Source organism: Chiloscyllium plagiosum, unplaced genomic scaffold, assembly GCF_037043375.1.
Source record: "Chiloscyllium plagiosum isolate Xiang-an unplaced genomic scaffold, Cpla_swu_hap1 HiC_scaffold_46, whole genome shotgun sequence".
NCBI classification, from domain to species: Eukaryota; Metazoa; Chordata; class Chondrichthyes; order Orectolobiformes; family Hemiscylliidae; genus Chiloscyllium; species Chiloscyllium plagiosum.
In genome coordinates this window covers 54463816-54607994 of record NW_028270184.1, presented here as the reverse complement: position 1 = coordinate 54607994, position 144179 = coordinate 54463816, and positions in this window count along the sequence as shown.

Sequence of the window (144179 nt, the reverse complement as noted above, 5' to 3'; positions counted from 1 at the left end):
CCCATCAGCTCCTGAAGCATCCTGTCTCCATGTGCAGCAAGACCCGGACAGCATTCCGGTTTGTGCTGTTAAAGTGTCGGTAACATTCATGTAACAGCGCTGCCAGACACTGCACATTTCCACAGTTGAAAGAGGAGCTCATTCAACATTTCAAGCTGGTTACACACTAATTTGTGGAAGTAATTGAGCCCTGGAATCTACTGAAAATGAAGAGGGACAGCCCATTCAATCCTTCTGCCTGTTCCTCAGGAAGAGAAGGGGTCTGGTCAGTACATCGAGATGTTAAACAGGAACAGGCAGAGCCCAGTAAGGCCCTTAAATATGTTCCATGAGATCAGGAGGAGGCTATTCAGCTTCATGGACAGTTATACAGGAGCAGGAGGGCGTCATTAATATTCCAACAAACAACCCAATGAAACCAAGACTGCAATGATAGAGTTCTCCATGATGTTAATCACGGTTCCAGTGTTTATAGAACGAGTGCTACTTTAACATGGTTTGCTGGCAGTGAGGAGGGAACCCAAATATTTTGTGTCAAGTCTCAAGGAGGCATCTTCCCATCTCCGAGAAGGCACATCCATGTTCTCCATGTAGGTCAGAAGCTGCTGAGAAGAGTTAACTCTTTTATAATTATGAAGGTATTGTGGCTGCTGTCAGGATTATGGATAGCATGACGTTCATTGCAGGATCACGCACCAATTGAACTGTATTAATGTTGGCAGAGTTTATTCAAAAGCCAGAACCTCTCTCTCTCTCTTTCCCTCTCTGTCTCAATCGAAATAGGGAGCGGGTGTGATTGAGTGGAACGTTCTCTGATGCTCTTAAAATATCAAGAATCATGTGACCCGAGTGAAAAAAATGCCATGGAATTTATCACCATATAAGTGCCTGTTTAGAACATCATTCGTTACTGTCCATCGCCCTTTAGGTTCAATACAATCACGTCTTATTCTCTCTCTGAACTTCACTCACTGCTCATGTTGTCATCATCCCAGAGATTAGTCTGGTGAGACTTGAGAGAAAGTCTATCCACAGTATGCCAAATACTGCCTCAACAACATTCTCAGGGATGAGTGCAATAATCCTTTTCTCTCACTTAGACATCGCCGTTTCTTTCCGTGTTATTAAACGCCATTATTTCTCTATGCACTGCAACTGACATGGAATGTATAAGTTCCTTACATCTGTACGTCAGCATCAATAAAGCCAGAACCAGAGTTGCCTATGGAGACGTGCATCACACTCGGGAGAATTTCAATGAGATCGAATACACCTAAAGGATGTAATGATCACCTACCTGAATAGAAATGGGCTGTACAAATACGGGAAACAGGCAGAGGAAAGGAGCTATCTTTACTTTTGTTCTTCTCTCACAGGAGGTATGCAGCCCTCGTCAGGGCAACATGTTACGCCAATTTTAAACTGAGTTGCAGTTTCAGTTGTTCAACCGGACAGTGAAGAGTAAAACACATTGCTGGGGGTTTGTAGTGTTACAACACCGGATAAATTTTCCTGCTTAATTAAAACCAGCAACAGAGAAAAGATTTATCCAATGCAGTAATGTGTGATAATTCTAGAGTCTAAGAACTATTTAAAGTACAAATTAACAACTTTATTTCTTAAAGTATTACAGAGAATAATAATCGAACGAATATTTACCGACGTCTTCCTCTAACCTATCTTTGACCTTTCCCCCTCCACGAGTCCGATAAGACTCCTAATTAAGATTTACAAAATAAAACTTCTTATCTCAAAACCAGGAAGCTTACGTTTCTTCTCCATAGTCCTGTCTTCTTTTCTTCAGGGGGCTTCTGCTTCACTAGTTACTAATCAATGAATATACTTTTAAAGGAGATATTTTTCAGGCAGTCTTTGTATGCTGGTAGCTTGGCAGCTCTGCTCTCAACTATTCAATTTTCCATGGTCTTGTACCTCGAAACTATTGGATTGTGTCATTGGCTTTCAAGATTATCAAGATATTACATTCAAACTTGATTGGAGGTGAGTCATTTGGGTTATAATTTAAACTGTTTGGCTGAATTTGTTTTTGTCTCAAGACAACGAGCTAATCGAGTTGTTCGACGAAATGTTAAATTATATCTATTTTTCAGAAGACTTGGTGCTGTCAGGTAGTTTAAAGGTGCAGTACACCCACATGTTCATCAATGAAGTCACACGGAAACCTGACTAGGGAAGGGTGACACATTAACTTACCTAAAGGACTTCAGGCAAGCAGATGGGCTTTTATAACAAATGATAATGGTTGCTTTTATATTCCACCACTTTCCTTCATGAGATATCAACAGACTATTATTCTGTGGCTCTAGATTATGAGTCAATGACTTGACTATCATAAACTGTCTTCCTGTACGTGCAGGGAACACGTCAAACATCCTCAAGAGCAATTACTTAGTGACGGACGTGTGATTAGAAGGCACTTGAAACTGTTGCATCCAGATTGAACAGAGGCAAAAATCATGGTTCATTAAGAAGTTACACTGAGAATGCAGACGAGACTGAGATATCATCATGGTGGTTTTGGACAGGACTGGTGAGTGGGGAGGACATGGAGATGAAATTCCGTGAAGGACAAAATGGATTATGGAGTTTGAGAACATTCTGTGTCCTTCTCGCACATCAGTGAGTAATTTATAAATAGTAGTTTGACAGTTATAATTTATAAGGAAAGGATTTTTTGATTGGAACTGAAGACATTGACTTGCATTTTCCAAAATTTATATATCATGAGCAGAAATTGAGTTCAACCCAGTTTAGTAGACAAATATAATGACTTACCAGGAATACCAACTATCGCAAGGATGGGGTAGTAACCACCTTGAATAATCCAAAGGATATCCTGGATCCGTGATGCTAATGATATCCAAGGCCGAGAAAGCCATTAAAGTCCAGAGGATAAACTCCTACCCATTGTTGGAACATTCCAGTGTAATGTTCTCAGATTCTGATCCATTATTGGAATATTCCAGTCTAATGTTCTCAGATTCTGATCCACTGTTGGAACATTCCAGTCTCATGTTCTCAGATTCTGATCTCTCCTCCCGCTCTCTCTCTCTCTCTCGATCTGCTGATCCCTGTTAGTGCTGTCAGTGATGCTCCTACTCACACTATATGATAGCACATTTAACAGAGCCCATTTATATTTCAACCTTGGAAACTCTCCACTGCCATAATTAGGATCCACTGAGATTGATATTAATCACAGTCACTGAACAAATAGCTCCAGTTAACCCCTTTGAATTCAATAATGGTTTTATTAAAATTCAAAAGAACTTTTAAAGTTTACACATTTGGCATGGGAGATGTGTGTGGGGTGAACAGGAAGAAATATTTGAGATGGTAGATTGATTGAATGTAATCATTCAATCTGCCTTACTTATGGCAGTAATGTCAAAGGATTGTCAGAACTTAAACAACTTTCTCGGCTTATAAATCGAAACATATAATCTGTAACTACTAATCAGTGATTATAATGTCAGTAAAATATGTAGAGAACTTTCCTAGTCCATAATCTGACAGAAAATTGCTTGTGACAACATGAGTGATAACAGACAAATGGCATGGATATGTCAACAGAGAATATGATGTGACATACAATTCAGATGGTTATTCAAGGATCAGACAGGGCAGGTAAGGGTCATGCTGTTAATGTTATCGATGTCAATCAACTGTATTGAAGTAAAATTCACTGCATTTTAATTTTAGTGTGATTATGATATCGGGGCATGGCTGCTGAGACTGGAGGGAGGGAACATGATATTTCCCAACCTTCAGTATGGAATTTTATTCTTCATAAATCATATAAAGATCAAATTCAAGGATACATTTTCAATGAGGAGAGCCAATATTAACCATACAACCAGAAGACATTGGAACATAAATTTGGTCATTAGGCCCATTGAGCCTGCTCCGCCATTCCATGATGGCTGTTCTGCTTCTCAACCCCATTCTCACACTTTCTACCTGTAACCCTTGATCCCCTTTACAGTCAAGAACCCATCCGTCTCACTCCTTTTCCTCCACTACATCGATGACTGTATCGGCACTGCCTCGTGCTCGCACGAGGAGGTTGAACAGTTCATCCACTTTACCAACGCCTTCCACCCCGACCTCAAATTCACCTGGACCGTCTCAGACTCCTCCATCCCCTTCCTAGACCTTTCCATTTCTATCTCGGTGACTGAATCGAAACAGACATTTACTATAAACCGACCGACTCCCACAGCTACCTAGACTACACCACCTCCACCCTGCCCCCTGAAAAAACGCCATCCCATATTCCCAATTCCTTCGTCTCCGCCGCATCTGCTCCCAGGAGGATCAGTTCCAAAAACGTACAACCCACATGGCCTCCTTCTTCAAGGACCGCAATTTCCCGCCAGACGTCGTCGACGATGCCCTCCACCGCATCTCTTCCACTTCCCGCTCCTCCACCCTTGAGCCCCGCCCCTCCAACGGCCACCAAGACAGAACCCCACTGGTCCTCACCTACCACCCCACCAAACTCCATGTACACCGTATCATCCGCCGTCTTTTCCGCCACCTCCAAACGGACAACTCTCCCAGGGATATATTTCCCTCCCCTCCCCTATCAGTGTTCCGAAAAGACCACTCCCTCCGTGACTCCCTCGTCAGGTCCACACCCCCCACCAGGTGCCACTTAGGTGGATAGACCTTGTAAGAAGGCCTATGGTGTATTAGCGTTCATTAATAGAGGGATTGAATTCAAGAGTCGTGAAGTGATGTTACAGCTGTACAGGACTTTGGTTAGGCCACATTTGGAGAACTGTGTGCAGTTCTGGTCGCCTCACTTTAGGAAAGATGTGGAAGCTTTGGAAAGGGTGCAGAGAAGATTTACCAGGATATTGCCTGGAAGGGAGAATAGGTCGTACGAGGATAGGTTGAGAGTGCTAGGCCTTTTCTCATTGGAACGGAGAAGGATGAGGGATGACTTGATAGAGGTTTATAAGATGATCGGGGGAATAGATACAGTAGACAATCATAAACTTTTTCCCCGGGTACAACAGAGTGTTACAAGTGGACATAAATTTAAGGTGAAGGGTGGAAGGTATAGGGGAGATGTCAGGGGTAGGTTCTTTACCCAGAGAGTAGTGGTGGCATGGAATGCGCTGCCTGTGGGAGTGGCAGAGTCAGAATAATTGGCGAACTTTAAGTGGCAATTGGATAGGTACATGGATGGGTGCTGAAGCTAGGACAAATGTTCGGCACAAAATCGTGGGCCGAAGGGCCTGTTCTGTGCTGTATTGTTCTATGTTCTATGTTCTATGTTCTATGTTCTATGTTAACCCAACCTTCACTCCCGGCACCTTCACCTGCATCCGCAAGAAATGCAAAACTTGCGCCCACACCTCCCGCCTTACTTCCCTCCAAAGCCCCACGGGACACTTCCATATCCGCAACAAATTCACATGCACCTCCAAACACATCAGCTATTGCATCCACTGCACCCGATGTGGCCTCCTCTATATTGGGGAGACAAGCCGCCTACTTGCAGAACGTTTCAGAGAACACCTCTGGGACATCCGGACCAACCAACCCAACCACCTCGTAGCCCAACACTTTAACTCCCCCTCCCACTCCACCAAGGACATGCAGGTCCTTGGACTCCTCCATCGTCAAACCATGGCAACACGACGGTTGGGGGAAGAGCGCCTCACCTTCTGCCTGGGGACCCTCCAACCACAGGGATGAACTCAGATTTCTCCAGTTTCCTCATTTCCCCTCCCCCCACCTTGTCTCAGTCAAATCCCTCGAACTCAGCACCGACTTCCTAACCTGCAATCTTCTTCCAGACCTCTCCGCCCCCACCCCACTCCGGCTTATCACCCTCACCTTGACCTCCCTCCACCTATCGCATTTCCAACGCCCCTCCCCCAAGTCCCTCCTCCCTACCTTTTATCTTAGCCTGCTGGACACACTTTCCTCATTCCTCAAGAAGGGCTTATGCCCGAAACGTCGATTCTCCTGTTCCTTGGATGCTGCCTGACATGCTGAGCTTTTACAGCAACACATTTTCAGCTCTGATCACCAGCATCTGCAGCCCTCACTTCCTCCACTCCAAAATATACTCAATGAGCTGGACTCGACAGCCCTCTGTAGCAGTGAATTCCATAGATTCACGGCTGTCTGGCTGAAGAGGTTTCTCCTTATCTTTGTTCGAAAAGGTCTTCTCTTTCCACTGTCCCCTCGGGTACTAGTCTCTCTCTTACATTGGATAAATCACCCCAAAATCTCCTCTCTCCCAGATCATTTAGTATTCAGTAAGTTTCAATTAGACCTCCTAACATCCTTCTAAATTCTACCAAATGCAGACCCAGAGCCCTCAAATATTTTTATATGTTGAGCTTTTATTTCCTGGCACCATTCTCGTGAATCTCTTTGGAAAACGCTCCAGGACCAGTGCATCCTTCCTGAGATCTGGGACGCAAAACTGCGCACAATAATTCAAATGTGGCATGACCAAAGCCTTGTAGAGCCTTAGAAGTACATCCCTGCTTTTACATTTAAGCCTTCTTGAAATAAATACCAGCATTGTATTTGCCTGCCGAACTACTGACAAACTGCAAGTTTACCTTTCAAGACTCCTGGATTAAACTCCCTCGTCTTTTTGCCCTTCAGACTTCTGAATTTGCTCGCTATATCGAAAATAGTCCATGCCTCTATTCATCCTGGCAAAATGCTTTCCCACACTTTCCCACATTGTACTGCCACTTCTTTGCTCACTCTCCAAACCTGTGAAAGTCCTTCAGCAGGTAAAAGTGAGGACCGCAGAGGCTGGAGATCAGAGTCAAAAGGTGTGGTCATATAAAAGCACAGCCTGTCAGGCAGCATCCGATGAGCAGGAATTCGACGTTTCAGGCATAAAGCCTTCATCAGGAATGTGGGGTGGGCTGAAGGGGCAGAGAGATAAATGAGGGGGAGGGGGGTGGCGCTGGGAGGAAGGTAGCTTCGAAGGCGACAGCTAGATGAAGGTGGGTGATGATAGTGATAGGTCAGAGTGGAAGTTGGATTTGATACTTGGGAAGGTAGATGGACATAGAACATAGAACATAGAAGAATACAGCGCAGTACAGGCCCTTTGGCCCTCGATGTTGCGCCGATCCAAGCCCACCTAACCTATACTAACCCACTATCCTCCATATACCTATCCAATGCCCGCTTAAATGCCCATAAAGAGGGAGAGTCCACCACTGCTACTGGCAGGGCATTCCATGAACTTACGACTCGCTGAGTGAAGAACCTACCCCTAGCTTCAGTCCTATATCTACCCCCCCTTAATTTAAAGCTATGCCCTCTTGTAATACCCGACTCCATACGCGGGAAAAGGTTCACACTGTCAACCCTATCTAACCCCCTAATCATCTTGTACACCTCAATCAAGTCACCCCTAAACCGTCTTTTCTCTAATGAAAACAGCCCCAAGTGTCTCAGTCTTTCCTCATACGATCTTCCTTCCATACCAGGCAACATCCTGGTAAACCTCCTCTGCACCCGTTCCAGTGCCTCCACGTCCTTCCTATAGTATGGCGACCAAAACTGCACACAATATTCCAGATGCGGCCGCACCAGAGTCTTATACAACTGCATCATGACCTCAGGACTCCGGAACTCAATTCCTCTACCAATAAAAGCCAGTACGCCATATGCCTTCCTCACCGCACTATTTACCTGGGTGGCAACTTTCAGAGATCTGTGTACATGGACACCAAGATCCCTCTGCTCATCCACACTACCAAGTATCCGACCATTATCCCAGTACCCCATCTTTTTGTTATTCTTCCCAAAGTGAATCACCTCACACTTAGCTACATTGAATTCCATTTGCCACCTTTCTGCCCAGCTCTGCAGCTTCTCGATATCCTGCTGTAACCTGCCACATCCTTCCTCACTGTCAACAACTCCTCTGACTTTCGTATCATCCGCAAACTTGCTCACCCAACCTTCTAACCCCTCTTCCAGGTCATTTATAAAAATGACAAACAGCAATGGTCCCAAAACAGATCCTTGCGGAACACCGCTAGTGACGGCACTCCATGAAGAAACTTTGCCATCAACTACTACCCTCTGACTTCTTCCATCCAGCCAATTCCTAATCCAAACCTCCAACTCACCCTCAATGCCATATCTCCGTATTTTCTGCAGTAGCCTACCATGGGGAACCTTATCAAACGCCTTACTAAAATCCATATATACCACATCTACCGCTTTCCCCTCATCAACCTCCTTCGTCACCTTTTCAAAGAATTCAATAAGGTTTGTGAGGCACGACCTGCCCTTCACAAAACCATGCTGACTATCCTTGATCACATTATTCCTATCCAGATGTGCATAAATCCTATCCCTTACAATTCTCTCTAAGACTTTGCCCACAACAGAAGTGAGACTCACCGGCCTATAGTTACTAGGGTTATCCCTACTCCCCTTTTTGAACAAGGGAACCACATTTGCTATCCTCCAGTCTTCTGGCACTACTCCTGTAGACAAAGAGGACATAAAAATCAAGGCCAATGGCTCTGCAATCTCCTCCCTTGCTTCCCAGAGAATCCTAGGACAGGTAGGACAGTTCAAGAGGGCGGTGCTGAGTTGGAGAGTTAGATCTGGGATAAGGTGGAGGGAGGGGAGATAAGGAAACTGGTGAAATTGTCCTTGATACCGTGTGTGTGGAGGGTCCCAAGGCAAAAGATGATGCGTTCTTCCTCCATCATTTCAGGTGGCTAGAATTTGGCAGTGGAGGAGGCCAAAAGCTTGCAGGGCTTTGGTGGAGTGGGAGGGGGAGTTGAAGTATTCGGCCACAGGGAAGTGGGGTTGTTGGGTTTGTGTCCAAGAGTGTTCCCTGAACCGTTCTGTAAGTTGACATCCTGTCTCGACAATGTATAGGAGACAGGAGCAATGGACTGACTAGAAGAGGTGTTTGGATGCACAGGATGTTCACTGCCTGATGTGGTAGGATCCTTTGGGGCCTTGGGTGGAGGTGAGGAGGGAGGTATTGGCACAGATTTCATATCTCTTGCAGCGTCAAGGGTTGGTGTTGGGAGTGGAAGGTGGCTTGGTGGGGGCGTGTAAACCTAACGAGGGAGTTTTGAGGGAATGGTCTCAGCAGTATGATGATAGGGGTGGGGAGCGAAGTATATCTCTGGTGTTCGGTCTAACTGTTGGTGGCAGAAATAGCGGAAGATGATGCATTGTATCCTGAGGTTGGTGGGATGGAAGGCGAGCACCCAGAGAAGTTCTAACTTGTTGTAGTTGGAAGGGCGGAGGTGTGGGAAGTTGAGAAGATGCACGAGAGTACCCTCTTGCAGCCGAACCACATCTTCAATGCTACCTGTTCCCCTATCTATCTTTGCACTGTTCGAAAGCTTAGCCAGAATGCCCTCAGTTCCTTCATATAGATAATGAATGTACAAAGTGAAAAGTTGTGGTCCCAACACTGAGTTTTGTGGAACACCACTTGTCACTGGTTGCCATCCTGAGAAGAACACTTTTATCTCTACTCTATGCTTTCTCTTAGGCAGCCAAACTTCTATCCATGCTAGTACCTTGCCTCTAATACCATGGGCCCATACCTTTCTCAGTAGCCTCATACATGGCACTTTGTCAAAGGTTTCTTGAGTGCAGATGGATAAAATCTATTGGTTCTCCTTTATCTAATCTGCTCATTACTCCGTCACTGTTTTCTAGCCTGTTTGGCAGGACTGATCTCCCCTTGATGAAACCATGCTGACTCTGTCCTATTTTACCAAATACCTCCAAGTATCAGAAATCCTATCCTTCACGATGGATTCCAGGATGTTACCCACAACCAAGGATGGCTAATCAGTCTGCAGTTTTCCATCTTCTACCTAACTTCCTTATTAAACGGGGTGTCATATACTGCCACTTTGCCGTTTCCTGATTTTAGTCATTCCTGAAAGATTACCACTTACACTTGCACTAACTCTTCAGTTATCTCCCTTACAAGGCTGGGGTGCAGTCCAACTGGTCCAGGTGAGCTATCCACATTCAGGCCATTCCGTTTTCTAACATGCTCTTCTTGGCGATGACCACCATATTCAGGACTGCCCTCTCACTCTCTTCAATTCTTGAGAAATTACTCGTGTCTTCTACCGTGAAGGCTGATGCAAAGTTCCTCAGCCATTTCTTTGTTTCCCACTACTGTCTCTCCAGGATTATTTTCCAATGGTCCATATTCACTTTTATCTCTCTTTTGCATTTTATATATCTAAAGAGTCTCTTAAAGTTTCCTTTATATTACTGGTTAGCTTACCCCCATTTTTAATCTTCTCCCTCATTATTTATTTTTCCTTGCCTTCTGTTGGCCCCATTCTCCAGTTTCCCTTTGCCCTTCACATTGCTTGCGCTTTTACTTATATGAAATCACTGACTTCCCTCGTCAGCCCTGGTTGCCTCATTCTCTCTGTACCATGCCTTTATTGCTCAGCATGTATCTCTGCAGTGTCTCCTGCATTAATCTTGGAATTTCCTGCCATTACTGTTTTCTGCTAGACCCCTGTCCCGGTCAATTCTACCCAGCTTCGCCCTTATGCCTCTCCAGTTGCCTTTATTCAGCTGAAATACTGTTAACTCTGATTCTATTTTCTCTCTCTCAAATTGCAGAATAAACTCAACCATGTTCTAATCACTGCTTCCGAAGTTTTCTTTCACCTTAAGCTCCCTTGTCTAGCCTGCGTCATTAAATCCAGTGTCATCTGTTCCCGAGTGGGCTCCACCACATGATGCTCCAAAAAGCCATCCCATAGTCATTCCTCAAATTCCTTTTCTTGCGATCCACTCCCAACCTGGTTTCCCGTTCCACTTGCATATTGAAATCCCCCTATGATCACTGTAACTTTGTCTTTCCTACAGATCATTTCTATCTCCTGGTGTATCGTGTACTCCAGCTCCTGACTACTCTTTGGAGGTCTGTGCAAGTCTCCAACTGTGATTGTCTTATCTTTGTGATTCCTCAATTCTACCCACGCAGATTCTACACCATCTGACTTTACTTCCTTTCTTACTATTGATTTAATTGCATTTATTAATAATGTAAACCCACTCCCTCTGCTATCTGTCTTTTCGATAGGATATATGTCCTTGAATATCCTGATCCCCTTGCAACCACTTCTCTGTGATGCCCATCACGTCATACCTACCAATTTCAATCTGTGCCTCAAGCTCATTTACTCTATTCCTTATACTGCGTGCATTCAGATATAACCCCTTCAATCTTGTATTAACCGTTCCTCTTCTCATTGTTATTTGTTTGTCCAGTGTGCTTGAAGTCTGATTGCTTACACTTTCCATACACTCTGTCTTATTTGCGTCTGTGCTGGAGATTTTAATAACCTCTCTTGAGCTCTGTACATTTACCTCCTCTTTTCTAATTAAACCTTATAACGAACCCCCCACCATGCCAACACACACACACTCCTAATCAGTTTAGACCTCTGTCTACAGCCGTAGTTAGGATTCAATCGGACTCTGGCCCCAACACAAAATAAAGGGACAAAAAACAAGCTTTTCTGTACATACCAAAATATGAAAACTACAAAGATGCAAGTTTTTTAAAATACACCTACGATGTGGAGATATATGAATTGAAATGTGAATTTAAAAACCACGGACGGGGTTTTCAAGCTTTATCAGTCATTATTTGACCCACAGCTGAGATGCTGATCTCCCCCCTGTCAGTGATCCCCCTCACTGAGAATCTCTCGCCCTGTCTCTCACCGTTTCTAGAGGGACTACAAGTTCCTGTTGGCCCAGAATATTTAAATTAATTCACCTTCTCCCTGAAACTGATCTATTGTTCTTTTGGATCCTGTTCAGCGTCAGCAACCCGGTTCTGTGATATTATTGGCGATAAATGATCTGGGATGACAGCATAGCGCTCACAGGGTACGGCACCAGACAAAGGGCTTGCAGTCTGTGGGAGATTCTAAATGAAATTTCTGTGTATTTCTCCTCATGCTGTCTTCTGATATAACTTCAGATTCGTCTGACACCCCTTGCTCTCACTCACTCTGTGGCTCCGTTTTCTTTCCATTCCTTTTATCTCTCTTCACTTCCTTTTTTCTCTGTTAATTTTTCTCTCTCTCACGCACACACACAGACATTCTGTTCTCTCTGTTGACAAATTGTGCTGTTGGAGAGCTCATCGGTGTACAATGGGCTAAATGGCCTCCTTCAGTACTCTAGCAATTCTGAAGTTCTCTGACCCACAATAAAGACTTCAGGTGCTTGGAGAGACAAGCTGATACTGCGAAGGACACAGTGCAGCATCATCCTTTATCTCTTCCTGTTGTCTGATATGCAGCGGTTTTGAAATATCAGTTCAAAAAAAAAGATAGAAATTCGAGCAGTTGGGAGAACGTTCACGAGATGATTTTGCTGTCAGGATTTAACAAGCAGTTCCCACGTACAAAATTGGATTTGACTGACAGCAGCTCCTCCCAATTGACACGTCCTAGCTCTGTCTGATGCTGACGTAATTTGCCTTCCGCCAATTCAGTAGATTCCCACAAGGTCCTGACATATCCGTGTTCATAGCTATCTTAAATCTGAAGGAACTGTGACCACTGTTTCTAAAATTAATGTCCCACTGAAAGGTCAGTCACCTGGCCAGGCTCTTTACACAAAACGAGATACAGTATGGGTCTTCCTCTCGTTGGACTATCCACATACTGCTGCAGTTAACAAATTCTGCCCCGTCTAAGCCCCTTGCTCCAAGGGACTTCCAGTCATTATTGGGGATGTTGAAGTCACTCACTATGACCACTCTGTTTTTAATACACCTTTCCTTAATCGACATACATATCTGTTCCTCAATCCCTCCGTGGCTGTTGGAGAGATTATAATAACGCAGTTCTTGCATCCATCTTATTTTTGAGCTTTACCCATATTGCTGCAGTGGATGATCCCTCCTGTATGTCCTCTTCAAGTGCAGATGTAGCATTCTCCCTGATCAGTAAAACAACTCGTCCACCTCTTTTAGCTTCTTCTCTATTTCGCCTAAACCAATGAAACCCTGGATACTTTGAACGGCCAATCCTTTCCCTCTCTCAACCAAGTCTCTGTAAAGCCGCAACATCATAGTCCCATGTATGGATTCAGGCTCCCATTTCATCGGCCTTACCCATAACAATTCTTGCATTGAAATAAATACACTTCATCCAAACTCCATCAGATCCTGACCTGATATTTGGTTTGAGTTTCCCTGATGTAAATTCTCCTCGTCTAATCTCTGGTAACATAAGATTACAAAGGACTATCAGTAAAGCAGAAAATATTGTAAACAGACAATTTCAGTTTCTCCCTTGTCCCTTAAACCTGTACGTTGCATCACACACTGTCCAATTCCAATAAACTGCTGGATAATTATTCTGCTTCAAACAACAGTATCTAGCCTCTCACTCACATTCTTCACCTCTCTCTGGACCCATTGGATTGACAGTTTTCTGATCCCTCTCTCAACCAAATCTCTGTAAGATTTATATCATAGTTATATATACTCATCTGTCTTGCCTGTCATACTGCGCACATTATAATCAGCACACTTCAGACTGCTAATCCCATTGTGTTCACTCCACACTGCCAGTTTGTTGTTGGTCTTAGTTGTATTGGGATTCGTCTCCAACTGCTCTTCAGTCACTGTGCTTGTAGATGTACTGCTCTGGCTCTCCCCCTCCCCCCCCCCCCACCCTTTTCCCCACCGCCACACTAGTTTAAAACCTCCTGAGTGACAATAGCAAACCTGCCTGCCAGGAGATTGCTGCCAGTTCACGTCCATCCCATCCTTCTCGTGTACTCCATACTGACCCAGGAATCCCAATGACCCACATATCGGAGATTGCTGCCAGTTCCGATGCATTCCGTCCTTCTTGTGTATATCCTACCGACCCGGGAATGCCAATGATCCACATATTGGAAGTGCTGCCTAACCTACCAGCTCTTTGGCCATGTTTTTAATCGGACTACCTTCCTATTCCTAACCTCACTGGCACGTGGCATAATCTAGTCTCTCCAACATTCAAGTATCCTTTCAGTACAACTCCGGCAAGACCTTTACTTTAAAATGGATAGACTTGACAATAAAAACTTAAGTGTGATCTCATTAACCAGGAAAGTGGAGCCCAACCAATCAGTCGCAATGACTATAGGATCTGATATCTATCACCTCCACCAAACTTGTGTGACAAGGTATACTTATGGAACATCTATTTGTAGATGGACGAGGATAAACAGAAGTTAGTCCAAAAGACCAGAAAATGTCATAACAGATGGGTGCCCTTCAGCCTGTTTACTCTGCTTTGCTGTTCAATTGGATTTTAGCTATTCTGTTCCTTTTAATGGCTGGGTTTTTACCCGGCATCCCTAGCGGGTCAGAATGTGCCCAGTGTCTTTGTGCGCTCCCTGCATAGGGAGCATCCAGTGCCAGGCGATGGGGTGTGGGGAATCCGAGGTTGCTCGATGAAAGGCTGCATGCAGTGACGGATGGACTCAGTGATTGAGAGAGACAGAGTAGGTAATCAGGGACATGCACTCACATAAGTAGCTGGGCAAGATTCCCAAGCACTCAGGAAGCCTGAGGACCAGAGCCACTTTTACAATAAACCCGTCATATTTGCAGCAATTCTCCATCAAACACAAGCAACTATACTGTAGATGGCAGAAACCTGAAACAAACACAGAAACATACTGTGGAGAGAGAAAAGAGGAAATTCTCCCAATGCAAAGATTGCAAAATCTCCAGAAAGACAGTGTCCATAGATTGGAATTGAATCCGTGTCCCTGGCACTGTGAGGCAGCAGTGTTGTGTCACCGCGCTATTCAATGATGGACAATAGGATTAGTATCGTTACATTAGTATATTTTCGACAGTCAGTTAACTGGAATGCTCTCACTCAGCCTGTCTAAGATTGGTAAGCCTTTGTACAGCAGCAGAGGTCAATATAAGAAGCAATAAAGTGGTGAACACGAAACATGCAAGCTGGCTCGCTTGAGAAAAGGAGATTGCAGGAGTTTTGTTAAGATATATAAAAGGGGAGAGTGAACATTGGACAACCAGAAATTGAGGCTGGCTGCAGAGAAATGGAGAACAAAGAATTGGAGATTGACCTGAATAGGTACTTTCCATCAATCTTCACAATGGTAGACACTCGGAACATTCCAGAACTTCAAGCGAGTCAAGGGTGAGGGATGGTTGTCGTGATCGGCGCTGAGGAGAAGATACTGGGGAAGCTGCAATGTTTGAAAATAGATACATCACACAGACTGGAAGGATAACAACCAATGTTCTGAAGGAATTAGGGGAGGAGATTGTGAAACCACTGGTCGTGACTGTTCAGGAATAACTATCATCAGACAAAGTCCCCGAGAACTGGAAAATGGACAATGTAAAATATCTGTGTAAGAAGGAAGAAAGGCAAAATACAGGAAATCATCGGGCAATTTAGCCTGGCATCGGTCGTTATTAGGGATTTAGATTGCATTGCTAGCAATGAGATTGCAGGGTATTTGGAGGTGCATGGTAAAATAGGGCTGAGTCAGCATGGCTTCATCAAGGAATGGTCCCGCTGACTAGTCTGTCAGAATTCTATCAGAAGATAATGAGCAGGTTTGATAAAGGGAGGATGTGATCTCATTTGCTGATAGCGAGTGTGTTAAATTTGAATCTGTGTTAAATTGAATCATGTTAATTTATTGGTTACAACTTGCATAAGCAGATGTACAAAAACAACTAAAAATTGTAAAGGAACAATTCACTGGTAGGTAAATAAAATAAGGATGGAGGGTCGGGTGATGTGTTGTTTCATCATGATGTGGGAGTGGTGGACCCCACTGTGGATCCCAGTGACTATGTCTGGAATAAATGTTGTATGCTAGAGGAACTCTGGCTCAGAGTCGATGAGCTGGAGTTTAAACTTCAAAAATTGCGATGCATCAGGGAGGAGGAGAGCTCCCTGGATGCTGTGATTCAAGAGACAGTTATATTCCTTAGATCAACTGACTCAAAGTCAGCCAGCAGTTAGAAAGCGGAGGGTTTGGCTATGAGTGAGGCAGGTGGAGGGACCCAGGAGGTAGAGTTCCTGGAGCCTCAGCCTCTGTCCATGTCTAACAGGTTCAAGAGTTTTATTCCCTGTGTGGATGGGATTGGAGACTGCAGGGAAGATGAGCTGATTGGCCACAGCACCAAGTTGAGGGAAGCTTTCATGTGGGGCAAGAGAAGAGAAATGTTATTGTAATTGGGAATAGTATAGTTAGCGGTATAGACACTATTCTCTGTGACCCGGATTGAGAGCTCTGAATGTTGCGTTACCAACTGGTGTTTGGGTAAGGGATGTCTCATCTGGGCTGCAGAGTGACTTGGAGTGGGAGGGTAAAGATCCATTGGTCGTGGTCTGTGTAGGTACCAACGACAGAGGTAAAACTAGGGCAGAGGTTCTGCTAAGGGATACGAAGAGCTCCGAGCTAAATTAGAAAACAGAACCAAAAAGGAAATAATTCTGGATTACGGCCTGAGCCATGATCTAATTAGCACACGGTCAGCAGGAAAATGCGTGGCTCAAAGTTTGCTGTGGGAGAAATGGGTTTGTATCATGGGACATTGACACCAGTACTGGGGAAGGAGGGCACTGACCTGATCGGACGGTCTTCATCTGAACCTTGTTGGGACCAGAGACCAAGCAAATCGCATACCTCTGGGCTGTAGACTGGACTTTAAGGTAAATGGGGGTTGGGTAGTGTCAGGTAAAGAGAAAATTAGAAAACCCGAATGAAAGGAAGGGATAAGACTGCAGAACTCAAGAAGAAGGCGTTAGGTATGCTTTCCTTTATTGGTCAGAGTATTGAGTACAGGAGTTGGGAAATCATGTTACAACTGTACACAACATTGTTTAGGCCACTGTTGGAATATTGCGTGCAATTTTGGTCTCTTTCGCATCAGAAAGATGTTGTGAAACTTGAACGGGTTCAGAAAAGATTTACAAGGATGTTGCCACGGTTGGAGGATTTGAGCTACAGGGAGAGGCTGAACAGGCTGGGGATGTTTTCCCTGGAGTGTCGGAGGCTGAGAGATGATCTTAGAGGGTTACAAAATGATGAGGGGCATGGATAGGATAAAAAGACAAAATATTTTCCCTCGGGTCAGGGAGTGCAGAGCTGGAGGGCATAGGTTTAATTTGAGATTTTTGCAGTAGATTTTTGCAGTAATTCAGGATGCAGCAGAGATTTACCCCGAGTAAAAAGAGGCATGGGACATGGAGAATGAGGTGACCATGACTGAGAAGGGAAGTCAGGTATAGCAAAAGAGAGGTTAAGCTATTCATTGCGTTTTTAAAAGTCTTCTTTTTCCTTACTCGCGAGGTAAAAACGGATGTCACTTTAGTAGGTTTCCAATGCTATGGGATCGTTCCTTTCTCGAGCGATTCCTGAAAAATCACCACCATCACTTCCACTAACACTTCAGCTTATCCCTTATAACATAGGGATTTAATCCCTCTGGTTCAGGTTAAAAGCAAAAGAGAAAGGATACAATGTGTTAAAGTGCAGTGGGAAACTAGAGGGTTGGGAAACTTACGAAGACAAAACAGAAGACAAAATAAAATAAGGAGGGAGATTATTAAATACGGGGGTAAGCTATCCAGCAATATAAAGGACGCCTGTAAGTGTTTCTTTCGATATATAAAGTACAAAAGAGAGGCAAAAGTGGGCATTGCATTGCTGGAAAATGACACTGAGATATAGTAGTGGGGAACAAGAAAATGGCTGAGGAACTGAATAATCACTTTGCATCAGTTTCATGGTGGAAGACACGAATAATATCTCAAACATTCAGGAGAGTGAGCGGCTAGAGCTGAGTATGGTGGTCACCATCATGGAGAATATTCTAGGAAAAAGCTGAATGGCCTAAAGTTGGTTAAATAACCTGAACCAGAGGGATTAAATCCCTATGTTATAAGGGATAAGCTGAAGTGTTAGTGGAAGTGATGGTGGTGATTTTTCAGGAATCGCTCGAGAAAGGAACGATCCCATAGCATTGGAAACCTACTAAAGTGACATCCGTTTTTACCTAGGGAGTAAGGAAAAAGAAGACTTTTAAAAACGCAATGAATAGCTTAACCTCTGTCATGGGTAAGATCCTGGAATCCCTTGTGAAGGATGAGATTTCTGAATACTTGGAGGTGTTTGGTAAAATAGGGCAAAGTCAGCATGGTTCCATCAAGGGAAGGTCATGCCTAACAAATTTGTTGGAAATCTTTGAAGAAGAAATGAGCAGGCTCGATAAGTACAGCCAATGGATGTTAACCACCTGGACGTGAAGAAGGCCTTTGACAAGGTGTCACACAGGAGTTGACTGAGTATGATAAGAGTCCGTGATGTTACAGGCAAGGTAGAGGCGTGAATAGAAGCTTGTCTGTCCGGCGGAAAGCAGAGAGTGGAGATAAAATGGTCTTTCTCAGGATGGCAGCAGGTGACAAGAGGTGTTCCACAAGGCTCAGTGTTGGAATAGTAACTTTTTACTTGTTACGTTAACTATCTAGATGATGAAATCGAGGGCACTCTGGCTAGGTTTGCAGATGATACAAAGAGAGGCAGATGGACTGGTCGTATAGAGGAGGCGGAGAGGCTGAAGAAGGAATTGGCCAGTAAAGGGGTTGGCAGATGCATTCCAACATCGGAAAGTGTGAGGTCATGCACTTTGGCATGAAGAATAGAGGCATGGTCCATTTTCTAAATGGGGAGAAAATTCAGAAATCTGAAGTGCAAAGGGACTTGGGAGTTCTAGTGCAGGGTTCTCTTAAGGAAAGCTTGCAGGTTGAGGCAGTAGTTAGGAGAGCAATTGCATTTATTATTGATGGCATTTATTAGGAGATGAATTTAATATAAGAACAGGCTGTATACAGCTTTGGTCAGACTACATTTGGAGTGTTGCGCCCACTGTTGAGCCCCATATCTCAGGAAGGATATGCTGTCCCTGGAGCGTGTCAGAAGATTTTCACGGGAATAGTCATAGGAGTGAAAAGTTTATTCAATGAGGAATGTTTGAGTGTTTGTGTCTATACTTGTTAAAGTTTAGAAGGAAGAGAGGGAATGTCATTGAAACATACAGAATACGGAATGACCAGAGTGGATGTTCATAAGATGTTTCCATTGGTAGGAGAGACTAGGACCCAAGGACACAACCTTAGCTTAAAGGGAACATCTTTTAGAACGTTGATAAGGAGAAACTTCTTTAACCAGGGAATGGTGAAGCTTTGAAATTTATTGAAGAGAAAGTTGTGGGACCAGGTCATTGATTATATTTGAGACGGAGATAGTTTTTCTTATTATCCAGGGGATCAAGGGTTACGGGGAGAAGGTCGAAGAATGGGTTTGAGATACTTATCAGCGATGATTGAATGGCGGAGTAGAGTCGATGGGCAAACTGGCCTAATTTCTGCATCTATGTCTTATAGTCTTATGGTCTAAACCTTAGGGAGGCACCTTGCATCTCTGAGAATATGGATTCATGTTCTTCATGAAGGTCAGAAGCTGGTGAAATAGTTGACTGCTTTAGAATGAAGGTATTGTGGCTACTGTCAGGGTGGTGGATAATCTGACATTCAGTGCAGGATCACACACCAACTGCACTGTATTAATGTGAGGAGAGATGATTCAAAACCCGGACCTCTCTTCTCTCTCAATCACTGTGGGGAGTGGGGGTTGGAGTGGGTAGGCATGACGTCCTCAGAGGCACTTAAACTATCTAGAATCATAAACCCTGAGTGAAACAACAGTCATGGAATTTATCGCTTTCTCATTATCTGTTTAGAACATAAGGAGTGATTGTCCATCCCCTCAAGGTTCAATGCAATCACCTCTTATTATCATACAGCGCTACAGATCAAACTTTACTCAGTCGTCATGGTGCCATCATCCCAGGGATTAATCTGATGGAACTCCTGTTCATTCTCTCTGTGGTACGAAGATCACTCCTTATAAAGAAGATAAAATCTGTCCACAACACCCCAAACACTGCCTCAACAACGCTCTCAGAGTTGATCACAATAATTCCTTTCCCTCACTTAGCTCGCTCCATTTCCTTCATGTGACACAGAAAACCATTCATTTACAATGCACTGCCTCTGACGGGGAATTTAAAACATCCTTACATCTGTAGTTTAGCATCAATAAAGCCAGCACCAGAGGTGCCTATTGAGATGGACATCACTCTAGGGGAGAGACTCAATCACAAAGAATACATCTAAAACAGTGAATGGCCACCTACCTGAATGGAAATCAGCTGCAGGAATATGGGATAGAGGCAGAGGAAGGGAGTTATCTTTCCTTTTGATCTGCTCTCACGGAATGTATGCAGACCTGGTCAGGCCAGCATGTAATGCCAATCGTGAACTGAGTGGCTGGTTCAGCTGTTCCACAGGACAGTAAAGAGTAAAACACAGTGCTGTGGGTTTGCATTCAAACAGAGACCTGACAAGGGTAGAATGACCCATTGCCTTCTCTAATGGGCATGAGGCAAGCCAATATCAACAGTTTATTATTATTTTGTGGCTCTAGATTATAAGACAATGACGTAACCACCATACACTGTCTTCCCATCTTTCTAATTCTGTGCAGAGAACAACATAAACATCTCACGTACAATTATTTTGCAATGGACACGTGGTAAGAAGGGACTTGAAACAGCTGCATGCAGAGATTAACAAAGGCACAAACGATGGTTTATTCAGGAGTTGTACTGAGGCTGAGGAGGAGACTGGGATGTCATGATGGTGATACTGGAAACGATTGGTGAGGGGGGAGGATATGGAAATGTAAACTTGTGCAGGAGAAAATGAATCAAGGAGAACAGTTTCATCCTCGCATATTGGTGCGTAATTTGTAAATAATCATTTACTAGTTGTAATTTGTAAGGAATGGAATCTTTGATTGGAACTGAAAACATTGACTTGCACCTTTCCAAAATTTACATATCATGACCATCAATTCAGTTCGGACCGTTTCATTAGACAGATAGAGTGACTAACCAGGAACACCAACTATAGCAAGGATAGGATAGTAATCAGCTTGAATAACCATCAGTACATCTTCAATCCGCAATGCTAATGATATCCAAGGCTGGGAAAGCCAGAAAAGACCCGAGGATAACTCCGAACCAATGCTGGAAATTTCCAGTCGAATGTTCTCAGATCCTGATCCATAGTTGGAACATTCCAGTCTAATGTTCCCAGATTCTGATCTCTCCTCCCTCTCTCTCTGGAGCTGCTGATCTCTGTTACTGGTGTGGGTGATGCTCCCGTTCATACTATGGGATAACACATTGAATGCATTCCCTTATTGATAGAAGAGGGGCACTCTCTGGGGACCCATAGGATTCACGGAGACTCACATAATCACAATCGCTGAACAAATAGCTCCAGCTAACCCCTTTCAATTTAATACTGTTTTATTAAAATTCAAAATAACTTTGGACATTTATGCATTCTGGATGTGATATGTGAGTGTGACTGAAGGAAGAAATGTTGGAGATGGCAGATTGATTATGTGTAATCATTCAGTCTGCCTTGGATATAGAGGTAATGCCAGGGGTTTAACTGAACATAAGCATGCTTCTCTGCTCATAAATGGAGAAATCAATCCTGTAATTACTGATCAGTCATTTTTCAAAATCACTAAAACATTGAGTGAACATCTTCCGTCCATGTTCTGATGGCAACGTGTGCCTAAGACAATTTGGGTTTATAATAATAAAATGACATGCATATATGAACAGAGAATTGGACGTGACAAGTACAATTCAGATTGTTATTCCAGAATCAGAGAGGGCAAGCGTGGGTGTTGACTTTATCAATGTTAAGGAACTGTGATGAAGTACCATTTACTGGACTTCAATTATATTGTGATTCTGACATTGGGGAAAAGACAGAAGATGGAGAGGACTTGGGGACATGGCTGTTCACACTGGGAGGAGGGACATTGATGTTCCCCACTTATCAGTATTGGAACGTTACTCTTTATAACTCATATAAGAAACAGATTCAAGGATACATCTACAATGAGAAATTAGCAGAGACAATATTAATGAAATGTATTTATGCAATACAAAATACAGGGACAAAATGATTTTCTGCACAGACCAAAATATGCAAAGTACAAAGATAAAATTGTTAAAATGCACTCCTGGTATTGAGTTATATAAATTGAAATGTGGATTAGAGAACGAGGAAAGTGGTGTGCAAACTTTATCAATCATCATTTGATCCACAGCGGAGATGCTGATTTCCTCTCTGTCAGTCATCCCCTCACTGTGATTCTCTGGCCCAGTCTCTCGCACAGTATCTGGAGGTGGGATGGGAGTGTTGGGTGGGGTTATTATTTCCTGCTGCTCATGGCACAGTTTATTTTAAAAAGTTCACCTTCGCCCTGTAACTAATCTACTGGTCTATTGGGTTCTGTTCAGCTGACAGTAACCCAACTCTGTGATATTATTGGAAAGAAATGATCTGGGATGACAGTCAGTATCAGCAGAGCACTCCAAGCGTATGGCACCCAGACAAAGGGCTTGCAGTTCAGAGGAATTTCTAAATAAAACTTCCAACTTCTGTCGGTCCGTATTTATCTACCCTCATGCTGTCTTCTGATCTATCTGACTTCACCCTCATCTAACACCGCTTCCTCTCCCACTCAGTCAGTCGCTCCCCTTTCTTTCCTCTCTCATTTTATCTCCCTTCACTTTGTTTTTCTCTGTTTATTTCTATCTTACACCATCTATCTCCACACACTCTCTCTGTTCCAATTTTGCAGTTGAAGAGCTTGTGACCCGACAATGGGTTGACTGACCTCCATCAGTGTTATCATAATTCGGCGGCTCTCTGACCCACAATAATACTTTAGGTGCCTGGACAGATAAGCTGTTCCACTGACAGGTACTGTGCACAATCACTCGTTATCTCCTCCTGCTCTTCTCTGATGTACAGCTGCCTTGAAATGTCTATGTAAACAAAACAGACTGAATGAAATTCGAGCAGTCCAGAAAACTTTCATGACGGTGTATTTCAATCAGGATTTAATGAAGGATGAGATTCCAGAATAACCTAAGCAATGAAAGAAAAACAGGGCAACACAAGAAATAGCAACTGAGTACAACATGTGGTTCCAAGTAGGCGTTATGGTATTATCGTTAGATTGTCAATCTAGAAAATCAGCTCATGTTCTGTGGACCCAGGTTTTAATCCCGCCACTTCAGATGGTGGAAATTCAATTCAATAATAAAACAAAGCTCAAATTAAGAATCTACTGATGAGAATGAAATCATGGCCGATTGTCAGAAAAGAAAAGCCATTTGGTTCACTAATATCCTCCAATGCAGTAATTTCCATCCTCACTCCAGACCCAAAGCAATATGATGACTCTCAATCGTGCTCTGAAATGGTCCAGCGTGTCGTTCAGTTATACCAATCGCTACAAAATCTCAAAGAAATGAAACCAAGTGGACCAACAGTTATCGATCTGACCACCGAAGAAGTCAGTTGGAATCATCACTGTCGAACCTGCAAAGTCCTCCTTACTAACATCTGAGGGGTAGTGCCAATATTGGGACAACTGCCTTACAGACTAGTCAAGCAACAGCCTGACGTCATGCTCACGAAACTTTACCATACAGAAATACCCCAGACACCACCATCACCATCACTGGATATGTCCTGGCGCAAGGTCAGGACCAATCCAGTAGAGGGGGCAGCTCAGTGTGATACATTCCGAAGGTAGTTGCTCTGCGAGTCCCCAAAATTAACTCCGGACCCAATGAAGTCCCATAGCTTTAGATTAAAATTTGGTCAAAACAGCCCTACTGATTACCATGTAGCGTCATTCCTCAGCTGAATCAGTACTCCTCCATGTTGAACAACACTTGGAGAAAGCACTGACTGTGAAAAGAGCACAACGTGTATTCTGGCTGAGGAATTTCAAAGTCAACGACCAAGAGTGGTTTGGCAGCAGTAGTACTGATCACGCTGGTCAGGTCCTAAAGGATATTGCTACTAGATTGGGTCTGCAGAAGGTAGTGAGGGAATGAACAAGAGGGAAAAACATACCTGACCTCATCCTTACCAATCTACCAACTGCAGATGCATTTGTCCATGACAGCATCAGTAAAACTGACCACCGCATTGTCGTTGAGGAGACAAAGTGTCATGGTCACACTGAGAATAAACTCTGTTGTGTTGTGTGGCACTATCACCATGCTAAATAGCACAGACTTCCAACAGATCTAGCAACTCATGACTGAGTATCCATAAGACGCTGTGTAGCAGAAGAACTATACCCCAGCACAATCTGTAATGTCATAGCCCAGCATATAAACCACTCAAACACTATCATCAAGCCAGAGGATTAACCCTAGTGCAATACAGAGTGCAGCAATGGGGAAAAACTTCTTAAGTATGTTCTGTACGTAAAACGCAGGACAAATTAAACCCAGCCAAATACCGCCTCATCAGTCTACTCTCCATCATCAATAAAGTGATGGAAGGGCTCATCAACAGTGCTATCAAGCAGCACTGCTCAGTGGCGCCCAGTTTGGGTTCCACCAGGGCCACTCAGCTCCTGACCTCAGCACAGCCTTTGTTCAAACATAGAAAAAGGAGCTGAATTCCAGGACTTGAAATCAAGGCTGCATTCTTTCAAATGTGGCATCAAGGAACCCAAGCAGAAGGATATTGCAAGCAATTACTTCATTATTGGAGTCATACCTGACAGATAGGAAAACGGTCATTTTTGTTGGAGGTCAGTCATCTCAGTTCCAGAATATCTCGACAGTAGTCCCTCATAATGTGGTTTGCTCCATGAGCTGGAATGTTCATTTTCAGACGTTTCATCACCATACTAGGTAACATCTTCAGTGGCCCTCCGGCTGAAACCCAGGTCCAAACATCTTCTGCTGCTTCTTCAATGGCCTTCTCTCCATCATAAGGTCAGAAGTGGGGATATCCGACAATGACTGCACAATGTTCAGCACCATTCGCAAATGCTCAGATACAGAAGCAGTCCATTCCAAAATTCAACATGGTCTGGACAATATCCAGACTTGGGCTGACAAGTGACAAGTAACACTCGCACCACACAAATTCCAGACAACAATAAGAAACAATATAACCACTTGATATTCAGCAGCATATTTGTCACATAAACTGCAGCGGTACAAGAAGGAAGCTCAGTGCCACCTTCTCAAGGGGGTAACTAGGGACAGGCAAGAAACGATGGTCCCATCCAGCGATTCACATAACCAAAAAATAAGGTTAAAAGGTTCCACGTTGAGCATCTCGATGGCACAGGTCGTCTGAGTTGAACATGAATAGGAAAGCAGTGTGTCTGATATCCCTTATAGAGTAATCACAAAACTCCACTACCTTGGTCTCGGTGCGACCCTCTGCTACTGGACCCTCAGGTTTCTGACTGACAGAGCACAATCAGTGAAGATAAGTAAAAGCACCTCCTCCACAATAACACTCAACACTGGAGCTCCTGAAGGATATGTCCTCAACACCCAGAAATACTGCCTCTACACCCACGGCTGTGCCCTTAACCCTTACTGTACTCCCCGTACACCCACGACTGTTTCCTCTGCCCTCCACTGTACTCCCTGTACACACATGACTGTGCCCTTAGTCCCCTACTGTACTCCCTGTACACCCACAGCTGTGCCCTCAGCCCCCTACAGTACTCACTCTATGCCCACGGTTTTGTCGTCAGCCCGCACTGTACTCCCTGTACACCAACAGCTGCGTCTTCAGCCCCCTATTGTACTCCGTTTACACACATGGTTCCTTTCCCTCAGCCCCCTACTGTACTCCCTATACACCCACAGTTGTGTCCTCAGCCCCCTTCTGTATTCCCTGTACACCCACGGCTGTGTTGTTCAATTCCAAACCACCCCAGCTGCAAATTTGCTGATGACATCACCAAATCAGGAGTGATGTCAAACAACGATGAGTCAGAATACAGAAAGCAGATCTAGGGCTTGGTGGCATGGTGTAATGATAACCATCGCTCTCAAATTCGACAATAGTAAGGAACTGATCATTGACTTCAGTAAAAAGGGAGGGGACCACGCACTAATCTACACTAACGGTTGAGGGAGTGCAAGGCATCAACTCCTTTGGAGTGACGATAACTGACAACCTACCCTGGACTCCTCACATAGGTCTGACGGTCGGGAAGGTTCAACAACGCCTCTGCTTTCTCACGTGACTCAGGATATTTAGCATGCACTACTTCTACAAATGCATTATTGTGAGCGGATTGTCCGGATGTGTAACGGTCTGGTATGGCAACACTCTTCCCAGGACCATCAGAAACTACAGAAGATTGTGCTCACAGCCCAGACTATGACGGACTCCAATCACCCAACCATTGACTCTATTTACACAGCTCGTTGCCGCAAAAAGGCTGCCAAATTCTATCCCAGATTACTGAGTGAAAGGAGAGAGGAAATAACTGTGGCCTTAACAGATATTTTAATAGCATCCTTGAACACAACAGAGGTCCAGGAGGACTGGAAAATTGCTAATCCCCTTGTTTATGAAGAGTAGCATGAATAATCCAGTTAATTATAGAACGGTCAGACCGATGCCAGGGGTAGGGAAGCTACTAAGGGATTGGATCTATTCTCATTTGGATGAAAAAAGTCTTATCAGTAATAGTCATCATGTTTTGTGCAGGGAAGGTCAAGTCTTACCAACTTAATAGAATTCTTTGAGGAAGTGACAAAGTTAATTGATGAGGGAGGGGCTGTAGATGTCATGTACATGGACTTCAGAAAGGCATTTCATAAGTTTTCCCATGGTCGGCTGATGGAGAAAGTGAGGTCACATCGTGTCCAGGGTGCGCTCGCTATGTGGATAAAGAACTGGCTGGGCAACAAGGAACAGAGTGCAGTAGGGGAAGGGAGTTTCTCAAAATGGAGAACTGTGACCAGTGGTGTTCCAATTAAGATGTTTCTGGAAAGATACATGAATGGGCAGGGAGCAAAGGGATACAGACCCTTAGAAAATAGGAGACAGGTTTAGATAGAGGAAATGGATCGGCGCATTCTTGGACCACCGAATGACCTGTTCCTGTACTGGAATGTTCTTAGTTCTAACATTACCACAGACACATCACATGCCTGTAAAGATCTCCCACAATCTCTTCCATCAGGCTAAAAGATACAGAAGCTTGAAAACACAGAGCAACAAGTTCAGGAACAGCTTCTTCCTAGCTGTTATTAGACTGATGAATGGACTCTCTAATCTCAGATAATGGTGATTTTGTTCATGTTGATCTCGCCTAGCGCACGCCCTGTGCAGAGTAACCTATATGCCTCTCAGATATGTGTGACAACCGTCGTTCTGTACATCGTTACTTACTATGATCTGCCTGGACATCTTGGTACAGGTCAAACTAAATCCTCACCTCCGTCCTTCCAGCTCCCTCAAGTGCTCATGCCCAGCTCTCTCCAATCTCCCAGTTCTCCGTGACCCCATCCCCAGCTCCCCGTGGCCGTTGTCTCTCACTGTTTCTCTCACACTGTCTGTTACCCTGTGTTTTCCTTTTCCCTGTCTTCTGCTTCTTTCCCTGAACCTTTTTTCTTCCCTGCTCCCTGCCCATGTGACTGTTTATTGCCTTGTTTTGTTTCCTTTCTCTCTTTGAATTACTGCCAATCTGGTTGCCTCGCTGTGTTCTCTCTCTCCTTCCTATCGTGTCTGTCTCTTTCTCCCTCGTTGTGATGGGGATGACTAATCTATTCGTTTGAAGCAGTTGATGGCTCATTGGTTCGATGTTGGCAATACAATTAACTCAACTGGGTTTTGGTATCGTGGGCATAATTTAAATTTGTTTTCAAAACAGCAACCAGAATGTGGGTATCCATTTAACAGCCAATTGTTACATCTAACTATTTTGGAACTGCCCATCTCCCAGTGCTCTGTATACTGACAACTCAACGCATTCTATTGGCGTGCATAATGGTCTGACATGGTAACCGCTCTGCCAAGGACCATAAGAAACGACAGACGGTTGTGTGCACAGCCCAGACCATAAAGGAAGGCAACCTTCCATCCATTTATACTTGTCATTGTCACCGAAAGGCTGGCAACATCAAATTTACCTCCCAAACCGGTAATGATCTCTTGCAACCTCGTCCAACAGGAAGGGTACACAGTGTCTTGAAAACATGGACCAGCATGCTCAGGAACACTTCCTGAGCAATAGCGATAATAGGTTAGTTGCACACACTTCACCCCGCCCAGAAAATCATAAGCACTGCTGATATCCGATATGGTAGAAATTCCTAACAGGGCAAAATCTTGAAAAGACTCAAGGAAAACCTCCTCTCATTGTTGTAATGTTCCAGTCCGCTATTCCCAGATTTAGGTCTGTCCTCTCTCTGTCTACACAGCTGTTGATCTCTATTACTGTTGGAGCTGATGCATTTGCTACTACAGTGGGATAGCACATTGAATGAAGCCCCTCACCAATAGGAGAAGGAAACTCTCCAGTGACACAGTCACATTGCTTGGAGACTGACATTAATCACAGTCACTGAGAAAACAGTCCCAGCTTTCAATGCAATACATTCAGTTCACAACATAACTGGACTGGACTACATGTTGACATTGCTTGCTATTGGTCAAGTCTACCATCACCAATTGCTCAAGTAAAGTCAGTTGTGAGGGAGAATGATGGATGTTATCTTTTTGTAGGCTAGATGATCCTGCTCTGTTGTCCGTTTACAATGCTGTAACCATCTCTCCCCAAATCCATCCACCCCCCCCCCCCCCAAAAAGAATCACAATCAGGATGTTGTTACTGTGCTTTTCTCTCCTCCACGGGAACAAACGCTAGCGAACACACTGTCATTGGGCACAGTCGCCGTGAACATAGACAGGAAGTGTGGACTTCTCTGAATGTTCCTCTCACTGCAGTAATAAGGCTACTTTGGAACTTCAATAGAGAATATGCTTCAGTAATTAATTTATACAAATTGACAAACTTCTAAATGCAGTTTTATTTGCTGTAAAACAGTACGTTTTTACGCACATTTAGGCCTCAGTCCAAAACCAAAAGTGATAAGTACAATGAACGTATTCATTAAGACTTATGAATTAATGAGTAAGGTTCGAATGAACATGACATTGGCTGCGAGATAGGACAGAATGGGGATAGTGGCTGCGAAGACTGCATGGGGAGTCCAATGATATTCTCCAGTCATCATCCCTCTTTCTGACAGAATTAAATCTAATGCACAAGGAAACAGCCAACATTTTGGAGATGTAATGCTGAATGACAATGTGATCTGAACAGGATAATTTTAAATGTGATAAAATGAGCAATATTTTATATACACAACATTTAATCTTTGGGTATACAGATTGAGTAGGGTCATTGGACCTGAAACATTAACTTTGATTTCTCTTCACAGATACTGCCAGACTTACTGAGCTTGCCCTCTAAGTTTTTTTTTGTTTGAGATTGATCATATTGTTCATATCTGGCAGGATACGTACAATTAAAAGCAGACACTAATAACAAAATGTGAAGAGCTCTGGGGACAGTACAGCAGACGAAAGTAGACATATAGTCGTTCCAAGCTGGAAGAGACAATGGGCTAAGTTTCCCCCACTTTCGCTGTAAATAATTCTGTGATATGTCATCAAAGCCGTTGGACAGGGGGTAGACAAGCTCGTTCAATGAAGGATACAGAGTGTTCCATCATCAATAATCTATTCCTAATATCTCATGAAATTTCAGCTGGCTCTGAAATGTCTTTTCAAACAAAGTGGAGTTCCTGCAATTTAAAAATATTCAGAAAAATATTCATTTTTCCTTTTAATCTTAAAGAAGAAACAGATTTCGCCAGTAACACAGGTGTCCCAGACACACCAATTATAATTGGAACAGAAAAGGACAACATTGTCCATATATAACCAAATTCAGCAAGTAAACCTGTCAAGAAACATGAAATATAGTGATACAGAAACATGAAATACAAACAGAAAATGATGGAGAAACGCAACAGATGAGGAAGTAACTGCAGAGAGAAACAGAGTTAATATCTCGAAAATGATGTGACACTATTCTGAAAAAGTCATATTGGAATCAAAGGTTAATTCTGTGTATCTCTCCTCAGAGGATGCCAGACCTGGTGAGTTTCCCTCATTCGATTTCTTTTTCTTTCTGAACTGTGACAAATTAACTGATCTGAACGATATAAGCAAAGCTGCTATCTCAGTTGAATCTCGACTAATTTGTTATGAACATTAAGTGAGAAATTACAAAGTTCCTATGTTTCACAGGGCTCTAAATATCGATGACGTATTGCATTGTGAGACAAAACCATTGTGAGACACTGTCTTTTGCATAGGTACATCTTGGATATTCTCTGAAGTGGTCACTCAGTCTACCTTTATTTTCCCCAATGTAGGGCTGACCACAATGTGAGCAGCAAATGTAGTAGACCGGATTGTGGGAAATGTTTGTAGGATGCTGCTTCACCTGCAAGGTATGTTTGGACCGTGGATAGTGGGGAGGGAGGAGGTAAATGGGAAATGTAGCACCTCCGGCAGGGGAAAGTGAAGCGGACCTGTAGTGGGGTGTGGGAAGGTAGGGGGGAGGTGTTGGGAGCGAATAAAGAGCGGACCAGCGTGTCCTGGAGGAAATAGTCCTTCATAAGGCGGAAAAAGGAGAGGAAGCAAATATGCGTCTAGTGGTGGCATCTCGCTGGAGGTGGGGGAAATGTGGACTGATGATCCTCTGCATGTGAATGTCGGTGGGATGGTAGGTAAGGACAAGGGGGACCCTAACGTTGATGCAGGAGGTAAGAAAGAGGCTGAGGATAGAAGTGCATGATGTGAGTCAGAGCTGGTTGAGTGCCCTGTCGATAACAGAGCTGGGGAATTCTCGGGTGAGGAAGAAGGTGGACATTTCAGAGGCCACATATTTGTAGTTTACATTGCTTAGATTAGATTAGATTACAGTGTGGAAACAGGCCCTTCGGCCCAACAAATCCACACCGACCCGCCGAAGCGAATCCCACCCACACCCCTACATTTACCCCTTACCTAACACTATGGGCAATTTAGTATGCCAATTCACCTGACCCTGCACATCCTTGAACTGTGGGAGGAAACCGGAGTACCCGGAGGAAACCCACGCAGACACGGGGAGAACGTGCAAACTCCACACAGTCAGTCGACTGAGGCGGGAATTGAACCCGGGTCTCTGGCGCTGTGAGGCAGCAGTGCTAACCACTGTGCCACCGTGCCGCCCAGTTGACATCCTCAGAAGCAATGTGATGGAGATGGAGGAACTGAGAGAATGGAATGGACTCTTTGAAAGAAACAGGGTGTGACGATGCATACTCCAGGTAGCTGTGGGCGTTGGTGGGTTAGTACTGGATATCAGTGACCGGTCTATCCCCAGAAATAGAAGGAGAGATGTCGAGGAAAGGAAGGGAGGAGTCAGAGGTAGACCAGGTGAAAGTGAGGGAGGGGTGAAAATTGGAAACGACGAACTTTTCCAATTCTGGTCAAGAGAGAGGAGCAGCAGCGATGATATAATCTACGTATTGGAGAAAGAGTTGTGGATGGGGGCTGGAACAGAACTGGAACAAGGAATGATCTACGTATCCCATGAAAGAACAGATATAACCAGGGCCCACGTATGTATCCATGCACCTCCTCTGTAATGCAGAGCAGGCTGAAGTAATGGGTCTGCCCATGCAGTTCTGTTTGTGGAGGAGATAAAAGCGAACTCTGCTATCAGAGGGACATCAGCTTTGGGACTGTTCGGTGGGGGTGAGTGTGTGCGTGTTTGCGGTGTGGCGAGTGGGTGGGAATCTCCAGATGAAATGTGGTCAGATTTAGTTAATAAATTAACCTGATGTGCCATGGTAGGGTTATGGACAAGCAGGTGATATGTGGAGGTATCTGAGAGGTGAAATGTAGAGGTGAGTCCAACAGACTACAGCAGCACCATCCTTATCGGCACAGGCTGAATAACATAGTCAGGGTGGGATCGAAGCATACAGCGTACAGTCTATTCAGAGGGTGATAGGTTTGATAGGGCGAGGGGGATAAAGAGAATTTAAGACAACCAAACTCCCATGGAGCGTCCTCAATGAACAGATTGAGTTCAAGTAAACGCCAGAGGAATGAGTCCAGGTGGAGGGAGACTGATGGAGCTGGGCGAAGGGTCGATGGGCTAGGGAGTGTACGCTTGCACAAAGAAATGGACACCGAGGAGAAGACGGTGGAAGAGGAGTTCAACATTATTTCGTGCCTGAAATTTATTAAAGTGGGGGCACAGAGGGATAAAGCAGAGACCGTTTCTGAGTACAGAACATTCAGCATTAGAGCGTGGAAGGTTAGGAGGGATGGTGAATACACGAAAGGAAGTGGGCTTGGTGGAGGGGATGGACTCAGATTGCAGGGCATGGGTAAGGTGGCAGCTCCCAGTGGCCCATAGGCATCTCTAAGTTATTCCATCTTGTGGGCCTTGGCGAGCATGGCGAATGAGCTGGAGGATGAAATAGAATTGGGGAATAGTGCAGCCTTGAGCCAATGTGATGTGATATTGTTGAACAGAGAAAATGTTGATCTCAGTGGCAACGACACTGCACGACTAATCAAAAAGTAAATGATTGGAAATAATCGGAATCTATTCTATGGGCTAGCCAATTCTGTATCCAGACAGATAGGTCTCCCTGTATGCCATGCCTCCTTATTTGCTGAATGAAACTACCACGGGGAAGCTTATCAAACACCTTGTTAAAATCCATGCACTCCGCATTCACTGCTCTACCTTCTTCAATGTGCTTAATCCCATCCTCGAAGAATCCCATAAGAGTTGTGAAGTATGACCTACCCCTCACAAAGCCCTGCTGAGTATTTCTAATCAAACTATGATTTTTCAGAATCCTTTCCAATACTTTGGCCAATACTGATGTAAGACTGACTGGTCTGCGATTCTCAGGAGAATCCCTGCTCCCTTGCCTGAACAAGGGACTAACATTTGCCACCCTCCAATCAACCGACGCGACTCCAATGGAGAGTGAAGACGCAAAGACCATCGCTAAAGGCACAGAAATCTTTTTCCTCTCTTCCTGTAGTAACCTAGGGTGTTTCCCGTCTGGCCGAGGGATTTATCTATTCTTTTGTTTTTACTTAAATCAGTCAGCATTTCACCTCAACTTGTTTACTCCCTGTCCAACCAACTGATTGACTGCTTTCCATTGCAGGGCTCTGTACAGTGCTGCCTTCCGGAGCAAGTATAGTTCCCTATATCCTGTGTATTATGAATGGAAAACATGGAAAGGGCAGATGCCCAAAACTTTGACTCTGCTGCTCCGCAGATGCTGCCTGACTGCTTTTCCAACGCCACAATTTTCGACTCTGATCACCTGGATCTGCTGTCCTCACTTTCTCCACTACTGAGGGCTGTCCCCTCTGCACACTGAGCAGGGAACTAATCAGCAGAAACTCGTTGTATCTGGAGCTGACTGTTCAGTTCTGGAAAGTTGCATTTGATGAACACATTTACTAAAAACGAAATTAAAATTCAACAAATATTCATTCAGTCCCAGAGTTACAATTTTGGTTCATGAATTGGACAGGTTGATAACGAACAAGGAATGACTGAAGAACTCCGAGGTACAGAGTATTCCAGGAGATATATTCCATGTTGGATGTGCTTTACCTTAAGGGTGATAATATTATCAGGCAGACGGATATGAAAAGGAAACGAGGTAACATGTGGAATTGTAACAGTTTTTCCATTTCTGAGATGTGTTTGAGGGAGGTCAGGGCTGACAACTCAATATTCTGTGGTACCAGAACTATAGTCAGGACAGGAGAGAGGGTAAAAGAGGAGGTGGTGTTGCCTTATTAATGATCGAGTTAGTTACTGGCGTAAGAAGGGACGATATCTTGAAAGGATCTTCTAATGAGGCTTGGTGGTTAGAGCTCAGGATCAAAACCATGACAGAAACACTGCTAGGGATATAATGTAGACCCCCAGATAAAGGAAAGAAAGGGAGTGGGTATATAATCAAGTTATTGAGTTGTATAAAAACAATAATAGGATCATTTTATTCAGGCATTTCAATTCCAAACATTAATTCGGTCAGTGATAACTTTTTAAGAGGGGGCAGGTGTTTTGAACTTTATTCCAGAGAGCTTCTTATATCAACATAGAGCAGATACAACAATGGGCAGTGCAGTGCTGGGCCTCACTGTGGGGAACGAAGCCTGTCAGGTGTTCCAGGCAGAAGTGGGAAAACATTACAGGACCAGTGACCGTGACATCACACATTTTGACTTTGCTCAGGGAAAGACCCCAAAAATGTTAGAAAAATAAAAGCTTTTTGCATTGGGGAGACAGATTTTATGGAAAAACTGACAGGATCTGGCCAAAGTGCAGTTACTTCTAGGTGAAACTGTAGCAGAACAAGGTGGGGCGAGGGTGGGGGGATCATTTGATTAAAATTGAATTGATGACAGTGTCGGCCCAGCATGTTACACCGAAGATAAAACTTAGTAAAATAACAAAAACCCACAGAACCTCAAATGTCGACACAAATTTCGAATAGGATATAAATGAAAGAGAAGCTTAAAGTAGGTATCGAGTGAGCAGGTCAATGAAGGTCCTAAAAGAATATAGACAGCGTAGGGCTAAACTTAAAAAGTCAGTGGAAGAGCAGAAGGAGGGGTGGTAAAACATTAGCGGGTAAGATTAGCAAGAATCCAAAGTCTTTTTTTGGCTTATTAAGGGGAAGAGAGTAAAGCGGGAATGAATGGGAGTGTTGGCGACTAAGGGGACAGCCTGTTCACAGAGCCAGAGAATATGTTAAACAAATCCTCCGAATCGGTTTTCAGTTTGGGGAAGCAGTTCCTGGATTCAGGGAGAGTGACCGTTTGACCCTTGAGCAAATTGATACTGGAGATGAGGAAGAATTGGAATTCTATGCAAGATAGAGTGGGCAAATCACCAGAGACAAAGTCTCACATCAGTGAGAGGGAAAGAATTGAAGAAAATTCGGAGGGCTGTTGAGACTAGATCATTAAATATCTTCAAGGCTGAGGCAGACAGGTTTTTATACAAGGGTTAAGGGGAAATCACAGGAAATTGAAATGGGGGATTAACAAAATAAATATAACCTAATCGAAGGAAAAGCAGACTCAGTGAGAGGATAGACATATTGTTGCCCCTATGTCTAATGGTGTTCTTTTCTAATAGCCCTGTATTCACAAGACCATTATCTCTCTCACTATGGAGTGAGTCACAGTTTGGAATGCAATCGAGGGATTCAACGTATTCATAAACGCGATACTAATAGACAGATAGTACGAGAGGACTGCGATAACACGGATTGCCTGTCGGGGTGAGGATCTGCATCGACATAGTCTCCACTACGAGAAGGAAGACCTTAGCAAGACACCCTCCAAGGCCAAGCAGCGACCTGCACTGGGAGCAGCTAGTCAGGGGCCAGGTGTCAAGGAGTGCTGAAGGCCTGAACGCTACAGCAATGTCGTGTCTCCTTCGTTCCCTGACGAAACTTAAATGTGGAGGGGCAGAGAGACATGCCGTTGGTAGCAGAATAAGCAGAAAGTCTTTGACACGAGAGGCTTTGGACAGCTCCAGCTCAGCAAAATGTACAGTTAAACTCAAATAAAGTCATTTTAACTTTATTGTTACAGCAGGCCAAATGGCAGTTAGCACAGTCGCAAGTTCCTCTTGTGGGATGTGGGAGCTCAGGGAGCTGATGGCTACACATGCGGAAACTGCATCCAGCTTCAGCTCCTGATGGAACATATTCGGGAGCAATGTTCGGCGACACAGTGGCTCATGGGTTAGCACTGCTGCCTCAGAGCATCAACGACCAGGGTTCAAATCCTACCTCGGGCAACTGTCTGTGTGGAGTTTGCACATTCTCCCCGTGTCTGCATGTGTTTCCTCTGGGTGCTGCGGTTTCCTCACACAGTTCTAAGATGTGCAGTTAATGTGAATTGGTCATGCTAAATGACCCGTGGTGTTGCGTGTCGGGGAGTGGGTCTGGATGGGCTGTTCTTCGGTCGGTCGGTGTGGACTTGTTGGACTGAAGGTCCTGTTTCCACACTGTAGGTAATTTAATCTAGGATGCACTCAGAGTCATCCGAGATACTGACAAATTCATGGACACCCCCCTAGTTACGTTTCTTTAATGACTGTAATATTCCAGTCCAACGTTCATCATCCTGAGTTCATTAGCCTTACCTGTCAGTCCTGTTGTATTTAAATAAACACAATTTAATCCAACAGTCGTTCCTTGTTTCCTGTCATGTTCCAGGCTGAGAGTCGATGGGCAACCACCAGCATTGGCAAAAGGAGTAGGCAGGGAGTGCAGGAATCTCCTGTGGCCATTCCCCTCGAAAACAAGTAGACCAGTTAGGATTGTTGGGGAGATGACCGTTCAGGGGAAAGTCGTAGTAGCCAGGTTGGTGGTACGACTGGCTCTGGGACACAGCGGGAAAGGGTAAAGGTAAACAGGACGTTAAAGATAGGAGGGTTGATTGCTAGTGGGACAGATCAGAGATTCTGTGGTCGCAAACGGGAATCCAGGATGGTGGGCTACCTCCCAGGTGCTAGGGACCAGGATGTCTCCAAGTGGCTGCAGAACATTCTCAAGGGGACGGCGAGCAGCCAGAAAACATTATACACGTTGACAAAAATGTTACCCGTAGTAATAGGGACGAGGTCCTGCAGCGTGATTACAGAGAGATAGGAGAAACATTTAAAAAAAAACCTTGACAGTGGTAATCTCCTGAGAGGGGGAATTAATGTCCGAGACATGCACTGGAGGGGATACCAATATATTGGCGGCCAGTTTTGCTAGGGTTACAAGGGAGGGTTTAAACTAGATTAGCAGGTGGTCATGTCCTCAAGAGCAGGGAGGCAAGTGGAAGGAGACAGAGTAAATAGAAATAGTAAGGTTAGGCTGGAAAACGACAGAGAGAAAGTAATGCATTTTAGATTAAATTGCAGCTGTTTCAATGTAAGAAGGCTGACAGGTAAGTCCGATGAACTCAGGGCATGGATACGTAGGTGGGACTGGGATATTATAGCCATTTCAGAAATATGGCTAAGTGATGGATAGGACTGGCAGCTTAATGTGCTAGGGAATAGGTGCTTCAGGTAAAACAGAGATGGTGGAAGGAGGGGGGGGGGGGGCGGGGTGTTGCATTTCTGATTAAGGGGAGTACCACAGCAGTAATCAGAGATAAAATAACTGATGGATCACCCAGTGAGGCTTTGTAGGTGGAGTTAAGAAATAGGAATGGAATGGTGAGGTGATTGGGGTTGTAATATGGACCCCAAAGAGTCAACAGGAATGAGAGTAACAAATATGCACGGAGAGAGGGGAGACCTGCATGAGCAGTAGGGTTATCATAATACGGGATTTTCATTTTTCTAATACAGACTGGAACGGTCAGAGCATTAAGGAATTTGATGAGATAGAATCTGTTAAATGCGTCAGGAAAGTTTCCTCAAGCAGTATACGGAGTGTCCTACTCGGGAAGGGACAAAACTCGAAATTTTCTTCGGAAATAGGACAGGACAGGTAAATGAGTTAATAGTGGGGGGAGCACTTTGGAACCATTAACCTATTTCTATTAGTTTTCAAATAGTTATGGAGAGGGACAAAACTGGTCCACAGGTTCGAACTCGGGACGTGGCTCAGGTACAGGCAGCTGGGATCAAGGGAATCCCTGGAGGTATATAAGAGATAACGGAGTTTACTGAAGAAAGAAATCAGGCGGGTGAAAAGGGGGCAAGAAAGAGTTTGGCTGAGAAGATTACGATGAATCCAAAAAGGTACTTTAAACATATTAAAAGAAAAAGCAATAACTGGAGAGAAAATAGGACCACTGGAAGACCAATGTAGACAAGTATATGTGGAACTTCTTCTCAATGTTTACCGTGGAGAAAGACATGATGACTTGAGAATTTGAGAAAGTTAGTCGTGATATCTTAGGGACGATCCATGTCATAATAGACGAGATTTTGGACGTACTAGAATGGTTGAAAGTGGATAAAACCCATGGTCCTTACCCGATATATCCAAGAACACCTCAAGGGGCTACAGAAGAGTTTTCGGGCACCCTGACCTATAATATTGATCATCATTAACTATAGGTAATGTCCCGGAAGACTGGAGGATAGCAAATGTTGTGCCCTTATTTAAGAAGAACTGAACAAAAATGCCTTGGAACTATAGACCCGTAGGTTGAACATTCGTGGTAGGTAAGTTACTTGAGAAGGTTCTGAGGGGTAAGATTTACATGCATTTAGAAAGACAGGCTTTGCTAAGGAATAGTAAGTGTGGATTTGTGCGAGGAAGTTTGTGGTTGACAATTTTCTTAATGTAATTGGATGAAGTGACCAGGAAGATTGACTTGGGGAGGGCAGTAGACGTGGAAACATGTGGTGTTGGAAAACACAGCAGGTCAGGCAGCATTCGAGAGGTAAGGGAGTCTATGTTTCGGACATAAGCCCTTTATCAGGAACGTCCAATACATCGATTCTCCTGTTCCTCTGATGCTGCCTGACCTGCCATGTTTATCCAGTGCCACACTTTTCGACACTGATCTCCAGCATCTGCAGAGCTCACTTTCTCAAAGGGCAGTAGATTTAGTCAATATGGATTACAATTACACCAGAACAGAATGAGGCTTTTCAGCCCCTGGAGCCTGATATACAATTACACAAGGAGGCCAATAAGCCCCTCGGGCCTATAAAACTGTAACCAGATCATGCAGCACGATTATCCAGTTACACAGCAGCAGGATCAGTCTATTCAGTAACCTGAAGTCAGTAACACAGGAAATGGAAGAGGCCACGAAGTGACTGGATTATGGGGCATACTGGAATAAACCAGGCTACATAGCCCCTCAGGCCTGCCCTTCCATTCAGTAAGTAAGGGCTGATAAGCACTCGGCCGCAATTTCTCTTTCATGCCCAATTCTTTGTCGCCCTCGATTCTCTGATGGGTCAAAATCCACTGACACCCACTCGAACTCCACAAAAATTTCAGTGATTTGGCCTCTCCGACTGTCTGGTTGCAACCGTCACTACCGCCTGAGAGAAGGAAACACTCCCCACACATATACCTTGAACTATTGACATGGATAGAATTTATGAACACAGCGTAAAGTGACTGGCCCTGATATCATGGCCGTATTTGATTGAGCGAGATGTCAAGGAGACTGAACAAAATTGAACTTGATGGGAATCAGTTGTAAACTCCCCACTGGTTGAATCATTCAGAACACAATGGGGCTGGTGGACATCAATCCTTCCAGTCCCTGGATATCCCTGTGGGGAGTCCTCAGGGTAGCTTCTTCGACACAAACATCTTCAGCTACTTCATCAATGTCTTTCCCTCACGTCATACGATCAGCGGTGGGGATGTTCTTTGAAGATTATACAATGTTCAGAACAATGAGTCGCCTCCTAAGGTACTCAGGTATCAAATCTGGACAACATTCAAGCTTGTGCTGTTAATGTAAAGGTAACATGAATCAAAAGCATTGCTGGACACTAAACATTTCCACGGTTAACAAAAAATAAGAACTCCTTCAGGAACTCTAGCTGGTTTCACAGTAATATAAGAAAGCCATTCCGCCCATCTGATCTGTTGGATAACAAGAGGCGCAATGCGTTCTCTCACTCCTGCCTATTACACAAGGAGACAATTAAAAAAAAAACAATATGTGTTGGAATCCAAAGTACACACGCAGAAAGCTGGAAGAACAGAATAAGCAAGGCAGCATCAAGACGTTGTGAAGTGAACGCCTTGGATATAACCCTTCGTCAGGACTGTGGGTGGGAGTAAGGCGGTCTATAGATAAAGTGGCGGGTGAGGGAGGAGAAGGCTGAGGTGGCGAGGTGGGGGATAAGTGAACACAGATGAAGGGTATCAGCAAGTTGTTGTTGGTAGCTGGACAAAAGCCTGCTCAGAGGAATGGAATGGAGGGGAGAGCCTGGGAAGGGAATCGGGGGATTTGAAGAGAGGTTATTTGAAATTGGAGAATTCAATGTTGAGTCCCCGGGGTGTAGGCTGTACAGGTGACAGATGAGATCTTGTTCCTCCAAATTATGATTTGGGTCATTGTGGCAATGGAGGAGGCCAAGGATGACAATGTCGGAAAAGGATTGGGAAATAGAATTGAAATAGAAAGTGACTGGGAGGTCTTACATTCCACCTAACGACCCTACCTTTCAGCTCGCAACCGGATTCATCACTCCCATCGCCTAACCAGGTTGCACCCACCACTTATGTCCACATATCCATAACTCACCATCCCCCGATCTCCCCACCCCAACTACCCTTCCCTCTTTATCTGCAGCTCCCCCTATCCACCAACCCAGTTTTAAAGGATATTTATACCTGAAATGATGACTTTCCCAGCTCATGATGCTGCATGGCTTGCAGTGTTTTTTCAGCCTTCCGTTTGTCTCCTATAACTCAGGGATATCGAGTCTAGTCTGCACAACGTCTTGGTAGGCGGGCACCACGGGCTTCCCACTGGAGTCTTTGAATGCCTTCCCTCTGGCCAGGAGGAAGACATTCAGTCCCTCGAGACACTGACACATGAACAGAAGAGGCCATACAGCCCCTCCAAACTGTTACACTGAAATAGGAGGATATCATTGTTGCTGCAACACGACAAATGAGGCATAGACTGCATAGACAGACTGCTCCACGTTGTTCCTCCTGGCCCCATTGCTAATGGTACACACGTGCTATGTTAACGTGGTTTGCCGACCATGAGGAGGGAAAGTGATTGGTTTGTATCAAGTCCCAAGGAGGCACCTTCCATCTCCGAGATATTACGGACTAGGTTAGACCACTCAAAACATTTCTAAGCAGGCAGCCCAGAGCATACCTTTGCAATTTGTTTTGGTAAGTGCACAATGAAAATTACTGGAGTAATTTAGCTAGGTTGACTACTAGATTTTAAAACAGACAAAAACTTTATTCATAAAATTAAACAGTAAAACTCAAAGAACAGAATAAAGAATCATGACAGAATTCAACCTATTCAGCTAGACTTAATTATTCTATTCTGAATATATACAATAGTCCCAATGCACAAACCCCCAATAAAAACCAATATAAATGGAACACAAACTTCCAGGTTGAAGTTGAAAGTCAGGAAAGAGAGAGAGTTTCCACACAGCTCCCAGTTGAACTTCCCAGTTCAAAACTAAACTGAAAACTGCTATGCTCAGCTAGTTCAGCAAAAATAGCTCACCACTCTCCGTTCATTATACTTGTCACTTATAAAGCATGACCACTTTGGTCTGAAGTCTCATCTGTTTCCATGTAAACAAAAGGCCTCTGAAAATCCTTTTCATCTCTGTACCAAACCAGACTGATCGGAGCTTGGCCCCGTTTTATTGTACCTCTGGAAAAAAAACAAGGACAGAGTCTCCTTGAGCCAAGGAACAGCTTTTAGACAAAAAGGGACTTACTTTGTGATATGTCTCCTCCCCCTAAAAAAAAGAACCATCGATGCTAAAAGCTGGCTGCATTTTTAACCCTTCAAACCCAGTTAGTCGTGTCAATACAGACAGATACACTATACTAACTGTAAACATTCAAACACAAACCTATGCAAATTCAGGCTGCGGTACACCCACCATCGAACACCTCAATATCTAATTCGAGTCTCAATAACTCATCAGCTTTCACGTTTTCACGACCTGCCACATGCACAATGGTCAGATTGAATGGCTGCAGCAACAAGCTCCATCTTAGCAATCTGATATTTTTGTCCTTAATATTTTCCACAAATGTCAATGTGTCGTGATCAGTGTATACGATTGTCTCAGTTGCATTGCTGGTGATATAAACAACTGTTCTGGTGTAATGCCAACAACAAGTTTAAAGTCGCTTTCTCCACCTTGAACATTTTGTTGATGAACGTTCGAATTCCCAGAAAAATACCCGATGGGTCTTTCTATTCCCTCATCATCCTCCTGCAGCAACACCGGTCCAATACCCACATCACTGGCATCGATAGCCACCTTGAAAGGCTTCATGTAATCTAGTGTAGCTAATACTGGGGGCAGTGGTTAAAACAGTTTTTAAGCTGTAAAATGCCTTTCGAAAGTCCTCTGTCCACTGAGAGTTCTTGCTCTTGTCAATTCGGTGAGTGGAGCAGCCACACAGCTTAAAGTTTGGCACAGACTTTCAGTAAAATCCAGTCAATCCCAGGAACCGTAGCACTGCATATTTCTTTTTGTCGACGGTGTGAAACATTCCCCAACTACTTACATTTTCATATCTCATGGGGTCATTTGTCCATGTCCAATAACGTGACACAGGAACGTGACTTGGGCTTTCTCAAATTCACTTTTAGCTAGGTTTACCACCAAGCCTACCTTCTGAAGTCAATTGAACAAGTCCGATAAATACTGTAAATGTCCAGTTCATGAGTGACGAAAAACCACCAGGTCATCAATGTACACCACATAGTTGGGTAATCTGGAAATGACCTTATTATCAGTCCCTTAAACGTGGCTGGATCATTTTTCATAACAAATGCCACAACTTTGAACTGATATAGTCCATTTGGCGTTATGAAAGCCGAAATTGACTTCGCTCTATCTGGCAGAGGTTCTTGCCAGTAGCCTCTGAGCAAATCCAACTTAGAAATGTAAGTAGCTTCTCCCAGTTTTTCGACACAATTCTCCAAATATGGAATTGGATATGCATCGGTCTTTGTAACGGCATTGACTTTGTGATAGTCCACACATGGCCATTGGGTACTTTCTGGCTTTGGTACCATGACTATATGTGAAGTCCAGTCACTGTAACTCACTTCGATTATGACATCTTGGAGTGTGCGCTCTATCTACTTCTTAACCTGTGCCAATTTTGGACAGTCATGCTGATAAGGATGTTGCTTAATCAGAACAGAATCCCCTGTGTCTACATCATGCACAATTATGTTCGTACTACCCAGTTTATTGCCGCATATCTCTCCACGATATCGTAATAACTCTTCCAGGTCACTTTGCTTTTCTTGTGTAAGGTAACTCAATAGTTTATCCCAATTTTTGACAACTTTCTCATTGTTCAATTTGATTTGAGGGATGTCCAATTCAGAATCCTCTGAACTTCGTTCTTCCTTCTGTGCTGTAATCATTAACACCTTCTCCTCTTGCTTTTCTTCCAGTTCAAAATACCTTTTGAGCATATTCACATGACACACTCTGTGAGATCTCATCCTGTCTGGAGTCCGTACCAAGTCGTTCACCTCATTCAATTTCATCCAAATTTGATAAGGTACACTAAAACCTGCTTCTAAAGATTCAACTGTTACTGGAAGTAACACCAACACCTTATTCACAATTGCAAAATTGCGAATTTGTGATTTCTGATCCACTTCCTGTTTCATTGTGTGCTGGGATACTTTTAAATGCTGTCTAGCCAACTCTCCAGCTCTATTTAAGCGTTCCCTAAGATTTGACACATCGTTCAAATGGGTGGTCTCTGAATTCTGATTTATTAATTTCTTGTTAACCAATAGTAATGGTCCTTTTACTTCATGCCCACAAATTAATTCAAATAGTCTGAATGTGGCCAATTCATTCCGTGCATCTCTAAATTTCCTTATCGCATTCATCTTGATAATCCTGACAATAAACCCTCAACATTTTCTTCACTGTTTGATACCATCTCGCTCATGCTCACTGTGATTCCGAATACTACGTAGTATATTTGAATTTCTTTATTCCTAATTTATCCATCACCTGCTTGAATATTTCAGATGTGAGGTTTGATCTGTCTGGATCTCTATTGGTAGTCTGTACCTAGTTAAAAAATAAGCATTTTTTTTTCTACAACTCCTTTAGCTGTAATGCTGCATAATGGTTTTTCCTCTGGGAATTTAGTGGACACATCCATTATTGTTAATAAAAACTTATTCCCACTTTTTGGTTGAGGTAGGGGACCTACACAATCTATCAAGACTCTTGTGTAAGGTTCCTCAAATGCTGGAATCGGTATTAAAGTTGCAGGTTTTATTACTGTCTGTGTGACATATTTGAGACGTCTGGCAATATTCAACTGCATCTTTGTGTAGTCCAGGCTAGTGAAAATAGCTTTGTATTTCAACCTGTATTGTCCTCACCCCGAAATGATCTCCAAGTGGTCGCTCATGTGCCACTCGCAGCACCTCCTTTCTATACCCAACAGGAAAACAATTTGATGAATTTCTGTCAACGCCTGACCTGCTTCAGTGTGTGCTGATCTCTATATCCGCATTACGACATCATTTGTTAAGTAATAACACACAGGAATGCATTCATTCTCTTTCTTGTTAAATATCTTTAGATATAACTTTTTAAACTCCTCATTGTTCTGCTGTAATTCAATCAACTTAGCAGAGCTAAAAATACGTTCATGATTTCCAACTTGCTCCTTCTCTGTTCCACTTATCAGATCAAAAAGAAACTTTCAGATAACTCTACGTCAGCTTCCTTATCTGTGCCTTTTGCCTGCTTAAACCCGTGTATCTGTGATCTTCTGATCACGCAATCAGGGGAAATTCCTGGATAAACATTTTCCAGGTCTTCAGTTGCCTGCATCTCCACTGGCTTTTCAACTAGAGTCGGCAGCACGCCTACCAGTGAATCAGCTATATTATTTGCAAGGACAAATTTTATTCCGGGAGCTGAGAGTTAGGGGTCCAGTACTCCTACCACACATTCTCCACTCTTCTCTGGCCTCTCCAGCCTCACTTTACATAACTGAGCACTTTTTGCCTCACTATGAATTCCTGTTACCAGCACATTTTCTGGTAATAATCTCTCAAGAGTGCATAAAGCCTCACCCCTCAGCATTACAGATTGAAACGATGCTGTGTCAATTAATATTGGAACCTCCTTACCAATTACTCCTGCCCTATGTGAATAAGCTTTACCCTTTCATGTAAGTTTATTATGCAAAATTGGCACGTCCACTGATCATCTTGTACACTCTGAGGCAGTTGCCTAACTTCCCTTACGCGTTTTGTTACGAGTCCAACAAAACCTCCAGGCTTGTCTAGTTATCCTACATCTGGTCTTCTCCCACCTCACCAACACTGTGATTTTGTGTGGCCCACTTTATTACAATGAAAACACCATAGTATTTTAACTTCTTTGTCCCCCTCAAGGTTTCCTTTATTACTGTGGTAAATTATCCTTATGATCTACGCTGTGATCTACCTTTCCCTTTGCACGTGAGGATATCTCTTTGCTCCAATTTCTGTCCCTCAGAGACCAGAACTGGTTCTGGAAGCCAAACCAAGTTTATGGACCAGTTCATAATCATCAGCCATTTCAGCAGCTAATTTTGCTATTTACACTCTCTGCTCTTCCACTGAGTTTGCACTACTTCAGGTAGTGAATTTTTTGAATTCCTCCAAATACTAACCTCTCTAAGTGCATTATAGCTTTGTTCGAATTTTAAAGCTCATATCCAACTATCGAAATTAGTCTGTTTGATCCTTACAAACTCAGTGTAGTTTTGACCAGGATTCCTCACTAGATTCCTGAAAGGTTGCCTATGCAGACAAAATGTTTTTTTTTAACCTCCTCGTACTCCCCAGATCCTCCTCTGATAGGGATGTGAGTACCTCACCAGCCCTACCTACACATTTGGTTTGGATCAACAAAACCCGCAATGCCCCTGGCCACTGCATTTGTTCAGCCAACTTTTCAAATGAGATGCAAAGGGCATCACATTCTTCTCATCAAATTGAGGCAACGCTTGAACATACATAAACAAATTCTCACTAGGCTTCTGAGTACCAGTGGCTTGCTGATCCTCACTCTCTTCCTTACTAAGCGCACCCTCAGCCGTTATCTCCAGCCTTTTACATTGACTTTCCTTTTTAAGTGTCAGTTTTGGCTATTCAAAAGCTGTCTCTTTCTCTCTCCCCTGTTGCTCTCTCTTTTACCAATTTTTTTACTCTCTGTTCTCCTGCTCTCTTCCACCCCCCGCCCCCCCCCCTCCCCCCAATACACACACACACACACACACACGACTGCATTTAATTGAAAGTCAAATGTTTCATTTTGGTGCCCTTTCCTTACCTCTCAACGTTAAGTCAAGATGTTTAATTTGCAACTGAATTCTTGCCATCTCTGATTCTGATGATTTCTCCAGTAAGTTTAATTGACGAGCTACTGCTGTAATTATCTCTCCTTTCCTTACAGAAGCAATCAGTTCCAATTCCAGCTTCTCTGCTAATTCTTGCAACTTGGTCTTATTCACTTTTCGTAAAATTTCCAAAGTCACTGCATGCAGACTCAGGAAACGTTTGGCGACTGAAATTGCCATTACTATTCGAAGCTTTGTCAACCCAATCAAACTAATACCCGAATTAAAGACACTAGCACCTCCCACTCGCTGTTGAAAATCCAGCAATGAGCCCCCAGTCTGTTATGGACGAGGCTAGACCACTCAAAACATTCTTAAGCAAGCAGCCCTGAGCATAACTTCGCAGTTTGTTTTGGTCATTATCCAATGAAAATTACCCGGAGTAATTTAGCTAGGATGATTTTCAATCAGACAAAAACGTTATTCACAAAGTTACACAATGAAACACAAAAAAACAGAATAAAGAACCCCGACAGAATTCAACCTATCCAGCTAGACTTAATTATGCTATTCCAAATACACACAATAGTCCCAATAATCAAACTTCCTTGAAAAAACGTTATAATGGAATGCATGCTTCCAGGTTGAAGCTGAAGGGCAGAAAAGAGAGAGAGTTTCCACACAGCTCCCTGTTGAACTTCCCAGTTCAAGACTCAACTGAAAACTGCTCAGCTCAGCTCAACTCAGCTAGCTCAGCTAAAAGAGCTGACCACTCCCCGTTCATTATACAGGTTACTTCGAAAGCATGACAACTTTGCCATGTAGTTTCATCTGTTTACATATAAATAAAAGCCCTCTGAAAATCTCTTTCGTGTCTGTACCAAACCAGACTGATCGCAGCCTGGCCCCGTTTTATTGACCCTCTGAAAAACATCAAGGACCGAGTCTACTTGAGACAATGAATAGCTTTTAGCAAAAAAGAAGTCAGAGAAGACAGGCTAGTGTTCTGGATGGAGGTCATAAGCTGATGGGAATGGCTAATACTATCAGAGTGTGGCTGATGACAGACTTGTGAACAACATGACGTTTAATACAGGGTCATATACCAACTGTACATCCAGATGGTGAAACTTCATTCAGAACCTGGAGCTCTCTCTCAATCAACATGGGGGCTCTGTAAACTATCATCGAGTCATAGAATCCCACAGCACAGAGATAGGCCCATTATCACAAACTGGTTCATGCTGATCAAAATGTCCATCCATGCAAACCCCATTTCCCTGCGCTTGGTCCATATCCTTCGAAACTTTTCCTATCTATACATTTGTCCAAATGTGAAGACACGGATCATGGAAAACATGTTATATCTCATGCTATCCGTATTTTGTTTTGGAAATAATGAGTGTTGATTCATAATACTCCAGTGTTTAATGCAATCACTTTTCATTCTTTTTGTAGCGTTACAGATTAAAAACTCCTTTCCTTCACACTCTCCTCATGGTACCATCACTGCAGGGATGAGGCTGGTGAAATTCCATTCCACCGTCTCTCTGTAGCTCGAAGATCATTGATTATAAATGAAAGAAAATACTGTCTCATGTACACTGCACAACTGCAGGATGGTGTCTTCACACTTATACTTTAATCATTTTGTAATGAACGATACTACTCATTATTGTGCTGATTACTTGCTGAGTCATAGAGTCATAGAGATGCACAGCATGGAAACAGATCCTTCCGACCGACCCATCCATGCCGACCAGATATCGCAACCCAATCTAGTCCCACCTGCCAGTACCCGACTGCTCTGTAGGAATTCTGTTAGTGCCTCATGATCAAGGACATCCAGCTCCTTTTCACCAATAGCACTTCCCATCATCTCGCCTTCTCATAAATACAAAATGCGAAGGATGGCATTTTTTGCCAATCATTTATTTGCCTTATGAAGCAAATTCACATCAACCACAACATCACTGTTGCCATTGGAGTTGATGGGAGATACTGAGGAGGCGATGATCTAGCTGTATTGTCTCAGAATATTAATCCAGGGAATCAGGTAATGACCCAGACACCGGATCAGAATCCCACAACGGCAAATGTTGGGAATTTAATTCAATCAAATATCAGGAATTAAGAATCAAATGAAACAATGAAACCATTGTTGATTGTCCTACCTGGCACCCTCATGCCCTTCAGAAAGGAAATCTACAATCTTCAGCTGGTCGGGCTTACATGTAACTCCAGACCCACAGCAACGTGGTTAACTCTCAGTTGCAATTTGAAATAGCCAAGCCAGCCACTCAGTTATATCAGTCACTTCAAAGCCAAAAGAAATGAAACCGCATGGACCTCAGCACTGACTATTTACAGCCCACGAACTGCAGTGGGTCAGGAAGGCAGCTCGCCAAAACCTTCTCAAGGACAATGAGGAAAGGGAATTAAATGTTGGCCCAGGATCCCATTCATGAATAAAGGAAGATGATCACACTCAGGGAAGAGAGAAAAACAGACATAAATAACTTTAAACAGGAACTTTGACATATACCTTACATGGTCATAATTATCAGTAATATGGGAACAGGAGAAACATAAGTCAGGTTTAATTTCATTTTTTATTTCCATCCCAGCTGATCATCAACAATCCCTTTGTTTGCTTCTTTCTCTCTATCTCTCTCTTTCTCCATCTATTCAACTCAGTCCTTCTCCCCTTCATGACAGATGTCGGTGTCACCAACATCAAACACGCTATTTCCCAACTGTGTCCAGTTCTGATATATGGTCATTATAATCGAATTGCCTATTCTATTTTTCTGTCGACCAGATGTGGCAGATGGGCTGCCACATCTGCTCAGTTTGTCTGTCACTTTCTCGTTCGTTATTGTTTCTGATCTGTTGCATCATTCTTTGCTTTATTTAACCTTTAATTTCGTTATTACTTGGAATGTCTGCATCGCTCACAGGGGCAGCATTTGTTGACCTAATCAAATGTCATTTACTGCGAGGTCATTCTTTCAGGCAGTACAGAATATTGCTGTGGGTCTCACATCAATCTTAAGCCAGACCAGATAATAACACAAGATCTGTTTACCAAAGGACATCAGTGAAATAGATAAACATATAGACAAAATGCGGGAAATGTTATGGTTGTTATTTCCAATTCCTGTCTTTTGTATTTACTTTCTGACATCGTCTGTGGTAGGATATGGAACAGTGTCTTTCTGTGTAATAACCTGTGCATCTGAATTACATTTCTTCCGACATTACTGCTCTGAGAGAGTGTTCGTGTCATTATATTATTTTAGAGACAAGAACAAAGTTGTAATAGAAATATTTGCAACTGAAAGAGTGCTTAGAGGAGAGGTGGAACCGTAACGACTGAATTTTACCAAAGCATAGATAATGGTTTATTAAGCGTCAGTTTGAAGCCAAGATGGTGACTGGGCATATAATCGAGCTGGTCGTGGATAGGTTTTGTGATGAATAGAATAACTAGACATAAATGAATTTCATTTATTTAAATTCGGTATTGTGAACAGTCTCGTTCTCCGATGTTTGTGAGGGCGGGGTGTGGGCGGTTCTGAAATTTGTGGGGAACCAATGGAATTTGCATTTGAAACTGAAGACAATAGTTTCCGTCTTTGTCGAATATAGATAACAGAAATAGCAACGAAGTTCGCCATGGTTGAAGAGATTAATAAATGGATAGAGATGAAGAAACTTACCAGGAACACCAACAATAGCGAGGATAGGATAGTAACCCGCCTGGATAATCATCAGTGCACCTAATATCCGATATGGTAATGTTGACCAAGACCAGGAAAAATAGAAAAGACCATCGGATAAACTCCTGTCCATTGTTGGAGCATTCCAGTCTAATGTTCTCAGATTCTGATCCATTAATTGATCATTCCAGACTATTCTCAGATGTTTAAATCTCCTTTTTCTGTCTCTGCAGCTGCTGATCCCTTTGAGCGTTGGAGTTGATGCATCTGCTGCTACAATGGCATAAACCATTGCAAGAGGCCCCTTACTAATAGGAGACGGAAAACATCCAGTGACACAACTAGGATCCATGGAGACTGGCATCAATCACAGTCACTGAACAAACAGCTCCATTTAACCCTTTTCAGAACGGTTCCTTCAGTTCACAAAAACAACTGGACTGGATTGAATGTTTGCACTGTTGGCTATTGGTCACATCTCCCATCACCCATTTTTCTCGTGAAGTTAGTATTGAGGGAGAATGATGCATGGTTTCTTATCGCAGGATAGATTATTCTGCTGCGTTGTCCGTTTGCAATACTGTAACCTGCTGAACCTCCCACCACCACCACCCTCAAAAACCACAATCTACATGCTGTTACCGTGCGGATCTCTCCTCGACTAGAACAGGCACCAGCCAATATATTTACAGTGGATATATTTGCAGTCCAATGCATAGGAAATGTGAATTTGCCTGGGCATTCCTTTAACAAAGCAATTTTGTAACTTCAACATTCAATGTGGTTCATCACTTTTTTAAAATATAAACTCACAAACACCTTAACACATTTTATAAAGCACAAGTTTCTTCAGATTTTCCTCATGGTAACATCATGCCAGGGTTTAGTCTGATTAAACCTGTACGCAATACATCTAACAGTCTCTCAACAAAACACTATCATTGGGAAAGATACATTTACTCTGGTACTTTAATCATTTTGCATGAAGAGCCACATATCATTTACTTCCTACTGCGTAAAAATTCTGTTTGTGACTTATGGCCAAGCACATCCCGCACTTCCAAACCTCTCACTATTTAATGAACATAAATGTGAATGATGATATTTGTTGTTCAAATCCGAAATATTTTAGATCTTGCGAAGAGCTATTGCCCAAACACTGATCCTTCTGATACCCCAAAGCCTTCACTCCAAATAATTATACTACTCTCTTCATTCTCTCGATTATCCAACTTTTAATACATTCGGTGTATTCACCCCTGCCTACCCATGGACTCTAACATTCTCTACTCAGCTGTATTCAACCAAGACAAACGTCTGCTGAAAATTCAAATACTTCATTTCCACTGGTTCTCAATTGTCGATGTCACAACGGACAACCTCCACAATATCCAGCAGATTTATCAAAGATCAAGATCATTTCCCCTTCCTGAATCTAGATTGACTCTACTGAATCATGATATTATTTTCCAAGTGTCGAGTTGTCACATTCCTTACAAAAGGTTACAATGTTTTTCTCACAGCTTACATCAAGCTAACCACTATTTAGTTTGCTGTTTGCACTCTCCGTCCTGTTTTAAACATTTAGGTTTACAATCGCTGCTTTCCAGTCTGGAGGATCCTTTCCAGAACCTAACCAGCTTTGAAGAATAATCAGTAATTCTTTCACTAGCTCTTCTGCCACTCCTCAATACTCTGGGATGTAGCTCATCAGATGCAGCAATATTCAATGAGGTTTTGAAAGACGTACCTTTTATTAATTATAATTTCCTGCTGTTCCCCATTTTCACCAGTCACTCTGTTCCTTGTATTTCTGGAAGTTTCTTTCTGTACCTTCCTCAGGGAGATGGATACAATATATTGCTCTCAGCGGACAGATGGGTTCTGTCAGCCAGTGAATATATCGGAGGAGTGCACTCCGGTGATGATGGATATGTTACTCACTGCTACCTGGAAAGGTCCAGAATTAATCCAGTTTAAATTATGATGAGCATCACCACAGTCCTGTCACTGGTGTGAGGCTACACAGTATACTGAAAGAGGGGACACAGCTTAGTAACAACCTCAATTTTGAAACAAACTGGCTTCATACCAGACACCTGGTCCAGCTCAGACAAATGTCCCTGGAAATCCCAGGAGAGATAATGCACTGTCCTGCACCTCCCTATTTATAGAGCTTCCCTTCTGTGGAGACTCATCTCCATTTGTTTGCCATGAACCCAGACACTCTGTAAATGCAGTGTATAGAGTGGGGTCACCAGGCCCCGCAGCTGACAATACAAACCCGAGATAAGCATCCACTGAAACTCAACTGATTTTCCAATGACAGGAACAAGTCAATTCCCCACACGGAACGTACACGCGCTCAGTGTTGAAAATTATTTCCACTCCTGAGTTTCTCTTCCTGGCTGAGAAAGCCGTTGCATCTCTGCACACTCCCACAGTAAGAGTTCCTCTCTCCAAAGAAGCAGTTGACAATGTAACATTACCTTTCTCTATATCTCAGCAACTATAAGGGCAGCACCAGCATTGCTAATGGATTTGGTCATCACACTCGGAGAAGAGTGGTACAGGGAACCTAACTCACTTTAAACAGGGACAAATCTAAATGGACGCGATATTCAGGAATATGGGGAAATGGGGAAATGTGAGAATAACTTGCCATTCTGTTTTCCTTTCAGTTCATCATCAGCAATCCCTTTGCTCACTTTTCATTTCATTTTCTCTCTTTTTCTGGCCATTTCTCCATCCATTCAATTTAAACCTGGGCCCCACCTCTCTCTCCAACCCAACCATCCATGATACCAGGATTAATAATATCATTTCCCAGTTTGCTTTCAGTTGTGATGCAGGGTCACTGGACTCAAACCGTTACCTGCATTTCTCCTGACAGAGGCTGCTATACCTGCGAGATTCTCCAACACTTTCAGACGCTGGAGAATTTTATTTTCGATCTCTAGCACTCACCGTTTCTTGGTCTAGTTCACCTTTCATGCTGTTGTTTCTCCGAATGTCAGCATCACAGGCAAGGGCAGCATTTGTTGTCCATCACTAATTGTCTGTGACTCCACGGCCATTAGTCAAGACAAAATGGAGCCAACAATGTTTTTGTGGGTCTGAAGTCACACTGAGTTCAGACTGGGTAATAATGTTAAGTTTCTTTAGCAAACAGTATCAGGGAAATAATAAAAATAAATCTTAACGGTTTCTGAGTGAAATTGCCTAGTCCGTATTCCCTAGTTCCAGCCAGAGAGAGATGGCGGGGAAATCAGTTTAACTACCAACAACCAAAAGGACTTTGGGGAAAAAAGCGAAAGGGAGATTGAGCGACAATTTCCAGTAAGATCACAGGTTTCAGAATGCTGAAATGAAGACATTTCTACAGCATCCTGCAACATGAACCAGTATTCCTCGGAATGATAGGTGAAGGGGATATTGGCGTCAATAAAGATGAGGGAGAGTTTTAGATGAAAATTTGTTCTGCAACTTGGGAACTGGGTGTGGGTTCAGCAGAGTCTTCGAGTCATTGGGCTGAATCTAACAATAGTTTGTCTCAGTGACATTTTTATTGAGTGTGACAGAGGGAATTGTCTGTACGAGACTGAACTACTTTCATGGTGCTATTTAATCGAACTCACCTCATTAACTACCCACTCAATCTCATAGTGTTCCTCGCATTCAATGCCACCCCGATTCTCCAACCCAACATGGCTGGAGGGACTCACCATCGCACTGATGTCGCTGGCTATTCTATGATCACTGACACTGGTGACATCTTTCAAAGGCCAATGGGCACATTGTTGTAATTCCTCAGTTTGGAGCCACCCTGCACAGTTGACCTCGAGTATCGCAGGTAAGGGGAACTAACACCACGGTTTTTCAACAGGGGTAGAGAGGTCCTAGTGAATGGGCTAGAACAGGGAGTACATTCTTTTCCAAGAGGAGGCCTGAGCATGGTCTGAGCTCACCACCCAGTTCAGTGCAGTATCTGCGGTCTCTCTCTCTCTCTCTCTCTCTCTCTCACACACGCACACACACACACACACTGTGAATATGCAACATTCCAGATAGTGTTCCAAAGAATTCCCATTTTCAGGTGCAGAGACTTGCAGTCATTCAACCCCCTGGGTTCCTGCATAAAAATGCACTTATTTTATATCCAATCACAATTAGTAATTCTGGCTAGTTCACTTTGTGTCACTTTGTTGTATTCAACCAAGCACTGCTTCAAAACACTTGTCCCGTTATGAAATACAATTTTGAGCTGAGAACCTTTTATCCTCAGCTGTTATCTGGACCGTTATCTGAACTGTACCATTTTCTTTGTTATGAAAGTTTCTCTTAACCTTTGCCTGTGCCTGTTTCTGTCTGTAACAATTACACTGTCTCCCACTCAATTGGCCGGACGGCTGGTTTGTGATGCAGAGGGAGGCCAGCAGCGCAGGTTCAATTCCCCCACACTGACAGAGGTTACTATGAAGGGGACATTCTCTCAACAATGAGCAATCGAGCATGGCCAATCCACTCTCAGCTGCACACCTTTGTACTCTGGGAGGAAACTGAACCATTGAGAGGGAACTCACACAGATACGTGGGGAATGTTCAAACTCACCTGAGGTTGGAATTGAACCCAGCTCCTTGGGTGATGTGCGGCTGCAGTGTTAGCCACATATCCATCATACTCCTCAGAGAGTTCTGTTAATTACTTGTAGCTGAATGAAGAAATCCAACTGGCTTGTTCTGATAACTGAACCTGACCCAGTCTTAGACCTTTATCATCGGCCATATTGCCAACCTGGTTACATATAAAATTTGTTGTGAGCAGTGGAGGAGTGGGATAAGAAATGGAAACAGTGACACCTTTCAACCTCAGTCAGGACCGCAGTAAGGAGAAATTCACAAAGTGGGAATTCATTCAAGTAGGAATTCTCTCACCCAGAAGATTGGGAGGGCTGAATCTTCATATTATATCGAGGCTGACTTTGTCTGATTTTCCAGAAACAGGTGAATCAGGGATCATTGTGAAATCAGAGAAAAGTGCAGCTGGGAACACAATGAGATGAGCCATGACCTTATTGACTGATGGAATAGTGTCAAAGTGCCGAATGGCTCAGTCGTGTCCGTCAGCCCTATGTTCTGATATTCCATTCAGCCCTTCTGTCCTGCTGTGAAGGAGCAGATTGAGGCCACTCTGATGGTTTGGTGTAGTTTGGGAAATGTATTAGAAAATCCAGGCTGTGTCAGGCAGTGACCCCTCTCCCCCAATCCCTCTTTGCAGGCTTCTCCTTTCTGTAACTTCTGCTCCTGATGTAGGTCATGTTACAGGCCCAGAATCGCATTGAATACAGCCCCCATGTCCCACACAAGGTCAACTCGCACAATCCTCTGCTGTCTCTGAATGCAACATTTTACATCATGATTTCCAGTAAAATAATCAATTATTTTCCAAAAACATAAATAAGAACGGAAGAAATAGGAACCTGCGCTGTCATTCAATAAGAACATGGCTGATCTACTCCACGGCTCAACTTCACTTTCCTGCTAACCCCTTGCATCCCTCAACTCGCTGAAATGTCACAAACCAATCCACCCATCTGGAAATACAATCAGTGACCAAACCTCCTCAACTCTCGGGGTTAGGAAATTCCAGTCATTTCCTACCTTCTGAAAGAAGACATTTCTTTAAATCTCAATTTGAAATCGATATTCCTTACTCTGTATCTACATCTCTGAGTTCGAGACTCTGTCCTGGTGTGGAATCATATTCTCAATGCCGACCTTGTCAAGTCCCCTCTGTATCTTGTCCGTTTTAGTCATGACACCCTCATTCATTTAAACCACAATGATTAATTGCCTCAGCATTTTTGATGTCTTCAATAATTCAATCCTTTCATCCCAGGAACCAGTCTAATGAACCAATATTTCTGCATCAACATTCTGACGTTATGTTTCAGACACAGAAACACACCACTCCGTTGCACTGCTCCTTTTTTGGGAGTTCTCTCCATTTAATAACAGCTGCCTTATGGTTGTCAGTGTCGTCCTCAAACTCGAATATATATTGCACTTAGCTCCCGCCGCCAGGAGCTGAGTGCAGCTCTTGTAAGCAGCTCTTGCCATCGGACTGATATTTGTGGTACTCCAGTAGATACATTTTTTTCATAAAGATCGATGAGTCCTGACTCTCCGATTTCTAAGTGTTTACCAAGTGTTATCCCATGCTCATGCATTATCCATCATACTATGGGTTTCTGTCTTGCGTAAGAACATTTATTTAGTGATATCTTGTGGAAAATCTCTGGAAAGCCTCATGTCTACCAGTCCCCCTTTATCAAGGCCACTAGTTACATTCTCATGGATTTCCAGAAAAACTTTGTATGATTTTACAGGCAAAATGTAGTTCGCCTTTAACAAGACCGTGCTGACTATGTGTGGAGCTTTTCTGAATGTTCTGCAGTCCCTTCCTTAATAACAGACTTTCACAGATTCCCAGCAATAATGGTGAGGCTAAGTGGGTCCTGCTTTCAGTCTCGCTCGTTTCTTGAAGACAGGCGCCATATTGGAGGGTCTCAAGTTTCACTGGGTCACTCATTTAATCCAGAATTATGGAGTATTTCACACAGTGCCACCAACCACTCTGTGAACACTTTTTTTAAAACCAGCTCTAAATTGTTGATGACCTGTTTACCCTTGGACTTATCTGTTTGACAAATGCTTTATTCCTTCTGTTAGAGAGAGTTCTTCCCTCCTATTACCATTTTGTTTATACCATTGAAATATTTACAGCACCTTCACCTGTGAGGGAGGATGTAAAATACTGGTGCAAATTATCTGTCTGTTACCTGTATCCAGTTCTCCAGTCACACCCACCAAATGTCCTCAATAAACCTGCCTGACTTTCTTTATACCAAAGATCACACACACCTCTTGAACTCCTCTTACATGTAAAAGCTCGTGCTGCTTGTTTTTATATTTCTTGCCGATTTGCTTACATCACATCTTTTCGTCCCTTTTCTTCGCTTTTTATATTCATACAGTCATATCGCATACAAACACAATCTTTGGTCCAACTTGTCCATGCAGGCCACGTTTTCTATACTAAACATTCCCATCTGCTTGCATTTGGCACATATGCCGCTAACCGGTTCATATTCATATGTTTGTCCAACTATCTTTCAAATTTGGAGCTGTACTTGCATCTGCCTGGCTTCCTCTGGCAGCTCATTCCATAAACGCATCACTCTCTGTGTATAAAAAAGTTTTCTTTTTCTCCCATTTAAATTTTCCCATTCCACCATAAACCTATGGCGCTATGATTTAATTTTCCTATCCTGTGGAAAAGACCTTGGCTTTTCACCCTGTTCATGCCTCCCCTGATTTTATAAATTTCTATAATGTCACCCCTCAACTTCCTACACTCCATCTGATATTAACTTCAAGAACAAACATTTAAAGATCAGCACTGTAAATTTGAAACAATATTAAAAGTTACAGGTAAACAGCACTCAGCCCAAACTTCATACTGTTAGTTGTTTTCTTCTTTATGTTACAATAATAAGGCAGCATGAAAATCTTACTAGTGCCAATAAGCCGTCAAGAACCTGAATTCCTTTGTCTGATGGCAGTGATGATCTCTGCAGTGAAAATGTATCCTTGGCCAGATCTATATAATTCCACATGTTCAACATTCTCCCTCCTGGCCTCCGTATGACCTTATCTGGTTGTGTCTTCTTTATCTTGCACTCAATAGAGAGAACCCCTTTTCCCTATTCACATCTTAATTTAAATTCATTTTGCATCATCTTCTCGTTCACCACTGCTAAAAGCCTGGTTTTCTGTTGTCACATCCTCTTTTCCCTGTCACCTACCCCTCACCTCTGGCAAGTGACTAAAATGTCCAGTTTCCAATCATTTTCAGTTCTGAAGAAGTGTCACACTGGACTTGAAATGCTAGCTCTGTCTCTCTGTCTCTGCAGATGCTGGCAGACCTGCTGAGTTTCTCCAGAAATAAATAGGCACAGCACAAATTTTCAATTAAACAAATAACTACGGATACTGGAAATGAAAATGCATAAATTGCTGTAGAAACTGGGAGCTTTGTCGAAGGGTCACTGGACCAGAAAGATGAACTCAGCGTTCACTCCACAAGATGCAGCGAGACCTGCTTAGTTTCTTCAGCAATTTCTGTTTTTGAACATTTTCCAAAGACATATGTCGAATCTGCTCAAACGCCCTGTCCAGCACAGAGTGATTTACATTGGGAAGGGAACAAAAACGCAAAGTGCACAAGTTCATTGGCTCTGAAACGACATAAGGCTGGCATCGCTGACACGACTGAGGTCTTAATCATAGTCAGAGAGAAAAACAGAGGTAAAACACAGCGTCAAACACAGCAGATGGTATTACAGGAAAGACAATGATTCAGATTAATAATTTAAAATACCTGAGTAATGTAACAAATTGGAGGCGTGACATCAGGGCGAAACCCTCAGCAGAATGCGACCATGAAACTGGATGTGTTCGCGCGTCAGAAACCAGGTTAGGTCACTGAGTACAGGGCTGATGGGTGAATGGGTCTCGGTGTGAACTGGGGGAAAGTCAGTAGAATTGATTTTCAGATATTGCATCTCACACTGGGTTATCAGTGATGCTGTCGATCACAGCAGCAGCCGCAGCAGAATTGCATTCAATAACAATCCATCGCTTTTACCCCAGGATAATCCATCACTCTACCATTATCATCAAGCCGAGTGATGGTTCAATGCCGAGTTTGGGTGAACATGCCAGAGTCAGAACCATGTGTATCTAAACCTGATGACAACCCATTAAAGCTACCGCACTTGACTGGTTACATTACAAACAGCAGAACTACCATTTGGTGGAGAAGGGGAAATTATTCCAAGACAAACAGATAAGATCGAAACTCTGCAGCCAAGCCACATCCAGTCATCAATGTCGATGGATTAATAAACAACTTACAGGAGGAGAGGGCTCCACAAATATCCCTAGCCCTGGACATCAGTGTAAAAGACAAGGATGTAGTATCTGCACCATCCTCTGCCAGAAGTGTTGAGTCGATAATCCACCTCACCCCCCTCATGATGCCCACAGAATCCCAGATGCCAGTCTTCAACTAATTCGATTTGCTGCACGTGACATGAAGAAACAGCTGAACACAGCAGATATGACAAAGGCAATGGGCTCTGACACCATTCCTGCAATAGGAATCAAGATTGTGCTGCACAACAAGCTGTGTGGGTGGGGAAGCAGTTTCATTCCAGCTCCAACTCTGACGTCTGCCTGGCCTTGTGGAAAGTTCCTCAACTATATCCAGTCCCATAACAAGGGAATGACGACAGTCTGACCATTTACCACGCCCTCAGTCCCGTCGCGATAGTCGCATTGGTGGGAGTTCTTTTTGACAGAGCTGTCAAGCAGCACAGAAATAATGTGCTCAGTGTGATTTCCGATAGGAGATGTGTAGATGGTGCTGTTGTGCAAATGTCACTGGATTACTGATCCAGACCAGGATAATGCTCTGGTAGATGGTGGAAGTTGAAAACAATTAACAAAATATCGAGACATAAAATCTGGTGCCAGTAATATTGACCTTGAATCTAATGTCCATTGTAAACATCTGTCCCTTCCCCAATGTACTTTCAGGAACTGAATCTCCCGTGCTTCCTGGTCTGGCCTGCAAGTGTCTCCAGACACACAGACACGTGATAAACTCTACAATGGTTTCTGAAACGGCCAAGCAAAACACTCAACTGTATCAAATTACTGTGAGTTCTTAAATTATAAAACTAGACAGAACACCAGCAACGAGCTTTGGAGAAGGGAACGGGAAACACAGTGCTTTCAACCAGACAGATGCCGCCTTCCTAATGTTTAAGAGCTTGTGACAATAATGACAGAGCTTTCCTGCACACTGCACAGAAACATCAGGGAGGGAGCAAGGCATTAGACACTTTGAGTTTCCCCTGTTCTAGCTCATGGAGACAAGTTCACTTCTATAACCCTAGTTAATGCATTCTTCAGAAACTCATCAATTCCTGTCTTATGCTGCTCAACAATTGACCGTCCAACCCATACAATCACATAAGCACTGATTCTGCACTGTAATAAATACAGCACGACCTACATTAGTCCCACTTTCCGATACAAGGCACATAGCCATGCATGCTATGGCACTTCAAGGGCATGACCATGTATTTATTAATGATTGTGTGGTTATCTGTACCAACTGTCCTCTGCATTCCTGACCCCAACAGCCTCTGGATGAAAACCAATCCTCAAATCCTCATTAAACATCAAACCCTTCACTTTAAAATGGCACTCCCTTGTTCATCGCCCTTTGAGTGAAAGAAACAGCTGCTGTCTATCCATCCTGTCCATGCCCCTGGTAATCTTCTCCTTCCGAAGCACGTCCCTCTCAGCCTTCTCTGCTTCAAAGTAAACAACTCGAGTAGATCTACTCCATCCAAGGGAGCATCCTGGTGAATCTCCACTGCACCCTCTCCAGTGCAATCACACACTTCTTGTAATGTGGCTCCCAGAACTGTACATAGTATTCCATTTGGCCTAACCAAAGTTCCACATAGCTTTTATAATCTGTGTCTCCATGAATAAAGGCTATGTTTATGGTCGCTATGCTTGTGAACTTGTGCATTAATCAGTTAATCACATTCAGGGATATGTGGAGAAGCACCCTCTGAGCTTCCTAGTGTGCTGCTATTCATTGAGTCCTTCCCTGTCTGGTTCCTTCTTCCAAAGTACATCACCACATATTTATCAGGGTTACATTCCATCAGCCATTGATCCACCCATTTGATCATTCCATCTATATCTTCCTTATATCTGTAATATAAGGCCTTCCTCCTCGCTGCCAACCAACTAGCCAAACTTTGTGTCAAACGCAAAATGATTTATCACTCACCCCAACACATCCATATTCACAGCTGCATCATTTATGAATACTACAAATAATAAGGTTAAAAATCACATAACACCATGTTATAATCCAACAGTTTTATTCGAACGCGCTAGCTTTCGCATCGCTGCTTCTTCATCACGTGATTATGCTCTTTGAAAGTTTATGCCTCCAAATAAACTGTTGGACTTTCATCTAGTGTTCTGCAATTTTTAAACTTTACCCAAGCCAGTCCAATACTGGCATCTCCGAATCACAAATAATATGGGACACAGCACTGATCCCTGTGGTACACGATTGGATACGAGTCTCCAGACAAACAAACAGACTTCTACCAGCAGACCGTCTGTCTCCTACCACTAAGTTGATGTGGATGCAAGTTGGCAAGTCGCTAATGAGTCCTACCTGTTCCCTGGCTATTCTGTTCCACTTGATGTACATGTAGAATATGGGGGATTCTCCCTAATCTTGTCCTGCCAGCAGGTTTCCATGTCGCTGTGTTAGTCAGTCCCCTTCAAATGAAGAATTGCCTTCTTATTGCAGTCTGAAATGGTCTATCATTTACCTGCCATTATTTGCCTTAAATGTAGAGTAGACAACCAGAGAAAAATCCTGTTTATTTCCACCTTGTCATTTGTTTAGTGACTTTTCTAAATTTCACTATGATCACCTCTCATTCTTCGAAACTCTAAAGAACACAGGCCGAGTTTCCACATCAGGCAATCTCGCCATTTGAGGGATTAATCTGGAGAATGTCCATTGCACATCCTCGGTGGTCAGTATATTCTTTCTCAGATTGGAACAATACTCTATGTACAGTCTCATTAGCAAGCTGTGAAACTGCTTCAACATGACCTTTCAACTATGTTCTGATTCTGTTAAATGAAGGCGAACCGGACTTTAACTTTCCACTTCTATATATTCCTCCAATTACCATTCACATTACTTTATTTCGGAATTCACTGCATGAGTTCTTATTAAAAGCCTTCTGAAAATCGAAATATGCCATTTCTATGTTGTAATAAACAAGTGCAAATCATTCTGAAGTTTTTCAAGTATGAAGACTCTGTCAGACTCTATCAGTGTTTCCTGATTCTCTCCAATGTTGCTGTTAATTTCTAAATATCCAATATCTGATCCTATATAATAGATTCCATCAGTTTCCCTTCAGATGTTAAGTTAATTGGTCTGCAGTTTTCCACACTATCTCTTCTTCCCTTTGCAGATGCTTGAATCCCTTCCATTCATCTAAAATGCTTGGAACACATTGACTAACTTCCAGCCTCTTCAGAATATACAGGAAAATAAAACAGTCATCGATGCACAATTAATGCGTCTATTGCTGATTTATTTCTAATATTTTGATACGAAGTATAACTGGCTCATCAGACTTAGCAATGCTCAATCCAGCTACAACACTACTATGCCAGCCTTCAACTACTACCTTGTTATTGATGTGAATTGACTTTATGTCTTTAGTTCCACAGGTTCTATGTGATCACTTGGTATTTCTCAGCGACTTTCTGGATCTTCCTCCGTGATGTCAGATGCAAAGTAACTGGTTACTTTCTTGGCCATTTCCCTGTTCTCCACAATAACCTCTCCTCTCCCGATTATAAAATTCCACATTTGACCTCGCTTTTATTTTGTTTTCTTTGCAATACAGATTGTATATTTATGCAGTCTTTGTGTTCTTCTTTCACAGAACCATTAAAAGCCCACAGTGTGGAAAATGCCCTTGGGCCGAACTGGTCTACACCACCTCTCCGAAGAGGAACCACTCAGACCCATTCCCCTCAGATTCTACACTTTGCGACGTATGCACCTAATCTACACATCCCTGAACACTTTTGGAAAATAAGCATTTCCAATTCAGCTAACCTGTGAATCTTTGGTCTGGGGAGGAAACCGGAGCACCTGGAGGAAACTCACGCAGACACAGGGGGAATATGCAAACTCCACACAAACAAATTTCTGAGAATTCTCAGGTTTCCACAATGTCTAGAGTTCTTCTGAACTCATTTCCTATGATTAATATAATCTTTAATTTATTATGTTAAGCTTCATTAAGTCACTTGCCCTTTCTTCGGTGATTCTACGTTAAAGAAACAGATATATTTTTCAGACATTGCAGTATTTCTGTAGATCTCCTGGTCCTGATCAGGTGTATCCAAGAACACAGCAAGAGGCGAGAGAAGATATTGCAGGGGCCCAGGCTGATCTTTTTGCATCATCGCTGTCCACGGGGGAGGTCCCGGAAGACTGGAGGGTAGTGAATATTGTGCCCTTGTTCTAGTAGTGTTTGTGAAGAAGAACCTGTGAACTATAGACCAGTTAGCTTAACAACTGTGACATGTAAGTTCCTTGAGAAGGTTCTGAGAGATAACACATATATGCATTTGAAAAGACACGGTTTCATAAGGAGCAGTCAGCACTGCTTTGTGCATTGGATATCATAGCTCACAATTCTTTAGAGTTCTTTTGAGGAAGTGACCTGGAATGTTGATAAGAGTATGGTGGTAGACGTAGTCTATCTAGGTTTCAAAAAGGCCTTTGATAAGGTTCCACATGATAGGCTGCTCTGAAAGGTTCGATAGCATGGAATCCAGGGGGATCTGGCAAATTGGATACTCAATTTCCTTGATGGTAGAAAGCAGACGCTAATACTGCAAGGATGCTTATTTGACTTGAGGCCTGTGACTAGTGGAGTGTCTCAGGGGTCGGTGCTGGGCCTATTACTGTTTGTTATCTATATCAATGATTTGGATGAGAATGTAGAAAATATGATTGGTAATTAGGCTGATGACAATAAAATATGCAGTACTATGAACAGTGAGAAAGGCTATCAGAAATTTCAGCAGGACATTTTTTCAGCTGGGGAAGAGGGCCGAGAAATGGCAAATGGAGATTAATGTGGATATGTGTGGGTTGTTGCATTTTGGAAAGTCAAATCCAGGTCAGAGTTTCGTGGTGAATGTTAGACCCTGAAGGAATGTAGTGGAACAGAGGGACCTTGGAGTTCAGGTCCGTGGTTCTCTGAAACTAGTTGCACGGAGACAGGGCAGTGAAAAAGGCCTTTGGCACACTGGCCTTCATCAGTCAGGGCACTGAGTATAGAAGATGGCGATCTATATTGCAGTTGGACAGGACGCTGGTGAGGCATGCACTTGGAGTATTGTGTTCGGTTGAGTTTACTTTGCCATAGGAAGGATGTGATTAAACTGGAAAGAGGACAGAAGAAATGTACACGGATGTTGCCAGTACTCAATGGGCTGAATTGTAGGGAGAGGTTGGACGACCAGAACATTTTCCTTTGACTTAAATAAACTGAGGGGAAATCGTATAGAATTGTATAAGATCATGAAATGCGTGGATAAGTGAATGCACTCATTCTTTTTCCCAGTTTTGGGAATCAATGACTAGAGGACATCAGGTTAGAGGTGAAAGAATAAAAAGGATCCCGAACGGCAACTTTTTTACGCAGAGGTTGGATCACATATGGAATTAGCAGACAGCAGTTTGATTGAGGCACGTACATTAACAACATTCAAAAGGCTTTTAGACAAATATGCGGATAGGGAAGGTTTAGAAGAATAAGGAGCAAGGGCAGGGAAATGTAATTAGCAGGATGGACATTTTGATCGGCAAGGACCACTTTGGTCCAAAAGGCCTGTATCCATGCTGCAGGGCTCCATGATTCTATGACTCTAACAACCATTGCGTGTCTACCACTTCATATTCAAACATTCTATATTGTATGCTGGTGCCGTGTAAAATATAACATATTCACGTCTCTAGTTCTCAGAGCAAGGTTAATAATGAGTCCTTCTGACCACACAATACCAAATCCAAAATAACCTGCTCTCTTCTTTGAGTCACAACATACTCTTCAACCAACCTGTTATACGCTTATGGAATTTATTTTTCACAACATTAGCAGTCACTTAGTTAACGCAATTTAGATGCAATTTGAGATCATGCAGCACCCACAATATTTGCATCTCTAATTTCCAGAGCATAAAATGCACAGAATTTGCACGAGAGCATTGGTTGAGATACATTATACCCCAATGCTTGCTTCTCCTTCCTATTTGTAAGATCGACCCAAACAGATTCTGTGAATCTGAGGGATAGGGTCTGTGGCGTTATTAGTGATAGACTTGGAAAAGACATTCGGGGAGGGTCACCTCGACTCTGACATGATCTGAAGAAATGACCAGCATCACAGGACAAGCATCAATATCCTCCCCACTCTGTCAGGTTAACTGTCACCGTACTCTCTCTGCGCCCTCACACTCACTACCTGTTATAGCACCTACCCCCTAACAAGGCTCACACTCTATCTCCAAGTAAGGCTCACACACTACCATTCTCACTATTGAATTCAGCACCTTCCGCACCGCCCCCACCCTGAGCGCTCTCTCTCCCTTCACTATACGCCCAACACTAATAACCCTGCATGGATACAACACTGTGGACTGACTCCCTCCGGACACCTCACCATTCCCTCTTCTCCTCTACCTACACAGGCACTAACAGCAGGACCACTCACTACCACCATCACTCACTCCCCCCCCCCCCTCCTTTCTCCCATTCCAGGAGAAACGGACTGTATTAGGAGAGAAAGGGCCAGGCCAGATGGTGGAGCGCCCGATATCTGATCCCTCCTACATTCCCCCCCCCCCCCCCAGTCTCCGCCATGTGGGGAGGACCCTGGTATGAGCTGGAGAGGACTGGGACGTATCGCCTGGAGATTCCGTGACATCCATGTCCCTCCAATTGAGTAAAAAAAACAATGTTCAGTGAAGAGCAATTCGCACTTTAACCATTCTGTCTGTTCTCACAATTTTCTCCCTCCCAAAACAACAAATATCTCATTGCAGAGAGATGCAGACACAAAAATATTCAGAGACATATGTAAACACGCTAATATACTGACACTCACAGTACTTACATGGAGATAGAACCGCACACGTGTAGTGGCATACGGAGACATAGACAGTCGCACACAAATAGACACGAGCACAAGTAAAACGCTCAGTCTAATATGCAGATGAACCGATGTCAGCGCATAATGCTCGTGTGGTGTCATGCTATCAGTTATTCTCTTCCTGGGACAGGACCAGAGAATGAGTTTAATGCACATTTGATTGAAAAGAATCAGTGGTACTATTGGACAGGTTTAGAGGGCTGAATGGTTTATGTCTGTGCCTAATTATTCTGTCCTTGTGTTTCAAAAGACGTGGCGCTTTAATGTTAGGTTAACACAGATTAAAACACTGAAATAAGGTCGCCCCTTTCACTTACGTGTTGTACTAACTGTAGGGTCCTCATCCTCAGGGAGCAGTGAAGACTCGGTTTTTGAAGATATTCAAGGCTGAGCTCGACTGATCTTTGCTGGACAGGACAGTCAATATTTATTGAGAACAGACAGGAGATGGGTGGTCAAACACAATCGGATCAGTGATGAGCATTCTGACTAGTGGCGCTGAATGACCAACTGCTGCCCTGACCCCATGTGTTGCTCCCTCAATCCACCCTCGAGACTGTTACAGAGACATGCTGCTGTCCCGACGCCATGTGTTGCTCTCGTAATTCACGGCCAATGCTGTTACAAAGATATAATGCTGTCCCTAACCCAAGTGTCGTTCCCTCAAGCCACCCTTCGATGCGGTTACAGAAATATACTGCTGGCCCTACCCAATGTGTTGTTCCCTCAATCCACCCTCGAGGCTGTTACAGGGATATACTGCTGTTCCTACCCCATGTGTCGTTCCCTCAAGCCACCCTTCGATGCGGTTACAGAAATATACTGCTGGCCCGACCCAATTTGTTGTTCCCTCAATCCACACTCGATGCTGTTACAGGGATATACTGCTACCATTACCCCAGGTATTGTGCCCACCATCCACCCCTCGACGCTGTGACAGAGATAGGGGGCCTTCTCATTCAGCCAGTCATTATCGTTACCATGAGGCTGGAGGCGACCATTCTGCCTATTTAACGAGTTACAGAGAAAAAAAGAACTAATCATTTTAGCTCATTGAGTACATCTTACTGCACAGGATGCCACTTAAACTGCGTGAGCGGCTACACAGGAAGCTGTTGCTAACAGGAAATAGAGAGTAGAGATAAATGCTTATTTTCACATTACAAAGCTGTAACAGGTGGAGTGCCTCAGAGATCACTATGGGATCATCAACGATCAATATCTGTATCAAAGATCTGGAGGAAGGGACTGGAGATATCAAAGCCCAATTAGCTTAAACACCAAGCAGGTCATCCAGTATGTCATCAAATGGAGGTCGTGTGTCATCAATGTGATATAGGCAAAGGGAGGTTTGTGAGCAAACCGTCACCAGATATAGCAGAATGTGAGTTGTCTATTTTGGATGGAAGTATAAAACAATGGTAAACAATTTAAGTGAAGAGAGATTGCAGAACTCTGTGATACAGACGGTGTGCATGATCCTGGTACACGAATCATACGTAGTTAGTCTGCACTCGCTGTAAGTGATTTGAAAGCTAAGTGGAATGATTGTATTTCTGGCAAAAGGTACCAGGTTTAATCAGGAATGTTTTAGTGCATCTGTATTGGTAAAAGTGAGGAGTGCAGATGCTGGAGATCACAGTCGAACAGTGTGAGGCTTGAAAAGCACAGCCATTCAGGCAGCATCCGAGGAGCAGGAAAATTGGCATCACGGGAATATGCCCGAAACATCGAGTCTCCTGATCGTTGGGTGTGGCTGACCTGTTGTGGTTTTCCAGCTTCACATTTTACGAGTCTACATCTGTAGAGGGCATTGCTAAGACCACATCTGGCACATTATGTGCAGTTTTGATCCCTTAACCTAAAAAAAGTTATAGAAGCTTATCAACAATGTTTTGTTCACACCTTCCTGGAATGAAGGCCTTTTGTTCTGAAACATTCTCAGTATTAGACTTAGATGAGAAATCCTTTTGAAGCATATACAATTTTGAGAAAAGTCAGCTGGATGCATATTTTCTCTTCTCAGGGTGACAAAAACTATGGAATACATTTTAAGAATAAAGTGTATTATTTTAGCACAGATATTATAAAGACATCAAACGATTTTTAAAAGTTAAGCATATGCAGACCAATGATCGCTGGGATCAAGTCCAGCGAGGGAAGGGATCCAGTTGGACCGGTGCAGTGATCAAGTGGATTTATTGCATGGACCCGGTACAATGACTGGAGAGATCTAGCTCAATTATCACTGAGATCAAGTAGAGCGAGTGAAGGGATCCAGTCGGACCAGCGCAGTGACCCAGTGGATTCAGCACAGGGATTCAGTAGGATGACTGGAGGTATCGAGTTCAATGATCACTGGGATCAAGTCCAGCGAGGGAAGCGAATCCAGTTGGACCGGTGCAGTGATCAAATGGATCTAGCACCGGGATCCAGTATGATGACTGGAGGGATCTAGTTCAATGATCGCTGGGATCAAGTCCAGATTCCTCATTCCCCCTCCCCCCAACTTATCTCACCCCACCCAATCTTTATAATCTGGCATTTCCATGACTGAAGCGCCTAGCCTGCACATCCCTGGACATTATGGGTAATTTAGCGTGGCCAATCCACCTAACCTGTGCATCTTGGGACTGTGGGAGGAAATTGGAGACTGTAATTGAACACGAATCTCTGGTACTGTGAGGCAGCATTGCCAACCATTGAGCTACCCAGTGTGGGCAACACAACTTGCCTGCATATTTCAGCGCTTGAAAAGTGACATTTGAGCAGGGAGATTCCATAAGACCCAGACCTGTCATTGAGCGACAAGAGGAGGGCATTAAGATCTTAAACGGCTTGTTCAGGAACAGGATCAGGACATGCTCGCCATCGAGACTATAATGTAGGAACACCAAGAGGATATTCAGCCCAGCGAGTGTATAAAGCAGGAACAGAATGTGCCCAATCAGCTACTCATGTCTCTCACACAGCAATTAACACAGATCTTTTACAGCCTTGTGCCTGTTACACAGGAATTGTGAAAGGAAATGTAGAGGTTATAGAAAGCAAAGAAATTATAATAACCAAATTCATTAGGGAATGAAAAGTTGTGAGAAATCTATTGGTATTGAAGACAAATTATTAGAGTCAATTATGAAGGAATTAATAACACGAAATTTTCAAAGTCAAGCCAGAATCCAGCACAATCAATATAGTTTTATGAGGAATAAATCATGTTTGAATGATTTGACTAGCTTTCTTAAAAATGTGACAAACAAAGATCAAAGAAAATTTACAACCCAGGAACAGGCCCTTCGGCCCTCCAAGCCTGAGCCGATCCAAATGTTCTCGCTAAACCTATCGGTCAATTCCTAAGCTTCTGTATCCCTCTGCTCCCCACCTACTCATGCATCTGTCCAGTCGCATCTTAAATGAATCGACCGTGCCTGCCTCTACCACCTCTGCTGGCAACGCCCACCACCCGCTGTATGAAGTAATTTCTGCGTGTATCCCCCTTAAACATTCCACCTCTCACCATGAAAGCTTGACCTGTCGTTATTGAATCCTTCACCCTGGGAAAAAGAGCTTGTCTCTATCCACCCAGTCTATACCCTTCATGATTTTGTAAACCTCAATCAGGTCCCCCCTCAATCTCGTTTTTTCTAATGAAAATAAACCTAACCTACTCAACCTTTCTTCATAGCTAGCACCTTCCATACCAACATCTTCGAAAACCTTCTCTACACCCTCTCCAAAGCGTCCACATGCTTTTGATGTTGTGTCGACCAGAACTGTACACAGTATTCTAAATGCGGCCGAACCAATGTCTTGTACAATGTTAACGTGACTTGTCAGCACTTATACTCAATACCCCGTCCAATGAAGGCCAGTGCACTATATGCCTTCTTGACCACTCTATCCACCAGTGCAGCAACCTTCAGGGTACAATGACCTGCACTCTCAGATCTCTCTGCCCATCAACTTTTCTCAAGGATCTTCTGTTCATTGCATAATTCGCTCTCGAATTAGTCTTGCCGACATGCATCACCTCACATTTGTCTGGATTGAACGCCATCTGCCAATTTTCCGCCCAACTCCCCAGTCTATGTATATCCTCCTACATTCTCTGACAGTCCCTTATGCTTTCTGCTGCTCCACCAATCTTCGAATCATCTGCAAACTTGCTGATCATACCAACAGTGCCCTCTTCCAGATCATTTATATATATTACAAACAACAGTGGCCCCAATACTGACACCTGTGGTACACCACTGGTCACCTTTCTCCATTTCGAGAAACTCACTTCAACTACTACTCTGTCTCCTGTTTCTCAACCAGTTCTTTATCCACCTGGCTAGAACACCCTGCACACTATGTGACTACAATTTCTCCATTAGTCTACCACGGGGAACTTTATCAAACGCCTTACTAAAGTCCATGTGTATGACATCAACAACCCTTCCTTTCTCTATCAACTTGGTCACTTCCTCGAAGAACTTTATTAAGTTGGTAAGGCACGATCTCTCCTGCACAAAATCATGTTGCCTATCACTGATAAGCCCATTCTTTTCTAAATATGAATGGATCCTAATCCTCAGTACCTTCTCCAGCAACTTTCCCACCACTGATATCAAGTACAATGATCTGGAGTTACTCCGAATATCCCTAGTACCCTTCTTGTACAGAGGGACAACATGAGTAACCCTCCAGTCCTCCGGCACCTCACATGTATTTAAGGATGCCACAAAGATATCTGTCAGGGCCTCAGCTATTTCCTCTCTCACCTCCCTCAGCAACCTGGGATAGATCCCATCCGGTCCTGGGGATTTGTCCACCTTAATAACCTCTAGCGTACCCAACACATCCTCCTTACTTATATCAACATGATGCAGACTAATCAAATTTCTATCTCTAATCTCAACATTCGTCATGTTCCTCTCCTCAGTGAGCACTGATGCAAAGTAATCATTCAGAATCTCACCAATTCTTTCAGGTTCGACACACAGCCTTCCTTCATTATCTTTTAGTGGACCAATCCTTTCTCTAGGTACCCGCTTGCCTCGTATATAAGAATAAGATGCTTTGGGATTCTCCTTAATTCTGCTCGTTAAAGCTATGTCATGACAACTTTTAGCCCGCTTGATTCCTTATTTAAGAGATGGGTAATGGGGCTCATCTAGATGTATTATATCTCGATTTCCAGACAGCAGTGCGTAATGTGCCTCACAATAGATTAATATGCAAGACAAGACCACATGGAGAAAGGAAAGATTTATTTACTAAGAGAGATAATGGGATAAGCAATAAATAAGTACGATATGGAGCCGCTGGTTTTGGACTGGGTCGGACAATGTCAAAATTCACACAACCGTCGGTTAGTGTCCAACGGGTTTAGTTGAAAACACAAGCTTCCATAGCGCTGCTTCTTCGTTAAGTGTTAGAGAGAGAGGAAGACCTTAGACCCAGAAGTTATAAGGAAAAGATCAAAGGATTGTACAAATCATGCACATGAATGGTACACACCTAAGACGGCTCTTAAATCCTTAATCACTTAGAATCGAGGTGGAGGTTTTGATTGATTGATATGCAAATCGCAGACGTTATCGCTGTAAAGGAGGTGACGCCTCCGATCAGGCAATGTATTTCAGTGGTGAGGTCTTGTTTGCAGTTTGTCTGTGTCTTCATCTGGAGTCAGACTGGGTTTGTTCTGAGTTCAAGAGTGTATAAAATGCCACATTGATTGGCTGTCTCCAAATTGTATGTTTTGGGAACAAAATAAAGCGTATCTGCAAATACAAATGCAAATTCACGCCGCGGATTTGTACGTGCACACGGGTGTGTGCGTGTACGTGTGTGTGAGGGGGTGTGCCTGTGTGAGGGGGAGAGAGACAATGTGTGTAAGTGAGAGAGACTGAGGGGGAGTGTGTGTATGAGTGAGGGATGAATATATAGTGGGTATGGGTGTGCATGCGTGTGACAAAGCAGAGTGTGCATGTGTGCATGTGAGACGGGGGAGTGTGAGTGTGTGTGTGTTTGTGTGTGTGTGGAGTCGATAGGGAGTGTGTGCATGAGTTTATGTAACGGGGAGAGTGAGAGTGTGTGTTTGTCCAGGCGAAAACACAAACAGATACTGCAGATCCCTGTCCCCACAGGCACTCACTCCATGGTGTCAGAGCTTCCCCTCTCTGCAGCCTCTGCTCCATTTGTTGTTCATGTTACCGACCCAGATGCTGAAAGTACAATCCCCATGCTCCATCCCGAGTTGGGTCACCAAACCCTCAGGCCTCCCAGAATGTCTGAGGCAGCTCACAGCGCAACCTCCAGCAAACCATCCCCAGCCCGTCCACTAAATTTTCAATAACAGGAGTCAGTCAGAAACCCCTCAGCTACAAGCCTTATGGACAGACCAGACCCCTCAAAATATTTTAAAAAGGCAGCCGAGACCCTAACTTTTCCTTATTTTAACTGTAGATGTGAACTGTGCGTTCCACAAATGTTGCAACTGGTCAACCTACTCAACGTTAAGTAATATGTAATCCATTCAAACCCGCCAGTTAAAACACAATCAAACAGATTAAGAATTTGAGATAGCTTCTCAATTGGAACACTTACGCAAACAATAGATACAGTGCCTTCTACTAATTAATTGCGCTAATACAGGAACATCCCATAAACATATTCCTTGACACAAAGGTACATTCAAACACAGAATCTTAGGTGCAGTTCTCCAATCCAGGAAGAAGCATCTTCAAGAGAGTTTTCAGAGAGAGGAGCAGCTGGGGATCATGTATTGAATCTTCCAACCCGCCTGGGACACCGAGCAGCTTCTGAATGCTGCAGTTAAAATCAAAATGAGAAGATCTGGTCTGGGAGAGCTGGCCACTGCCCTACAATTGTTACCACTGTTTTAATAAAACCTAAAGGCCTCGTAAGTTAGTTACTTAAGCCGTTTTCAGTCGGCAGTTCGGCATCTCTGCCTTTAAGACTTCTCTTCATAAAAAAGAGAAAATAACATTTTTAAAGTGACAGCATTATCACATCTCCTCCTTTGACAAAATGAACCATTAATACACAACAGCAGCTTCTTTTTAAACCCATTATTCTTACTCTATTAGTGGACTACAATACATATATACGACATTGACAGTAAGTACGCAAACATTCACAACTCCATTCTATTTCAGTCTGTATACTCCTGCCACAGAACGCCTCTGTCTTTCTTCATTCAAGTCTCGACAACTTGTCAGCAAGTACAGTTTCTTGTCCTGTCACCTGTATAACTGCCAAATCGAATGGCAGCAATAATAACCTATATCTGAACAGACCAGATGTTTTCTCCCTAACTTTCTCCAAAGACGTTTAGGCGTTATGATCGTATATAGATTTGTCTTGGGCACGTTATTTGCAAGTTAAATGTTGTGACACCAACACCAAGCTCAAAGTCTCCTTCCCAGTAGTGAAATACTTCTGTTGATGGTTTCACCGGACACACCAACCACACGTTACATAATGGAGCAATTTGCATCTCTCTAATAGTTCTTCTGAATGACATGTCTCCTCATTTCTCAGCATCAAGAAATTACATGCCTCTGTACCTCTTAATGTTGTAACGTGTTTTCCTGCTATTCCTGGCCTATGCCAGTCAACCTTACTCTCACAGTTGTATATTTTAAGAAGTTCTCATACATTCTTCTCAATCCATCATGTTATCCAAACATTGGTTTATGGACGAACTCATAATTATCAGCCATTTCTGGTTCTAATCTTGCCATTGTAACACTCTGCTCTTCTGTGCGAGTTCTCACTATTGCAGGAAGTGAATTTTTGAACTGCTTCGAGAAAAGAATCTTTCTAAGAGTGTCATAGGTTTGCTCAGATTTTTATACCCTTACCCATCTTTCAAAATTACTTTGATTCTTTCAAACTCAATTTGCGTCTAATTAAGCGACCCTTTTTTAGATTCCTGATACACTGTCTGTCGGCTTCTGGCACAAGCTCATATGCTTTCTTCACCTTATACTCCCCAGGTACCTCCTCCGATAGGGATACAAACAGCCTGATATACACCCCATTGTCCATGGAGCACCACATGGGACACGCCGGGAAGTGAACAACAGCCTGATGCACCATTTCATTGCCTCTGAGATTCACCATGCCAGCAGTCGATACACTAGGGAGCCAGAAACCAAGGTCACGGAAAGGTACAGAGGGACAGTGAGATTGACATTAAAGACAGAAACAGATAGTTAATAACCTGAGAACCTCTTGTGGGAATATGGGGAAAAAGACAGAGCAGTGGGACCAACTGGACGAGTGATTCCTTCGAGAGCAAAATTATAAGAATGAGAACATTGAATAAAGGTATTTTCAGGTGAATTGAAATAGTTTGTTCAATCAAATTCTGAAATTGCTTCACAGAACATTTCAAACAACGTACACTGGGACAAGATGACACCCCAACATGGAGAGCTGTGCACACTATGCTAGTGTATTGTTCAGTAAACTGCACTATCTGCCCAGCATGGGGAGTATTGCAAAACTTTATTATCATATGGGAATGATACACACAACAGATTACTGTCTAAAAGGGGACGATTTCCATCTCCATTGGACCAGTATAAGTGAAGGTGTGTGTGTGCATGTGCATATGCGCGAGCATGCATGTGTTTGTGTCTGAGTGTGTGTCATGCACGTGTGCGTGTTTGTGTGTATGTGCGTGTGTGTGATGCATTTGGGTGTTGAATGCAAAAATCATTACATGAGAGAAAATACACATGAAGGAAAACAGATTAAATATGAACCACTGGCAGGGATTTGGATAAACGACACAGAGAGACTGAGGGAAGTTTCATGAACAGATGAGTTAAAGTGCTTAAGAATAGTAAAATAAAGAGATTGCCAGACACAACAGCGATATAGATCAGCGTGCACAACAATGTCAGATGGATGGAATTTTGGTGTGAGTTCGAATCAGATTTGTTTCTGCAGGTTTCAACCTGAGAGTGTCAGCAGCAGATAGTTGTCATCATTAAGTCTGTATTTCACAGTTCGAGATTCAAACAGCAGATGAGTTAAGACAGTGAAGTACTTTCTGGAGCAGCGTGTAGTTAAAGGTAATAATGGTCTGGGCATGGTGTCAGGAATCAGCTCATGGCCAAGGAAATCACCAAAGTTGTGATTCGTCTGTTTGAAACACAACCTGCATGTTTCACCTACACGCACCAACCTCCCCCCTCCTCCCCCCACTCCAAGCCTCTCACCACCATGATTTGGAAATATATTGCTGTTGCTTCAGAATCGTTGGGTCAAATTTCTGGAATTACCTCCCTACTGGCACTGTGGGTGAACCCACATCACGTGCACTGCAGCAATTCAAAAAGGCAGCTCACCATCTTTTCAAGGGCAAATAGGAATGGGCGGCACGGTTAGCACTGCTGCCTCGCAGCGCCAGAGACCCGGGTTCAATTCCCACCTCAGGCGACTGACTGCGTGGAGTTTGCACGTTCTCCCCATGTCTGCGTGGGTTTCCTCCGGGTGCTCCGGTTTCCTCCCACAGTCCAAAGATGTGCAGGTCAGGTGAATTGGCCATGGGAAATTGTCCATAGTGTTAGGTAAGGGGTATATGTAGGGGTGTGGGTGGGTTGCGCTTCGGCCGGTCATTGTGGACTTGTTGGGTCGAAGGGCCTGTTTCCACACTGTAATGTAATCTAAAAAATGCTGGACAGCCAGCGATGCCCAAGACCCAGAAATTAATGATGAACGATATTGGCCAGGGATGGGATGGAGCCCCAGGAAGAAAATGGAGTTTGTAAACATAATAGACGACAATGACTTCCACACTCGCAATATTTAAAAAACAAGGGCAGAAAGACAATGTTTCATATCTGCAATTGAGTACATCAACATAGAGACCCATGAGTAATACAGCCAGATGCAAAGAGGGAGACGGGAATTGAACTGGATTCAAAGTCTCAACAGGAACACTATTGGGGGCAAGAAGCGTAGACTACACGAAAGAACACAAATGCAGACGTAACTGGTTTGTAGCAAAAATATCTGGACAGTGAGACTTACCAGGTACACCAACGATAGACAAGAGAGGATAATAAAAACATTGAATAATTCAAAGTGCATAATAGATCCGCCATGATAATGACAACCGACACAATACATAGAAAGATACCAAATAAAATAGGATAAACTCCTGTCCATTGTTGGAACATTCCAATCTAACATTCTCAGATTCTGATCTCTCCTCGCTTCTGTCTGGAGCTGCTGATCCCTGTTACTGCTATTGGTAATTCTCCCGCTCATACTATGGCAGAACACATTGAACGCATTTATGATTAAAAGATGGGAACTCTCCACTGGGCTATTTAGAACCCATGGAGACTGACATTAAACACAATCACTGAGGGTAGGACACATCAACAGGGCCGTGCTAAGTTGGAAGGTTAGATTTGGGATAAGGTTGGGGTCAGGAAATGAGAAAACTGGTGAAATCATCATTGATCCCATGTGGTTTCAGGGTCCCAGGGCGGAAGATGAAGCTTTCTTCCTCCAGGCGTCGGGTGGTTAAGTAGTGAAGGTGGAGGAAGCCCAGGACGTGCATGAAAGGGGGAGTTAAGGTGTTCAGCTACAGTGCGGTGTGATTGGATGGTGCAGATGTCCCACAGATGTTCTCTGGAGTGTTCCGTAAGTTGGTGTCCTGTCTCCCCAATGTAGACGAGTTAACATCGGGAGCAACGGATACAGTAGGTGCCTTGTGTGGAAGTGCAGGTAAAAATCCAATTGACGTGGAAGGTTCTTTTGGGGTATTGGACGGAGGTGAGGGGGAGGTGAAGGTGCAGGTTTTACAATTCCTGCGGTGGCAGGGTAAGGTGCCAAGATGGGAGGGTGGGTTGGTGGGTGGCGTGGACCTGACAAGGGTGTCGCACCGGGAATGTTCTTTATGGAGCACAGGTAGGGTGGGGAGAGAAATATAACACCCTGGTGGTGGGGTCTGTTTGTAGGTGGCCCAGATGGGGGACGATGATGCATTGCATCTAGAGGTTTGGTAGGGAGGAAGATGAGGACCAGGGTGTTCTTTCCCTGTTGCGTTTGGAAGGGTGGGATTCACGGGCGGAGGTGCAGGAAGTGGATAAGATGCGCTGGAGGACATCGTCGATCACGTAGGAGGGAAAATTGCGGTCCTTGAAGAAGGAGACCATTTGGGATATACACTGGGTTCAGACTGTGGTACTGGAAAAGCCCAGCAAGGCTGGCAGCATCCGAGATCGCTTTTGCCTGAAACATCGATTTGCCTGATCCTCGGATACTGCCTGACCTGCTGTGCTTTTCCAGCACCACGTTATCGACACTAATCTTCAGGACCTGCAATACTCACTTTCGCAAGCACACTAGGTTCAGCGACTTCCGTAATACTGTCTTGAATTCAGTTCTCCCTGCTTTAGAAAAGATGTTGTTAAATTTGAAAGAGTGCAGAAAACTTTTACAAGTATGTTGCTGGTGTTAGGGGTGGGTGATATTGAGCTACACGGAGAGTACGAATAGGCTGGTGCTATATTCCCTGGAGTGTTGAGTCTAGTGAGTGTCCTTACAGAGGTTTATCGCTGTGAATCCCAATTCTCCAGGGTGAGCAACGTCAAAGGCGAGGGAAATAGAACAGTTTTACTCACATTTGAAATGGACAATAACACATGGGACAACACGTTACTGAACGATGGAGATAGATTGAAGAATTGGACTGGCCGGTGGAGTCAGAATTTGGAGAGTCCAACCACAAGAATGAGAACAAAAGTAAAAGCATTGCCATATCAGTTGAAGTCATTAGTTCTATCACATTCTCAATCCACCTCAGAGAGCCAGCGCAGACATCATAAACCCAGAGGAGATATCTGTTCAGCATGGAGCACTGTGCAGACCAAGCTCGTGTATTGCTGAACACAACCCTGCAATCGGTCCAGAGTAGAACACTGTGCAGATATCTGAAGTGATTGACCTATAAACCCAGATGAGATATGTGTTCAGTATGATACACTGTGCAGACCCGACTGGTGTACTGTACAATAAAATCCCCAATCCAGACAGAGTGGAAAGGTATGCAGACCACAGCAGTGTATTGATCTATAAACCCAGATGAGACATGCGACCAGGGTGTGGAACTGTGTACATCACCCCAGTACGTTTCTCAGTAACACTGCATGAGATCACTGTGCAGCGTACAGTATCCTGTAACATTTGCCAGTGCTTCCAGGAATGATTGGTGAATGGGATATTGGTGTGAGTTCAGGAGAATTTTGGATTAACAGTTATTCTGCAGCATTGTAACTGGGAGTAGGGTCAGCACAGACTTCGACCCATTGGGCTGAATCTAACAATAAGTTGTCTCAGTGCCATGTTCGTTGAGTGTGATAGAGGGATCCTCAACACGAGGCTGAGCTAGTTTCCTGGTGCTATCGTATCGAACTCAACTCATTAACTACCCACCGCTCCCCATGGTGTCCCTCTCATTCAATGCCAGACTGATTCTAACACCCATCATGGCTGGAGGTACTCACCATCGCTCGAATACCCCTGGATATTCTGTGATCCCTGGCACTGTGGCCAGCTTTAAAAGGCCAACGGGCACATGTTTGTGCTTTCTCTATTAGGAACTGCCCTGCAAAGTTTACCCCGAGCATGGCAGATAATGGGCAATTACACAACAGTTTGTCGACAGCGGCACGGAGGTCCTGGTGGATGGGCTAGTACAGAGGTGGAACATTCTCTTCCCAGAGGGGGCCACACCACCAGACCCAACGAGCATGATCTGAGCTCACCACCCAGTTGAGTGCGTTATCTGCGTTCTGAAGAAATGTTCAGCAATACAGGACAAGCATCAATAACCTTCCCCTATCTGTCAGGATAAGGGTCACCGTATTCTCTCTGCTCCCTCACTCTCACTGTATATCTGTTATAGCACCTACTCCGAACAAGGCTCATGCTCCAACATTGTCACTGCTGCATGTAACATCTTATCCCTCTCTCTCTGCTTCTCTCACCTCCACTATACCCCCCACACTAACAACACTGCATGGATACAACACTGTGGACAGACGCCCCTCCAAAAACCTCTTCATTCCCCCCTCACACCTGCACCAGCACTAACAGCAGGACGACCCACCCCCCACCCTCCCTCCCTCCCTCCCTCCAATTCCAGAAGAAACAGTCTGGAATAGGACAGAAAGGGCCAAGCCGCGTGGTGGAGTGCCCGATATCCGTTCCCTCACCGGCCATGTGGGGAGGACCCTGGTATGAGTTGGACAGGACCGGGACACCGCGTGTGGAGATTCTGAAGCATCCACGTTCCACCGACCAAGTAAGGAGCAATGTTCAGTGAAGGGAAATTCTCACGTTAAATCCATTGGCAGTTCCGTTTCCCCCTGGCACAACTTAGAAGCCGTGACCCTGATGCCATCTCCCTTTTGTATCGAGCTGCTACAAATGGAATCCCCGCAGAGGGCAAGAGGGTGGGCTCACAACACATCGTCACCACCACCTTCCAGGAAGGGAGCACGGAGACTCTGTCCAACACCTCCCCCTGTAAAAAGCTTCATCAGGTGATTGTGTGATGTGACAATCACCTGATGAAGGAGCGTCGCTCCGAAAGCTAGTGTGCTTCCAATTAAACCTGTTGGACTATAACCTGGTGTTGTATGATTTTTAACTTTGTACACTCAATCCAACACCGGCATCTCCGAATCATAATCTGTGATAGTTACTGCTCTCCCCATTTGTCCTGACGTCTTCAATAATCTGTGCTCCTACTCACCGAGGTCCCTCTGCTCCTGCACCCACTTTATAACAGCACAGCCTGTTTTCCTTCCAAACTGCATCACCTCAGACTGTCTTGCATTGATCGGCGTATGAAGTATACCTGAACTGTACATCAAGTTGGCGTTGTCCTGTTGCTGTTGCACTCCATCCTCCACATACTTCACAATTCTTCTAGGTTTGCTGACATTAACAAGCATCGAAGTTGTCATAGTGTCACATGCCAGTCAAAATAATTGAAAGTGAATGTGGTGCTGGGAAAGCACAGCAAGTCAGAAAGTAAGGACTGCAGATGCTGGAGATCAAAGCGGAGAGTTGGTGCTGGAATAGCACAGTAAGTCAGGCCAGAATCTGGATTATAGACAGGGCTGATGAAGGGCTTATGCCTACAAAGCCAATTCTCCTTGTCTTCGGATGCTGCCTGACCTGCTGTGCTTTTCCAGCACCACACTCTCGGTTTTGATCTCCAGCATCTGCAGTCCTTACTTTCCCCTACAGATCAATTGAAATACTGACAGACTCACTGATGTGATCAAGGTGTACACTGATACTAAAGGAGCGTCAGAAATAACAACTCACATCTCAAAGAGCCAGAGAAGAAAACGGACATGCTGCAAACAGAGAAATAGAAATAATATTGTACAGCATACAGAGTGGGTGAAAGAGTGAGAATTTACAACAGAGAAAGAGAAATACCGATAGACTCCCATGTTTGTTTCATGTCAGTGTATCTGTGTGTGTGTGTGTATTTATTCGTATGTCTGCATCTTCGTGTATATAATAGTGCGTGTAACTGTGTGTATTAGTGTGTGTGCGTGTACCTCTGTGTGAGAATGGTCTGGTGGTCCCTGTGTTGGTTAAAGTGATGGAATGCCACACTCTGCTGGCCTTTCCACTCCATTGCACAGACAGTGGCGGAAGGTGAAAACCATCTGGAAGGAGGGAGAGCAGCAGGTCACAGCATCATGCAAACTGACACCAACATCAACAGTACACAGACAGACAGACTCAGTCACAGACACACAGACGCACAGACGCAGACACAGACTCTCTCTCTCCCTCTCTCTCTCTCTCTCTAGACTGGTGCGGAGAAGATTGCAATTGTACTGAGGATCATATGGAGAAATGTCTGTGCTCCACAGCATTTGTTTTCAGACGTCTCTCTCCGTGAACCATTGTGGAAGAAGATGAGATATTTTGATTGCAAGGTCTGCACGTTCTGCTACTTGCAATTTATTTGCTCTAAACTCTGACAAATGATAAGTGTGAAAGCATTCTCAATGACCCGATGGTGCCAGCAGGTCAATGTTAGACATGTCCACCTCCTTCTCTAATATCTCAGGGACAGCATTGCAAGGGATCAGAGAAACTCCTCTCTGTTGCCAAGGCTATTCTTTGAAGCATGAATGTGGGTGATTCACAGTTATTGATGCATTCTCAAGCAAACGATGAGTTCTCTACTTTCCCCCTGTAGATCAAAGATGTGCAGGTTAGATAGATTGGCCGTGCTAAGTGGTCCATAATGCTTAGGGATGTGCAGCGAAGATGGATTAGCCATGTGAAACGCAGGGTTAAAGGGATGGGAATGATTGTGGGACACTCTAGGGCTGGTCAATGTGAATTGATGGAATGAATTCCAAACTGAATGGATTCTATGAAGCCTACTGCTTGCACAGTGGAGTTGGTGAACCAGCAGAGGATTATATTACATCATTTTAAACATACGAGGAAACAAGGTGTTATTCCCCATTTCAATTAATCGCCTGTCCCCAAAACAAGAGAGATCCCATTACACAGTGTTTCAGGATGGAGCAGAACTCTCAAAGTCGATTAAGAAGTTAGCCTGGACCCTAACGTTTGTTTTATTTTAAAGGTAAGGTGCTATGTTCCAGGTCCAATTCAATTGATCAAACTAATTGAAGTTACGCAAATCACAGTTTATTTGAACACTATCGTAAAAATATAATCAAAGAAAGATGAACGTGAAATAACTTAACTCTATTGGAAATCTTAACTAACTCAGTAAATTATTTTACTTCGAAACAGTAACTGTTCCAATGTGGGAACAGCTCATAAACACACACTGGGCACAAAATTCAGAAAAACAAACTGCAGGACATGCAACTCCTGCAACCCAGAAAGGAAAATTCAGAGAGACTAGCAGCCAGCGACATGTAGTACAGTGTTCAACCCTGGTGAGATCCCGGCTACAACTGCTGCAAACTGCCGACGATACACCCTGCTTCTTTGAGACCTTGACTGTACTCATTGAGGCTTTTCTATTGTTCCAACTTTTAAAAAAAACTAAGGTCTCACAAACTATTTACTCTAGTTGCTCTGGAAGATTGCTCGGTAACTCTGCCTGAAAACTTAAATGTAAAAGAGTCCAGGATAAAATAATCCCTTAAATCTACAACAGACACATGCACAAACACACATACAGACACTCATATATGAACAAACATGCAAACACAGTAATACAGTAGCGTCTTTGAGATAGAGTTTGGTAAACTTTTGATGAATAAGTGAATCAAGGGTAATTGGGAGGAGTGAGGAGTATGTGGTTGAGAAACAAACCGGCCATGATCAAGCAGCAGAGCAGATTCGATGGAGCTAATTCTGTTCTCTTTTCTTATGATTCTTTGATAGCTGGAAATGGCTTTGTGAGGGTGCTGTGCAGGCTGGCTTGGATTGATATTTAACCAAAGTATAGTCAGTGGTTATGTGGGGCATGTTTGGAAAGTTGAATGGTTTTTGTCTATTCCTAATTGTTGTCATTTCCTGTTATTCAAAAGCAGTGGTGATTTTTTTGTGAGGTTGGCACATTTTGCATATTCTCCCCGTGTCTGTGTGGGTTCCCTCCGGGTGCTCCGGTTTCTCCCACAGTCCAAGGATGTGCAGGTCAGGTGAAGTGGCCATGTTAAATTGCCCATAGTGTTAGGTGCATTAGTCAGTGGGAAATGGGTCTGGGTGGGTAACTCTTCAGAAGGTCGGTATGGACTGTTTGGGCCAAAGGGCCTGTTTCCACACTGTAGGTAATCTAATTTACTCTAATTTAATCTAATCTGATCAAATATATTATAAAATAAGCGCCTTCTAATTAAGACTGAGTTAAGGATAATTTTTTCTCCTTGTGGATTTTCACATACCCAGGGAACAGTGAAGACTGGGTTATTGAAGGTATTCAAGGCTGAGCTGTACTGACCATTGATAGACAACAGAGTCAGTGTTTATTGGGAACAGACAGGAAAAGGATGCTCAGACGCAATCATATCAGCCAAGAACATTCTGAATGTTGCAGCAGGCCTGAGGGGGCGATTGGACAACTGATTATCCTACCTCCTGTGTTGTTCTCTCAATCCACTCCTCAATGCTGTTGCAGAGGGAGAGAAAGACCACATTCAGCCAGTATGGCAATAAGACAGCGGGAGACCATTCTGCCCCTCTAAGGAGTTAGACAGAAACGAGGTGATGGTATTCAGCCCTCCAGTACACACTACACAGCACAGGACGAGGCCATTCAAACTGCCTTCGGTGCTGAGCATTCACAGCAGCCTCTTGAATATAGCAGGAAGTAGTGCTTAGAGATTAATATTGGTTTGCAGGTTGGAAAACTGGTACAGATTAATCTCTGAGGCACTCCACTAGTTGCAGTTATTTGGATGACCCGATGGATTGAAGCTATATGAGCTAATTTATCAAGATAGTCATTTAATGCTTTGTCAAGTGGACGCAGGCAGTCAGCAATGGGATACAGACAGGGGGGGTTTAGTGCGAAAATCTTCAGCAGAAACTGTTTAATGTGGATTATGAGAGTGGGTGTTTTAGAAGAAGGATATAAAATCAGTAACTGTTTAAATGGTAAGAGATTTCAGAACTCAGTGACACACAAGGGATTTGTGAGTACTGTTGTATGAATCATGTGAAGTTAGTCACCATGTGTAGCAAATGATTAGGAAAGTAAATGGAATGATGCTGCTAAGGGTATCGGGTTTAATCGTAGGAATGTTTTACTGCATTAGTACAGGGCATCGCTGAGATCACGCCTGATGCAATGTAAAATGTTTTGAATCCTAAACTGACTAAAAGAAAGATTCAAACTGAGGAAGGACACCATTCAGACCCACAATGTTAACTTTGATTTCTCTTCACAGAAGTTGCCATATCTGCTGAGATTTTCCAGGAAATCCTGTTTTTGTTCCTGATTTACAACAGGAAGTTGTGTGTGGAATTTTATATTGATTTTCAGGTTGAAAAACTGAAACCAGTGGAATGCTCCAGGAATCGGTTTATATCTGTTATCCAACGTGCTTTTGGTTTCTGGAAAAAAAGATTCATTACATTTAGAAACTTCCAAAGATACTTCACTTTATTGTTTCTGAGTTGAAGGCTTTGTATTATGAAAGATATGCATTTTAGGTCTCAGTGTAAGTGTTCTTGCTATTGTACTAAACAAGATCTTGAAAACCGTGCATCAGGTGAATACCTGATGGACATTTCCTCTTGTTCGGGAGACTAAAACTAGGGAATCAATTTTAAGAATAAGTATTCACTTTGACACAGATATTGGAAAGTCATTAACCTTTTTTTATAAAAGGTAAAAGAATCATAGTCACAGAATCGAACATCATGGAACCACACCTTTTGTTCAACTAATACTACCAGCCTGAGTTTGGCCCATATCCCTCCAAACCTTTCCTATTTTTGTACCTACCCAAACATCTTTTAAATGTTGTAACTGTACCTGCACCCGCCACTTCCTTTGAAAGTGCATTACACACACTAATATCTCTATGTAAGAACAAATTGCCCCGCATGTACTTTTGAAATCTTTCTCTTCTCACTTTAAAATATTCTCGCTGGTTTTGAATTCCTCCATCCGAAGGAACAGAAACATGCTATTCACCTTAGCAATATCCCTCATGATTTTATAATGTAACCCTTGGATTTTCTGCCCTCCAAGGAAATAAGATCCAATCCAATCTCTCCTTATACCCCAATCCTTCCGTTCTTAGTAACATTCAGGTAAATATATTTTAACTCTAACAAGCTTAATAATGCCCTTCCCCTGACTGAGTGATCAGAACTGGACCCAATACTCCAAAAGAGGCCTTATCAATGTTTTGTACAACCTCAATATGAAATAACGACACCAATAGCGAAACGTCTGAGTGACGAAGGCAGACGTGTTAAATGCCTTCTAAAATACTTTTTCCACGTGTGATACAAAGTTCAAAGAATTATGTACCAACATCCCTCGATCTCTATGGCCTGAAGTACTACCTTGGACCGTATAATTATTTGTTTTACGTCATGCACTTGTTTATTTTACCAAAATGCAGTACCTCACATTTAGTTTATCTCATCTCCATCTGTCACTCCTCAATCCATTGACCGAATTGCACATTATATCTTTGCAATCGCAGACAATTGTCTCACTGCCCAATATAACAGCAATTTTAGTGTCATCTGTAAATGTACCAACCATGCTTTCGATCTTATCATCCTAACCTTTTACATCAATGACAAACAAAAGTCCATCCAGTACTGATCCCGGTGGAACACTGCTTTTTATAAGCTTCCAGGCGAAGGTAAAATCCTCTATTCTGTCTCCTTCTGTAAAACCGAATTTACATCCAGTTGTCAAGCTTACCCGCAATCCCATGTGCTCTAACTTTATTAATTGGTCTACAATGCAGAACCTTATCAAAGGCTTTGCTAATGTTCATTTAAACAATATCTACCATTCTGCTACAATCAATCTTTCTGTTTACTTCATTTAAAACAAATTAAAATCTTGTTTATAAGACATGATTCCTCTCATACAAAATCTTTCTGACCAACACAAATCAGCCCTTCTCTCTTCATGCATGTAAATCTTATCTTTCAGAATCTCTTCCAACAACTTACTGATCACCAATGTCAGACACACAGTCTGTCGTTTCCATGCTTTTCCTTCCGGCCTTTCTAAAGGCGCAGCATTACCCATCCTCCAGTCCTCCAGTACTTCACGTGTGTATAAATGATTCAACTATATTTGCTGTGTTCCCATAGTTTAAAAGAACAAAGAGCAAAGAAAAATAACGAAGAATATTTCAGCACAGGAACAGGCCCTTCATCCCTCCAAGCCTGTGCCGATTCAGTTCTTCTACCAAAGCATATTTTCTAAGGATCTGTATTCCTTTGCTCCCTGCCCGTTCATATATTTGTCTAGATAGATCTTAAATGATGTTATTGTGTCCACCACTAACAGCACTACTGGCAACGCGTTCCAGGCACCCCCACCCTCTGCATAATGAATTTACCACATATACCTCCCATCAACATATCCAATCTCATGTTGAACTCGTGGCCCCTAGAAATTGAGTACGCCACTCTGGGGGAAAAAAAAAACTTCTTGCTATCCACCCTATCTGTACTTCTCATGATTTTGTAGACCTCATTCAGATTCCCCCTCCCCGGCCTCTGTCTTTCTAATGAAAATAATCCTAATCTACTCAACTTCTCTTCATAGCTTGCACCCTCCATATCAGGTAATATCCTAGTGAACCTCTTCTATACTCTTTCCAACTCATCCACATCGGTTTGGTAATGTGGGCGACCAGAAATGTACCAGATATAATGCTGAACCATAGTCTTATTGAACTGTAACATGACCTGCCAAATCCTGTACTCAATACCTAGTTCGATGAAGGAAATCATTTCATATGTTTTCTTGACAAATCTATTAACCTGCATTGCCACTTTCAGGGATAAAAGGACTTGAACACCCAGAGATCTCTCTGTACATTAATTTTCCTCCGGACATTTCAACTTACTGTATAATTCGCTCTTGAATTGGATCTTCCAAAAAGCATGACCTCGCATTTGACAGGATTGAACTCCATTTGCAACTTCTCAGCCCAACTCTCGAACCTACATATCTTTCCTTCCACAACGCCCTGGCATACACATTATCCGGTCCTGGAAATTGATCAATCCTTATGGTTTCTCAGACCTTGCACGCACAACAGCACCCAAATCTCTCTGCACTGGTCTTTTGTTTTCATAATCTTTCTCCATATAAATAATCATTAGCTTTTTTATTATTCCTTCTGAAGTGCTTGACCACACACTTAATTAAAATGAACTCTATCTTCCAATTTCACAGTGTAGATTTCTTACATCCTAATCACACCATGCACCTAATCACACCATGCACTCCAAACTATCTTTACCATCATCAAATATGCATTGATTGCAATCTACACCTCCCGCCCCCCAACAAAAAAAACTTTAATACAGAGAGTAAGCAACTGGGAGTCCAAGGGCTGACATTTGTGGCACTACACTTATTATGTCTCTCTGAACTCACACAGACATGTTCATCAAGACTCACTCCTTTGTGTCTTCACAAATGTTCAATCTCTGAACAATAACCCACAAGTTCCTACCTTGTGCAATATACGCTTTAGATGCTACTTTACAAAATGCTTACCAAGGAGAAAGTGAGGTCTGCAGATGCTGGAGATCAAAGTTGAAACTTTCTTGCTGGAACAGCACAGCAGGTCAGGCAGCATCCAGGGAACAGGAGATTCGACGTTTCGGGCACAGGCCCTTCTTCCTGAAGAAGGGCCTGTGCCCGAAACGTCGAATCTCCTGTTCCCTGGATGCTGCCTGACCTGCTGTGCTGTTCCAGCAAGAAAGTTTCAAAAATGCTCACCAAATCTAATTACACAATCTAAGGGTTCACTTTTATTATCACTGCTTCTCCTTTTCAGATAACTCTATTGAGTCTCTTTGATTCCATTAAATTATTTTAAATCACACTATAACGGACACGAGCAGTTTCCTAATAATAGACATAAGGCGACCTGGCCTTTATTTTCCTGCTTTCTGCATTCCTACCTCCTTGAAGACAGGTATCACAGTAAGACCTTTGAATCCACTGAAATCCCCTTGGACTGTAGTGATATTTCAACAAATGCCAGGAATATGTCTGGTGCACATTGTTTCGAAATCCAGGAAACAGACCACTAGGTTTTGGTGGATAGTTTATCCGTAATCATTTCCTTTATCAAAGGTGTTGTCCTGAAGATAAGGCCTGCGATCCTTTGGGATATTCTCTGTCGAAAAAGTGTCACAACTAATATAAAATAGTTGTTGGAGTTACCTGAGAGTTTCCGTTTTTCCTGTGTGGAATTTCCTGATGTCATCTTCCAATTGTTCCAAAAAAGGTTTTAGCTTTTGTTTTTATTATTATTTTTATTTCCACATGCAGCCTCGTGCTGTTTTTGTTTATACTTTGCAACAATTGACCTTCCTAAATCAATTGTCTCCAACTTTATTCGCTTTACGTCTTTCAGCTTGTGGGCTCTAAAAATATAGTCCGAAACCTCTGGTCTACCAGCACTTTTCATCATTTGTGCGCCTCTGTTTTCATTGGGTACACACCCTGACTATATTTGCTAATCATGCAAATTTTACCATCTCATCAATTCCTTTTTGATGTTTTTTTTAAATTTGTTCACGGAATTAGGGAATCATTGTCTAGGTCAGCATTAGTTGCCGATCTCTAATTGCACAGAGGGCAGTTATGAGTCAACCACATTGCTATGGGACTGGAGTCACATGTAGGTCAGATCAGGTAAGGATGGCAGATTCCTTCCCTAAAGGACATCAGTGATCCAGAGAGGTTTGCCCAACAATTGACAATGGATTAATGGTCATCATGAGATTCATTATTCGAGATTGTTTTTTCTGAAATAAACTTTCGGCATCTGCCGTGGCAGGATTTGAACTCGGGTCCCAGAACGTTATCGGGGTCTATGGATTAACAATCTAGAGATAACACTACAAGGCCATCGTCTCCCCATAATGTTTGATTATTGGGAAATGTTAATTTAAATATCTGTCAACGTTATCAACTGAAATTCCTTTCAGTCTATTTTCCAGCTCATTGTTAGTAACAAGTGCTTAAGCTGTTGATTATAACATAAGAACTAGAAGCAGGAGTAGGCCGTCCAGACCTTCGACCCTGCTCCATCATTCAATAAGATTATGGCTGATCTTTTTGTGGACTCAGCTCCACTTTCTCAACCTCTCACTGTATCCGTTTTTTTCTTCCATTTTTAGAAAAAAATATACCTTACTTTAAAACAGTTTCCTGAATAGTGTCAATTACTTCACTGGGCAAAGAATTCCACAGATTAACAACCCTCTGGATGAAGACATTCTTTCTCAATTCAGGCCTAAATCTGCTTCCTCCAGTCTTGCAGCTGTGCCCTCTTATCATAGCTTCACGTGTCTGTGAAAACATACAGTCTGTTTCTATCTGATCCATTCCCTTCATTATTTTATATGTTTCTATAAGATCCCCCCTCATTGTTCTGAATTCGAACTAATATAATCCCAATCTACTCAGTCTCTCCTCATAAATCATCCCTAATTGGAGATGTGATGCCAGAGAGAGACACCGATAAGAATGAGAACTTTAAAATGAGATATTACCATACCAGAAGCCACTATAAGTCAACGATTATAGGGGTGATAAGTGAATTAGACTTCGTGTGAGTTGATGGACAAGCAGCAGAGTTGAGGATAAACTGAGGTTCATGGAGAGTATGAAGTGAGACGCCAATGAGACGATTATTAGAATAGTTGAGGCTGGAGCAGACCGAGACATGGATTTTCAGAAGCAAAGTGCCTAAAGCAGGGATGCATATCGAGGCTGCAATCGAGCTGGGAAATGGGGAACGTTTTGGTGACAGATAGGAAAATTACAAAAAAAAAAACTCAATTCAGTTTAAAATAGAATGCTGAGATTGTACACAAACTTGTTCAGGCTCAGGTGAAAGATGGGAGAGGAATAAAGTCAGTACATGTGGGAGATCACAGCAGAGTTTGATGATATGGGCTCCTGTGTTATAACAGAACAGTCAGTATTGATTAATGCAGGAATGATCGATGGAGCAGAAGGCAGAAATTGAAATGAATTTATAAAAAATGCAGGATGTCACTAATTCTTGATATTATACTTAGAATAAGTACTTCACAAATTAAACACTGTTACAGCCTCCAAAAGATTGATCACCAAAACAAAAGCATGGCCTGTGTAAGATACAGAGCACAGCTCCCTCATTGTCTGTGTGCAGAGATGGGGGTGGGGGTGAGTGGTATTGAACATTTCAGTTGAAACTTTATTGCTGGAACAGCACAGCAGGTCAGGCAGCATCCAGGGAACAGGAGATTCGACGTTTCGGGCACAGGCCCTTCTTTCAGTCAGGATGCTGGACTATAGTTATGCAGGAATTCGTGAGTTTACCGCTTGAATCCTATTTGCAGATTTTGTCAGTCGTTTTTGTAAGTATGCAAATACCTTGTATGCTGCCAGAGGAAGTTTACTCAATTGAAACTTTAGATATTCAGGCTATCTTTTGTGAAAAGGTGATAAGCTGGCCTTGTTTACATGAGTGTGCTCAGGAGAGAGGAATGAATTTATAAAATACTGTATAATATTCACAATGTGCATATGAAAATGAGGATGTAAATTATTGGTGGCTCCACCTACAGTTTTAACATTGCTATTTATCTTTTGATATCATAGATGAGTTGTGTATGATTCTTTAAACACTATGTCAAAGAATGTACAAACGGAGGCAGCCGAACTGGGAGCATGCCATTCAGCTCCTTGAGCTTACCCTGATTGCACAAGGTCACGCTGAGCTGATTATAGCATTCAAGCTGCATTCCCAAATAATCTGCAAATCTGTTCAACCCTTTCCTGACCTAGAACCTATCTACTTCTGCCTTAAAAGGTGTTTAGGGTCTCTGCCTCCACTAAATTTTCAGCTAGAGAAATCCAAAATAAAACCACCTGCAGAAAGGAAAGTTAATTGCTGTTTGGAATTGGTGATCCCTCATGTTTAACAAATGAACTATAAGTTTGCATGTTATACGTAAGTTTAAGCATTTTATCCATAGCTAATTTTTCAGGATCCAATAGAATGTTTATCAGACCTTAGCCTAATATAGTCTATTCAACAAATCAAGTCTGCTCCACAATTCATTACCATCATAGCTTATTGATGATCCTCAAATCCGCCTTCTTGCCTTATCCCCATAGCTCTTGATTCCCTCACTGCTTAGAAATCTGTCCACCACCTGCTTTGATTAGACTTAGCGACAGGGTTTCAACAGGCCTATCATTCAGTAACCCTCTGAGAGAGAAGGCACTCATCACCTCCCTCATAAAGATATGCTCTCTTTGACTAAGGCTATACCCTCTGGTCCTGAACTCTCCCACAAATTGAGACAACCTTGTTGGCAATGAGCCTGTCAAGCCTACTAACAATCTGTTTTTGTTTTCATTGAGATCTCCTCTCATTCTTCCAAACTCCAATGAGTTTTTCACTAATCTACTCAAACTCACTCCATAAGAAAATACCTCAATTCTCAGATTAATTCTGTGGAGCTTCTCCCACCTGCTACCAATATGTCTGTTATCTCCTCTACATATTTCCTTAGAAAATTAGACAAGAACCGTTCACATTTTTGCACGTTCAGTCTGCATAGAAACGTGTACATGTTTAGAATGATATTTATGCACCACCACATTTGAAATAATTGCTAATAGTGCATTCGAATTTCCTATAATTGCTGAATTGCATGCCAACGTTTTAACTGTCAAGCTGAGGGCCTGAAATTCCTGAGTCTTTTTTCTTGTAATTTAGATTCACTCTTCTATTTTACCTGACAAAGTTAATCAGTACAAGCTTTCCAACTCAGATGCCAACTTTTTGTGCACTCACCTATTTTTTTCTATCTCATGATAAGCTCCTTGCATCATCCTCACCATTTGCCTTCCCACTTCTGTTTGTGTTACTCACAAATATGGAGGTAGTACTTTCATTTCTATCACCCAACTCATTGTGCGGTTAATATTTCCGGCCCCAGCACTGATCCCTGTGGCACCGCACTGGCTAATGTCATTATCCAAAAAATAGTTCCTAGATGCTTCTCTTTCAGCGGATCCGCTCTGCAGACATGTTATACTCAATTAAACTTCAAGTGAGAGCAGGAATTAAACCCATACTATTAGTATCGTTCTGTTTGATAGACTAACTATCTCGGCAACTGAACTTGCCAGCACCCAGTGCCTGATACAACTGAAACATTAACATCTGCATTTATATTCAATGTTGATCACAATAACTGATACAATTCTGTGACGTTGCCTCCTTACTTATTGTACCTGCATAAAACGTTTTGCAAATAAAGAAGAAGTGCACGCAGCAGATTGCATTGTATTATATAACTCTGGCATCTCTCATCTTATTTTCTTTCTTCTATTGGACGAATTCGCAATTCTTCATCTCAGACATTTGCTTCATCTTGTTCATCTGACTTCCTCATTACATTTGTCAAACCATAAAAATGTAATGGAGCTGGATTCTTTGCATAAATTTAAGGGTGGGGGTGCATGTATTCATATTCCCGTTAAGAAGGAGATTAAGCATTTTTGAGGGTAGGGGAGATTGTTGGATACAAATCGGGAAGGAGTCAGTCATGATCTTGTTGAATGTCAGAACGCGAGGGGCCAAATAGCCTACATCAGCTTCTAGTTTCTATGCATATTCCTGTACAATTATATTCCAGATGACCTCCTTTTCATCAATATTACCTAGAACATGACAGTACAGTATAGGCCCTTCGGCCTTCGATGATGTGCCGACCCACAGAGCCAACTTCAAAAAACCATCTCACCTATACAGATTAAAAATGACAGGTAAACAACACTCAGCCCAAACCTCGTACTATGATTGGTTTTTCTCCATGTTACAATACCAAGGCAGCAGGAAACTCTTACTAGTGCCAAAAAGGCATCAAACACAAAGGGTGTGATGATCTCTACAGTGAAAACGTATCTCTGGCCAGATCTATGTAATGAAGGGAATTCTTATACCACACGGTAAGAATGTAGTTACCTTTAGCAGAGTGAAATGTAGACTGAGTATACATTTTGAAATTTGGATCACTGTGTGAATTCAGCTCAAAGGGGGAGAGGTGTTTTCAGTCAGGTTTACTCCAAGAAGGAAACTTTCCAGAATGAGATGTGAGTGGAAGTTATAAAAGAGCGTGAATGGAGAGGCCGAGCCACACTGAGACCAGAGGAAAAGTGGCATCACAAAATGCAGCCTGATGCTAGTGCAGGGAAGGTAGACTGGATCAAAGAGCTTAAGGTGATGCAGGTAGGGACAATAATGTGAGAGAATATGCTTTGTAATTGGAGAGGGAGAACCTGGAATCAGGAAGGGGAGACGAGCAGGGAAGAGGATGGAACAGCAATGGCAGGGATTTCTGGGATAATTCAGGAAGCACAGCTGAAATTTATGCCGAGCATCTGCCAGTCGTCCCTGAAATAAACATCCTAAATCTGGCCCGATATCAATGCTCATCAATTTGTGATTGAATAGTATCGCTGAGAGCTTTAGTCAACCATGGGTGGTTCATCTCCTTATCAAGTCCTTCTTTTTGAGCAGAAATAAATAATTGCTGAGCATTATGGGATATCTACTTGAACGTCTACCCATGTATACCCACTGACTTTCCTCTGGGTTTCTATCCACATCACGCTTCTGACCAGATGTGAGTCAGAACTCCTCCATTTAATGTCTGGTTCTTTTCAATCATTCAGAGGGAACCTTTGCATGTGGGTGAACACATGATCAGCGGAGGGTGACTCCTTTCTCCCAGTTTCTCCGTCTCTGACGATTCTGATTGATGGTGCCACATTCCAGTGAGCTGCCTCTGATGTGAGCGCTTTTCCTTCAAACCAGGAATCCCCGACCTACAGTGGACAGGGCCTTATGCTGTGACTGACCTATCTCCCACATTGCCGCCCCCACTGCACTCTCATTCATTTGTACTGTTTCAAATCAGTCTCCACACAGTTGGAGGCCGGTGGCTCAGTGGTTAGCACTGCTGCCTCAGAGCACCAGGTACCTGGATTCATTTAGAGCCTCGGGCGACTGTGTGGAGTTTGCACGTTCTCCCTGTGTCTGCGAGGGTTTCCTCCGGGTGCTCCGTTTTCCTCACACAGTCCAAAGATGTGCACGGCAGGTGAATTGGCCACGCTAAATTGCCCATAGTGTTAGATCCATTAGAGCAAAATGGGTCTGGGTAGGTTACTCTTCAGAGGATCGGTATGGACTTGTTGGGCTGAATCTAATATAATCTAAAAAATCCTGTCATTGCTGCTCACAATGCAGTATCCTTCACACCGGGGAGACAAAACAGAAACTGCTTTGAGGAATACTCCCACTATGTCTGTAGGAATAACCCTGACCCTCTCATTGCTTCCCATTTCAATAACCTACCTTGCTCTCATGCTAACATTTCGGTCCTGAGCAGCTGCAATGTTCCAGTGAAGCACAACCCAAGCTCGAATAACACCTCACTTTACACTTTGGTACGTTACAGCCTGTAGGAGTTAATATTCAATTCGATAACTTCACAAACTGACCCCATTATGACTGTTCTCCATTTTCATACATTCTCTCTCCTCGTCTGGCTATGACGTTGTGTGGTTGTATCTTCTTTATCTTGCACTCAATAGAGAGAACCCCTTTCCTCCAATTCGCATCTTTCACATCGCCCTCTCGTTCACAACTGTTAAAAGCCTATTTATCTTTTGCCACACTCTCTTTTAAGCATCACCCACTCTCCCACCTCTGTCAAGCGATTAAAAATCCCATTTTCCAATACTTTTCAGTTCTGTAGAAGTGTCACACTGGACTTGAAACGCTAACTCGGTTTCTCTGTCTCTGCAGATTCTGCCAACCTGCTGAGTTTCTCCAGGGTTGAATAGGCACAGACAAATTTTCAAATAAACAAATAATTATGGATACTGGAAATAAAAACACAAATATTTATGGAGAAACTGGACCTGGAAGATCAACTCTGCTTTCATTCCACAACATGCTGCCAGACCTGCTTAGTTTCTTCAGGTATGTCTGTTTTTGAACTAGTTCCACAGATGTCTGTCAAAGTTGCTCAAAAGCTCTGTCCAATACTGAGCCCTGGGTACCAGGGAAGTGAACAGTAACACCAGGTGCACAGATTTATTGGCTCTGAACGTACATAAGGCTGCATCACGGGCACTGCAGAGCTCTTAATCATGGTCAGGGAGAGAAACAGAGGGAAACACACATTCACTTTAAATATAGAAGATGTCATTTCGGGAATGGAAAAGATTCACATGAATATGTTAAAGAATTTAAGTAATGTGACAAATTGGAAGCGTGACACCATGGAAAGATCCTAACAGAATGAGAATATGAAAATGGAAATGCCACCACATCAGAAACCAGGTTAGATCACTGAGTACAGTGCTGATGGGTGAATGGGTCTCGGTGTGAATTGGGGAGTAGTCAGTAGAATTGAATTACAGATATTGCAGGTCAAACTGGCCATTCATGTGATGATGTAGATCACAGCAGCAACAGCAGAATTGTGTTCAATCACAATCTGTAATTTCTTTTCCCTGGGATAATCTCTGAATCTACCATTAACATCAGACTGATCCATGGTTCAACCTACCAGAGTCAGAACCATGTGTACTAACCCTGATGAAAAACCATTAACACTATGGCACTTGACCAGTTACATTCCAAATAGCAGGATTAACATCTGATAGAGAGGACAAAATTATCTAAAGACCAACAGATCAGATCTAAGCTTTGCAGTCCTGCCACATCCAATTATAAATGTCAATAGACTACTAAACAACTCACTGGAGGAGAGTACTCCACAAGTATCTCCATCCTAAATAATGGACTGCTCTATACATCAGTGTAAAAGATAAGGATATAGTGTCTGCACCGTCCTCAGCCAGGAGTGTTGAGTTGATGATCCAATGGCAATGGGCCCTGACACCAATCCTGCAATAGGATTGAAGACTTGGGCTGCACAACAAGCCGTGTCCCTGGGGAAGCTGTTTCATTCCAGCTCCAACTCTGACATCTCCCTGGCAATATGAAAAAATACTCAACTATATCCAGTCCACTAAGAGGGAATAACTACAATCTGTCCAATTACCATCCCTTCAGTCCGATCACGATAGTCACATTAGGGGGAGTACTTTTTGACAGAGTTGTCAAGCAGCACAGGAATAACCAGCTAAGTGTGGTTTCTGATAGGTCCCCATGTGGCGATGGTGCTGTTGTGGAAATGTCACTGGATTACTAATCCAGACCAGGTTAATGCTCTGGCAGCTGGTGGAAGTTAAAAACAATTAATAAACTATCGAGATCTAAAATCTGGTGTCAGGAATAGTGACTTTGAAGCCAATGTCAATTGTGATTACCATTTTCCTTCCCAAGTGTAGTTTCAGGAAGTGAGTCTCCCGTGTTTTCCTGGTCTGCCTAAAAGTGACTCCAGATACACAGACATGTGATAAACTCTTCAATGGTCTCTGAAACTTCCAAGCACGGCACTCAATTGTATCAAACTGCTCATCATTCTTAAAGGATAAACCGGGACAGAATACCTGGTCTCAGCCTTGTTGTTGGAAATGGGAATGGGAAACACAGTCCTGACGTCCCCGCAGAGTCCTCCTTTCGAACGTCTGAGAGCTTGTGACACGACTTGCAGAGCTATCCCACAGACTGCACAGAAACATCGGGAAGGGAGGAGGTCATTCAATCCATTGAGCATCCCCCATTCGAGACAGTGGAGAAAATCTCCTCAGTGCGATTTGCCCCATACAGTGTTTATATCATTTAACATGTTTAAACGTCGGGATATATAAAATTGGAACTGCAGTAGTTGCTTTGGTCCATCAATTTTGATCCTCCCTTCAATATACAGGCAGTTCTCCAATAGCGCATGTTTATTAAACACAACTTGTCTGCATCACAATTCGTGAATTGCGCATCCTCTTTATAAAGCGAGCTCCCATTCACTGTCACGCAATTCCGTCCCCGGCACCAGTTGAAGAGCAAAACCCAGCCTCAGGATCCTCTGTCTGCAAAATGCATCCTCAGTGTGTTCACTAAAGCAGGAATGTAATCTGCTCTGCAAGCCTTGAAACTGAGACTGAAACTAGGAATTGTAGTCTACATTTAGACGGATCTTTTTTTCAAACCGGAATTCCATGTCAGCATCATGTGGTCAGTCTGCTCACGCGCTTTCTGGCGAAGAGCTTGGTGAAAGGTACAGTGCTGTAGTCAGTGGCATTAGGGTGAAAGTGCAACATTTACAGCATTGTTTCATGACAATATATGATTTAAAGATTTTCTTAGACTATGCTCGTGTGTGTTAGATTAACTTAAATGTTTGGTTTTTACTGATTTATATTTTTTTGGGGGGTGGGGTGATTTGCCCGTTCTCCACTTTTTCCCATAGACCGCATTATTAATATTGCATGATTTTCTACAACACGGTGTTCCACAGGAATACAACTACCGTGTTATTGGAGAAAAACATGGAATGATATCTGATCCTCTATATTCCCACGATATTCCTGCTCTCTGTCTATCCCTTTAATTTCCAGAAATCCTCATTTATATTCAGTGTCTTGGCTTCTACAGCCTTATGTGTCAGAAAATTGAACAAGTTCAGCAGTCTCTGAGTGAAGATATTTATTCTCATCTAAATGCAGAGTGGCCTGTCTGTACCTAATGTGGTGGCCCCTTGTTCTTTGACGACCCAGTCAGGGGAATTACCATCCCTGCTTCCAATCTGTCTCACCCTGTCAGAATTTTAGATATTTCACTGAGATCACCACTCATTTTCCTAAACCCCATGGAATACAGGCCCAGTCGCCTCAAACTCTGTTCGCACAATAAGCCTGTCTTCCCAGAGATCAGTGTGGTCATCCTTCACTGCTCTCCCTCAATGTCAGATTTGTCCTTTATTGATAAGGAGAGCAAAACCGCACAAAATACTGCACAATGTTCGAGATGGGGTCTCACCAAGGGCCTGTACAGCTGCAGTAAGACACCCTTACTCCTATACTCAAATACTCCTGAAATGAAGGTCAATGAGCTATTTATCTTCCAAACTGCTTTCTGTTCCTGCAATATTGCTTTCAGCGACTGGTGTACAAAGAGTTCCAAATCCTTTTCAATGTCACATCCACCCACTTGGTGGGTCTATGTACACTGGTCAGTGTGTCAGTGCCATTCCCAGTATTGACTTCTGGTTTCAGAACTCACAGCCCTGCTTGGCCTTCACAGGTCGGCGCAGAAGGAAACAAAAATGCAGCTTTATTTCCTTTATAGATCAACATTTTTCAATCAATCCATTTTCAATTGATCGGCTGGCATTCTATTGTTCCCAACAAAGTGCACTACGTCATATCTCCCCTCATTGCTCTCCGTCTGCCACGTAGTTGCCCAGTCACGTCAGTTGTCTAAATCACCTTGGAGCTTTTTGACATCCTGCTCATCCACTCACAATCCAACATCGTTTAATGCCACCAGCAGACTTGGGAATATTGCATTTGAGCCCCTCAACCAAAGATATGACGTGTATGGGGAATAGCTGTTCCCAAACCCCGATCCCTTCTATATCCTCCAAGCCTTCCATTCTAAAAAAAAGTTTTATTCCTACTCACTGTTTCCTGCCAGCTCTCCCATTCTAAAACCATGACCATATATTAGCCCCAGTCCCATAGGATTCAAATTTGCACAGCAGGCTTGGGGCTTTATCAAAAATCTTTCTGGGAATCCAATCGTAATGCATTGATAGCTTCTCCATAATTTTGCTAAAATTCACTTTCTCAAATATGATTCCCATTTCATAATCTATGTTGACTTTTTCTATGCCCATTATGTTCTGTTACAATACTTTCTCTCGAACTGTTTAGTTGCTAATTTCATTCTATTCTCTTTTTCTCACGAGACTAAATTTTCATGGTATTTCTGGGAAGCTTTTTTTTTTGCTTTGGTATCTTCTGCGAAGCCAGAATGAAGTAGTTGCTTCATAGTTCCGCCATTTCCCTGTTCTCCATTCTCCATTCTCTGGTTTCAGGCTGTACTGAGCTGCAATTGCTTGATCTTACCTTTCACATATCTTTAGAAGCTATTACAGTTCACTCGTATAACTCTCATTGATATACTCTTCGGAAAAGCATCAATTTCTGTCTTAAACAGATAAATGATGAGCATTCCATAATCATACAATCACAGAAACACAGACTCCATATCGTTCGAAATACAGCACGATCTAATTAGTCCCACTTTCTGACATGAGGCCCAGAACCAGGCATGTTATGACACTGCAAAAACTCGTCCAAAGACTTTGAATTGTTGTGGAGTTACCCGTGACAACCATTCTCTCTCTTCCAGACCCCAACATCTTCTGGGTGACAAAATATCTTTAAGTTCTCTCTAAACCTCAAGCACTTCACTTATTCCCTTGTTCTTGACTAAAAGGAACAGCTACTGTCTATCCACTCTGTCCATGCCCCTCGTAATCTTGTCCTTCTGAATCACGTCCCCTCAGCCTCCTCTGCTCCAAAGTAAACAACCGAGCTTATCCAGCCTCTCTCCATAGCTGATTCGCTCCATCCCAGGGAACATCCTGGTGAATCCCCACCAAACCCTATACCCCTCATTTTAATGAAATCCTTTCATAATGTGGTATTCTGAACTGCACACTGCATACCATCTTGCCCTAAACAAACTCCTGTATAACTCTTATAATCGATGTCAACGACACCTAAGCCGTTTTAGCTCGACTATTAACCTGTTCAGCCACATTCAGGGTTGTGTGGAAAAGCACCCTCTGAGATTCCTAGTGTGCTGCCATTCATTGAGTCCTCCCCTGCCTGGTTCCTTCTACCAAAGTACATCAACTCATATTTATCAGCGTTATATTCCATCTGCCATCGATCTGCACTTCTGACCATTCCGCCTGTATCTTCCTGCAACATACCGCCTTCCCCCTCGCTGCCAACCACCCGGCCAATCTTTGTGTCCAACTCAAACTGATTTATCACACTATCCCCTAATCTCCCCTCCAAATTCTCATCTCCAAAATTTATGATAACCATAAATGATAAGGTTAAAAATCACACAAAACCAGCTTACAGTCCAAAAGGTTGATTCGCTAGTCCTCGCAATCGAAGCACTGCTTCTTCATCAGGTGGTTGTGCACTTTGAAAGCTTGTGCCTCCAATTAAACCTATTGAACTATAACCCTAGTGTTGTGTGATTTTTAACGTTGTCGATACCAATCCAACACCAGCTCCTCCGAATCACAAATATTTGCTTGGATCCCTTCCATTCAGCTAAAATGCTTGGAACACATTTACTACCTTCCATTTATCTACAATGGCTTCCAGTCTCTGCAGGGTGTACAGGAAATTAAAACACAGTCATCGACTGTGCAAATAATACGTCCATTGGTGACTTATTTCTGACATTTTGATACGCAGTAAATCTGTTTTGTCAGACTTAGCGATGCTCAATCTAACTACATTTTCAAGCACTACCCTGTTACTGATATCAATTGGCTTTATGTCTTTAGTTCCATAAGCTCCATCTGATCACTTGGTTTTCGAGGTGATTTTCTGGATCTTCCTCCATGAAGACAGATACAAAGTTACTGGTTATTTGCTTGGCCATTTCCTTGTTCTCCACAATAAACTCTCCTCTCCCGATTACAAATTTCCACATTTGACATTGCTTTACTTTTGTTCCCTTTGAATTATAGATAGTAGACTGATGCAGTCTTTGTGTTCCTGTTTGTTAGCATGTATGTTCGCATTGTGATTTCCTTAACAGCTTCATGGCTCTCCTTTTCTGGATAATCAATTTCTGAGAATTCTCAAGTTTCCACAATTTCTGGAATTCTTCTGAAGTCACTTCCTATGATTAATATTATCTTTAATTTGTTACGTGAACCATCATTAAGTCACTTGCTCACTCTGTGGTGTTTTTAAATTCAAGAAAGAGACGTATGTTTGCGACTTTGCAGTACTTCTATAAATCTCCTGATCCGGACCAGATCTATTCAGGAACTCTGCAGGTGGATAGAGAAGAAATTACGGGAGCCCTGGTTGGTACTTTTGTATCATCAGTAGCCAACGGGTGAGGTCCCGGAGGACTGGAGGATAGTGAATGCTGTGCCCTTATTCAAGGAGGGCTACAAAGTTAAACGTGGGAGCTATAGACCAGTAGAACTAACATCTGTAATAGATAGTTACTTGAGAAGATTCTGCGAGATAAGTTATACAGAGGAACCTCGATTATCTGATTGAGATGGACGGAGCACTAATTCATTCAAATAATTGATTATTCAGTTAATTGATCTACTCTGGGGCTTGGATTTTTATGTGAAGTCTGCTCTCCATTCAGGAGACAAGGCAAAAACACACTGTGTGCGAGACCCCACCCCGCGTCCGCTCGCACCCCGCCTTGTCCACTCCCACCCTGCCCCATCTATGCTCCGCCCAACCCGAACCCAGTCCACTCCCACCCCGCCCCCAGCCCTCCCACAACCCCATGCACTCCCACCCTACGCCCCTGTGTGCCCCCATGCAACCCCAAACCGCCTGCGCCCACGTCCCTAGCCGCCCGGTCAAATGCTCATCCGCTCCCACCTCGTGCCGCTGCCTGCCTCCGCCCGCCCCAACCCTTTCCGCTCCCACCCGAATTCCGCCCCCACCAGCCCACAACCCTGTTCAACCCCACCCGTCTGCCTCTGCCCGTTCTTAACCCTGCAACACTAACATCGGTCCCCTAACCCTGCACGCACAACCAACCCCACCCATCGTCCAAATCCCATCCACACACCCGCACGCCTCTAACCCTGCACCCCCAACCCCACATCCCCAACCATCCCCACCCATCTTCGGACTCCCGTCCTTGCCCCCATCCGCCCCAGCCCTGTACCCCCAAACCGGTATCCCCAACCAGCTTCCCCGGGGCAGCCAGACTGTACACCAACAGGACAGCTGCTGCTGTCTTTGTGGGGTAAGTCTTCAAAAAGCACACACACACACACACACACTTACACACACACACACACACACACACACACGCACACACACGTTTTGACAAGTTCCACCTTTGCTGTGTACAGGACAATGCTGGCGCAATTATCTGGGGAGGGATTTTAGGGTAAACCCCTGTGTAGAACTCCAGGGAAAGTGTGGGGTGAGAGAGAGAGAGAGAAGGTGGGAGCTCAGTCTTTTCGAGACGGTGCCTGGACGGTTCTTGGCAGCATTTTAGGAAGACAAGTTTTTTTTAATCATTGTACCTACAAACAAAAGACGCAATCAGGGTTGAAAGGCAGAATGTTTCTATCGGGACCTTGAGGACCCCTTCGGATAATCTAAATTTCGGATAATTGATATTTGGATAATCGTGGTTCCTCTATACATGCACTTGAAAGACAGGGTTTGATTAGCAGCAGTCAGCATGATTTTGTGCAAGAGAGATCATGGCTCTCAACCTTGTTACAGTACTTTGATGAAATGACGAGGAACAGTGATGAGGGCAGAATGGGAAACATAGCCTATATGGATTTCAGTAAGGCCTTTGAGAAGGTTACAGAAGATCAGCTACTCTGGAATGTTTGATCTCCTGGAATCCAGGGGGAGCTGGTAAATTAGATACACAATTGGCTTGGTGGTAGGAAGCAGAGGGTAATGTAGGAAGAATGCTTGTCGGACTGGAGACCTGTGAATAGTGAAATACCTCAAGGGTTGGTTCTGGGAACATTGTTTCTTTCTATATATATATATATATATATATATATATATATATATATGTGTGTGTGTGTATATACATATATAAATATATATATATATATATATATATATATATGTATGTGTGTGTATATATATATATATTTATATATGTGTGTGTGTGTGTGTGTGTACGCTCTCATCCACATCATAGATGCATGTAATATGTTATATATATATGACGACACTAAAATAGGCAGCATCATGGAGAGTGAGGAAGGTTATTAGGAATTTCAGAAATTTCAGCAGTACCTTGATCAGCTGGAGAAGTGGACTGCGAAATGGAAAATTCAGTTTAATACAGATCGGTGTAAGTTCTTGCATTTTAGAAAGTTGAGTCAAGGTTGGAGTTTCATGGTGAATGATTGGGCCTTAAGGAGTTTAGTGGAGCAGAGGGACCTTTGAGTTCAGGTGCACGGTGCTCTGAAAGCTGATTCACAGGTTGGCAGGGCAGTGAAGAAGGCTTTTGGCACACTGGCCTTCATCAGTCAGAGCACTGAGTATCGAGGTTAAGGAGTTACATCGCAGTTATACAGGACGCTGGTGAGGCATTATTTGAAGCGTCATGATCAGTTCTGTTCAGTTTGCTATAGGAAAGATGTTATTAAACTGGAAAGAGTGCAGAAGAAATTTACAAGGACGTTGCTAAGGTCTTAATGGTCTGAGTTTTAGGGAGAGGTTGGACGAACTAGGACTTTTTACTTTAGAGTATATGAGACTGATAGGGATCATATAGACGCTTAAAAGATCACAGGAGGCATGAGTAGAGTGAATGCACCCAATCTTTTCTTCCCAGTGTTGGATAGCAATGACGGACTAGAGGGCATCATTTTATGGTCAGGAGGTAAGAATAAAAGGGAAACTGACGAGCAATGATTTTTACACTCATCTTGGTATGCATATGGAATGAGCTGCTGGGGGAAGTGGTTGAGGTGGATACATTAACAACATTTAAATGGCATTTGGACAAGTACACGGATAGGAAAGGATTAGAAGGATACAGGGCAATGGCAGGGAAATGGGTTTGTGTGAATGGACATTTTGTTCAGAATGGACCACTTTGAGCTGAAGGACCTGTGTCCGTGCTTTAGGAATCTATGAGTCGAATAACCATTGCTTGTCTACCACTGAATGTTATGTTGTACTTTCCCAATTTACTGGAGCGAGCTTGACCCTCTGCCCTCCAGGCTTCCATGATGCTTGGCCAGAATGTTCACACATTTGATATTGTATGCGGACGCCATGTAAAATGCACCTTATTAACGTCACTATTCCTCAAAAGCTGCTTCAGAGTAAGGTTAGTAATTAGTCTTTCTTACCACACAACACCAACTCCGAAATAACCTGCTCTCTAGTTTGGTTCACAACATACACTTCAACCCACCTCATATACACTTACAGAATTTATTTTTCACAGCATGTGCAGTCACTTAGTTAACGCAGTTTAGAAACAACTTGAGACCATCCAATAAGACTGCAGTATTCACAATACTTGCATGTGTAATTTCCAGAGCACGTGATGTTCAGATTTTCTGCTACTGTTTTGGTTTCGATATATAACACACCAGTGTTTGTTTCTCCTTGCTATTTGTAAGCTCTACCTAAAATGATTTTGTGAAAGCTGAGTGACATGGTCTGTGTCGTTATTAATGATAGTCATGGATAAGACATTCGGGAGGCTCACCTCGACGCTGGGATGGCCGATATCGGTTCCAGCTGGGAGCAACGAGACAGTGATGGAAGAGTATTGGCCCAGCGGCAAAGATGGCACCTGAGGATCAGCAATTTCGATGTTGGTGGTCTCTGGTGTAGATGGTAATGAAGCTGGTGTCCGGTGATGGGGGATGCAGGTGTCACCGATAGTAAGGAGCTGACTCAGGACCCATGGATTTTCTTCTAGCTATACCTTTCTTTTTTTCAGTATTAAAATTATTTATAACGGTGCCAGTTTGATGCAGAAATGTCTTGTATTTACCCCGTAAAATACACCTGAGAGAAAACTCAAAATCGATATCAAAATATTCCACTCATTGTTTCCTGCCAGCTATGCCGTGCTAAGTACTTCAATTAGGCACCAGTTCCATAAGATGTGATGTGCACACTAGTTTTGGGACTTTACTGAAAAACTTTCCAAAACTTCAAATACATTCCATCCATTGCTTCACCATAATTAACTAACCAGCCAGTATCTCAAATATGATTCCCATTTCATAAATTTATGCTGACGTTGTCTATGTTCACTACTTTCAATCCCAATATTTTCTACAAAACCATATATTTACTAATTTCATTCTTTTTTTTTTACCTGACTTGGGTTTCCTAGCCGTGCTGGGAGTTTTTTTTTTTGTTTTGTTGATTTTTTTTTCTCTGTGAAGACAGAATTGAAGGACTTGCTTCACAGTTCCACCATTTCACCGTTTTCCATTCTCCATTCTCTGGTTTCAAATTGCAATAAGCTGCTATTTTTCGATTACTTTCACAATAACATACTTTTGGAAGCGATTGCAGTTGAGTTGTACAATCTTTATTATTACGTGTTTTCAGAACCCAGCAATTTCTGCCTTAGGCTGCTCAATGACTACCCTTCCACAATCATACAATCAGAGAAGGAGATATTCTGCACCATCAGAAATACAGCACGATATACATTATTCCCACATTCCTACATGCAGACTTTAGGGGGAATATTATTAGACTCTGATGCTGGCCCATGTACTTCTTAACAGTTTTGAGGTGACCCACGACAACACCCCTCTCTGAGAGTGCATTCCAGACCACAACACTCTCTGAGTGAAAAACAATTGTCAAATTCTCTCTAAACCTCAAAGCCTTCACTTTAAATATCTCATCCCTTGTTCTTGGCCTTTTGACTAAAAGGAACAGCTGCTGTCTGTCCACCTTGTCCATGTCTCTTGTAATCTTATCCTTCTGAATCACGTCCTCTTCGGCCCTATCTATTCCAAAGTAAACAACCGAGTTTATCCAATCTCTCTTCATCCCTGATAAGCTCCACCCCATGAAACATCTTGGCGAATCTCCGCTTTACCCCCTCCAGTGCAATCACATTCTTACTGTAATGTAGCTCCCAGAACTGCACGCAGAATTCTATCTATGGCCTAACCAATGGCGTGTTTAGATCATATTATGTTCGCCAAGATGAATAAACAAAATGCCTACAGTCCCATGTGCTTTCTTAACTAGCTTATTACCCTGTCCAATCATAGTTAGAGATATGTGGAGAAGTACCCTCTGAGCTTCCTAGTGTGCTGCCATTCATTGAATATTCCCCTGTATGGCTCCTTCTTCCAAAGTGCATCATCTCATATTTATCAGGGCTATATTCCATCTGCCATTGATCTGCCCATCTGACCATTCCATCTGTATCTTCCTGTAAAATAAGGCCTTCCTCCAAATTGTCACCACCTGGCTAATAGTTGTGACAAACACAAACTTACCTATCACACACCTCAATTCTCCCCTCACACGACCCCTCCACAGTCACATCTACAACATTTATGAATACCACAAATAATAAAATAGACTGCACTGCTCCCTGTGGTACACCAAAAGACACTGGTCTATCTCCATCACATTTTCTGTAATGTGGTACCACATTGGCTGCTCTCCAGTCCTCTGGAACCTCCCTTGTGGTCAGATTTGACTTAAACATTTGGTCAGGTCATTTCCTATCTTTTCTGAAACATTATCCAGTGATGCAACTTATGTGGATTTACATCATCCCAACTTGCATCTTAGTTGAGACTCTCAATGCATCTTCTCGAATTCTGTACCTGCATCCTCCGTCTCCCAGGTAAAACAGATAGGAAGCACTCATGTAATAATCCATCAATGTTCCCCAGCTTCACAAACTGATTGCACCCTTGGTTTCTAATTGCCTCTAATTGTTCCCTGTTTATTCTGTTCTACTTGCTGTTTTTTGTAGAGTGTATTGGAATTCTCTTTAACCAAGCCTACTGCATTTCTTCAAGCACCTGTATTATTAAGTCTCCTGTGTGTGAATTTTCTAAGTTTCCCTGAGATCACCTCTCATTCTTTGAAACAGTACAGAACACAGGTATTATCTCATCCGCACTCCATGTAGCTTGTGCAGAACGCCTTTACTTCTATGTTCCCATTCCCTTTAAATGAAGGCCATCTTCATGTTTACCTTTCCATTTCCAAATGTCCATCCAGAACGGCTTTGGTTTAATATTATTTACTACTCATTGTCTGAGCTCTTAAACCTGAATATCTAACTATATCACACCTACTGGTTTTCCATTGTCTCTGTCCACAAGAAACAGCTTCAAACTATTTAAAATAAAGTCATTAAAAATTATTTCTTTTCGGGGGAGATCCAAGATATTAGCGACCCAGTAGGTTTGCCCTGCTCATCTTTACGGCAGAACCCAGAAACAGTGGTGCATTCACCTTCTCTTTCTTACCCATTGTGGTAAAAATACTGATCCCCTGTATTGCTGTATGTCAGTTGAAGTGAGTAAGGAAAATGACTAAGGGTAAAGGACCACGTGGATCGCAACGAGCAGGCACTGCCATGCAGCAACGGATACGCCTGCGGCCGTGGCGTCGGCCTCTGCGAACCCACCAGGCGACTTACTATTAGAGCAGAGCTTGGTCATGGAGTAAGTAAACCTCCGAGATAAGGTTGATTCAGAGATGGAGGAGACCCAGACCATGCTGGAACCGACCTCGGCCATGCTGCAGAAGCATGACTAGGAGATCCAGCGTCTCAGACACATGTCATGGAGGTGGAGCAGTGGACTGTGTCCTCTGAAACTGCAGAGGAATCTTCAGCAGGTCGGGTCCAGGCCTTGGGATGGCGGGTACCAGGCGTGGAGGAGCAGATCAACTTCGAAAATCGAGGCCATCATAAGAATATCTGCCTTGTCGGGCTGGCGGGACGGGAAGAAAAAGTCAGCCCGTCAGTGTTTGGAGTAATGGCTTCGGTAGTTTTTTGAAGCTGGAATTCGAGGCGGGCCGGGTGCAGGTCGAGCAGGCCCACTAGATCGCAGTGCACAAGCCCGGGTGAGACCAGCACCCCCGCCCAGCCCTTGTGCAACTCCAGCACTATGGAGAGAAACAAATGGTTCCACAGCACTTGGGAAGGATCCACAGGCTTTAATATCCAAATGATCACAAATTATGTTTTTCCAGGACCTTTCTACGGCCATGATCCACAAGAGGCAGGCCTTTAATAAGGTAAAAAGGAGGCTGAGGGAATTGAATATTCAGTATACTGTAAGATACCCTACAGTATTACGTTTCAACCACGGAGGGTTCGTGTTTAATTTTGACTCACGAGAAAATGCAAAGGATTTCCTGTACACCTTAAGAAGATTGGCTAGCTCAAATAATATGAACAATCATGTTCTCTTTGTTTCCTCTGTGGTTTCCCTCGTTTACGTGGTTTTGTTTTTTTTTGTGGGGATCCCATTCATTTCTTTTTCTCTCTTTTCTCCTTTCTTCCTTCCATCCCATTAACCTTTTTTTCTACAATTTCCTTTTCGTTTCTCTCTCTTAGTACGGAATAGGGGTAGTGTTCGGGGGATGGGGAGATTGAGGAGGGTTACATTTTTTTTCACCAGGACTGCCTTGGATATGGATGGGACGGGTTCAGTGCCCACTCTTAATTTTCTTGTTGTAAGACACATGTAACTTTTTAAAGTTTGTTTGGTCTGGGTTGGCGAGCATCTTCAGCTAGTAGGAGCCAAGGGGGATTAGTGGGTAGTATGAGCACTCCTTGCGGGGAAGGAGGGAGTATCACCTCTTATTTGTGTGAAATGTTGGTTCATTGTACAAGGAGTTGTTAGGAGTTTTGAGTTGGTAGTTTTTGCAGTTGTATTTTCAAGTTTATACGAACTGCTTGCCACTTTCTCGGAGTGCGCAATAAAAAGGGTCCTTCCTCACAGGGGGATCACGGACTGTTTCGGATGGCTATGGCTAACCACTCGTTTAAATAGTGCACCTGGAACATTAAACGGGAGTCATTCACCAATTGATGATTTCAGGCCTTAGAAAGGAAAGGGTCGATGTCGCCTTGGTGCCAGAAAAAAATATATCTAACCGATAAGGAACATTTAAAGTTACAGAAGAGAGTGTTTGAGTGGGTGTTATTTTCATCCTTTAATTCAAAATGTAGAGGAGTAACTTTTCTCATTCAGAAGAACCTTCTATATCAGTTTTTTGGCCAAATTAATGACGAATGTCACCTGTTTCTGATCCATTAAGCTTTAATACAGAGAGGAATATGGGAGAGAGTTAAAGAGTCATAGAGATGTACAGCATGGAAACAGACTCTTCGGTCCAACCCATCCATGCCGACCAAATATCCCAACCCAATCTAGTCTCACCTGCCAGCAGCCAGCCCATATCCCTGCAAACTCTTCCTTTTCATATTCCCATCCAAATGTCTCTTAAATGTTGCAATTGTACCAGCCTCCATCACTTCGTCTGGTAGCTCATTCCATACACGTACCACCCTTGAAAAGTTGCTTCTCAGGTCTCTTTTATATCTTTCCCCTCTCACACTAAACCTATGCCCTCTAGTTCTGGACTCCCCGACCCGAGGGAAAAGACTTTGCCTGTTTACCCTATCAATGACCCTCATAATTTTGTGTAACTCGCTAAGGTCTCACCTCAGCCTCCGATGCTCCGGAGAAAACAGCCCCAGCCTGTTCAGACTCTCCCTATAGCTGAAACATCCAACCCTGGCAACATCCTTGTAAATATTTTCTGAACCCTTTCAGGTTTCACAACATCTTTCCGATAGGAAGGAGACCAGAATTACACGCAATATTCCAAGAGTGACGCAACCAATGGCCTGTACAGCCGCAATATGACATCCCAACTCCTGTACTCGGTACTCTGACCCATAAAGGAAAGCATACCAAACGCCTTATTCACACTTCTTATCTACCTGCGACTCCACTTTCAAGGAGCTATGAACCGGCACTCCAAGGTATCTTTGTTCAGCAACACTTCCTAGGACATTACCATTAAGTGTACAAGTGCTGCTAAGATTTGCTTTCCCAAAATGCAACACCTCGCATATATCAGAATTAAACTCCATCTGCCACTTCTCAGCCCATTGGCCCAACTGGTCCAGATCCTGTTGGAAACTGAGGAAACCCTCTTTGCTGTCCATTAAACCTCCAATTTTGGTGTCATCTGCAAACTCACGAACTGTTAATTTTATGCTCGCATCCAAATCATTTAGGAAAATGCCAAAAAGTAGAGAGCCCAGCTTTGGTCTTTGTGGCACTCCACTGGTCAGAGGCCTCCATTCTGAAAAACAACCCTCCACCACCACACTCTCTCTTCTACCTTTGAGCCAGTTCTGTATCCAAATGGCTAGTTCACCCTGTATTCCATGAGATCTAACCTTGCTAATCAGTCTCGAATGGGAAACCTTGTCGAGCGCCTTACTGAAGTCCATATCGATCATATCTACTGCTTTGCCCTCATCTATCTTCTTTGTTACTTCTTCTAAAAACTCAATCAAGTTTGTGAGACATGTTTTCCCACGCACAAAGCCATGTTGACTATCCCGAATCAGTCCTTGCCTTTCCAAATACATGTACATCCTGTCCCTCAGGATTCCCACTGCCGAGGTCTTGCTCACCAGTCCATAGTTCCCTGGTTTGTGTTTACCATCCTTCTTACACAGTGGCACCACGCTTGCCAACCTCCCGTCTTTCGGCACCTCACGTGCGACTATTGATGATACATATATCTCAGCAAGAGGCCCAGCAATCACTTCTCTAGCTTCCCACAGAGTTATCGGGTACACCTAATCAGGTCGTGGGGATTTATCCAACTTTACCCGTTTCAAGACGTCCAGCATTCCTCCTCTGTAATCTGGACATTTTGCAAGATATCACCATCTATCTCCCTACAGTCTATATCTTCTGTATCCTTTTCCACAGTCAATACTGATGCATTTAATATCACCCCCATTTTCTTCAGCTCCACACAAAGGCCGCTTGCTGATTTTGAGGGGCCCTATTCTCTCCCTAGTTATCCTTTTGTCCTTAATATATTTGGAAAACCCCTTTGCATTCTCCTTAATTATATTTGCAAAAGCTATCTCGTGTCCCCTTTTTGTCCTCCTGATTTCCCTCTTAATTATGCTCCTACTCCCTTTATACTTTTCGACGGATTCACTCGATCTATCCTGTCGACACCTGACATATGCTTCCTTCTCTTTAACTAAACCATCAATTTCTTTAGTTATCCAGCATTCCCTATATCTACCAGCCATTCCTTTCACCTTGACAGGAATATACTTTCACTGGATCCTTGTTGTCTCATTTCTGAAGGCTTCCCATTTTCCAGCCATCCCTTTACCTGCGAAAATCTACCTGTAATCAGCTTTCGAAAGTTCTTGCGTAATACCGTCAAAATAGGCCTTTCTCCAATTTAGAACTTCAACTTGCAGATCTGGTCTATCCTTTTCCATCACTATTTTAAAACGAATACAATTATGGTCGCTGGCCCCAAAGTTCTCTCCCACTGACACCTCAGTCACCTGCTCTGCCTTATTTCCAAAGAGTAGGTCAAGTTTTTCACCTTATCTAGTAGGTACATCTACATATTGAATATGAAAATTGTCTCGTACGCACTTAAGAAATTCCTCTCCATCTAAATCTTTAACACATTGGAAGTCCCAGTCTATGTTTGGTAAGTTACAAATCCCCTACCATACCTCCCCTATTATTCTTACAGATAGCGGAGATCTCCTTACAAATTTGTTTCTCAATTTCCCTCCGACTATTGGTGGGGGCGGGGGCGTCTATAATACAATCCTAATAAGCTGATAATCTCTTTCTTATTTCTCAGTTCCACCCAAATAATGTCCCTGGATGTATTTCCGGGAATATCGTCCCTTGGCACAGCTATAATGCTATCCCTTGTCAAAAATGCCACTCCTCCTTCTCTCTTGCCTCTCTTTCTATCCTTCCTGGAACATCAATCTGCCAGTCCTGCCCATCCCTGAGCCATGTTTCTGGAATTGCTATGATATCCCAGTCCCATATTCCTAACCATGCCCTGAGTTCATCTGCCTTCCCTGTTAGGCTCCTTGCATTGAATACATGCAGTTTAATTTATCAGTCCTACCTTGTCTCTGCCTGCCCTGACTGTTTGACTGACTTCTGTTCTCAACTGTACCAGTTTCAGATTTATCTCTTTCCTCACTATCTCCGTGGGTACCCCACCCCCACCTTACTAGTTTAAATCCTCCCGAGCAGTTCGAGCAAATTTCCCTGTCTGTATATTATACCCCATCCAATTTAAGTGCTATTCGTCCTTCTTGTACAGGTCACTTCGACCCCAAAGGACAGTCCAATTATCCAAAAATGTGAGTCCTTCTCCCATGCACCAGCTCCTCAGCCATGCATTCATCTTCTCTACCCTCCTGTTCCTACCCTCAATAGCTTGCAGCACTGGGAGTAATCCAGATATTACTACCCTTGAGGACTTCTTTTTAAATTTATGCCCAACTCTCTGTAATCTCCCCTCAGAATCTCAACCCTTTCCCTTCCTATATCGTTGGTTCCAATGCGGACAATGACCTCTTGCTGAACCCTCTCCCCCGTGAGAACATTCTGCACCCTCTCTGAGACATCCTTGATTCTGGCATCAGGGAAACAACACTCCATTCTGTTTTTCCTCTGCTGGCCACAGAAATGTCTGTCAGTATCTCGGACTACAGAATCCCCTAACACAATTGATCTCTTGGAAGCCGATGTACCCCTCGTTGCATTAGAGCCAGTCTCAATACCATAAACTTGGCTGTTCGTTCTACGTTCCCCTGAGAATCCATGACCCCCTACATTTTACAAAACAGCATACCTGTTTGAAATGGGTACATTTACAAAAGACTCCTGCCTTAGGTGCCTACCTCTCTTACCCTTCTTGGAGCTAACCCATCTATGTGACTGTATCTGAGACTTTCCCCCTTCCTGTAACTGCCATCCATCTCATACTGTTGCTGTTGCAAATTCTTCATCGCTTCTAATTGTCTATCCAACCGATCCATTTAATCTGATAAGGTTCGCATCCAACAGCATTTATGGCAGATATAATCCGCAATAACCCTTAAACTCTCTTTAAACTCCCACATCTGACATAAGTACATATCACTGCAAAGGCCATTTTTGCTCCTTCACAATTTACAGACCCAAAAAATAACACTGTCTTATTCCTCTACAATACACTGCACCAGGTTAAATTCATTGCTATGGCTTTATTTTAAGTTTAATCAAGAGACGTATCTCCAAAAACATATAATCAAGAAAGAATCCACTATACTCACTACTGCAGCCTTTCTGTTGGACAGAATTAAAACAACGATTAACTGATCTGATTCTGTGTTGTGAACTTCGCACAAACATGTTTCTCCAAGATTAGTCGTGAAATTCACTGTTTGTTAGTTTTTGCAGACGCACTCCGATATCCAGCGATACATGAATTCGAAAACAGCAAAGGCAGTAATTGTGCAGGTTCTCTCTGTCTCTCTCTCTCTCCCGCCCCCCTGCACTGTCCTCTTTTTTTCCCCCAAACTTCTAAAACAATACAACAGCATATAAAAGAGTAATTGCTGCTCCTGGAATTCGAGGAAATCACCTCCAGCATCTAAAATACCTCAAAAAAGGAGCAGCTCTTACAGCCAGAAAGTTGTCCCGTCCTCCATTTTGCCCTTGGTACACCCTTCAAGTTAACGGATACACTCTCCAAGTTGATGGCCCTTGGCGGGTGTCATACAATTTTAGGGGGAGACTTTAACCGATATATGGATCCCAAGCTGGATAGGGTCTTACGGGTTCTCGACGGTATTTCCCTGCAATCTAGGCAGCTGGTGGATCTAAACAGGGATCTGGGCTTGGGGTATGTGTGGAGATTGTTCACCCTTCGGGTAGGGACTTCACCTTTTTACCTAACCCACATAAGTGCCAAACTAGGATTGACATGTTTTTGCCCCATTGGCCTTTTTGAATTCTTTGCTGTCCTGTAGAATTGGGAACATAGCCATTTCTGATCATGCAACAGTGTACATGGATGTTTAGGATGGTGGCGATGGGACAGGCTCGCAGTAGTGGTGCATGGATACCTTTCTCCTGAAGGATAGCTAGTCATAGAGTTGTAGAGATGTACAGCATGGAAACAGACCCTTCAGTCAAACCCATAAATGCCGACCAGATATCCCAACCCAATCTAGTCCCACCTCCTAGCATCCAGCATATATCCCTCCAAACGCTTCCTATTCATATATCCATCCAGATGCCTCTTAAATGTTGCAATTCTACCAGCTTCCACCACATCCTCTGGCAGATCATTCCATATGTGTACCACCCTCTGCGTGAAACAGTTGATCCTTGGGTCTCGTTTATATCTTTCCACTCTCACCATAAACCTATGCTCTCTAGTGTTGGACTCCCCGACCCCAGGGAAAAGACTTTATCTATTTCTCCTATCCATGCCCCTCATAATTTTGTAAATCTCTATAAGGTCACCCTCAGGCTATGACGCTGCAGGGAAAACAGCCCCAGCCTGTTCAGTCTCTCCCTGTAGCTGAAATCCTCTAACCTTGGCAAGATCCTTGTAAATCTTTTCTGAACCTTTTCAAGTTTCACAACATCTTTCCGATAGGAAGGAGATCAGAATTACACGTAATATGCCAACAGTGGCCTAACCAATGTCCTGTACAGCCGCAACATGACCTCCCAACTACTGTACTCAATACTCGGACCAATAAAGGAAAGCATACCAAAAGCCTTTCTCACTCTCGTATCTACCTGCGACTCCACTTTCAAAGAGCTATGCACCTGCACTCCAAGGTCTCTTTGTCCAGCAACACTCCCTAGCACCTTGCCATTAAGTATATAAGTCCTGCTAAGATTTGCTTTCTTATTGAATATTTTTCATGGGATTTAAAAATTTTTGTACATCAATTTGGACGGCCAGTAATCCGACGGTGCTTTGGGAAACTGCCAAGGCCTACGCAAAGGGTTTGATTATTTCTTACTCGGCGACTCGGAAGTGGTAGAAGGGAGAGCCGCAGTTGACACAGCGTATTTTGACAGACCGTCTGTAACTAAATTGCAGCAGATTACAATGCTCCGTGCTGCTCTGAACGCTGCTGTCACTCATTTCCGAAACAGAGGGTATTCGAGTAATATAATAACCCGGGTAGATATCTGGCATACTTGCCCCCAGTCTATAACACCCATTAGCGCGTGTGCTGTTAAAATCACCTGCGATCCCAGAAAGATTAATGCAGCATTCATGAAGCTCTTTTCTGGGCTCTTCCAGTCAGAGGGCTGTCAGGACAGATTGGCGACAATGAAGCCCTTTTTTAGTACCCTGGACCTCCCAGGTGTAACTTCAGAGCAGGCGTCTCTTTCGAATTCCCCTCTGACAAGCCAAAAGATACAGGAGGCGGTGAGGCAGCTCGAGAGTGGTAAAGCACCGGGCCTAGATGGATTTTAGAGTGAGATTTAAAAGGAGTTCGTCGACATGCTGACTGGGCAAATGTTGGATATGTACAATTCTTCATACAGTCAGGCCTGCCTCCCATCCTCTCAGAGAGAAGGAAATATTTGTCTTATTCTCCCAAAGATTGCACTTCATAAAGGCCTTTATCCTTATTAAATGTGGACTTTCATATTTTGGTGAAAATGCTGGCGTTGAAACTGGAGAAGGTCTTGCCCTTCATTGTGAAATAGGACCAGACAGGTTTTATTAGGAGTCACAGGTCATCTAATAATAATAGGAGAGTGCTAACATGGTTCAGGTGTGCCAGCAAGGGTCGATTCCAGGCTTGGTAATGGATGCAGAGAAAACATTTGACCAGGTGGAGTGGCCGTACCTCTATTATGTCCTGGAATAGGTTGACCTTGGAGAGGCTTTTGCCAGGTGGGTGACAGTATTATCTAGTCACTCATGGTATAAGGTCTGACAATTTTAGCAATGGCAGAGCCGTCAAGGGTGTCCTCTTTCACCGTTACTATTTACATTGGTGATTGAGCCGTTGGCAGAACCCTTCCGGAGGGACCACAATATTACTGCCCTGGAGGTAAGATCAGGATGGCATAAGATCACACTTTATGCAGATGACGTTCTTCTCTTTCTAACTAACTCGATGATAACTGTGCCCCAAGTGATTAATGTATTTGGATCTTTCTTGGGGTATAAAACCAACTTTATGAAATCGGACGCCATGCCTGTCTGGGTTTTATTAGAGTACCTGATCTTGGAGGTGAAATCCGATTCCCTTTCAGATGGTCAGAGGGAGGTTTCTTGTATTTAGGCATTTATATCACCCCAGCCTTCAATCAATTAGATAAAGCTATCTTCCTGCAGTTGCTCGAGAACATAAGGCAAGACTTTCAGCACCTTCTATATCCTGGTTGGGTAGAATATCTCCGGTCAAAATGAATGTGCTCCTCCGTTTATTATATCCCAGGCAAATGCACCTTTTGATACTGCCCAGTCAGCCTATACGGAGCTTTACAGTCGGCTTGGATGTTTTATTTAACATCACAGTCGGCCTCTTATGGAGCTCACCCAATTGCAGTTGAGTGATGTGGATTTTACATACTTTAACAAATAACAATTGATTTCCCTTCTAGCCTAGTTGGCTGATTTGATTTGCTAAGTCCTGCGGTCAATGTGGTTGGACATCGATGTCTCCCGGGCAAAATGTCCCCTCATTAATCTGTTGTTCATGGACAAGATACGGACTGTTATGGACCATTGCAGAAATCCAATTGTCCTTAACACTGTTAAAGCATGGAGAATGATGGATTAATGTGAGGGCAATTTACAAAAAAAGCACTTCCCCTTTTACTCCCACTGTAGGATTGATGAATTCTGGCTTTTGGCTCTGGGAGTCCAGAGGAGTTTCCTGTTTGGGAGACTTAATTGACGGGGTGGGTGTGACGTCTTTCGAGCAGCTGAGTCAGACATATGAGCTATCTAGGAGATTAGGGATTTTATACAGAAAAAACACTACATTAATGATTAGTCGCCATAAGTCGAATATGGAGGTGAGAGTGCTTCAGTCCACGTGCACTCTCTCGGTCAGCATTCTCTAGCATTTAATAGGAGGTAGTGTCTCAAAGGACATCGAGCAGCTGTTTGGAGCTTGGGTTCAGCAATTGGGGGTGGAGATGTTCAACAGAGGAGTGGGCAGATATTTGGAAGAATGTCTGGAAGATTTCGATTTGCAATCAGACGCAAGCTATGCAACTGAAGGTACTCCACAGGGTTTATTTGGCGTCAGAGTGGCTTGCCAAATTTAAGAAAGGAGCGTCCCCAATGTAAAACAGATGTTGGTACGCATACTCATTGCTTATGGTCATGCCACAAACTTCGTAGTTATTGGGGCCCTGTAGCGAGTGTTTTGGAAGGGGTCTTGGGAACCGAGGTCAAGGTAGATCTGATGTCCGGCCTCTTGGGTTTGCCAAATCACCCATCTTTGTGAATAAATTGTTTAATATACTTTCATTTTGTGCGAGAAAGAACATTCTGAGGAAGTGGGTGTCGGTAAATCCCCCAGGATTCTCGGGGTTGTGTAGGTTAGTTATGGAGCGCATCCCCCTGGACTTCCTTACAATTATCGCGCACCAGAAAATAGAACTTTTTGACAGGACGTGGCGGCCCTTTTTGAACCATGTAGGCGCGGACATTTTGGCTATTTTGGTCAGGGCCTTTGTGTAACCATCAGCATTGTGTCCGGTGTCCCAGATGCCCCATAGGAGGAAGAATTCTGATCAAACATGGCTTCACAGTGCCAGCTCTCGATACAATAAGGAGCCAATTGGGACCCACAACCGGAACATACAGGAGGGCTCAAACAATACATCTTGCACATTGTTTCTGAGCTTGATAATGATGTCCATGGGAATCCAGGGATATGAGCACCAACTGCTAGGTTAAGGTACAGAAGGACGGATATTCATGCTATAATTGGATGATTACTTGACTGACAAATTGAATAAACGTGGCTCTTCTCAGACAAATAGGACTAGCTGGAGATATCAGACTTTGGGGGCAGCGTCCAATAACAAGAATAAGAACATAAAATAAATATGCTGAGACATGAGCTCAAATGGTCAATTACATCAGATGCCCAATCCGCCACACAGAATCAGACATCATAATCCAGAGGAGATATCCATTTAGCATGGAGCACAGTGCAGACCAGGTTAGTGTACTGGTCAATACAACCCAGTACACTGTACAGACAGTGCGGACCACACCAGTCCGTGGGGAGCTGTGCAGTGTATAACAGTGAATTGCTCTGTAAAGTTGGAGATATTGCCCTGCCAGCATGTAGAGCTGTGTACACCCCCCAGTGAATTGATCTGTAAACCAGGAGCAGTTACCTTCCCAGCATGTAGTGCTGTGTACACCAACCCAGTGCATTGAACTGTAAACCAGGAGCAGTTACCCTCCCAGCATGTAGAGCTGTGTGCATCACCCTAGTACATTGTTCAGTAACATTGTGTTAGATCACTGCCCAATGTGGGTAAACTTGCAGCCCATGCTGGAAGTGACAGGATATGCAGCTCCCCTCCATTTACAGCTTCATACTTCCATTGTGCCAAGGGATGTAGAACATCTAGTCAAAAGGAAGGAGGAAGTTTACTTAAGGTTGAGGAGGCAAGGATCAGACAGGGCTCTAGAGGGTTACAAGTTAGCCAGGAAAGGACTAACGAAGAACTCAGGAGAGCAAGAAGCGGGCATGAAAAAGTCTTGGTGGGTAAAAGCGAAGATGTTCTGCACGTATTTCAGGAACAAGAGGACGGCTAGAGTGAGGGTAGGGCTCATCACAGATTGTAGAGGGAATTTGCTCCATGAGTTGGAAGAGGTAGGGGAGGTCCTTAATGAATGCGTTGCTTCAGTATTCACTACTGAGAGGGGCATTGACGTTTATGTGGAGAGCGTGGAATAGGCTGATATGCTAGAGGGTGTGACGAAAAATTTGAGAAACACCAGGATAGATAATTCTCCTTGGCCAAACAGAATATAAGCAAGTATTCTACAGTAAATAAAAGAAGAGATTGCTGCGCGTTTGGCAATGATCTTTGCACCCTAACTGCCCACTTCAGACAGACCAGATGAAAAGAGCTTGGCCAATGTTATTCCCTTGTTCAAGCAATGGAATACGGATAATCTTGGGAATTATAGACTAATCAGTCTTACGACAGTGGTGGGCAAAGTATTGGAGAGGAATCTGAGAGACATGATTTATGATTACGTGGAAAACCATCGTTTTATAGAGATAGTCAGTATGCCTTTGTGAGGGGCAGGTCATGCCTCACGAATCTTTTTACATCATTTGAGGATGTGACAACACGCATTTATGAAGGTAAATCAATGGATGTGGTGTATATTTTAGCAAGACGTTTGATAAAGTTACCCACAGTAAGCTCATTCAGAATGTAAGGAGGCATGGGATGCAGGGAAATTTGGTTGTCTGGATACACAATTCCTGGCCCATAGAAGACAGAAGTTGGCAGTCGATGGAAAGCATTCAGTCCCGCAGAATCAGTTTTAGGACTTCTGCTCTTTGCGATTTTTATTCATGGCTTGGATGAGGAAGTGGAAGTGTGGATTAGTACGTTTGCCGAAAACACAAATGTTGGTGGAGTTCTGGATAACGTTGAGGTATGTTGTAGGTTTCAATGGAACATTGACAAGATTCAGAACTGAGATGATGAGAAGCAGATCAAGTTAAACCTGGAAAAGTGTGAAGTCAGTCACTTTGGAAGGTCGAATTTGAATGTAGAATATTGGGCTAAAGGCAGTATTCTTGGCAGTGCGGAGGAACAGAGGAATCTTGGGGTCCATGTCCAGAGATCCCTCACAGTTGCCACCCAGGTTGATGTCAAATCGGCAAAAGCGAGGACTGCAGATGCTGGAGATCAGAGTCAAGATTAGAGTGGTGCTGGAAAGCATAGCAGGTCACGCAGCAGCCGAGGAGCAGGAAAATCGACGTTTCAAGCAGGAGCTCTTCATCATCTGATGAAGGGGTTCTGCCCTAAACATCAATTTCCCCGCTCCTCGGATGCTGCCTGACCTGCTGTGCTTTTCCAACACCACCCTAATCATGACCCAAGTTGAGTGGTTGTTAAGAAAGAGTATATATTGTGTTGGCTTTCACAAGCTACGGAAGTGAGTTTCAGAGTTATGAGATTATGCTACAGCTGTATAAAGCTCGGAATAAACCACTGTTATGAAGTTGAAGGTGTGTATAGTATCTTTTAAGAGAGTGTGAATGTTGTTCTGCACTGAGAGCTTGCAAGCACCTGTCATATGACTAGCTAGCAGACCCCAAAGTATACTGGAAAATATAAAGCATGCAACGTTTGGCTGTGAAACAGATACCTTGAGTTTTGGTTCCTGTTTGACAACAATTCGAATTTGACCATTCAGTTTAAATTAGGCCCCAGGATACAAAAGTCAATCGATTTTTAATTTATTGTTTTGCCAACATCCAACCAATCATATGATCAAATATTGAGTGGCATAAAAGAAGCAGGCAGTTTGCGAGTTAGGCTGAGAGTAACTGCCATCTTGCGAGAAACTGCCATGCAAAACTCTCTCTGACAAAGATACCGTTTTTGTATGAAACATCCTTGCACAAAAATTCAGAAGACAACCCAGGAAGATCTTCATCTGAAAGAAAGATGACACTGGAGATGACAGATGCTGTGTGGTTTTGAAATTAAGTTGATGCAATGTTAATATGGGTTTTCCGTATTGGAACATTATGTTGTTATAAATTTGGAGGCAATTACCAACCATTTCAGACAAAAAGTGGCTTCGAGTTGTGAATAGTTGTTGTTCAATGTTGACTTTTAGATTAAGGAATAAATTGATATTATTTATACTTAAAGAGTGAATTTTGAGATTTGTCACTCGTACTTTACCAGCTTACGTTGCGAGTTGAGCTTTTCTGGCTGTTTGGTTTAATTAGCGGAAGGGTTCATCGTCATGATGTAACACTACACATTGTGTTGTATTTTTGTCGCCTTGTCGTAGAAAAATGTGGAAGCTACAGAGAGGGTGCAGAGGACTTCCTGCAGTGCAACGGAAAATTTGACACACACCACACAGAGAAAGTGAAATATTGGGAATGTCACCACGCGAAAAAGTAAATGCTGGCAGATTCTCGACGTCTGTATAAACATCAGTGTGTCAGTGTGTGTATAGTATGTCTGTACTGATGACAGTGTATCTATGTGTGCATGTGCATCAGTGTATCAGTATGTGTCTCTGTATGTCTGTATTAGTATCTGTGTTACTACATCAGTTTCTCTGTGTGTGTGTGTGTGTCTATAATCAATAATGTGTGTCTTTGCGTGTCTGTATTCGTCTCTGTGTGTACCTGCCTGTCTCTGTGTGTATCCATGTGCATAGCGGATATGTCAGCCTCTGTGGTGTTTAAAGTGAAGCAATGTCTCCTCGGTTGGCCTTTACACTCTACTACATCAACGGCATTCCTGGTGAAGTGCTCGGCCCAAAACGTTAATTTTTCTATTCCTCGCAAGCTGCCTGACCTGCTGTGTTTTTCCAGCACCACACTCTGGACTCTGATCTTCAGCATCTGCAGACCTCACTTTCTCACATCAGAGTTTCTGTCTGGGAGCGAGCCAGCTCACAGCACCATCCAAACTGACAGCACCGTCACCACACACACGCACACACACATATCGGCAGATATAGGGAGTATCGTATTTGTACTGAGGACCCGAAGAGTGCAGAATGCTCGTGTAGAGAAATGTCTGCGTTCCTTCTACAACTTGGAAGTGATTTGTCTTTGAAGATTATTCGTGGCATAGAGTGTACACAATAAAGAGTATTTCCATTGCAACTGCATCCAATGAAAGTCGACTGAAACATTTGTAAAGTGATGTAATGCATTTATTGCGCGTTCTTTAACTTGAAATCTTCTGTAACGCATTTTTACAAATTATAAGTGAGAAAGGATTGAAAAGTCCTGAAACTGACCCAGTGATGTTGGTAATATCTCAAGAACAATATCATTAGGTATCAGACGAAACTGCTCTGTGCTTAAAAAGGCGTTATTTGCAAACCCAAGCAGCCATGCAATCTGAGAGATTCACAGAATTTGATGTCCTCTAAGAGAGAAAAAAATCTGATCTTTGTGCAGGGGAGGCCAGCAGAGAGTGGCATTGTATGGCTCTACACTTAACATTGACAGACAGTAGAGATGGAGGAAGGGGGAGGGTGTTGGTGTCAATTTCAGTGGATTTACCCCAAAAACTACAAAGACCACGCTGAACAGAGATGCAGACAGGGATACACACAAATATACATAGACACATTAAACACACAACACATATAGGTACAGGTATGAACACTTACACACTCCTGCCCACAGAAAAAGTAGTTTATTTAAGATAGAGATAAATACGTTTTTCATTAATAAGGGAACGATTTGATCAGTTGGCGAAGGCAAAAGAATGCGGCTGAGAAACATTTCACCCGTGATCAAACGGCACAGCAGATCCGATTGGCTAAATGGCTTAATTCTGCTCCAATTTGCTATTTTCTGAAGTGATTCATTTTGGAAGATCGAATTCAAATGCAGATTACAGGGTCAAACGTAGCATTCTTGGCCGTGTGGAGGAACAGACGGATCTTAGGGTCCACGTCCTTAGGTACCTCCAAGTTGCCATTCATGTTGATAGGGGTGTTAAGAAGAATATGGTGAGTTGGTTTTCATTAACAGGGAGATTGTGTTTAAGTGCCGTGAGATTATGCTGTAGCTCTGTAAAGCCCTGGTTAGACCACACATAAAGTATTGTGTTGTGTTCTGGTCGCCCCATTATGGGAAGAAATTGGAAGCTATCCAGAGGGTGCAGACAGTATTTACCAGGATGTTGCCTGTGCAGGAGGGCATGTCTTATGGAGAATTTCTAAGGGAGCTAGACCTTTCTCATTGGAGTGAAGAAGGATGAGGGATATATAACATAGGTGCAAGATGATGAGGCATAGATAGAGTGGGCAACTGGAGACTTTTTACCGGGATGCAAATGGCTATCACGCAGGGAGCATAATTTTAAAGTGATTGGAGGAAGGCTGAGGGGAGATGTCAGAGACAGTATTGTTTTTCTACAGATAGTGGTAGGCATGCACAGCCAGCGGTAGTAGTAGAATCAGATACATTCGGGACATTCAAGCAACTCTTGGATAGACACATGGATGATAATAAAATGAAGGGTATGAAGTTTAGTTTAGTCTTAGACGAGGATAAAAGGTTGTGACAACATCGAAGGCTGAAGGGCTGTGCAGTGCTGCACTGTTCTATGTTCCAATTTCCTACACTCTTGTGAGCTTATGGTATCTGGAGTTCATCTAACCTCAGTTGAGGCTAAATTTGGTAAGTATTTGATTGTCGGTTGTTAAAGGAAATGTGGATAGGTTTGAGTTTTGAATGGCTTATATCTGTTTCTAATTGTTGTGTCCCTTTGTCAAAAGAATGGTGATTGGCTTGAGGGGAACACATTTTAAGAATAAGGGCATTCCCATTTCTGACTGAGACAGGGATGTTCCTTTTTCTTTAGTGTTGTGTGATCTGTAGTGTTCCCACGCCCATGCAGCAGTGAAGACTGGGTTACTAAAAACATTCAAAATTGAGTTCCATAGATCATTGATGAACAAAAGAACCCATGTTTATTGATAACAGACTGGAAAGGGAAGTTTAGTTACAATCACATCAACAATGCACATTCTAAATGGAGCAACAGGCTGTTCCTAACCCATGTCTTGTTCTCTCACTGAAACCCTCGATTCTGTCACAGAGGAAGAGGATGGTCCAATTCAGCCTGTCAGCAATGAGACACGAGGAGACCTTTTTGCCCTCTAAGGATTTACAAAGGAAGATGATAAAGTCATTCAGCCATTTGAGTACATTACGCAGCACACGAGGAGGCCATCCAACCTTTCTAAGCTGATACACAGGAACAGGGAACCATTGGTAACTATCAGGAAATCGATAGTAGGGATTGATGTTTGTTTTCAGTTTGGAAAACTTTAACGTGGTGGAGTTCCTTAGAGATCAGTGCAAGATCAACAACTATTTCGAACCTGTTAATGATTTGGATGCGGGGACTGATTGGATTGGAGCTCAATTAGCTCAGCCACCAAGATATTCATTCAATAAGATGTCAAGTGGAGGTAGAGAATATGTAATGGGGTAGAGACAGGGAAGGTTAATATGTAAACCTTTAGCAGAAACAGTATAACCTGGACTAATGAAGTTTATGCTGTCACAAAAGGGTAAAACAACAGTAAACAACTTAAAAGGAGAGAGATCACACAACTCAGTGGTACAAGTGGATTTGTGCATTCTAGTACATACATCACACAAAGTTATACAAATTGGTAAGTGGTTAGGAAAGTATATAGAATTATTCTATTCCATGCAAAGGCTATCAGAAAAGCCTTTTTTACTGCATCTGTACAGGGGCTGCCTGAGGCCACATCTGATGTATTGCGTGCAGTGATGATTCCGTAAACTGAAAAATAAATATACTAAATTGATTTTGAAGCTTTGTAAAGATGTACGTGTTCCTGGAAAGAAGGCCTTATTCTGTCATACAGCACAGAAACAGACCTTTCGATTCACCTTGTCCATGACGACTTGATGTCCTCAATTAATCTCGTCCCATTTGCCAGCACTTGGCCCATAACCCTTCCTATTCAAGTACCCATTCAACTGGCTTTTTCATGTTGTAATTTTCCCAGCCACCAACACTTCCTTTGCTAGTTCATTCCATACACTCCGAGAAAAGATTACCACTTTTATTTCTTTTAAACCTTTCCCCCTCACGTTCAATCTATGTGCCCTAGTTTTGGACTCCCTCAAGTTCAGAAAATGTCCTTGGGTATTCACGATTTCCATGCGCCTCATAATTTTATAAACCTCTACAAGGCCAGAGCAATTCAGGTTTGAGAATGAAAGATTTTCATACTGAACCATATAAGATCTTGAGGAGAGTGCATCAGGTGCTTGGCTGATGGACATTTCCTCTGGTGTGGGAAACTAGAACTAAGGATTCAAATATAAGAGAACAATGTATTCATTTTAACACAGATAGTCCAAAGACATGGATTTATTAGACAAAATAATGAGGACACATACAAACTCATCTTCAAATTATACCTTAGAAATTGCTCCTACATGGATCAGGGAACAGGGACGGAGTCATACAATCCCGAGCATATTCAAGGAGGCTTCATTTGGTCCAATTAGGTGGTCAGATAACATTATTGTATATTTCATTTAAAAGTTGGAGAAGATGCAACCTGCTAGAGAAATCACAGCCTATTGTTTCCTTTGTTTCCTTGTTCCTTCTCACAGACACGTATGAGTGGTGAAAACTCATCAGGCATCTTTAGCACTCGTGAAGGATTCTTGTTGAGAATTCATTGGAATCTCCACACTGCCAGAAGCAAAGGGAATTCAGCCAAATCCAAATGTTCCAGTAAGTAATCCGATTGACAGCAGCTTGCGTGAACAGAATGACCTCAGATGCAGAATAAATTTAATATTTCCTTTTGTCTTGAATTTTAACTTCTGCTACGAAAATCTCTTTCAAGCTGATATTCTGCAGAGATTTTTTCTGTTTGTCTTTATGCATGTGTATGTGTGTGTCTGTGTGCACTTGTGTGTGTGACACTGTGAGTGTCTCAGTGTATGTGTCTGTGTATGTGTGTGTTTCTGTATACACAAACTGCGTCTCAGTATACATTGAAAGATAAATATTAACGTACATATTTGTCCACACTGCTTGTCATGTAGCTTTCCATTAGGTTGAGTAAGTTTACTTTGGTAAATTACTTTTCCAAATTTAAGCTATTTACCTGACTTGTCCCTAACAAAGAACCTGACCTAGTCTGAGAACTACATCATTGATTATATCACTAACCTAGTTCTATTTAAAATGTGTCATGACCAATGGAGGAGGGGGACTATAAAATGAAACAGAGACCTTTCCAGCCCCAGTCTGAACAGGGATGAGGAGAAATTAACAAAGGGCTGTTTGAGTGGGAATGGTCTTCCCCAGAAGTTTGTGGTGCTTGTGTGTTTGCATTTATTGAAAGCCATGCTACTTCGATATTGGATAGTCAAGGACAATGAACTACAGAAAGGAAAGTGAGGCTGAAGCCACAATCTGATCAGCCACAATCTTAGTGCCTGGTGGAGAAGGCTCCAAATGTCTAACGATCAACCCTTCTCCTCAGTCCCTAGTTCCTATGTTCGAATGAACCTCTCATACCTGCTGGACAGGAACAGTTGGAGGCCATTTACCCCAATAACCTGGTGCACAGTAACAGCGGAAATCATTCAGCAGATGAAGACTGTCACACAAAGTTTGACATGGCGTTGGATAATATTCTTGGGAAAAGAAAGGATAGGCGACGGTGTGAAACATCTCACTCCTCTGTCTTTGCAGAACTGTCTTCATTTGTTGGTCATGTTGCCGATCCAGATTTACTGTAAATACAGCGCCCATACCTCACCCAGAGATAGCCCACAAAATCATCTGGTCTCTCTGACTGCAACATCCAATAACAGAACTTCCAGGAAAATAACTTACCAATAATAGAATGAGAGAACGTCAGATACACGAATAGGTCATTCAGCCCTTCTGGCCTGTCTTTCCCTTCAATATGATCAGAGCTAATCTGCAAAAGCCTCAACTCTTCTTTTATGCTCCATCCCTGCAGCCCTCAACATCCTGATTCCTCATATATCCATTGTGCCCCCTTCTAAACATCTTAGTGATCTACCTCCCCTACCTCTTTGGAATACAGAAGTCACAACAGTCACTACCCTCTGTGAGAAGGAAACGCTGCTCACAAAGACACCTTGAACTATTCACATTGCAAGCGGGCATCAGAGCCGCCCTGCTTTTACCACGGGACTATGCCTACATCAGGAAACGATAAGAATTCATTTTGTGTTTTAAACAGCAGTCGCAGCTTTAAACCCACAGAACTCAGCAGCTGCCGGTCCGCCCACGTGACCAGGAGATAGGAGACAGAGGACAGATCAAATCCACACTCGACCAACACTACCCATGACTCATGGACCAAAACTCCGTAATTAATTAATATGGAAACCCATCTCCTAATCACATCAAGAGACTGACTGAAACACACCCATACCCATCGATACGGAGCCACCCTGACACAAAGGACAGGACGGACCAGACAGGAACGGACAGACCAATACACACCAACACCCCAAGGGAACAAAGGGGCGTGCTAGCCCCTGCCCTCACAGAGAGAGACAAGCAGATAGTACCCGGACCCGTTTTACATATACCAATTAGCACCCTATTGTGTGTGCCCTGCAACTCTCCTGGGACGGCAGGAAACATACTGTTTGCACCTACTCCAGTGATGATGGGGAACTATCATCCCATTCATCCTCAAATTCCACACATCCTGACAACTAAAAGTATATAATATGTAGCTGCGCGTGGGAAGAGCAGAGCAGCTGAGATTCGGACCTCGGTTGGTCTCCGCCGGCGTTACTGTAGCAATAAACGTTACCGATTGTTGAACCGCACTCTGGGCTCGGACTGATATTATTTCATCCGCACTAACAACATGAATAAAAGATATGAACACACGGTAAGAGTAACTGGCCCCGATATCAAGGCAGGATTTCAAGGAACTCAAACAGAATTGAATGCAATAGGAATGCGTCATAAACTCCCAACTGGTTGGATGCATTCAGAGGACAAGGGAAGATATTTGTGGTTGGTGAGGATCAATCATCACTGTCACAGGATATCTCAGGGCGCATCCTCAAGGTAGCTTTCTTCAGCTGCTTCAACGTCTTTCCCACATCATACGGTCAGAGGTGGGAGATGTTCACTGAAGACTGTTAAGAATAATTTGTCACTTGTCCACTGCTGAAGCAATCCGCATCCGTGTGCAGCAAGACCTGGATAGCATCTAAACTGTGTTGCTAAAGTGAAGGTAACATTCATGTAACAGTCCTACTAGAAAATTCTCTTTCCCACAGTTAAATAAGAGGAGCTCATTCAGCACCTCAAGCTGGTTGCAACGGAATGTATTCAACCCAGTAAAACTATTGGTCAAGAATAGGGATAACCCATTCAGTCCCTCCTACCTATTACACAAGGAGGGAAGGAGTGTAGACAGCACATCGAGGTGTTAAACAAGAGCCAGGAGTTGCCAAGTCAAGTCTTTGAGTCTCTTCCATGTGACCAGGAAGAGGTCACTCAGCCTGTCAAGTCAATTATGTAGAAATAGTAAGATGTCATTGATGCCCCAGAGACTACACAGATAAACTGCTCTATGTTGTTCCTCCTTGATCCATTGTGAGCGGTACACGTGTTACTTTAAGTTGGTTTACAGAAGGTGAGAAGGGAAAGTGGATGGTTCGTGCCAAGTCTCAACGAAATAGCTTCTGTCTCTGAGAAGACAGACTGGTGTTTCGATGAAGATTAGAAACTGGTGGGAATGGCTTACTCTTTCAGGAGTAAGGTATTGTGGCTGCTGACAGATTTGTGAACAGTGCAGGTTCATACACAAACTGCATATTGAGACAGTGAGAGTTCATTCAGAGCCTGTAGCTACCTCTCAACCAACATGGGGGCTCCGGGCAGGTATGTGAACTATTGGGAATCAAATATCATGGAAAAATGTAATATTTCACCTGACCACTGTCTTTGTCTTGACAATATGAGTGTTAGTGCCTAATCTTCAAGTTTAAATGTTAAAGCGTGTTATTCGGTCTCAGCGCCATTTTCCTCACATTTTCCTCACGGTACCATCATCCCAGGAATAAGTCTGGTGAAACTATTTTGCACTGTCTCAGTCGCAATGAAATCATTCCTTATAAAGGAGAGAGAATCTGTACTCAGTGGTCTAAATACTGTCCAAGCAACACGCTACAACTGCAGAAGATGAATTTACTTCAACACTTGAATCATTTTGTAATGAAGGACAACATACCATTTACTGTTCTGATTACTTGCTGGCTCATGTGAATTGTGTAAGTGATAACTGCAGTTCCCAATCTCTCATTTTCTAATAAATTCAAAATGAAAAGGACTGTATTTGTTGCTCACGTTCAATTCATTTCTTTGCCTTGTGAGCAGCTGTGCTCCAAGCACTGATACATGGGCTACCCGATGAGCAATGACCTTTAGTCCAGAGCAGAATCTTATTCTCTGCATTCTCCCCATTATCCAATTCTCAATCCATGTAGCATATTCACCCCTTACACAAGGATGTTAACGTTCTTCACTTACCTGTCAAAAGTCTCCTGAAAATTCAAATACACTGTTCCCATTGGTTCTCATTTGTCGATGTCACAATCATCATCCTCCACAAACTCCAAGTGGCTTATCAAAAACGATTTCCGGGGATCGAAGATGGCGGCGACCCAGCAAGTCTGAGTCTACAGTGCTCCTCCCAAGCCCCCCCCCCCCCCACCCCCCACCACCACACTCACCAATTTATTCAAAATTGCTTTTACTTAATGTATTTTGTTGTTTAGTATTGAATTTAAACAATTTAATCTTCAGTAAAAATAACTAGACGGAAGGGAGCCCGCAGCTCTCATCAAGCAGGAACCCCTCCCCCTCCCTCTCCAGCTGCAGCAGAGACATCCGCAGCCGCCCCGGGGGATTTACCTACGGTGGCGAGCCTTGTGGAAATCATCTTCAAACTGGATGCGAAGATCGACGCTTTTATTGAAGAATCCCGAAGTCGATGGGACTCACTCTCGGCCGCGCTGCAAAGGCACGACCCAGACATTACAGCCGCGACCTCCAAAACGACAGCGCAATCGGCCGTGGATCAGGTCCGGAATGGAGGTCGTCGAAAAAATATTCGTTTGCTGGGCCTTCCCGAACGGGAAGAGAAAGGCCAGCCTACAGTGTTTCTCGAACAGTGGCTGCCACAGCTTTTAAATCTGGACTCTGGATAAGGGTAGAATGGGCCGACTAGGTCGCAATACGCGGGCCTGGCTCGAACCAGCGCCCCCGCCCGGTCGTGTTCCGGCTGCAGAGCTAGAAGGAGAGACAGATACTCCGACAAGCCTCTAGAAATCATGGAAAATATCCCCAAACCATGATCTATAAAGGATCCAAGATCATGTTATTCCAGGACTTTTCCCCAACTCTGGTACGGAAGAGGGAGGCATTCGATGAGGCGAAGAAGTGTTTAAGGTACTTAAATATTCAGTACTCCTTACGCTACCCAGCGACGCTACGCTTTAACCATGAAGGATCGGTGTATAACTTCGGATCACCGGAAAAGGCCAAGGAATTTTTGGACTCTCTTAGATAAATTGTAAGAGATAATTGATGTTGATTTGCCTTCCCTGCATTCCGGTTTATATCCCCCTTTTTAAATATATTCATACCCCTTGTTTACCTTACTGTTTAATATTATCTTGGGGGGTGGGGAGAGGGATTTATTTATTTGTTCTCTACTTAACGATTTTCTCCCCCCCCCCCCTTGGTTTTTTGAAAAATTATATATATATATATATATATATATATATATATATATTATATAGGCCGGACGGTCTAGTTAATGTTGGTAGGGGGAGGTGGTTACCTTATTCTATTTTACCTCTGTCTCTAGGAGAGGGGTTGTTTTCCCTTGTTATTTTGTATTATCATATTTAATTATTACTTGTTGCGATAGCACTTTGATATTTATATATGTTTATATATGGTATTAACATTACCAAATATATCCAGGAGTTGGTGTGGGTGGAGGCATGGGGGTAGGGTGCTCACTGTTAACTCTAGCTTTGTAGTATATTTGAATTTTTCTTCATCCTATTGAGCAGCACCTGGGTCAAGGGTGGGGCACTGGTTGGGAGAGGATACGATGGACTTTTGGAAAGGAAGTGATACCCCCTGGGAACAAGGGGGAGAATCTCCATTTAAATACGTTTTATATTTTATTTATCTCGAAATAATTTTTATTATACTGTTGTGAGTGTAATAAAGAACCTTTATTTTGTGAATTTTATATGCTCTATGCTCGGGATGTTCTGGAAAGGGTTTCCCCTCCCGAGGGGTCTCGGATTTACCCAAACGATTATGGTTGAGAAGTCGGTTAAGTGGTGCACCTGGAATATCAAGCGGTGTAATTCGCCAGTCAAAAGGAAGAAAATGTTATCAAATCTCAAGGAAGAAAGGGTTGACATAGCTCTCCTACAGGAGACACACTTACTGTGTAAAGAACACCTGAAATTACAACAGTTTTGGATTTGATCAGGCCTTTTTTTCTTCTTTAACTCAAAAAGTAGGGGAGTTGTTATTGTTATTCGGAAGAATTTCCCTTTCAAACTCCTAAATCAGACAAAAGACGAATCTGGACGATATATTCTGATTAAAGCTCTTATAAATGGTGAGGAATATGTGATTTTAAATTTGTATTGCCCCCCAGCACATCCTTTTAAATTTATAACGGAGGCCTTCTCAAAATTGATGGCTCTTGATGGCGAGGAACAATGAGACATTCCCTCCGTATTGGCGCATGGACCACTTCTGGATGAAAGATAGTAAATTTGTAAGGTACTTCTCTGAAGAATTTAAAACTTTTTTAGAAATTAAGTTAGGCACGGCTAGCAACCCATCAATGATGTGGGAGACCATCAAAGCTTACGTACGAGATTTGATCATCTCATACTCAGCGACCCAGAAGAAATTAATCGAGAACAACAGCGTCTGCTCGAAGTTCGCTTAAAAGTGGCTGAAACAGCATACCTTGATAAACCATCTATTATCAAATTGCAAAGCATTACGGCCCTTAGGACAGCTCTAAACACCACGCTTATCCAAACGGCGAAGAGGGAAAAAGTATTTGCAAAACAAAGGTTATATGAATTTGGCAATAAACCGGGTAGATATTTAACATTTCTTGCAAAGAAAAAGAATGGCCCTCAAACTATCACGTCTATCAAGGAAAGTACGGGTAATTTGACTCATGATCCTAAAAGGATGAACGCAATCTTTAGAAAATTTTATTCTGCTTTGTATAAATCGCAGGATTGTGAGGATTGGACTAGGAGGATGCAATCATTTTTTTAAAAATTTGACCATTCCGGAACTAACTCCGGAACTAACTCCGGAATAGGTATCGGTCTTGAATGCTCCCCGAACAATCCAAGAAATACTTGACGCAATCAGGCAACTTCAGAGCGGTAAGGCACCTGGCCCAGATGGCTTTCAAGCTGAATTCTATAAAGAATTTACAGGAGTATTGGCTGGTCCACTTATGGACATGTATAACTACGCATACAGTCAGGGCTTTCTCCCGCCTTCATTGAAAGAGGCAAATATCCCTCTTATCCTTAAAGAAGGAAAGGATCCAGAAGATTGCGCGTCATACAGACCAATACCCTTGCTAAATGTAGATTTTGAAATCCTTTCTAAAACGTTAACATTGAGACTAGAAAGGGTATTGCCACATATCATAAAGGAGGATCAGACGTGGTTTATTAAGGGCTGTAGTTCATCCAATAATATTAGAAGGGTTTTGAATATGATTCAAGCCTGCCATCAGGGAAAGATACCAGGAGTAGTAGTCTCATTCGACGCGGAAAAGGCATTCAATAGGGTTGAATGGTCATATTTGTTTTACACATTGGAGAGGTTTGGCGTTGGAAAGGTGATAACCAAATGGGTCTCAACATTGTACAGTGATCCCAAACCAGTTGTGGTTACCAATGCACTAGGTTCGGATAGCTTCAGTGTGGGTAGGGGCTGCCATCAGTGATGTCCTCTCTCACCATTGTTATTTACACTAATAATTGAGCCACTAGCAGAAGCTATACGGGCTGACCCTAATATAACAGCCCCGAGGATTGGTACAGGTAAACATAAAGTTACCTTTTATGCAGATGATGTTCTTCTGTTCCTCAGTAATCCTCCTCATTGTTGAAATTAACTGGATTCACACTTTGCACATGGAAACCATTCAACATTGGGAAATATTTGTGGAAATCTCAGAAAGGATAGTGTAGTGTCCTGCTCCTTCCTATGCAGTCTCTGTAGACCCAGACTCTCTCCAAACTGCAGTGCCAAAACCTTGTCCAGAGTGGGGGCACCAGACCCTCAGATTTCCCTAAGTCATTGTAGTAGTTGATGACACAAACCCAAGAAAACAATCCAGAGAACCTCCTCTCACTTTCCAGTGACGGGTACAAGTCAAATCTCTGTATACATGTCACACCCACTCAGAGTTAGGAAATGATTTTTTCTCCTCAGTTTCTATTCCTGGCTGAAAAACCATTGCAGCTCTGCACAGTCCCCGTGCGCTAAAATACTACTGGTGCTGTTCTTCATGGAAGTAGTTGACAATGTAACTGAAAAACTTTCTGTACCTCAGTCACAATAACAGCAACACTACCATTACCAGTGTAGATCCTGGGAATGCGATGGTCTAGGGCTATTATCTCCAGACTATTAATCCAGGGGCCCAGCTAACGACTCAAACCTGGACTTGAATCCCGCCTCATCAGATTATGGAATTTGAATTCAATGGAGTATTTGGGTTAACAATCTAACGAAAGATTGTCAATTGTTAAATAAAAACAAACACCTGGCCCACTTGTGTCCTTCGTGGAAGGAAATCTGTTATCCTCACGTGGTCAGGCCTACATGTGACACCAGACCCAAAGCAATATGATTGACTCTCAACTGTCCTTTGAAACGGCCATTCCATCCATTCAGTTATATCACGACAAGGTCTCAAAGAAATGAAACTAGACAGATCTAAACACTGGCAGACTACAACATATGGACTGCTATGGTTCAAGAAGGCAGCTCACCAACAACTTCTCATGGGCAATCCGGAAAGGGAAATATATACTGGCCCAGCCAGTTAGTCCCATGCCGCATTAATGAATTAAAGAAGATGGCCACACTCAGGAAAGAGAAACAGAGGGGACAAAAAGTATGGAATGTACAAAGACCTTGTTCAATAAAACCCCTGGATTAATGAGCCAGGGACAGAATGAAAATAACATTAGTCAGGAGACAGAAAGGAATGGGAGCAGTGGTTGTGGAGATTTGAGGGGAAGACAACTATATTTCCATAGTCACCATCACGCCTTCTGGCAGACAGAATGAAATGCAACGCAAAGCAACGAAACTTATTGCATTTGGGCAAGAGAATGCTGATTGTTGATCTGGTTCTGTGGGTCAGGGATTAGCATTACATTTTCACATGGCGATACCAACCTCAGGCAAAGTTCTGTGTGGAGTTTGCATATTGTCGCCACGTCTGCGTTTGTTTCATCCCACAGTTCAAAGATATGCAGAATAGGTGAAATAGCCAAGCTAATCTTCTCATTGTGTTCACCGATGTGTAGGTTAGGCACAATAGTGAGGGGTCAATATCGGGGGATAGAAGAATGGGCCTGGTCAAGTTACTCCTCCAAGGAGCTGTTTCCACATTACATGCATTTGATGAATGCGAACAGGGCAATTTAAAATGGAAAGAATAGTATGCTACATAAGTTTTTAAATCACTGGATATGCAGTTCGACAGGGTTGTGCACATATAGAACATTAAAAGTACCTCTGCAGTACAGACCCTTCAGCCCTCGATGTTTTGCCAACCTATGAAACCAATCTGAAGTCCATCTAAACTACACTCCTCCATTTTCCATTCATATGCGATGCTGGACCCTGTGGCTGGTAGACTGCGCTGCAGCAGGTTTTGCGGGAACCAATAAAAGGGAAACCTATAATTGTAATCTTTCTGCTTGCTGCAGATACACCCCTCTATTACATATATCGGTAAGGATGGTCACAACACAGTCCTAATGGGGAGCAAGGGCTATCTTCACATTTTGCAGACCCTCCACACAATGATATGTACTGAATGGTACAGACTTTAAAAAGGTTAAACAACTAATGACGAGGCATCCATGAGGTACAATGGCCCATCGGCGGCGGCAGCAGCATCATATTCTGTACAACGCATACAGTCTGCAACTTCCTGGACCGACATACCTCCCACTGAACAGCAACTATCACGGACAGACATACCTCCCACTGTACAGCAACTATCACGGCCAGACATACCTCCCACTGTACAGTAAAAATCACGGCCCGACATACCTCCCACTGTACAGTAACCATCACGGCCCGACATACCTCCCACTGTACAGTAACCATCACGGCCCGACATACCTCCCACTGTACAGTAACCGTCACGGCCCAACATACCTCCCACTGTACTGTAACCATCACGGCTCGACATACCTCCCACTGTACAGTAACCGTCACACCCCGACATACCTCCCACTGTACAGTAAACATCACACCCCGACATACCTCCCACTGTACAATAACCAGCACGGCCCGACATACCTCCCACTGTACAGTAACCGTCACGGCTCGACATACCTCCCACTGTACAGTAACCATCACGGCCCGACATACCTCCCACTGCACAGTAACCATCACGGCACGACATACCTCCCACTGTACAGTAACTATCACCGCCCGACATACCTCCCACTGTACAGTAAACATCACACCCCGACATACCTCCCACTGTACAGTAAACATCACACCCTGACATACCTCCCACTGTACAGTAAACATCACACCCCGATATACCTCCCACTGTACAATAACCAGCACGGCCCGACATACCTCCCACTGTACAGTAACCGTCACGGCCCGACATACCTCCCAATGTACAATAACCAGCACGGCCTGACATATCTCCCAATGTACAGTAACTATCACGGCCCGACATACCTCCCACTGTACAGTAACCATCACGGCCCGACATACCTCCCACTGTACAGTAACCATCACGGCCCGTCATACCTCCCACGGTACAGTAACCATCACGGTCCGGCATACCTCACACTGTACAGTAACCGTCACTGCCTGACATACCTCCCACTGTACAGTAACCGTCATGACCCAACATACCTCACAGTCGACGGGAGCCATCAAATGTTTAGCACTGCTCCCTCACAACGCCAAGGTCCTCAGTTCAATTCTGGCCTTGGGTACCGAACTGTGTGGAGTGTGCACATTCCCCCTGGGTATCCTCCGACAGTCCAAAGATGTGCAGTTCAGGTGAATTGGCCACATTAAATTGCGAATTGTTTTAGTCATAAGGAAATGGGTGTGGGTGGGTTACTCTCCGGAGTGTTGACGTGGACTGGTTCGGCCGAAGGGCCTGTTTCCGCACTGTAAGGAATCTAATCTACTCTCCAAGGTTCAAGTCAGGAATATGATGGAATAATCACTTGACTGAATGAGTGCAGCTCCAACAGTATTCTAGTATGCACTTATTAGCAACAGGCAACACAGTTGCATGGGGAAAATCATGCCTCACAAACTTGATTGAATGTTTTGAGGAAGTGACAAAATTGATTGATGAGAGCGCGGGGCTGGATGTTGGCCGTTTGGACCTTAGTAAGGCTTTTGATATGGTTTCTTATGGCAGGCTCATACAGAAGGTGAAAGGAATTGGGATCAGCGGTAAGATGGATAGAGAACTGCTTGGCCACTGAAGACAGAGTAGTGGTGGAACAGTGTTTTTGTGACTGGAGATCTGTAAATTGATTGGCGGAGTTGCAGATTGTGAGGATAATTGCCAGAGAATACAATAGGATATAGGTCAGCTGCAGATTTGGACAGAGAAAACACAAATGTAACTTTATATGGACAATTGTGACGTGGTGCATTTTGCAAGGTCTAAGGCAGGAGAGAAGTATAAAGTGGATGGAAAAATACTGATTGCATCAGCATCCGAAGGGATCAAGGTGTACACCACGTAGTTCCCTGAAAGTGGCAGCACAGGTTGATAGGGTGATCAAGAAGACTGATGGCAAACTTGCAGACATGCATCGGAGCATGCAGTATGAAAATTAGCAGGCCATATTGCAGCTGTAGAGAAACTTAGTTCGAGGTACATTTAGAATATTGTGTACAGTACTGGTTGCCACACGGTGTTGAAGTGTTAGAGAGGGTATGAAAAAGTGTGACCAAGGATGTTGTCTGGTTTCGAGGGTATTAACCAGAAGGAGAAATTGAACACACAGGGTTTGTGTGCACCTGGGCATCTTTGACTATGGGGCTATCTGATAGATATTTACAAAATTATCAGAGGCATAGATAGAAGGACAGTTAGAGGCTCCCCCCCCCCACCCCCCCAGAGTAGAAATATCAATTTCTCAGGACCGTAGGTTTTAGGTAAAAGAGAGCAAGTTCAGGAGATGTGTTAGGTAAGCTTTTTTTGGTTTTGGACAGAATGTGAAGGTGCCTGAAACGCACTGATAGAGGGGAAGAAGCCAAGATAGCAAGGAGGGAACAGAATGACATAGAGGGTGTCGGAGCAAAAACTTTTGTTTTAACTTTAGAAAGGCATCATGTGTCAGTGCGGGTTTGCTGGGCTGAAGGGCCTGTTCCTGTACTGGACTGTTCTTTAAGACAAGATTTGAGCGCGGGAGTGGCGAGATGCGCACTGAATGATTACTGATGATCAACAACCACATTATTGTGGATTCCCCTCCACCCCCCCCCCCCAACCACCATCAACTTGCAGCTTCATTTCCTCCCTCACTGTGGGGAAACTCAATATAGAGAATTTGACATGAAAGTCAGACCTGGTACCTGGTGACTCCAACTCACCGCTCGCTCCTGCAGACTTCTATCCTGAACACCAACGTCTTGGGGGAAAATGCATGAACAGAAGCTGCATGTACTCTACACCCACCAATGCTGACATCTGACACATGCCAGCTTCACCGTGCATTCCCAGCACATCTCCGACCCCCTAACAATACGCTTCTGTACTTCAATGCTGCAGCTCAGGGTGCACTGACAACTCTCATTGCAATGCTGCTACAAGGACATTGTGCTCAGGGACACCCACCCAGCTCATGGGCTGTCCCTCTGGGCTGCTCACTCCATGTTTGTACACACTCACTTTGAGCTGACTTGAATGCTCACAGAATGCCTTACCCTGCCCTCAGCAGTGTTTCCCCTCAGCCGGAGCTACCAGGCTCACCCGCCTGCTGTATTGTCTTGGTGTTTAGCACAGACACAAACCCAGGAAGCTTGATATCATTGTCCACAGTCAGTCACGGTGCCCAGCACAGTGAGTCAGGGGGAGTCTCAGATCCTCATCTGGGAGTTTGGACACAATCAGTCAGCCTCTTGTGGTTGTTAGGGTCAGGATCCGTCCCCTGTGAGGGGGCGAGAAGCAGAATGTTTGGAGCCCCCTATCCCTCTTGGCTCTTTCTGCTCTCGTGTAGGGTGTGGAATTGTTTGTAACAGCTGGTACAGACCGAGAGAAGGTGCTGCATTCAGTGAGAGTGGGATAACATGAGCCTTTGTGGGAGGTGGGTGCAGTAACAGAGAGACAGTGAGGGCGAGCTCACAAAGTGCAGATGGTGGTACTTGCCATGGTGGAGTGGAGAAGGTCACTGACCTCCTTCCAACACTGCTGGGAATTCACCCAGCAGGCTGGCACCTCACTGACACAGGGGTCAACCACCAACCAAGCTGGCAGGGTATAGTATCATGGACTCCCCTGCCAGTCCTGGAGGAAGATAATGTCCCTCTCGTGCACCATGCCATCCACCAGAACCTCAGCGGCTGGGTCTCAAAGTGAAGCCCCAATTTTACCCCCGCTGCCATGTCTTGGGCAGTTTCGGATTGACAATCCAAGAGTGTAATGATTTTTACTAATGGCCCCTGGAGCAGGGAGGCTGGTGCATTCTGGGATATCCAGGCAGTGGGCAGTTGTTATGACGAAGGGGAAAATCATCGTGTTCGTGTCAGTTGAGAAGATAACCACGTGTGCAGGGAGTGTAGTTAATGAGGCAGATTGGGGATGGTATCATGAGAAAATGCACTTCACCTTGTGGAGAGAAACCCTCCATAAATCCTGACTAAAATGAGACTTGACCAAATCATAAGATGGGTTAGGCCTCTGTCTGTCTGAATCAAAGTTGGGATGCAGTGTGAAATATTGGGAGCAACAAACTTGGAGCGGAGAATTACAAAGGAGATTCAAATCCTTAAAAAAGGGTAACACAATGTTCCAGACTGTTAAAAGGAGCAGGGGGAAAATCCCTGCCTTATAGTTACCTACATTATCCAATCCTCCCTTGATGCAGGGATGGTGCTGAAGGCCTGGAGAGCGGCTAACACCGCAGCTTTGTTTAATGTGGAGCAAGGGACTGATTTAATAGGTCGCGGCTGGAATTCTGAGACAGTGGATAAACGGTCACTGAGGAAGTCCCAGGGACTCCTGGACAGTTGGTCTGGATTTGTGCAAGGAAGATCGTGTGTAATTAATCTGACTGTATCGGTCTGAGGCAGTAACTTGAAACTGCATGTGACTTCTTTAGATTTGACGAGAGATCCCATGGCAGACTGTTTAAAAACAGAAACTATGGGGTCCAGGGGAATGGAGCAAACAACCCAGAGGAGTGCAAGGCAAGGCATTTGGGGACATCAGCAATAGAGAGGAATGTACAATAAATGAGAGTCTGGTCAGTGTGGGCAGATAAATGAAGGTAGCTGGAAACATCAATAATCTCGTTAATGTAGCAAATGGCACAATTTCCTTTATCAGCCGAAATGCAGAATTTCAGAGCAGGAAACCTCTGCTGGAATTGCATAAATAATGAGTTCAGACACAGCTTGGGGATGGTGTGCAGTTCTGGTCACCCCATCACATGGAAGGATTGAATTGGACTGGAGAGGGTACATAAAAGATCCGTTACTCTGTGACAGTGGAAGTGCAGTTCTGAGGAAAGATAGGAATGGAGGATGCTGAGAGGAGATTTGATTGGGGTGCTCATGCTGTCAGGGGCCTGGGTAGAGAGGGAAATAACATCTTGTTCCTGTTGGTAAACTGCTTTACCAGTGGTGAATATTTAATGTAATTGGCTGAAATATCAGAAAAGTGGTGAGGAAAGTTGTTATTTTACCCAGAGTATGGTCGGGATCTGGGAGGAACACATGGAAGTGAAGTAGAGGCAGAAACTCTCAAACCATTTTAAAAAGGTGCCGGGATCTGCAGCTGAAGTCCTACAATATCCGGGGAGACAGAACTAGGCATTTAAAAAAACACCATTACCTCTTGTCCAATGCAGACAGTGGACAGATTGATCTTGTCGAAACTGCTATTTTCTGAAGTTTTCAAAGGTTACCAATATCTGATAGAATCAATGCGCAGAGATGAGGGTGAGGGCAAGGAGGAGCAGGATGTGAATTGATTAGCATCACAATAATACTGATCCCATCCTTTATACACAATTCTACTTCACTGTGTTTGCCTATTTACCCTTCCTACAGAAATGGGGAAAACCTTTAATTATCCAGTTCCCAGTCATGGTCACACTGCAGCCCCATCTCCATAATCCCAGCTACATCTGAGCTGGTTCACCCTGTTTAAAGTTAACATTTCACTGGCCTCGTTGAAAAGTTCCCAGCTTCAATCTTGCCCCATTGAAGGCTGCTCTCAATCAACTAATGTTTCTCACTCTCAATTATTGCATAGCATTCTCTATCATCATCCTGAACGTTACAATAAAATTATCGCTGCCCCCCAAAACGTTCCCCTACTGACACCGGATCCACTTGCCCCATCTTTTCCCCAAGGACCAGGTCCAACAGTACATGCTCTCTTGGGCTGGACACATATTCCTGCAGTGATCTCTCCTCCATGTAATCCAGGAACATTCGCCCCTCAGGACGCTGCACCACCAGTAACCCAGTCAATATCTGAATAAATTAAGTTTCTCATTATAACTAATCTGTAATACTGTCTTCGCTCTCAAATGACACTGCATATTTATTCTCTCCATCGTTTATTTGGTTGCTAGCTCACAGACTGTACCTCACAGTGTAATTGTATACTTTTTGTTCTGTAGCTCCAGCCAAATTCATTCTGTCCTTGGACGGATCCTCTTTCTCTTGGACTCCTTAACTAATGCTAATCTAAACCAATACTTCTACCTTCTATCATTTTGGATATTTTATACCCAGCAATATTTAACATCCGGTCCTGCCATTCCTTGAGCCAGCTCTCAGTGATCAGTACATCAGATTTCCACACACCAAACTGCTTCTGTAACTCCGCACACTCCCAGTATTCAGGTCCATGCAGAGGACCTCAGATTAAGGCTTTCTTTCTCACTCCATCTTCCACTGTTCACCGTGTTGTTGTAAATTAGTACCAACTGTATCTCCAATTATTTTGAGAATCCTGGTACTCTCCTCTACTATTTCTTTTTGGTTCTTAAGCACACACCAAGTTATTTACAATCCCTCCCAAAAAAAACCCGTAAGAAATTCAGTCCCAGCTCTGTCACGTTAGCCCACCCGGCTTGTACAGTTGCTGTCTTCCCAGAACCAGTTCCAATGTCCCAGGAATCTGAAGCCCTTCGTGCTGCACCATCGTTCCCGTCACACTTTCATCTACCTAAAACTCTGAGGCCTGTTCTCACTTGGACACGGCACTAGGAGTATTCCATGGATTGCTACATTTGTGGACCGGCTTGCTAACCATGAACCTAGCTCCCTAAATTCTGATTCCCAGACCACTTCACTCTTCCTACCCAGGTCATTCCTACCAACATGGGCATGATCTTTGACTGCTCACTGTCCCCCAGACGAATGTCCTGCAGACACAGTGACATTCTTAACCCCACTATCCTGGAATTACAGACACGCTGACACCTTCTTCACTTCCCTGACTCCCCTGTGACTATTGCCCCTCCTTCCTTCTCCCTCCCCTCCTGTACAGTCAGGCTGCTTGTGGGGGCACAGACATGGCTCTGACTGCTCTCCATTGAGCAGCCAGCACCTTCATCAGCTTCCAAACTGGGAAATTGAATTGGGAGGGAGACACCAGGATATGCTTGTATTCCCTGACTGTTTCTCTCCGATTGCCTAGACCCCAGACCCTTCCTTCTTCCAGGCCGTCATGTCTGCAGGGTGATCTTCTCTGTGTGTGTGTGTGCTTTCCACTTAATCTCAGCGTCACAGATGTCCAATAGTGTCTCTAGCCACTGTCTGAGCTCCATGACCCAGTGTGCTATGACTTCCCAATTAACAGAACATATTTTCCATCTGATAAACATGTCCTAAAATGCATTTTATCTCGAGTTACTTAATTAATTACTTAGAATGAAGTTAACATCCCGGAAATAACAATATGCTTAAATCCCTTATTCAACTGTGGCTTACTGAGGGTAATTTATTATATTGGCTCACAATTTTACTTCTCCCTCTTATTTCTGTGTTCAACCCTTATTTCAGAAGTTGAAAAAAAATTGTTAACTTATAGCAATTAACTGACAGTCGCTAATAACAGCGAATTTATCAGCCAATGAACTTACAGCATTTTCTGTGATGGCTCTTGCACTTCTTTCAAACTCAGTGCAAGCCCGTCCCAGCAGCAGAAAGTTATCTCTGTGACTCCCAGGGACGTGTCATTCTCCAGCTACCACTCCACTCTGCTCCCTCACTGGGTCACCGTCTCTGTGACTCCCAGAGACATGTAATCCTCCAGCTCCCACTCCACTCGGCTCCCTCACAGGGTCACCGTCTCTGTGACTCCCAGGGACATGTAATCCTCCAGCTCCCACTCCACTCTGCTCCCTCACAGGGTCACCGTCTCTGTGACTCCCAGGTACGTGCAATCCTCCAGCTCCCACTCCACTCGGCTCCCTCACAGGGTCACCGTCTCTGTGACTCCCAGGGACATGTAATCCTCCAGCTCCCACTCCACTCGGCTCCCTCACAGGGTCACTGTCTCTGTGACTCCCAGGCACGATAAGGCCTTGATCCTCAGTGCTGATTTATATCCTCTCACTTTGGTGCTTCTGTAACTCCCAGGCGTGAGTGAACCTCATGTTCCTGCTTCAAGTTTCTCCCTCACATGGTCACTCCCTCTGTGACTCGGTGCTGATTTCGAGCCTCCTGCTCTGCTGTTTCTCCAACTCCAAGTCCTAGTCGGCCTCGATCCTCACTGCTGATTAATATTCACCCGCTCTGTGGTGCTCTCTCTGAGGTTCTCTCTCTTTGTGACTTCCAGGTAATGGTAGGCCTCAAGCCTCAGCTGAGATGTTTAACATCCCATTGCACACTGGTCCCTCACAGGGTCACCACTGTGTGTGGAAGATAGTGGAAAAGAGAAGCATTAGACAGAGCAGAGGGTGTTACAGTGATTGAGGGAGCTGTTGGGGATGGAACAGGTTATCTTCCAGGCAGACCTGCAGTGTCTAACGCAGGTTACTGGAAGATACAGGGAGGGTTGTAGGCACTGAGGGAAGCAAAAGAAATAGAGAGATGGCGGCTTGTTGGTGATGGAGCCTTGTAGAGTCTAAAGGGATTTTTGTGAGCTGCTTACTGAGGTGTGAAGACTTCAACAAATTCAAATTGACAGCCAGGGAGTGTTATGTGGCACTGGAGATTGTTAGATGTTACAGAGTTAGAAGACTCGCAGTAACTGGGGGAGTTACAGATGTTTGAAGCACTCATGGTGTTCAAAGACCCTCAGGACGTAAGGAGGTACAGAGAATGGGAGCATTCTAAATAGTGGGATTGCAGGGGCTGGAAGAGCTAAGATGGATGAGGAGGATAAAAAGTACCAATGCAGCACAACCAGCCGCTGTAATTCACAGAGATTTAAGGAAGGGAACCTGTGCTGTCATTGAATACAGTTATATGGAGAGTTACAGGTACTGAGGGGTTACAAATTTAGAAAGGAAGAGTTTATACGTGATCAGAAGTATAAACAAGAATAAAGAAATTTGAGAGATCACGAGCACAAATGGGAATGGAGGTGGGGAGACATTCTGATGAATGATAAGTGTTGTTGGTACAGGAGGATGTCACATTTACAGGAAGAGCTGCATTGGCTGTTTGCAGTTACAGATGTGAGGAGTATTGTAGCGCCTGCTGGAGGGGACACAGATAACAACAGTTCCAACAGCTGGTGCAGTGGTTCAGGAAGGCAGCTCACCACCACCTTCTCAGGGACAACTCCAAATCAACAATACATCCAGCAATGCTCATAACCACGAGTGAATAAATAAAGTATCTACAAGCAACACTGAGGTCACTCAGGCAGGCCCTTTCAGCAGCACTTCACAAACCCGGAACCACTATACCTTGGAAGAACAGGAGCTCCAGGTGCACGACAACACCAGCATTTCCAAGGTGCCCTACAAACCACGCTCCATCCTCCTAGCACTGTGTCTGTCCCTACACCTAAAAGATTGCATTGGGTGAGGAAGGCAGCTCCCCACCACCTTCTCCAGGGAATTACAAATGGGAAGGTAATGATGGCCGAGCAAGTGATGGCCACATCACATCAATGTATTTGTACAAGGGAAACTCATGGACTGTTCATGTCACCTTTGCTTTCTCCACACAACCCACATTCCCATCTCGTTCTGTGTCAGCAACAAACATGGAAACAATAGATTTTGTCCGTTCATCAAATGCATCAAATCCCTTTGTGAATAATCCATTTATTCCCACTTAGTTTTCTGTTAAAGAATTCCCAATCCATGCCAGTACATTCCCTTCAATCCCACATTTGCCAATATTGCTTATCCACATCTTCAGTGGGACCTTGTTGAAAGGTTTCTGAAAACCCCGACGAACCATTCCTCCCTTTTATCTACTCTGCTTATTCACAACCAGACAGGAAAACAAACC